This window comes from Pristiophorus japonicus, chromosome 15 (genome assembly GCF_044704955.1).
Source record: "Pristiophorus japonicus isolate sPriJap1 chromosome 15, sPriJap1.hap1, whole genome shotgun sequence".
Classification (NCBI taxonomy): domain Eukaryota; kingdom Metazoa; phylum Chordata; class Chondrichthyes; family Pristiophoridae; genus Pristiophorus; species Pristiophorus japonicus.
Genome location: NC_091991.1, coordinates 11,194,127 through 11,319,897, shown reverse-complemented (window position 1 = coordinate 11,319,897; position 125,771 = coordinate 11,194,127). Strand labels below are relative to the sequence as shown.

The 125,771-nt window shown below is 49.3% G+C and overlaps 2 protein-coding genes across 2 annotated transcripts in view; both read right to left on the bottom strand.

Annotated features, from left to right (window-relative positions):
- The window catches only part of gas2l3 (growth arrest-specific 2 like 3), a 34,034-nt gene extending 23,923 nt beyond the window's left edge, over positions 1–10,111 (bottom strand). The window contains exons 1-4 of the mRNA XM_070901505.1: positions 10,088–10,111; positions 7,706–7,761; positions 3,444–3,609; positions 2,485–2,603 (exon numbers count right to left, since the gene is read on the bottom strand). Coding sequence (XP_070757606.1) covers positions 2,485–2,603; positions 3,444–3,609; positions 7,706–7,729 — 309 coding nt within the window. The 5' untranslated portion in view covers positions 7,730–7,761; positions 10,088–10,111. The remainder of the gene's footprint in view (positions 1–2,484; positions 2,604–3,443; positions 3,610–7,705; positions 7,762–10,087) is intronic.
- A 37,986-nt stretch (positions 10,112–48,097) lies between these two features.
- Positions 48,098–124,071, bottom strand: nr1h4 (nuclear receptor subfamily 1, group H, member 4). The gene is made up of 9 exons (XM_070901555.1): positions 123,978–124,071; positions 113,649–114,002; positions 85,382–85,522; positions 76,025–76,158; positions 72,255–72,353; positions 67,687–67,786; positions 65,980–66,126; positions 49,907–50,020; positions 48,098–48,336 (listed from the first exon to the last, which is right to left on the bottom strand). The coding sequence occupies exons 1-9, from the start codon at positions 124,069–124,071 to the stop codon at positions 48,098–48,100; spliced, it is 1,422 nt and encodes a 473-aa protein (XP_070757656.1).
- Positions 124,072–125,771: the final 1,700 nt, after the last annotated feature.

Here is a 125,771-nt window from a genome sequence, read left to right as displayed (position 1 = left end):
GGGGAAGGAGAGAAAGAGGGAGGGGGGGAAGGAGAGAAAGAGGGAGGGGGGGAAGGAGAGAAAGAGGGAGGGGGGGAAGGAGAGAAAGAGGGAGGGGGGGAAGGAGAGAAAGAGGGAGGGGGGGGAAGGAGGAGAGAAAGAGGGAGAGGGGGAAAAAGGAGGAGAGAAAGAGGGAGAGGGGGAAAGGAGGAGAGAGGGAGGGGGGGAACGAAGGGAAGGGAAGGGAAGGGAAGGGAAGGGAAGGGAAGGGAAGGGAAGGGAAGGGAAGGGAAGGGAAGGGAAGGGAAGGGAAGGGAAGGGAAGAAAAAAAAATAATGGAAAGAATTTCAATGTTAAACTAACCCAGGCCTCATTTCTGGAGCAGAGGGAGAGTTTTCCACGCCTGTAATTGAAAGAATTGGTTCCAACTGCTCACATAGCCGCAGCAATGGCAGAATATGGGTAATGAGTTCAACATCGAGTGTGTCACAACCCTGATCTCCTGTGCTGCCCTGTACCAAGATGAGCTTTCACCATCTCGCTGTCTGTTGCACAACTTCACTCGACATCTGAACATCAGGCATGTTCATGTACAACTTTCAATGAACTCCACTCCCGACTGCCATGACATGCTAATAACTCGCATCTTTCAATCAAACCTCGTCACACGTCAGACAACGAGAGCTCGATGGAAACTGACGGGCCACTGGTCTCCAATGCAGAGTGTTTAATGTTCCCCTACTGGCTAACAGACCGAGGCTTCAATGAAAGGGTGATCAACATCAACGGCTCTGTAAGGGAGCAACGACTGTGTGGTCACTGCTCCGCGATGGGAGGGCTGTGGTGACTTTCCCGCCATTAGACAGGGGGTTGCTGCAAATTTGATCGAAAGGGAGCAGCAAAGAAAGCATTGAGGACGTCAAAGAGAGATCAGGAGCAGGAGGAGGGCAGTCGGTCCCTCGAGCCTGTTCCACCATCCAATTGGACCCTATCTGATCTGTAGCCGAGCTCCATTTACCCGCTTTTGATCCCTATTCCTACAGAACAAAAATCCATCGATCTCCATTTTCGAAGTTCCAATTGACCCTCAGCATCCACAGCCTTTTGGGGGAAGAGAGTTCCAGATTCCCACTGCCCTTTTTGTGTGAAGAAGTGCTTCCTGACATCACCCCATGAATGGCCTGGCTCTAATTTTAAGGTGCTGCCCTCTTGTTCTCGACTCGCCCCCACCAGAGGGAATAGTTTCTCTCTATCTACCCCATCAACTCCTTTAATCATCTGAAAATCCTCAATTAGATCACCCCTTACTCTTCTAAACTCGAGGCAATACAAGGCCAGTCTGTGCAACCTGCCCCCATAATTTAACCCTTTTAGCCCCGGTATCATTCTGGTGAATCTGCTGCTCCCCCTCCGAGGCCGATATATCCTCCCTGAGGGGCGGGGCCCAGAACTGGACGCCGATACTCTGGACGAGGTCTGACCGAGGCTCTGTACAACTGAAGCATCACTTCCCCCACCCCCCCCCCGCATTGTATTCCAGCCTTCCCTCGGGATAAAGGCCAACGTTCCATTAGCCAAAACTGGTAAATAGTTCAGTATCGTTTTTTTTTTTTTAAAAAGCCATTTTCAGTGATTTTAAATCCAGTCACTCACAAGTGGACCAGGCCAACATCCCCAGCACTGACCACACATGGTCAGCTCCGCTTTGCCGGCCACATTGTCCGCATGCCAGACACGAGACTCCCAAAGCAAGCGCGCTACTCGGAACTCCTTCCCGGCAAACGAGCCCAAGGTGGGCAGAGGAAACGTTACAAGGACACCCTCAAAGCCTGCCTGATAAAGTGCAACATCCCCACCGACACCTGGGAGTCTGTGGCCAAAGACCGCCCTAAGTGGAGGAAGTACATCCGGGAGGGCGCTGAGCACCGAGTCTCATTGCCGAGAGCGTGCAGAAAGCAAGCGCAGGCAGCGGAAAGAGCGAGCGGCAAACCAGTCCCACCCACCCTTACCCTCAATGATTGTCTGTCCCACCTGTGACAGGGACTGTGGTTCTCATATTGGACTGTTCAGCCACCTAAGGACTCATTTCAAGAGTGGATGCAAGTCTTCCTCGATTCAGAGGGACTGCCTATGATGATGATGATGACGATGATGACTGGACACTGATTAAATACACTTATTTTGGTGATCAACCCGATTATTAATAAAATTACTAGATTATCACTCTTAGAATCAGAACGGTTACAGCACGGAAGGAGGCCATTCGGCCCGTCGAGCCCGTGCTGGAAGAGCACTTGAGCCAGTCCCACTCCCCCGCCCTTTCCCCGTAGCTCGAGTTTAGCGACCTTTGTGGCTCGGTCTTTAGAAGGATCACTTGTGAACGTGTCAACATCCATGACCCACACACCAATCTCGGGTACCCGCTCTGTCTCCCCAGCGACACTAACCCCGCCAGGACCTGCAGTTTAGTGACAGTGGGATTGAACGAAGGACACTCGAACTCACCTGTTCATTCCCTGGATTCCCGCATTCCTTCACTTTGTGTTGCAGGATAGCGACCAGTTTACAAAGCACCACTCCGTTATCCAGCTCCACCATGAAGCTCTCCGCTCGCACCTCCTTCCCTAAAACACAAACCGCTTGGCTCACTGGGCTGCTTCGGTTTAAGGCAAGGCGAGCATCCCGCCCAGCCACCAACACATTTCATACAGACAACAGGGAAGGGAACAGCAGCTGATCTGCAACAAGAGACAAAAATTCTAGGGAGGAGGGAGGGGAAGAGTCAGGGCCCGAGGGAGGGAGGGGAAGAGTCAGGGCCCGAGGTGGGAGGGAGGGGTCAGGGCCCGAGGTGGGAGGGAGGGGTCAGGGCTCAAGGCGGGGGGGGGGGGGGGGGGGGGGGGAGAAAGAGAGAGAAAGAGAGGGGAGGAGTCAGGGCCCGAGGGATATGGTGGGGGGGGGGGGGGGGGGAGAAAGAGAGAGAAAGAGAGGGGAGGAGTCAGGGCCCGAGGGATATGGTGGGGGGGGGGGGGGGTGGAGTGGAGAAAGGGGGGGGTGGAGTGGAGAAAGGGAGGAGAGGTCAGGGTCCGAGGGGCGAGGGCCCAGGGGGAGGAAATCTGTATACAGCACAATTTCTAAGACAGTAAAGCAACAGCGCAAAGTTCAGCTCTTTTCAAATAACACAAGTCCAAGCAAACGAAGAACAAAGTGGACGGAGGTGGCTGGGTTGAATGGGCTGGATTCTCAGTCTCCTTGGGTGCATGCGGTTCATAGAATGTAATTTTGATGCCCCACGTAATCAGGTTATTCACAATATACATCTATATAACAAGTAGCATGTACAACAACAACAACAGTTTGTATTTATATAGCGCCTTTAAGGCAGGAAAACATTCCAAGGCGCTTCACAGGACTGTTATAAGATAAAACAAAAAAAATGACACGAATTTCCAAGTAGCAGACCTCACCCAGCATGCCGCTCAGCCAGATGGACAGGTCCTCCTGCATTGGCACCAAACTCGCCGCGTGACGCACGGCCAGCCACTGGTCATACTGGGCAACATCGGACAGTCCCGGGCCGTGTCTGGGAGTCAAAGGACTCCTGGAGCACAAAGGCACATCACCAAACCACATCTACAGAAAGAAAGGAAGATAGACCAGAATTTATATAGCACCCATCATAATCAAAAGGTGTTGCAAAGCACGTTACAGCCATGGAAGTACATTTGAAGTGCAGCCACTGCTGTAATGTAGGAAACACAGCACCAATTTGTGCACAGCAAGCTCCCACAAACAGCAATAAGATAATAAACCATATCATCTGTTTTTAGGTGTTGGATGAAGGCTAAAAATTAGCTAGGAGACCTGGGCAGAACTCTCCTTTTACATCCAACTGAGACAGACAGGGCCTCGGTTTAACCTCTCATCCAAAAGACGGCCCCTCAGACAGTGCAGCACTCCCTCAGTACTGCCCCTCCGACAGCGCAGCACTTCCTCAGTACATAAGAACATAAGAACATAAGAAATAGGAGCAGGAGTCGGCCATTTGGACCTCGAGCCTGCTCCGCCATTCAATAAGATCATGGCTGATCTGATCACGGACTCAGCTCCACTTCCCTGCCCGCTCCCCATAACCCTTTATCCCCTTATCGCTAAAAAATCTGTCCATCCCCGCCTTAAGTATATTCAATGACCCAGCCTCCACAGCTCTCTGGTGCAGAGAATTCCACAGATTTACAACCCTCTGAGAAGAAATTCCTCATCTTCGTCTTAAATGGGCAACCCCTTATTCTGATTTTTCTTCATTTAAATTATAAATAGCTTTTCTATTTTTTCTGCCAATGTGGATAACCTCACATTTTCCCACACTATACTCCATCTGCCAAATTTTTCCCACTCACTTAGTCAGTCTATATCACTTTGCAGATTTTTTGTGTCCTCCTCACAATTTGCTTTCCCACCCATCTTTGTATCATCAGCAAACTTGGCTACATTACACTCGGTCCCTTCATCCAAGTCATTAATATAGATTGTAAATAGTTGAGGCCCCAGCACCGATCTCTGCGGCACCCCACTAGTCACTGTTTGCCAACCGGAAAAATGACCTTTTTATGTCAGACAGTGCAGCGCTCCCTCAATACTGCCCTTCCGACAGTGCAGTGCTCCCTCAGTACTGCCCCTCCGACAGTGCAGCTCTCCCTCAGTACTGACCCTCCGACAGTGCGGCGCTCCCTCAGTACTGCCCCTCCGACAGTGCAGCGATCCCTCAGTACTGCCCCTCCGACAGTGCAGCGCTCCCTCAGTACTGCCCCTCCGACAGTGCAGCGCTCCCTCAATACTGCCCTTCCGACAGTGCAGTGCTCCCTCAGTACTGCCCCTCCGACAGTGCGGCGCTCCCTCAGTACTGACCCTCCGACAGTGCAGCGCTCCCTCAGTACTGCCCGTCCGACAGTGCAGCGCTCCCTCAGTACTGCCCGTCCGACAGTGCAGCGCTCCCTCAGTACTGCCCGTCCGACAGTGCAGCGCTCCCTCAGTACTGCCCGTCCGACAGTGCAGCGCTCCCTCAGTACTGCCCGTCCGACAGTGCAGCACTCCCTCAGTACTGCCCGTCCGACAGTGCAGCACTCCCTCAGTACTGCCCCTCCGACAGTGCAGCACTCCCTCAGTACTGCATGTCCGACAGTGCAGCACTCCCTCAGTACTGCCTGTCCGACAGTGCAGCACTCCCTCAGTACTGCACTGGGAGTGTTGGCCAGGATTATGTGCTCGAGACTCTTGAGTGGGACTTGAACCCAAGACCTTCTGATTCAGATGAGAGTGCAGCCCACTGAGCCATAGCTAACACCTACAAACTAAATGGAAAACAAAGATTAAAAACTGAAAATTTCTGGAAATACCCAAATTAGTCAGCGTTTGATTAGGAAATTTAGGGTCTGAGGTTTCACTTCGGTCTTCACAGTGGAAGACACAAAAACCATGCCAAAATTGCTGGACACAGGAATGTGGGAAGGGAGGACCTTGAGACAATCACTAGGCGGGACTCAAGGTAGACAAGTCCCCTGGTCCTGATGAAATGCATCCCAGGGTATTAAAAGAGATGGCGGAAGTTATAGCAGATGCATTCGTTATAATCTACCAAAATTCTCTGGACTCTGGGGAGGTACCAGCGGATTGGAAAGCAGCTAATGTAACGCCTCTGTTTAAAAAAGGGAGCAGACAAAAGGCAGTTAACTATAGGCCGGTTAGTTTAACATCTGTAGTGGGGAAAATGCTTGAAGCTATCATTAAGGAAGAAATAGCGGGACATCTAGATAGGAATAGTGCAATCAAGCAGACGCAACATGGATTCATGAAGGGGAAATCAGGTTTAACTAATTTATTGGAATTCTTTGAGGATATAACAAGCATGGTGGATAGAGGTGTACCGATGGATGTGGTGTATTTAGATTTCCAAAAGGCATTCGATAAGGTGCCACACAAAAGGTTACTGCAGAAGATAAAGATACGTGGAGTCAGAGGAAATGTATTAGCATAGATAGAGAATTGGCTGGCTAACAGAAAGCAGAGAGTCGGGATAAATGGGTCCTTTTCGGGTTGGAAATCGGTGGTTAGTGCTGTGCCACAGGGATCGGTGCTGGGACCACAATGGTTTACAATATACATAGATGACCTGGAAGAGGGGACAGAGTGTAGTGTAACAAAATTTGCAGATGACACAAAGATTAGTGGGAAAGCGGGTTGTATAGAGGACACAGAGAGGCTGCAGAGAGATTTGGATAGGTTAAGCGAATGGGCTAAGGTTTGGCAGATGGAATACAATGTTGGAAAATGTGAGGTCATCCACCTTGGAAAAAAAAAAACAGTAAAAAAAGGGAATATTATTTGAATGGGGAGAAATTACAACATTCTGCAGTGCAGAGGGACCTGGGGGTCCTTGTGCATGAATCCCAAAAAGTTAGTTTGCAGGTGCAGCAGGTAATCAGGAAGGCGAATGGAATGTTGGCCTTCATTGCGAGAGGGATGGAGTATAAAAGCAGGGAGGTCCTGCTGCAACTGTATCGGGTATTGGTGAGGCCACATCTGGAGTACTGCGTGCAGTTTTGGTCACCTTACTTAAGGAAGGATATACTAGCTTTGGAGGGGGTACAGAGACGATTCACTAGGCTGATTCCGGAGATGAGGGGGTTACCTTACGATGATAGATTGAGTAGACTGGGTCTTTATTCGTCGGAGTTCAGAAGGATGAGGGGTGATCTTATAGAAACATTTAAAATAATGAAAGGGATAGACAGGATAGAGGCAGAGAAGTTGTTTCCACTGGTCGGGGAGACTAGAACTAGGGGGCACAGCCTCAAAATACGGGGGAGCCAATTTAAAACCGAGTTGAGAAGGAATTTCTTCTCCCAGAGGGTTGTGAATCTGTGGAATTCTCTGCCCAAGGAAGCAGTTGAGGCTAGCTCATTGAATGTATTCAAGTCACAGATAGATAGATTTTTAACCAATAAGGGAATTAAGGGTTACGGGGAGCGGGCGGGTAAGTGGAGCTGAGTCCACGGCCAGATCAGCCATGATCTTGTTGAATGGCGGAGCAGGCTCGAGGGGCTAGATGGCCTACTCCTGTTCCATGTTCTTATGTTCTTATGTTCTTATGTTCACGTGTTGGACAATCACCTATCTGTATATTTCCTCAGATCCATCCAGCCTGTCCCACACAATTGCCGTACCTTGTGTATCACAGTATAGACTCTCCACCCCATCCCCAAACCATGTGATCCTGGTAGAGACAAAAACAGACTTGTTTTTATAAAAAACAGGCCAATTTTTGCAGGTGTGGGGGCGGGGCGAAGTATTGGAAATCCCTCTCCGACCCAGCTAGGCAACAGAAACTAGTCCAGGAGATCACTGGCCCTGAATTCCTTGCTTTCAGTGGCTGGACATAGAAACATAGAAAATAGGTGCAGGAGCAGGCCATTCAGCCCTTCTAGCCTGCACCGCCATTCAATGAGTTCATGGCTGAACATGAAACTTCAGTACCCCAACAAGATAACGATTGGAAGGTGCCAAGTCTCAATGTCTGAAATGCGGGACTGGTAATTACACTGAAATACCCTTTGTTTTACGTTAAATTTTCAGTTTGTCAAAATAAAAGTGAACACTTACACTAACTGAAAAATTTACATGTAATTAGCAAAAAAAAAATCAAACTCAGCAATTATAATTAATTATCTACCTGAAGACCTTTTTGCAAAGCCATTATTGCTCCTTTGATGATCCCAGACTCTTCTCCTGAAAGTAAGGACACTCGGATTAACAACTTGTATTTATATAGCGCCTGTAATGTAGTAAAACCGTCCCAAGGTGCTTCACAGGAGTTACAAGACAAAACATTTGACACCGAGCCACACAAGGAGAAATTAGGGCAGGTGACCAAAAGCTTGATCAAAGAGTAGGTTTTAAGGAGCGTCTTGAAGGAGGAACGAGAGGCGGAGAGGTTTAGGCAGGGAGTTCCAGAGCTTGGGGCCCAGGCAGCTGAAGGTACGGCCACCGATGGTGGAGTGATTATAATCAGGGATGCTCAAGAGGGCAGAATTAGAGGAGAGCAGACAACTCGGAGGGTTGTTGGGCTGGAGGAGATTACAGAGATAGGGAGGGACGAGGCCATGGAGGGATATGAAAACAAGGATGAGAATTTTGAAAGCGAGCCGTTGCATATCCGGCAGCCAATGTCGGCCAGCGAGCACAGGGGTGATGCGTGAGCGGGACTTGGTGCGAGTTGAGACATGGGGAAGCAGAGTTTTAGATCACCTCTAGTTTACGTAGGGTAGAATGTGGGAGGCCAGCCAGGAGAACGTTGGAATAGTCAAGTCTAGAGGGAACAAAGGCAGGGATGAGGGCTTCAGCAGCGGATGAGCTGAGGCAGGGGAGGGGGGGGAAAAGACGGGCAATGTTACAGATGCCACTTTGGTGGCAAACACAGGGAGGCAGAATATTATCTGAATGGTGACAGATTCGGAAAAGGGAGGTGCAACGAGACCTGGGTGTCATAGTACATCAATCACTGAAAGTTGGCATGCAGGTACAGCAGGCGGTGAAGGCAGCAAATGGCATGTTGGCCTTCATAGCGAGAGAATGAGTATAGGAGCAGGGAGGTCTTACTGCAGTTGTACAGGGCCTTGGTGAGGCCACACCTTGAATACGGTGTACAGTTTTGGTCTCCTAATCTGGGGAAGGATATTCTTGCTATTGAGGAGTGCAGTGAAGGTTCACCAGACTGATTCCCGGGTTGGCAAGACTTGCATATGAAGACTGGAATGTAGAATAATGAGGGGTCCTCACAGAAACATATAAAATTTTGACGGGATTGGACAGGTTAGATGCAGGAAGAATGTTCCCGATGTTGTGGAGGTCCAGAACCAGGAGTCACAGTCTAAGGATAAGGGGTAAGCCATTTAGGACCGAGATGAGGAGAAACTTCTTCACTCAGAGGGTTGTGAACCTGTGGAATTCTCTACCACAGAAAGTTGTTGAGGCCAGTTCGTTAGATATATTCAAAAGGGAGTTAGATGTGGCCCTTACGGCTAAAGGGATCAAGGGGTATGGAGAGAAAGCAGGAATGGGGTACTGAAGTTGCAAAAATGATCAGCCATGATCATACTGAATGTTGGTGCAGGCTCGAAGAGCCAAAGGGCCTGCTCCTGCACCTATTTTCTATGTTTCTATGTTTAGAGATGGAAATAGGCAACTTTAGTTATGATGCAGATATGTGGTCAGAAGCTCGATTCAGGGTCAAATACGACACCAAGGTTGCGAACAGTCTGGTTCAGCCTCAGACAGATAGATGTTAGGGAGAGATTTGGAGTCAGTGGCTTAGCGATTCCAAATATCCCAGTGGCACTATTGGCAGAAGTACTTTCACCGCCAACTTATAAAATCTTCCTCCTCTTTTATTTTCGGATATTCAGTCTGTCGCTGGATATACTGTACACACGTCAGCTGTTACACATGCAACATTCTAACCTCTGGCTACAAAATTGTTTAAATGGTTTCTTTTCCCCCTTCTCCAAAATACTTCCACCCACCGGCCCCACCCCAGAGGACTCAGATTTAAGATCATTGACAAAAGAACCAGAGGAGGAAGAGAGAATTTTTTTTTCTCTTTTACGCGGCGAGTTGTTGCGATCGGGAACGCGCTGCCTGAAAGGGCGGTGGGAACAGATTAAATAGTAACTTTCAAAAGCAAATTGGATAAATACATGCAAAGGAGAAAATTGCGGGGCTGTGGGGAAAAGGCAGGGGGAGTGGGACTGATTGGATCACTCTTTCAAAGAGCTGGCACAGGCCCGATGGGCCGAATGGCCGGCTCCTGTGCTGTGTTGTTCTATAATATTAACATCCCACATGTAAATAGATTACAATTCACCAGAGTGTAAAATGCTGCATTTTAAAGAATTGACTAAAAAATACAATCCACATCTATGTTAAGTTTTTTGGTTTACTCTCTCACATACACACTCTCTCTCTCTCTCGCTCTCTGTCTGACTCTCACACACACTCACTCTCTCTGTCTGTCTGTCTCACTCATTCGGTTCTGTAGAACAGCCACTGAACTTACCGACAGAGTTGCAGTCTTTATGACTGTAGTTTTAAACCAGGCACCATCTCCTGCACTGGCACACACTGCTGCAATCCTCTCCAGACAGTCCAAGTTTAAAACCAATGTGCTTCTCTCGTCCCCAATATATCTCCATAAATTTGAATATGCAAAAAAAAACAAAGGCAAGAATAATGCCACTAGTCTTCTGGATGAAAGCGGAGGCTGCTCTTTTGAGAGAGTCAAAGTGGTCTGAAGCAGAGCTAAAGGGCTTTGGATTTGGGCCGACCCGTGGGCTTCCCTCAATGGGCAGCAGAGCAAATCTCTCCTTCCTGCATCAACAGTGAAGCCTTTGTTTGACAGGCTGCGGGACCAAACCGTGCAATCGGAGGTCTGGGGGAGCTTTGAAGGCGAAGCGAAGAGGGCCAGCAGGCATCGCGCTGGTTCCAACATGCAAGGGGACGGGGGCACAGCGCCCGCCAGGCCCGGGACAAAGGCAACACTGATGGCTGTGAGTGCACCATTCATACAGAGCCCGCAAATCGCAGAGTTCACACATCACAAACATGTTGGGCATCTACACTGAATGCAGCAGAAACAAGCTGCGATAATATCCATCGCGGACAACAAACAGACAGCGAGCGTTCAACACATGACACAAACTATTCCCACTGCGGTGCCAGACTTTAGGCAATATTAAAATCCTTAAAAGTAAAAACCCATCACCAGAACATTCCCTGGCCTAACTCATTAATACTGATTAAGCTCCTCATTAATGAATTGTGTGTACAAACGCAAGAGATGTTGACCCAGATCTTGCTGGAGTGGGGCATCGCCCAGTTAGTTACTTGTATTTCCCGCACCCTTTTGCTCCAACTATTTTGAGCCGTAACTTGCTGGGAGTGGGTAACGGGACGGCGAGGACATCGGGACATCTGGGTCCTCAGTGAATGACGGGATCGACAATCTCTCTCCTTAACCCCAGAGATTGGTGAAAGAAAGAAAAAATAATTACATTTTTTAAATCTCCAAGAACAATTTACTACCTGCAGGAATGAGACTCCACAATTTCAGTTGTTCCCTTTCTGGGCCGGAGAGGTCAAGTGGCATTGCAGGATCATAAATCTCATTAAACAGGTCCTTACTCTGTTAAGTATCGGCCCTAACTTTCCGCGGTGAAACACAGAAACAGAAATTTGGTGCAGGAGCAGGCCATTCGGCCCTTCGAGCCTGCACCACCATTCAATAAGATCATGGCTGATCATTCAACCTCAGTACCCCTTTCCTGCTTTCTCTCCATATCCCTTGATCCCTTTAGCCTTAAGGGCCATATCTAACTCCCTCTTGAATCTAAAGAACTGGCCTCAACAACTTTCTGCGGTAGAGAATTCCACAGGTTAACCACTCTGAGTGAAGAAGTTTCTCCTCATCTCGCTCCCTCCTTTTTTAAAAAGTGGTGTTACATTAGCGACCGTCCAGTCCATAGGACCCAGAATCAATAGAATGTTGGAAAATGATCACCAATGCATCCACTATTTCTAGGGCAACTTCCTTAAGTACTCTGGGATGCAGTCTACCAGGCCCTGGGGAATTTATCAGCCTTCAATCCCATCAATTTCCCCAACACAATTTCCTGACTAATAAGGATTTCCTTCAGTGCCTTCTTTTCGCTAGACCCTCAAACCTCTAGTATTTCCGGAAGGTTATTTGTGTCTTCCTTAGTGAAGACAGATCCAAAGTATTTGTTCAATTGGTCTGACATTTCTTTGTTTCCCATTATAAATTCACCCGATTCGGTCTGCAAAAGACCTACGTTGGTCTTCACTAATCTTTTTCTCTTCACATATCTATAGAAGCTTTTGCAGTCAGTTTTTATGTGTTTAATGGGTGATTAATGCGTAAATGCAGCAATTTCCTGGAACTCTCAGAGGCTGAGGGCGAGCTGCCATCCCCGCGAGGTTAACGGCGGAGCGGTGCAAATCGTCCAGCGACTTTTAGTGATTCGCAACTCACGGGGAAGCTCTCTCTCGCCACAAGATACTGAACGATTTACACGTCAATAACGACTTGCATTTCTCATCATCATCATAGGCAGTCCCTCGAATTGAGGATGACTTGCGTTCACAGGTGTTTCAATTATGGACCTAAAATTCCAGGTCCAAACTAAATCTTGAAGGGTGGAAGATGCCTGTGCGTGGATTTTTTTAAATATAAAACGTGTGGTGGCCATTGCACACCAGCCACCACACGGACTTGACAAAAGCTAGGTCTTGGTCCAGTAGCAAGGATTAACCAAGACGACTGGAGACCTGCTCTGCTGCACGGACCTAGTGCCCACACATAATCGCAGTGTGGGCTGGGCCCGTGCTGCCCCTGGGCCCTTGTCTCTTCTGGGCCCCGAACTCGCGCCTCTCCTGGGCCCCGATCACGTCCCTCTACAATCTCTCGTCGCTCCTTCGCCCCGACCTCGCCGCTCCTGCTGTATCTGCCCACGCTCCAATCAGCGACCTGGACCTTGGTGACGTCACTCTTCGCTGCCGTTGCTCTCCTGCTCCAGCACGTGTTGCGCCCTGGAGTGGTATCCCGCCACGCTGCTCCTTCTGCTCCCCGGCCTGCTCCGGTGGCGTTCGTGGGCCGGGGGCCGCACAGACAGTGCCGTTCACAACCTCGGAACGTCACAAAAAGAGCTTTGCAGCCAATGAAGTATTTTTGCAGTGCAGTCACTGTTGCAATGTGGGAAACGCAGCAGCCAATTTGCGCACGAGCTTCCACAAACAGCAATCTGATAAAGACCAGATCATCTGTTGTAGCGATGCTGCCGAGATACATATATTGGCCAGGACACTGGGGAGAATGCCCCTGCTCATCCTTGATATTGCAAGATATAGCTGCTTGAGTGCCCCACAATCTGTGTGCTGGGATCTCTTTCGTTTGCCTGGATTATTGTTTGGAGTATAAAAGTACGAACCGGAACAGTCAAACTAATCTTCACGTTAGAATAAACACCGATTACTGCAAGCAATAATGTTTTTATTTGACAGGTACATTATAGAAATGTTATAACCAGTCCTGTCCAAAGCTAAGTGGCACCCCATCCACCACCTTAAACATTCACTCCCTCCACCACCGGCACACTGTGGCTGCAGTGTGTACCATCATCATAGACAGTCCCTCGAATCGAGGGTGACTTGCTTCCACATCAAAAAAGGATGAGTTCACACGTGTTTCAATGAAGGACCTAATATTCCAGATCCCGAACTACATGTTGAAGGGTGGAAGATGCCTGTGCGTGGATTTTTTTTAACGTATGGTGGCCGTTGCACACCAGCCACCACACGGGCTTGACAGAGCGAGGTCTTGGTCCAGTGGCAAGGGTTAACCAGGACAACTGGAGACCAGCTCTGCTGCACGGACCTTGTGCGTACACACATATCGCAGTGTGGGCTGGCCCGTGCTGCCCCTGGGCCCCGAACTCACGCCTCTCCTGGGCCCCGATCACTTCCCTCTACAGTCCATCTACAAGATGAACTGCAGCAACTCACCAAAGCCTCTTCAAAACCCGCAATCTCTACCGCCTAAAAAGGACAAGGGCAGCAGGCGCATGGGAACACCACCACCTCCACGTTACCCTCTGAGTCACCCACCATTCTGACTTGGAAATATATCGGCCGTTCCTTCATCGTCGCTGGGTCAAAATCCTGGAACTCCCTCCCTAACAGCACTGTGGGAGCACCTTCACCCACACGGACTGCAGCCGTTCAAGGCAGTTCACCACCATCTTCTCAAGCATAATTTACATGTACTTCTAGAAGACACTTGATAGAGTCCCACATAAGAGTCTTTCAACTAACATAGAAGCCCACAAAATTGAGGGCCAATTTTTGACCTCGTTAGGAAATTGGCTGAGCATCAGAAGAGTGTGGATAGTGAATAGGGACTCAAATTGGCAGGATGTCCCTCAGGGATCTGTGTTGGGGCCTCAACTATTCACAATATTTATTAATGACTTAGACGATGGCACAGAAAGTCATATATCCAAGTTTGCCGATGACACAAAGATAGGCGGCACTGTAGGCAGTGTAGGTGGAAGCAGAAAATTACACAGGGACATCGATAGATTAAGTGAACGGGCAAAACTGTGGCAAATGGATTTCAATTTAGGCAAATGTGAGCTCATCCAGTTTGGACCTAAATAGGATAGAACAGGGAACTTTCTAAATGGTGAAAGGCTAAAAACAGTGAATGTCCGAAGAGATTTGGGGTTCCATGTACATAGATTAAAATGTCATGAACAGGTACAGAAAATAATCAAAAGCCTTTATATCTAGAGGACTACAGTAAAAAGGGGGCAGAAGTTATGCTGCAGCTGTACAAAGCCCTGGTTGGACCACACCTGGAGCACTGAGAGCAGTTCTGGGCACCATACCTTAGGGAGGATATATTGGCCTTGGAGGGAGTGCAGCATAGGTTTGATACCCAGACTTCAAGGGTTAATTAGGGTTGTATTCCCTAGAATTTAGACGGTTAAGGGATGATCTGATCGAAGTTTTCAGGCTATTAAGGGGAACAGAGAGGGTAGATCAAGAGAAACTGCTCCCGCTGGTTGGGGCTTCTCAGACTGGGGGGGCAAAGTCTAAAAATTAGAGCCAGACCTTTCAGAAGTGGAGTTAAGAAACACTTCTACACACAAATGATGTTAAAAGTTTGGAACCATCGTCCACAAACAGGAATTGGTGTTAGATCAATTGTTAATTTTAGATCTGAGATTGACAGATTTTTGTTAACCAAAAGGTATTAAAGGATATGAGCTAAATGCAGGTCAGCCATGATCTCATTGAATGGCAAAATAGGCTCGAGGGGTTTAACGGCCTCCTCATGTTCCTAATTAGGGATGGGCAATAAATGCCGGCCTTGCCAGCGACACCCACATCCCAGGAACGAACAAAAAAAAAAATCTCCGTTATAGTGACTACATCACTTCCCTTCATGAAGTTGTTAAAGTATAACAGATTTGCAGGGTATGGGGAAAGAGCAGGGGGAGTGGGACCAATTGGATCGCTCGACCAAGGAGCCGGCACAGGAACAATGGGCCGAATGGCCTCCTCCTGTGCTGTAAGGTTCTATGCTTCCATGATTCTAGGACGTAATCAGTTTCTAAATGGCCGCAGACCCAGCTTCTAAAATGAGTTAAGTCAGTGCATTCACAACACGGAATGAGAAAGGAATCGAGTCAAAGCAAGAAACTTTAAACAAAGCAATCAACCATTGCTTCTATTCTCCCCCATATTGAACACTACGTGCGTTCAAACACTGCCCGGGCACAACAAGAGTCCTTGGACTGAAGCCAGCCAGCCAGACAGACACACACACACACACAGACAACTACTTGCATTTATATAGCGCCTTTAACAAAGTAAAACGTCCCAAGGCGCTTCACAGGAGCGTTATCAAACAAAATCTTAAACGGGGCAACGTAAAGCGATATTAGGGCAGAGCTTGGTCAAAGAGTTAGATGCGTCTTGAAGGAAGGGAGAGAGGCAGAGCGGTTTAGGGAGGGAATTCCAGACCTTGGGGCCCCTGCAGCTGAAGGCACAGCCGTCAATGGTGAACGATTAAGATCGGGGATGTTCAAGAGGAGCGATAAATAGAATATACGGCCCAGAAACAGGCCATTCGGCCCAATCAGTTCATGCTGGTGTTTATGCTCCACTCAAGCCTCCTCCTGTCTTTCCTCATCTAAATCTATCAACATAACCCTCTGGGGGTACTTGTGCATGAAACACAAAAGGATAGTATGCAGGTACAGCAAGTGATCAGGAAGGCCAATGATATCTTGGCCTTTATTGTAAAGGGGATGGAGTGTAAAAGCAGGGAAGTCTTGCTCCAGTTGTACAGGGCATAGGTGAGGCCACACCTGGAATACAGCGTGCAGTTTTGGTTTCCATATTTACGAAAGGATATACTTGCTTTGGAGGCAGTTCAGAGAAGGTTCACTAGGTTGATTCCGGAGATGAGGGGGTTGACTTATGAGGAAAGGTTGAGTAGGTTGGGCCTCTACTCATTGGAATTCAGAAGAATGAGAGGTGATCTTATTGAAACGTATAAGATTATGAGGGGGCTTGACAAGGTGGATGCAGAGAGGATGTTTCCACTGATGGGGGAGACTAGAACTAAAGGGCATGATCTTAGAATAAGGGGCCGCCCATTTAAAACAGAGGAGGAGAAATTTGTTCTCAGGAGGGTTGTAAATCTGTGGAATTCGCTGCCTCAGAGTTGTGGAAGCTGGGACATTGAATAAATTTAAGACAGAAATAGACAGTTTCTTAAACGATAAGGGAATAAAGGGTTAAGGGGAGCGGACAGGGAGGTGGAACAGAGTCCATGATCAGATCAGCCATGATCGTATTGAATGGCGGAGCAGGCTCGAGGGGCCGTATGGCCTACTTCTGTTCCTATTTTTTATGTTCTATGCCCCTCTCCCTCATATGCTTGTCTAGCCTCCCCTTAAATGCATCCAAACTATTCGATTCAACCACTCCCTGTGGGAGCGAGTTCCACATTCTCACCACTCTCTGGGTAAAGAAGTTTCTTCTGAATTCCCCATTGGATTTCTTGGTGACTATCTTATATTGATGGCCTCTAGTTATGCTCTTCCCCACAAGTGGAAACATTCTCTCTGTATCCACTCTATCAAAACCTTTCATCATTTTAAAAGACCTCTATTAGGTCACCCCTCAGCCTTCCCTTTTCAAGAGAAGAGGCCCAACCTGTTCATCCTTTCCTGATCTATATACCCTCGCATTTCTGGTATCGTCTTGTAAATCTTTTTTGCACCCTCTCCAGTACCTCTATAGCCTTTTTTATACAATGGAGTACCATGTATAATTCTGGTCGCCAAAGTGTGGTTTAACCAAGGATCGATATAAATTGAGCATTACTTCCCTACTTTTCAATTCAATCCCTCCAGAAATAAATCCCAATGCTTGGCTTGCTTTCTTTATGGCCTTGTTAATCTGTATTGCTGCTTTCAGCGATTTGTGTATCTGTACACAACAGGTGGTGGATGGAGAAAGCACAGGAGATACCGCAGCTGGCTGACAGCCATGATGTGCAAGGATTCTTCATCGCAGTCAAGGCCACTTACGGTCCAAACTCCCAAGGCCCCACCCCACTGCTGGCCTAGAACGGGGAAACACTCATCAAGGACACCAAGGCAGTCAAGACCCGCTGGGAGGAGCACTTCGAAGATCTCCTCAAACAAGACTCTGCCTTTGACTCGAGTGTCCTCGACTCCATCCCGCAGCATGCTACCCACCACCACCTCAGTAAAACCCCAGCACTGCACGAGGTAGAAAAAGCCATAAGACAGCTTAAGAACAAGGCTCCGGGAGCGGATGGAATCCCCGCTGAGGCACTGAAGTATGGCGGAGAGGCACTGTTGGCGCAAATACATGACCTCATCTCTCTCATCTGGAGGGAGGAGAGCATGCTGAGAGATCTGAGATGCAATGATCGCGACCATCTTTAAAAAAGGGGACAAGTCCAACTGCGGCAACTACAGAGGAATCTCCCGGTTATCAGCCACTGGGAAAGTCGATGCTAGAGTCCTCCTCAACCGTCTTCTCCCTGTGGCTGAGGAGCTCCTCCCGGAGTCACAGTGCGGATTTCGTCCCCTACGGGGCACAACGGACACGATTTTTACAACGCGACAGCTGCAGGTAACAGCATCAGCCCTTATACATGGCTGCCTTCGACCTTACAAAGGCCTTTGATACTGTCAACCTCGAGGGTCTATGGAGCGGCCTCCTCCATTTCGGATGCCCCCAAAAGTTTGTCAACATCCTCCGCCTGCTCCACGACGATATGCAGGCCGTGATCCTTATCAACGGATCCATTACAGACCCAATCCACGTCCGGACTGGGGTCAAACAGGGCTGCGTCATCGCCCCAACCCTCTTCTCAATCTTCCTCGCTGCCATGCTCCACCTCACAGTCAACAAGCTCCCCGCTGGAGTGGAACTAAATAACAGAACCAGTGGGAACCTGTTCAAACTGTGTCATCTCTAGGCCAGGTCCAAGACCACCCAACCTCTGTCGTCGAGCTACAGTACGTGGTTGTTGCCAATTTAAGTGTATCTAAGGGTTCAGTCATGGCAGGAGAGCTCGGTCGGGTGTTATGCTCCTCCTGTACCATGTGGGAACTCAGGGACACTTCCGGTGTCCCTGACGACTATGTGTGCGGGAAGTGTGTCCACCTCAAGTTCCTGACGGTCCGCGTTACGGAATTGGAGCTGAGGGTGGATTCACTCTGGAGCATCCACGATGCTGAGAATGACGTGAGTATCACGTGTAGTGAGTTGGTCTTACCGCAGGGAAAGGGTCCACAGCCAGATAGGGAATGGAAGACCAGCAGGAAGAGTAGTGCAAGGAAGGTAGTGCAGGGGTCCCCTGCGGTCATCCCCCTGCAAAACAGATACACCATTTTGAGTACTGTTGAGGGGAATGAATCATCAGGGGAGGGCAGCAGCAGCCAAGTTCATGGCACCGTGGCTGGCTCTGCTGCACAGGAGGGCAAGAAAAAGAGTGGGACAGCAATAGTGATAGGGGATTCAATGGTGAGGGGAATAGATAGGCGTTTCTGCGGCCGCGACCGAGACTCCAGGATGGTATGTTGCCTCCCTGGTGCAAGGTTCAAGGATGTCTCGGAGCGGGTGCAGGACATTCTGAAATGGGAGGGAGAACAGCCAGTTGTCGTGGTGCACATTGGTACCAACGACATAGGTAAAAAAAGGGATGAGGTCCTACGAAACGAATTTAAGGAGCTAGGAGCTAAATTAAAAAGTAGGACCTCAAAAGTAGTAATCTCGGGATTGCTACCAGTGCCACGTGATAGTCAGAGTAGGAATCGCAGGATAGCGCAGATGAATACGTGGCTTGAGCAGTGGTGCAGCAGGGAGGGATTCAAATTCCTGGGGCATTGGGACCGGTTCTGGGGGAGGTGGGACCAGTACAAACCGGACGGTCTGCACCTGGGCAGGACCGGAACCAACGTCCTAGGGGGAGTGTTTGCTAGTGCTGTTGGGGAGGATTTAAACTAATATGGCAGGGGGATGGGAACCAATGCAGGGAGACAGAGGGAAACAAAAAGGAGGCAAAAGCAAAAGACAGAAAGGAGATGAGGAAAAGTGGAGGGCAGAGAAACCCAAGGCAAAGAACAAAAAGGGCCACTGTACAGCAAAATTCTAAAAGGACAAAGGGTGTTAAAAAAACAAGCCTGAAGGCTTTGTGTCTTAATGCAAGGAGTCTCCGCAATAAGGTGGATGAATTAATTGTGCAAATAGATGTGAACAAATATGATGTGATTGGGATTACGGAGACGTGGCTCCAGGATGATCAGGGCTGGGAACTCAACATTCAGGGATATTCAACATTCAGGAAGGATAGAATAAAAGGAAAAGGAGGTGGGGTAGCATTGCTGGTTAAAGAGGAGATTAATGCAATAGTTAGGAAAGACATTAGCTTGGATGATGTGGAATCTATATGGGTAGAGCTGCAGAACACCAAAGGGCAAAAAACATTAGTAGGAGTTGTGTACAGACCTCCAAACAGTAATAGGGATGTTGGGGAGGGCATCAAACAGGAAATTAGGGGCGCATGCAATAAAGGTGTAGCAGTTATAATGGGTGACTTTAATATGCACATAGATTGGGCTAGCCAAACTGGAAGCAATACAGTGGAGGAGGATTTCCTGGAGTGCATAAGGGATGGTTTTCTAGACCAATATGTTGAGGAACCAACTAGGGGGGAGGCCATCTTAGACTGGGTGTTGTGTAATGAGAGAGGATTAATTAGCAATCTCATTGTGCGAGGCCCCTTGGGAAAGAGTGACCATAATATGGTGGAATTCTGCATTAGGATGGAGAATGAAACAGTTAATTCAGAGACCATGGTCCAGAACTTAAAGAAGGGTAATTTTGAAGGTATGAGGCGTGAATTGGCTAGGATAGATTGGCGAGTGATACTTAGGGGGTTGACTGTGGATGGGCAATGGCAGACATTTAGAGACCGCATGGATGAATTACAACAATTGTACATTCCTGTCTGGCGTAAAAATAAGAAAGGGAAGGTGGCTAGGGAAATCAGGGATAGTATTAAAGCCAAGGAAGTGGCATACAAATTGGCCAGAAATAGCAGCGAACCTGGGGACTGGGAGAAATTTAGAACTCAGCAGAGGAGGACAAAGGGTTTGATTAGGGTAGGGAAAATGGAGTACAAGAAGAAGCTTGCAGGGAACATTAAGGCGGATTGCAAAAGTTTCTATAGGTATGTAAAGAGAAAAAGGTTAGTAAAGACAAACGTAGGTCCCCTGCAGTCAGAATCAGGGGAAGTCATAACGGGGAACAAAGAAATGGCAGACCAATTGAACAAGTACTTTGGTTCGGTATTCACTAAGGAGGATACAAACAACCTTCCGGATATAAAAGGGGTCAGAGGGTCTAGTAAGGAGGGGGAACTGAGGGAAATTATGCTGGGGCAATTGATGGGATTGAAGGCCGATAAATCCCCAGGGCCTGATGGACTGCATCCCAGAGTACTTAAGGAGGTGGCCTTGGAAATAGCGGATGCATTGACAGTCATTTTCCAACATTCCATTGACTCTGGATCAGTTCCTATGGAGTGGATGGTAGCCAATGTAACCCCACTTTTTAAAAAAGGAGGGAGAGAGAAAACAGGGAATTATAGACCGGTCAGCCTGAACTCAGTAGTGGGTAAAATGATGGAATCAATTATTAAGGATGTCATAGCAGTGCATCTGGAAAATGGTGACATGATAGGTCCAAGTCAGCATGGATTTGTGAAAGGGAAATCATGCTTGACAAATCTTCTGGAATTTTTTGAGGATATTTCCAGTAAAGTGGACAAAGGAGAACCAGTTGATGTGGTAGATTTGGACTTTCAGAAGGCTTTCGACAAGGTCCTACACAAGAGATTAATGTGCAAAGTTAAAGCACATGGGATTGGGGGTAGTGTGCTGACGTGGATTGAGAACTGGTTGTCAGACAGGAAGCAAAGAGTAGGAGTAAATGGGTACTTTTCAGAATGGCAGGCACTGACTAGTGGGGTACCGCAAGGTTCTGTGCTGGGGCCCCAGCTGTTTACATTGTACATTAATGATTTAGACGAGGGGATTAAATGCAGTATCTCCAAATTTGCGGATGACACCAAGTTGGGTGGCAGTGTGAGCTGCGAGGAGGATGCTATTAGGCTGCAGAGTGACTTGGATAGGTTAGGTGAGTGGGCAAATGCATGGCAGATGAAGTATAATGTGGATAAATGTGAGGTTATCCACTTTGGTGGTAAAAACAGAGAGACAGACTATTATCTGAATGGTGACAGATTAGGAAAAGGGAAGGTGCAACGAGACCTGGGTGTCATGGTACATCAGTCATTGAAGGTTGGCATGCAGGTACAGCAGGCGGTTAAGAAAGCAAATGGAATGTTGGCCTTCATAGCGAGGGGATTTGAGTACAGGGGCAGGGAGGTGTTGCTACAGTTGTACAGGGCCTTGGTGAGGCCACACCTGGAGTATTGTGTACAGTTTTGGTCTCCTAACTTGAGGAAGGACATTCTTGCTATTGAGGGAGTGCAGCGAAGATTCACCAGACTGATTCCCGGGATGGCGGGACTGACCTATCAAGAAAGACTGGATCAACTGGGCTTGTCTTCACTGGAGTTCAGAAGAATGAGAGGGGACCTCATGGAAACGTTTAAAATTCTGACAGGTTTAGACAGGTTAGATGCAGGAAGAATGTTCCCAATGTTGGGGAAGTCCAGAACCAGGGGTCACAGTCTGAGGATAAGAGGTAAGCCATCTAGGACCGAGATGAGGAGAAACTTCTTCACCCAGAGAGTGGTGAACCTGTGGAATTCTCTACCACAGAAAGTAGTTGAGGCCAATTCACTAAATATATTCAAAAGGGAGTTAGATGAAGTCCTTACTACTCGGGGGTCAAGGGTTATGGCGAGAAAGCAGGAAGGGGGTACTGAAGTTTCATGTTCAGCCATGAACTCATTGAATGGCGGTGCAGGCGAGAAGGGCTGAATGGCCTGCTCCTGCACCTATTTTCTATGTTTCTATACAGAGGCTGAACTCCAAGCCATAGTCAACGCATTTACTGAGGCGTACAAAAACATGGGCCTTACGCTAAACATCCGTAAGACAAAGGTCCTCCACCAGCCTGTCCTCACCGCACAGCACTGCCCCTCGGTCATCAAGATCCACGGAGTGGCCCTGGACAACGTGGACCATTTCCCATACCTCGTGAGCCTCTTATCAACAAGAACAGACATTGACGACGAGATTCAACACTGCCTCCAGTGCAGCAGTACAGCCTTCGGCCGCTTGAGGAAAAGTGTGTTTGAAGACCAGGCCCTCAAATCTGTCACCAAGCTCATGGTCTACAGGGCTGTAGTAATACCTGCCCTCCTGTGTGGCTCAGAGACAGGGACCATGAACAATAGACACCTCAAGTCGCTGGAGAAATACCACCAACTATGTCTCTGCGAGATCCTATAAATCCCTGGGAGGACAGACGCACCAACATCAGTGTCCCCAACTAGGCCAACATCCCCAGCATTGAAGCACTGACCACACTCGATCAGCTCCGTTGGGTGGGCCATATTGTCCGCATGCCCGACACGAGACTCCCAAAGCAAGCGCTCTACTCGGAACTCCTCCACGGCGAACGAGCCAAAGGTGGGCAGAGGAAACGTTACAATGACACCCTTTAAACCTCCCTGATAAAGTGCAACATCCCCACCGACACCTGGGAGTCCCTGGCCAAAGACCGCCCTAAGTGGAGGAAGTGCATCCGGGAGGGTGCTGAGCACCTCAAGTCTCATCGCCAAGAGCATGCAGAAAGCAAGCGCAGACAGCGGAAAGAACTTGCGGCAAACCACCACAACAGGGACTGTGGTTCCCACATTGGACTGTTTAGCCACCCAAGGACTGATTTTTGACTGACTGATCCGACCGACTATCAGTTCACCAATATCCCTTTGCTTCTCTACCCCGCTTAGATTCGCATTTTCCAAGTAATATGTGACCTCCCTATTTTTCTTACCAAAATATAATACCTCATTTATTTTTGTTGAATTTCATTTGCCAATTATTAAAGTTTATAAAAATATCGGAGGGTTGTGAAGCTGGAGTAGATTACAGAGATAGGGCAGGGCGAGGCCATGGAGGGATTTGAAAACTAGGATGAGGATTTTAAAATCGAAGCGTTGCTTAACAGGAAGCCAATGTAGGTCAGCGAGCCCAGGGGTGATGGGTGAACGGGACTCGGTGTGAGTTAGGACACGGGCAGCCGAGTTTTGGATCACCTCTATTTTGCTTAAGGTAGAATGTGGGAGGCCAATTAGGAGTGCGTTGGAACAGTCAAGTCTCGAACAAAGGCAGGTAACAAAGGCAGGGATGAGAGCTTCAGCAGAGGATGAGATAAGGCAGGGGCGGAGACGGGCGATGTTACAGAAGTGGAAATAGTCGGTCTTAGTGACAGACACACATGCTTCAAAAATAGTCATTGCGACAGTGCTGATTATAGGTGCTGGGTATGTATAATATAAATATACTCCCTGTACACAATGTACAGTTACATAATACTACTGGATATACCTTCACACTGTACACACTATGCGTGTACCACCAGAGAGTGCAACTGGTGGAGACCTAGGGGTCACCTGTACACGACAGGTAACCAGGTATAAAAGGGAGCTCACCATGCTGTACACTCACTCAGGAGCTGCAATAAATGGACTAAGGTCACCACAGTTCCAAGTACAACACTTTGCCTCGTGGATTCATTTTACAGACACAAGAAGAAGATTGATTGTGAATATGGCGTAAAGTGGAGAGGGAATCTTGCTCTGAATTTACTTCATTACGGCTCCAGCAGTAAATACTGCACAATGATTACATTCCCCCAGTGTGACGTCCCTTGGTGATTGGCTGAGGCAAATACAAGATCAAGCCCAAGCGGCCCATTTCCATTCCCACTTCCAATTTGCCCCAAGACAGTCGCTGCTCAACCCAATCCCTTTACCCGAGGAAAGCTGGGAGGCCGGGATCGATCACTCCGTGCCCAAATATAACGCAGCAAATATCCAGGCCATCAGTACAACCTCACAACCCATCAACACTGGCAACTGCACACCCGAGATAATCTTCTTAATCACCAACCAATTCCTTATACTGAAGCAACCAGCGGTGGCTCAGTGGGCAGCACTCTGGCCTCTGAGTCCGAAGATTGTGGGTTCAAGTCCCATTCCAGAGACTTGAACACATCATCCAGTCCGGTGCCAGTGCTGAGGGAGTGCTGCACTGTCAGGGGTGCCGTTTTTTGGATGAGGTGTTAAACCGAGGCCCTGTCAGCGCTCTCAGATGGACATAAAAGATCCCACGGCACTACTTTGAAGAGCAGGGGAGTTATCCCCAGTGTCCTGGCTAATATTTATCCCTCATCACTAAAAAGAGATTACCTGGTCATTTATCTCACTGTTGTTTGTGGGAGCCTGCTGTGCGCAATTTGGCTGCCACAATTCCAACATTGCAACAGTGACTGCACTTCAATGGATGTGAAGTGCTTTGGGAAGTCCAGGGGTCATGAAAGGCGCTATATAAATGCAAGAGGAAAGCGCTCCCTCGGGCCACAGAAACCTGAGCCTCGGAATACTGAATAGCGGGAGCCTTGCGACTGATGGGACGGGACTGACGACCCCTCTTCCCGCATAACTCCTCCAAAATCTCACCCAGCCAGCTCTCCTGGTAGGGAATGGTGAATCAACATTAGAAGGGAAGTTCCCACAAACAGCAATGTTATAATGGTCTGAGTGTATAGACCGGGACCTTGGTTTAGCACCTCATCTGAAAGACAGCACCTCCAAAAGTGCAGCGTTCCCTCAGCACCGCCCCTCTGACAGACAGCGCGGCGCTCCCTCAGCACCGCTCCGCAGACAGAGCGGCGCTCCCTCAGCACCGCCCCTCAGACAGAGCGGCGCTCCCTCAGCACCGCCCCTCAGACAGACAGAGCGGCACTCCCTCAGCACCACCCCTCAGACAGAGCGGCGCTCCCTCAGCACCGCCCCGCAGACAGACAGAGCGGCACTCCCTCAGCACCGCCCCGCAGACAGACAGAGCGGCGCTCCCTCAGCACCGCCCCGCAGACAGAGCGGCACTCCCTCAGCACCGCCCCGCAGACAGAATGAGCGGCGCTCCCTCAGCACCGCCCCTCAGACAGACAGAGCGGCACTCCCTCAGCACCGCCCCGCAGACAGAGCGGCACTCCCTCAGCACCGCCCCGCAGACAGAATGAGCGGCGCTCCCTCAGCACCGCCCCTCAGACAGAATGAGCGGCGCTCCCTCAGCACCGCCCCTCAGACAGACAGAGCGGCGCTCCCTCAGCACCGTCCCTCAGACAGACAGAGCGGCGCTCCCTCAGCACCGCCCCTCAGACAGACAGAGCGGCGCTCCCTCAGCACCGCCCCTCAGACAGACAGAGCGGCGCTCCCTCAGCACCGCCCCGCAGACAGACAGAGCGGCGCTCCCTCAGCACCGCCCCTCAGACAGACAGAGCGCCGCTCCCTCAGCACCGCCCCGCAGACAGACAGAGCGGCGCTCCCTCAGCACCGCCCCTCAGACAGACAGAGCGGCGCTCCCTCAGCACCGCCCCTCAGACAGACAGAGCGGCGCTCCCTCAGCACCGCCCCGCACAGACAGAGCAGCGCCCCACTCAGCACCGCCCCGCACAGAGCGGCGCTCCCTCAACACCACCCCTCAGACAGACAGAGCGGCACTCCCTCAGCACCGCCCCTCAGACAGACAGACAGAGCGGCGCTCCCTCAACACCGCCCCTCAGACAGAGCGGCGCTCCCTCAGCACCGCCCCGCAGACAGACAGAGCGGCGCTCCCTCAGCACCGCCCCGCAGACAGAGCGGCGCTCCCTCAACACCGCCCCTCAGACAGAGCGGCACTCCCTCAGCACCACCCCTCAGACAGACAGAGCAGCGCTCCCTCAGCACCGCCCCGCACAGAGCGGCGCTCCCTCAGCACCGCCCCTCAGACAGACAGAGCGGCGCTCCCTCAGCACCGCCCCGCAGACAGACAGAGCGGCGCTCCCTCAGCACCGCACTGGGAGTGCCGGCCTGGATTTCATGCTCAAGTCTCTGGAATTAGATGTGAACCGCACCCTTCAGGCTCCGAGTAGACCATGCTGCCCACTGAGCCACAGCCGTCACTATGGCATCACTGCCCTCCCTGACTAAATACACCAACCGTCCGTAATATCTCACCACATGGCTTCAAAATGTATCTCAATGTCTCTCAGTCAACAGAAAGTGCCATTCACCAAAATGCATTAAACTACCAAGTTAAGTTATATTCTGGTACGTTTAAATTATGCGAAAACTAAATACTAAAAAAGCTGTACAGACCCACACTTACCACGATAAACTTAGATTTCCACAAACACATATGAATAGCAAAAGGCAATCACTGCTTGCAATGAACCAAAGCCATCTGGAGGATTGCAATGTGACTCATCTACGGGTTTAAAATACACCAACTCCGGGTTCAATGGGCCTGGAAACAGGCACCGAACACATTGCGATGACCCGTGCAATGTTTTATCTTTCAATAAGCAGCCTGTACTACAAAAACACTGACTGAGCCCTTTATAAAAGGTATCAACTGGTTCACTCAAACAACCCATAATTAATTTTGACCTGTATGTGCACCCAGTGCATCACTGCACGATGATACCGAGGGGTGTAAATTACTAAAACAGAACTTGTATTTATATAGCACCTTTCACGATCTCCGGTTGTCTCAAAACGCTTTACAGCCAATGAAATATTTTTTGGAGTATAGTCACTGTTGTAATGTGGGAAACGCAGCAGCCAGCTTGCACACAGCAAGCTCCCACAAACAGCAATGTGATAATGACCAAATCATCTGCAGTAATTAACGAATATGATATAATTGGCATCACGGAGACATGGCTCCAGGGTGACCAAGGCTGGGAACTCAACATCCAGGTGTATTCAACATTCAGGAAGGATAGACAGAAAGAAAAAGGAGGTGGGGTAGCGTTGCTGGTTAAAGAGGAAATAGTAAGGAAGGACATTAGCCTGGATGATGTGGAATCTGTATGGGTGGAGCTGTGGAATACCAAAGCGCAGAAAACGCTAGTGGGAGTTGTGTACAGACCACCAAACAGTAGTAGTGAGGTTGGCGACAGCATCAAAGAAGAAATTAGGGATGCGTGCAATAGAGGTACAGCAGTTGTCATGGGTGATTTTAATCTACATATAGATTGGGCTAACCAAACTGGTAGCAATACGGTGGGGGAGGATTTCCGGGAGTGTATTAGGGATGTCAAGGAACCAACTAGAGGGATGGCCATCCTAGACTGAGTGATGTGTAATGAGAAAGGATTAATTACCAATCTTGTTGTGTGAGGCCCCTTGGGGAAGAGTAACCATAATATGGTAGAATTCTTTATTAAGATGGAGAGTGACACAGTTAATTCAGAGACTAGTGTCCTGAACTTAAGGAAAGGTAACTTCGATGGTATGAGATGTGAATTGGCTAGAATAGACTGGCAAGTGATACTTAAAGGGTTAACGGTGGATAGGCAATGGCAAACATTTAAAGATCACATAGATGAACTTCAACAATTTTACATCCCTGTCTGGAGTAAAAATAAAACGGGGAAGGTGGCTCAACCGTGGCTAACAAGGGAAATTAAGGATATCCAAGGAAGAGGCAGATAAATTGGCCAGAAAAAGCAGTAAATCTGAGGACTGGGAGAAATTTAGAATTCAGCAGGGGGACGACAAAGGGTTTAATTAGGAGGGGGAAAATAGAGTATGAGAGGAAGCTTGCTGGGAACATAAAAACTGACTGCAAAAGCTTCTATAGATATGTGAAGAGAAAAAGATTAGTGAAGACAAACATAGGTCCCTTGCGGTCAGATTCAGGCTAATTTATAATGGGGAACAAAGAAATGGCAGACCAGTTGAACAAATACTTTGATTCTATCTTCACGAAGGAAGACACAAATACTAGGGAACGAGGGGCTAGTGAGAAGGAGGAACTGAAGGAAATCTTGATTAGGCTTGAAATTGTGCTAGGAAAATTGATGGGATTGAAGGCCGATAAATCCCCGGGGCCTGACAGTCTGAATCCCAGAGTACTTAAGGAAGTGGCCCTAGAAATAATGGATGCATTCATTGGTGATCATTTTCCAACAGTCTATTGACTCTGGATCAGTTCCTATGGACTGGAGGGTGGCTAATGTAACACCACTTTTTAAAAAAGGAGGGAAGAGAGAAGACGGGTAATTATAGACCAGTTAGCCTAACATCAGTAGTGGGGAAAATGTTGGAATCAATTATTAAAGATGAAGTAGCAGCACATTTGGAAAGCAGTGACAAGATTGGTCCAAGTCAGCATGGATTTATGAAAGGGAAATCATGCTTGACAAATCTTCTAGAATTTTCTGAGTATGTAACTAGTAGAGTGGACAAGGGAGAACCAGTGGATGTGGTGTATTTGGACTTTCAAAAGGCTTTTGATAAGGTCCCACACAAGAGATTGGTGTGCAAAATTAAAGCACGTGGTATTGGGGGTAATGTATTGATGTGGATAGAGAACTGGTTGGCAGACAGGAAGCAGAGAGTTGGGATAAACTGGTCCTTTTCAGAATGGCAGGCAGTGACTAGTGGGGTACCGCAGGGCTCAGTGCTGTGACCCCAGCTCTTTACAATATACATCAATGATTTAGATGAAGGAATTGAATATAATATCTCCAAGTTTGTGGATGACACTTAGCTGGGTAGCGGTGTGAGCTGTGAGGAGGACGCTAAGAGGCTGCAGGATGATTTGGATAGGTTAGGTGAGTGGGCAAATGCATGGCAGATGCAGCAAAATGTGGATAAGTGTGAGGTTATCCACTTTGGGAGCAAAAACACGATGGCAGAATATTAGAAAAAGGGAAAGTGCAACGAGACCTGGGTGTCATGGTATATCAGTCATTGAAAGTTGGCATGCAGATACAGCAGGCGGTGAAGAAGACAAATGGTATGTTGGCCTTCATAGCTAGGGGATTTGAGTATAGGAGCAGGGAGGTCTTACTGCAGTTGTACAGGGCCTTAGGTGAGGCCTCACCTGGAATAGTGTGTTCAGTTTTGGTCTTCTAATCTGAGGAAGGACGTTCTTGCTATTGAGGGAGTGCAGCGAAGGTTCACCAGACTGATTTCCAGGATGGCAGGACTGACATATGAGGAGAGTCTGGATCGACTGGGCCTATATTCACTCGAGTTTAGAAGGATGAGAGGGGATCTCATCGAAACATATAACATTTTGACGGGACTGGACAGGTTGGATGCAGGAAGAATGTTCCCGATGTTGGGGAAGTCCAGAACCAGGGGACAGAGTCTAAGGATAAGGGGTAAACCATTTAGGACTGAGATGAGGAGAAACTTCTTCACTCAGAGTTGTTAACCTGTGGAATTCCCTGTCGCAGAGAATTGTTGATGCCAGTTCATTGGATATATTCAAGAGGGAGTTAGATATGGCCATTATGGCTAAAGGGATCAAGGGGTATGGAGAGATAGCAGGAAAGGGGTACTGAGGTGAATGATCAGCCATGATCTTATTGAATGGTGGAGCAGGCTCGAAGGGCCGAATGGCCTACTCCTGCACCTATTTTCTATATTTGAGGGATAAATATTGACCAGCACACTGGGGAGAACTTTCCTGCTCTTCTTCGAAATAGTATCGAGAGATCTTTTATGTCCACCAGAGTGGGCAGTCCTCTCATCTGAAAGACGGCCCCTCCCGACAGTGCGGGGCTCCCTCAGCACTGCCCCTCCCGACAGTGCGGGGCTCCCTCAGCACTGCCCCTCCCGACAGTGCGGGGCTCCCTCAGCACTGCCCCTCCCGACAGTGCGGGGCTCCCTCAGCACTGCCCCTCCCGACAGTGCGGGGCTCCCTCAGCACTGCCCCTCCCGACAGCGCGGGGCTCCCTCAGCACTGCCCCTCCCGACAGCGCGGGGCTCCCTCAGCACTGCCCCTCCCGACAGTGCGGGGCTCCCTCAGCACTGCCCCTCCCGACAGTGCGGGGCTCCCTCAGCACTGCCCCTCCCGACAGCGCGGGGCTCCCTCAGCACTGCCCCTCCCGACAGCGCGGGGCTCCCTCAGCACTGCCCCTCCCGACAGCGCGGGGCTCCCTCAGCACTGCCCCTCCCGACAGCGCGGGGCTCCCTCAGCACTGCCCCTCCCGACAGTGCGGGGCTCCCTCAGCACTGCCCCTCCCGACAGCGCGGGGCTCCCTCAGCACTGCCCCTCCCGACAGCGCGGGGCTCCCTCAGCACTGCACTGGAGGGTCAGCATAGATTCTGTACACAAATCTCTGAAGTGGGACTTGGACCCACAACCTTCTGACTCAGGAGAGAGAGTGCTACCCACTGAGCCATGGCTTACACCTTGTAATAATTACGACAGTGTGGACATATTTCCAACAGACGACCTATTGCATGCAGTATATATCCTTGAGAGAGAAACTGTGCGGTTGTTGGAGTGGATTGGGAGTGGTTGGCTTACAAGCAAATTCCTTGTTCTATTCACGACTTAACGTGACTCATTCCTGCTGTGAGTAATTGTAACCAGTGAAATGTCCAAGTTCCTTTTTTAAGAAAAATTATTGATTACTGGTTGTAAAGGAGAATAATCTCAGTGCACAAAAAAAAGAAAATTTATACCACATGACAAATTTAAGTGACCAAATATTTTCATACTGATTAACTAAAGTCTGAATTCCCTTTTGCTTCGGTTTCAGTATTATATTCTCATCCTAATGTTCAAATCCCTCTATGGCCTCGCCCCTCCCTAACCTCCTCCAGCCCTACAACCTTCCGAGATCTTGGTGTTCCTCTAATCCTGCCCTCGAGCATCCCTCATTATAAATCGCTCCACCATCGGTGGCCGTGCCTTCAGCTGCCTGGGCCCCAAGCTCTGGAACTCCCTGCCTAAACCTCTCTTCTCTCCTTGAAGACTTTTTAAAACGCACCTCTTGAACTAAGCACCCTCCTAATATTTCCTTCTGTGGCTCGGGGTCAATTTTTGTCTGATGATGCTCCTGTGAAGCGCCATGGGATGTTTTTCTACGTTAAAAGCGCTATATAAATAGAAGTTTGCACATAAAATCAGTGTGAAGGCACATTTACTGGAAAACAAACTTCAGCCAACTTGTTCCTATTGATTTAGATTTCCATCTCAGCTTTTCAAGTATTTTTTTTCCTATTTCGAGCCTTGTAAACTAATTTGTTCAACATAGTGCACACAGGGTAGAAAGGAATCAAAGTGTTTAGAAAGCAGGAACAGCAAAGCACAAATATCTCATCATCTCACCCCCAATCGACCCTCCACATGTGCCCAACCCGAGTTAGAAAGACTTGAATTTCTATCGCGCCTTACACGAGTACCGGATGTCACAAAGCGCTTTACAGCAAACAAAGTACTTTTTGGAGTGTAGTCACGGTTGCAATTTAGGAAACACGGCTGTTAATTTGTACATAGAAAGATCCTACACACAGCAATGTGATAATGACACGATAACATGTTTTTAGTGATGTTAATTGAGGGATAAATATTGGCCCCAGGACACCGGAGATAAGTCCCTTGCTCCTCTTCGAAATAGTGCCATGAGATCTTTTAAGTCCACCTGAGAAAACAGACGGGGCCTCATCCTAAAGGCGGCCCCTCCGACAGTGCGGCGCTCCCTCAACACCGCCCCTCCGACAGTGCGGCGCTCCCTCAGCACTGCAGCAGGAGTGTCAGCCTAGATTTTTGTGCTCAAGTCTCTGATGTGGGACTTGGACCCACAAGCTTATGACTCAGAGTGTTACCCACCGAGTCACGGCTGACACTAAGGATATAATTATGACACTGACCAAAATCTTGTTCAAAGAAGATGAGCAGTAAATGTTCAGGAACGGTAACCTGGCAGAGGGGACCATCATCAACATTTATATAGCGCCTTTAATGTAGTAACAGGACCCAGGACACGTCACAGGAACGCTATAAAACAAAATTTGACACCGAGCCACATGCGATTTGGGGACAGTTGACCAAAAGCTTGGTCAAAGAGGGAGGTTTTAAGGAGACTTAAAAAGAAAGAGAGGCACGGAGAGGTTTAGGGAGGGAGTTCCAGAGCTTGGGGCCCAGGCACTGAAGGCACAGCTGCCAATGGTTGAGCGATTATTATTAGGGATGCTGAAGAGGCCAGAATTGGAGGAGTGCAAAGATCTCAGGAGAGGTTGTGGACCTGGAGGAGGTTAGAGATAGGGAGGGGCGAGGCCCTGGAGGGATTTAAAAACGATGAGATTTTTTTTTTTTAAATAAGTCAAGGTGTTGCAAGGGATCTTGCCAAGAAACTTGACTGATGGACATATAACTGTCATCACCCACTCTCCCACCTCTGCCCTCCCAGGCCTACACCTCCCCCCCCCCCCCCAGTGATGGGGACAGGGCCCCCAGTGATGGGGGGCAGGGGGCACCCAGACTGCCTACCCGAGACCGCCTCGGTGCTGCTTCCATTGGTGCAGTGAGCTTGCAGGGAAGGTCTGCGCACAGAGACTGAACTCCAAGTCATCGTCAACATCTTCACCGAGGTGTACGAAAGCATGATCCTTACACTAAACATCCGTAAGACAAAGGTCCTCCACCAACCTGACCCCGTCACACAGCACTGCCCCCCAGTCATCAAGATCCACGGCGCGGCCCTGGACAACATAGACTACTTTCCATACCTCGGGAGCCTATTATCAGCAAGGGCAGACATAGACAACGAGGTTCAACACCACCTCCAGTGCTCCAGCGTTGCCTTCGGCTACCTCAGGAGCAGTGTTCAAAGATCAGGCCCTCAGATCTGGCACCAAGCTCATAATGTACAGGGCTGTAGTGATGCCCGCCCTGCTGTATGGCTCCGAGACGTGGACCATATACAGCAAAAATCTCAAAGCGCTGGAGTAGTACCATTAGCGCTGCCTCCGCAAGATCCTGCAAATCCCCTGGGAGGAGAGACGCACCAACGTCAGTGTTCTCGATCAGGCCAACATCCCCAGCATCAAAGCACTGACCACATTCGGCCAGCTCCGTTGGGCGGGCCACGTCGTCTGCACGCCCGGCACAGGACATGCACTCCACTCGGAACTTCTACACGGCAAGCGAGCCCCAGGTGGGCAGAGGAAATGATTCAAGGACACCCTCAAAGCCTCCTTGATAAAATGCAACATCTCCACTGACACCTGGGAGTCCCTGGCCAAAGACCGCTCCAAGTGGAGGGAGAGCATCCAGGAAGGGCGCTGAGCACCTCGAGTCTTGTCGCCGAGAGCGTGCAGAAACCAAGCGCAGGCAGCGGAAGGAGCGTGCGGCAAACCTGTCCCACCCTCCCTTTCCTTCAACCACTGTCTGTCCCACCTGTGACAGAGACTGTAATTCCCGTATTGGACTGTTCAGTCACCTGAGAACTCACTTTTAGAGTGGAAGCAAGTCTTCCTCGATTCCGAGGGACTGCCTATGATGATGATGATGATGATGGGAGGGGACCTCCCCCCCGCCCGGCGACAGGACCAGCCCACTCCACCAGGGGCAGGGACAGGACCCCGGGCTCAGCCTCTCTGGGAGCCGAGGCGGACACATTGTATCACAATGTAACCCAGAAAAGTAACAAAGTCTCACCGGGAGTGGCGCTCGGATCCTGGGGCCGGGCGGGTGTCCTCCACCGCCCCGCAATGTGCCGGGCTCTCTCTCGGGTTTTCCCGGGTTGCCCGCCTCTATTCCCAGGTCTCTCTCCCTCCGGCCACTTTCTCAGCACTTGTTAAACCGCCATTGACCGGCTGACAGCGCCATTCGAAACAGCCAATCACAGCCTGAGTCTCAGCGTGCAGGGGCGGGGCTTAGGAAGGCGGGGCGCGGCTCATGGAGGATGGGCGGGGCTTAGAGGGGAGGACGGGGCCAGCGCTCCATCATTCTGCACATTGGCACAGGGCTCATTAACCACACACATATCTACCCACATTACATGCAATATATCTATCCACACTTTATATATATATATAGATATATTTTATATGTACAAAAAGTATGTATATATTATATATATTCAATGTGCAGACACATATTTATATATGTACGCACACATTTTATCATCATCATCATAGGCAGTCCCTCAGAATCGAGGAAGACTTGCTTCCACTCCCAAAGTGAGTTCTTTGATGGTTGAACAGTACGATACGAGAGCCACAGACCCTGTTACAGGTGGGACAGACATTCGTCGAGGGAAGGGGTGGGTGGGGCTGGTTTGCCGCGTACTCCTTCCGCTGCCTGCGCTTGGCCTCTTCATGCTCTTTGTGTTGCAAATCGAAGAGCTCACTGCCCTCCTGGATGCACTTTCTCCACCTCGGGCGGTCTTTGGCCAGGGACTCCCAGGTGTCAGTGGGGATGCCGCACTTTACCAGGGAGGCTTTGAGGGTGTCCTTGTAACGTTTCCGCTGTCCTCCTTTGGCTTGTTTGCCATGAAGGAGCTCCGCATAAAGCATTTGCTTCGGGAGTCTCTTATCTGGCATGCGAACTATGTGGCCTGCCCAGCGAAGCTGATTGAGTGTGGTCAGTGCTTCAATACTGGGGATGTTGGCCTGGTCAAGGACACTGATGTTGGTGCGCCTGTCCTCCCAGGGGATTTGCAGGATCTTGCGGAGACATCGTTGGTGATATATCTCCAGCGACTTGAGGTGCCTTCTATACATCGTCCATGCCTCAGATCCATACAGGAGGGCGGGTATTACTACAGCCCTGTAGACCATGAGCTTGGTGGTAGCCTTTATATATATTGTACACTTTATATGCATTTTATGTAGGTACACTTATTGTTTTCATGTATACATACACAATATATACACACCACACATAACAAGCCCATAAAATTGCGAAGTAAACACTGGAGTTCATTTCTAGAGGGACAGAATTGTAAAGCAGAAAAGTTATGTTAAACTTGTATGGAACCTTGGTTAGACCACACTTGGAGAACTGTGTACAATTCTGGTCTCCATATTAACAAAAGGATATGTAGGCTCTGGAGAGGGTGCAAAAAGATTGACTAGAATGATACATCATCATCATAAACAGTCCCTCAAAATCGAGGAAGACTTGTTTCCACTCCTGAAGTCAGTTCTTTGGTGATTGAACAGTCCAAAACGAGAGCCACAGACTCTGTCGCAGGTGGGACAGATAGTCGTTGAGGGAAGTGGTGGGTGGGATTGGTTTGTCGCACACTCTTTCCACTGCCTGTGCTTGGTTTCTGCATGCTCTCGGCGGTGAGACTCCCCGATGCACTTTCTCCACTTAGGGCAGTCTTTGGCCAGGGACTCCCAAGTGTCAGTGGGGATGTTGCACTTTATCAGGGAGGCTTTGAGGATGTCCTTGTAACGTTTCCGCTGCCCACCTTTGGCTTGTTTGCCGTGAAGGAGCTCCGCATAGAGCACTTGCTTTGGGAGTCTCGTGTCTGGCATGCGAACTATATGGCCTGCCCAGCGGAGCTGATCGGGTGTGGTCAGTGCTTCAATGCTGCGGATGTTAGCCTGGATGAGGACACTGATGTTGGTGCGCCTGTCCTCCCAGGCGATTTGTAGGATCTTGCGGAGACATCGTTGATGATATATCTCCAGCGACTTGAGGTGTCTTCTATACATCGTCCATGCCTCAGATCCATACAGGAGGGCAGGTATTACTACAGCCCTCTAGACCATGAGCTTGGTGGTAGATTTGAGGGACTGGTCTTCGAACACTCTCTTCCTCAGGCGACTGAAGGCTGCACTGGTGCACTGGAGGCGGTGTTGAATCTCCGCATCAATGTCTGCCTTTATTGATAAGAGGCTCCCGAGGTATGGGAAATGGTCCACGTTGTTGAGCCTATCAACAAGAATGATACCAGAGCTGAGAGGTTATACCCATCAGGAAAGATTGAACAGCCCGAGAGGTGACCTCTTTAAGATTATGAAAGGGTTTGATTGGGTAGATGTAGAGAAGATGTTTCCATGAAGGGAGACCAGAACTAGGGGCCATAAATATAAGATAGTCATTAATAAATCCAATAGTGAATTCAGGAGAAACTTCTTTACCAGAGAGTGGTGGGAATGTGGAATTCGCTGCCACAAAGAGTGGTTGAGGCGAATAGTATCGATGCATTTAAGGGGAAGCTCTATAAATATATGAGGCAGAAAGGAATAGAAGGATATGTTGATGGGGTGAGATGAAGAGGGGTGGGAGGAGGCTCGTGTGGAGCATAAACACCGACATGGACCCGTTGGGCCAAATGGCCTGTTTCTGTGCTGTATGTTATATTTAATATGGTCTCTATTCATTACTTGTTTGTTTTTTGAAATTTGTTCCTGGGATGTGGGCATTGCTGGCAAGGCCGGCATTTATTGCCCATCCCTAATTGCCCCTTGAGAAGGTGGTGGTGAGCTGCCTTCTTGAACCGCTGCAGTCCGTGTGGTGAAGGTGCTCCCACAGTGCTGTTAGGGAGGGAGTTCCAGGATTTTGATCCAGCGACGATGAAGGGACAGCGATATCTTTCCAAGTCAGGATGGTGTGTGACTTAGAGGGGAATGTGGAGGTGGTGGTGTTCCCATGCGCCTGCTGCCCTTGTCCTTCTAAGGGGTAAAGGTTGTGGGTTTGGGAGGTGCTGCCGAAGAAGCCTTGGCGAGTTGCTGCAGTGCATCTTGTAGATGGTACACACTGCAGCCACGGTGCGCCGGTGGTGAAGGGGGTGAATGTTTAAGGTGGTGGATGGGGTGCCAATCAAGTGGGCTGCTTTGTCCTGGATGGTGTCGAGCTTCTTGAGTGTTATTGGATCTGCACTCATCCAGGCAAGCGGAGAGTATTCCATCACATTCCTGACTTGTGCTTTGTAGATGGTGGAAAGGCTTTAGGGAGTCAGGAGGTGAGACACTCGCCGCAGAATACCCAGCCTCTGACCTGCCCTTGTTGCCACAGTGTTTATGTGGCTGGTCCAGTTAAGTTTCTGGTCAATGGTGGCCCCCAGGATGTTGATGATGGGGGATTTGGCGATGGTAATGCCGTTGAATGTCACGGGACAGTGATTAGACTCTCGCTTGTTGGAGATGGTCATTGCCTGGCACTTGTGTGGCGCGAATGTTGTTCAGGTCTTGCTGCATGCAGGCATGGACTGCTTCATTATCTGAGGAGTTGCGAATGATAGATCAGCAAAGTAATGGAAGGTGTCATCGACAGTGCTATCAAGCGGCACTTACTCACCAATAACCTGCTCACTGATGCCCAGTTTTGGTTGCACCAGGACCACTCAGCTCCAGACCTCATTACAGCCTTGGCCCAAGAATGGGCAAAAGAGCTGAATTCCAGAGGTGAAGTGAGAGTGACTGCCCTCGGCATCAAGGCAGCATTTGACCGAGTGTGGCATCAAAATCTGATCAAAGCTCTGCAGTTCTACCACATCCAGTTGTAAATGGTGGTGGACCATTAAACAATGAGCGGGAGGAGGAGGTTTCATGAATATCCCCATCCTCAATTATGGCGTTGCCTAGCACGTGAGTGCAAAAGACAAGGCTGAAGCTTTTGCAACCATCTTCAGCCAGAGTGCCAAGTGGATGTTGCCTGGACTGGAGAATTTTAGCTATGAGGAAAGATTGGATAGGCTGGGTGTATTTTCTTTGGAACAGAGGAGGCTGAGGGGAGAGCTTACTGAGGTGTATAAAATTATGAGGGGCCTAGATAAAATGGAAAGGAAGGTCCTAGTTCCCTTAACAGAGGGGTCAACAACCGGGAGCATAGATTTAAAGTAATTAGTAGGAGGCATAGAGAGGATTTGAGGGGAAATTTCACCCAGAGGGTGGGTGGGATCTGGAATTCACTGCCTGAAAAGGTGGTAGAGGCAGAAACCCTCACCACATTTAAAAAGTGCTTTGATGTGAACTTGAAGTGCCGTAACCTACAGGGCTACGGACCAAGAGCTGGAAAGTGGGAATAGTGCTGGATAGCTCTTTGTTGGCCGGTGCGGACACCATGGGCCGAATGGCCTCCTTCTGCGCTGTAAATTTCTATGATTCTATCCATATCGGCCTCCTCCTGAGGTCCCCACCATCACAGAAGCCAGTCTTCAACCAATTCGAGTCACTCCACAGGATATCAGGAAATGGCTGAGTGCACTGGTTATGGACCCCGACAACATCCCGGCTGTTGTGCTGAAGACTTGAGCTCCAGAACTAGCCACGCCTCTAGCCAAACTGTTCCAGTACAGCTACAATGTCAAAAACTGCCCACGTATGTTCTGCTCACAAAAAGGACAAATCCAATCCGGCCAATTACCGCCCCATTAGACTACTCTCAATCATCGGCAAAGTGATGGAAGGTGTTGTCGACAGTGCTATCAAGCGGCACTTACCAATAACCTGCTCACTGATGCCTAGTTTGCATTATGCCAGGACCACTTGGCTCCAGACCCTATTACAGCCTTGGTCCAAACATGGACAAAGGAGCTGAATTCCAGAGGTGAGGTGAGAGTGACTGCCCTTGACATCAAGGCAGCATTTGACCGGGTGTGGCATCAAGGAGCCCTAGTAAAACTGAAGTCAATGGGAATCAGAGGGAAATTCTCCACTGGCTCAAGTCATACCAAGCACAAAAGAAGATGGTTGTAGTTATTGGAGGCCAGGACATCGCTGCAGGAGTTCCTCAGGGCAGTGTCCTAGGCCCAACCATCTTCAGCTGCTTCAGCAATGACCTTCCCTCCATCATAAGGTCAGAAGTGGGGATGTTCACTGATGATTGCAATGTTCAGTTCCATTCACAACTCCTCAGATAATGAAGCAGTCCATGCTCACATGCAGCAAGACCTGGACAACATTCAGGCTTGGACTGACAAGTGGCAAGTAACATTCGACACAAGTGCCAGGCAATGACCATCTCCAACAAGCGAGAATCTAACCACTGCCCCTTGACATTCAACGGTGTTACCATCGCCGAATCGCCCAACATCAACATCCCGGGGGTCACCATTGACCAGAAACTTAACTGGACCAGCCCCATAAATACTGTGGCAACAAGAGCAGGTCAGAAGCTGGGTATTCTGCAGCGAGTGTCTCACCTCCTGACTCCCCAAAGCCTTTCCACCATCTACAAGGCATAAGTCTGGAATACTCTCCATTTGCCTGGAAGAGTGCAGTTCCAACAACACTCAAGAAGCTCGAAACCATCCAGGAAAAAGCAGCCCGCTTGATTGGCATCCCATTCACCACATTAAACATTCACTCCCTCCACCACCGGCGCACCGTGGCTGGTCCTCCACTATCCTGTCCTCAAGATCCACGGCGCGGCCCTGGACACCGTAGACCACTTCCCATATCTCGGGAGCCTCCTATCAACAAGAGCAGATATCGACAACGAGATCCAACACCGCCTCCAGTGCGCCAGTGCAGCCGTCGGCCACCTGAGGAAAAGAGTGTTGGAAGACCAGGCCCTAAAAGCTGCCACGAAGCTTATGTTCTATAGGGTTGTATCAATACCCGCCCTCCTGTATGGCTCAGAGACATGGACTATGTACAGTAGAAACCTCAAAGCGCTGGAGAAATATCACCAACGATGTCTCCGCAAGATCCTACAAATCCCCTGGGATGACAGGCGCACCAACATCAATGTCCTCGACCAGGCCAACATCCCCAGCATTGAAGCACTGACCACACTCAATCAGCTCCACTGGGCAGGCCACATGGTTCGCATGCCAGACACGAGACTCCCAAAGCAAGTGGTCTATGAGGAGCTCCTTCATGGCAAACGACCCTCAAAGCCTCCCTGATAAAGTGCAACATCCCCACTGACACCTGGGGGTCTGGGGTCAGTTGCAGCCGGAGGAGGAGCGAGGAGAGGCCTATAAAGGCCCATTGGGAGACCCTGGATCAGCGGCAGTTGGTGGTGGAGCGAGCAGCAGGAGGAGAGAAGAGAGGCCAATAAAGGTCCAGTGGCAGTCCAAGGATCAGCGGCAGTCGAGCAGCAAGCTGCAACAGGGTCAGAAGTAAGAAAGAAGTAAAAACTAATCGAAGGGTGATGCCACAGCCAAGAGGGTAAGTGATTGGCTGGTTGAGTGGTGAGTAGTTTTCTTTTGCTTTATCTTTTTTCTTTTTCTTGGGAAGTAAGAAATCTTGTCATTGTTGCCAAATTAAGTAATTTAAGGGCTAAATCATGGCAGGAGAGCCCAGACCCGTGTCATGCTTCTCCTGTGCTATGTGGGAAGCCAGGGACGCTTCCAGTGTCCCTGACGACTACATGTGCGGGAAGTGCATCCAGCTGCAGCTCCTGACAGACTTTATTGCGGCACTGGAGCTGCGCATGGATTCACTCTGGAGCATCCGCGATGCTGAGGATGTCGTGAATAACACGTTTAGTGAGTTGGTCACAGCGGAGGTAAAGGTTACTCAGGCAGATAGGGAATGGGTGACCATCAGGAAGAGCAGTGGAAGAAGGTAGTGCAGGGGCCCCGTATGGGCTTCTCCCTCCAAAACAGATACACAACCTTGGGTATTGTTGGGGGAGATGACTCTCCAGGAAAAGGCAGCAGCAGGCAAGTCCATTGCACTAGGGGTGGCTCTGCTGCACAGGAGGGCAGGAAAAAGAGTGGGAGAGCTATAGTGATAGGGTATTCTATTGTAAGGGGAATAGATAGCCGTTTTTGCGGCAGCAAACGAGACTCCAGGATGGTATGTTGCCTCCCTAGTGCAACAGTCAAGGATGTCTCGGAGCGGCTGCAACACATTCTGGAAGGGGAGGGTGAACAGCCAGCTGTCGTGGTATATATAGGTACCAACGATATAGCTAAAAAATGGGATGAGGTCCTACAAGCTGAGTTTAGAGAGCTAGGAGTTAAATTAAAAAGTAGGACCTCAAAGGTAGTAATCTCAGGATTGCTACCAGTGGCATGTGCTAGTCAGAGTAGGAATGGCAGGATAGCTAAGATGAATACGTGGCTTGAGGAGTGGTGCAGCAGGGAGGGATTCAAATTCCCGGGACATTGGAACCAGTTCTGGAGGAGGTGGGACCAGTACAAACCGGACGGTCTGCACCTGGGCAGGACCGGAACCAATGTCCTAGGGGGAGTGTTTGCTAGTGGTGTTGCGGAGAGGTTAAACTAATATGGCAGGGGAATGGGAACCTATACAGGGAGACAGAGGAAAGTAAAATGGGGGCAGAAGCAAAAGATAGAAAGAAGAAAAATAAAAGTGGAGGGCAGAGAAACCTAAGGCAAAAATCAAAAAGGGCCACATGACAGCAAAATTCTAAAGGGACAAAGTGTGTTAAAAAGACAAGCCTTAAGGCTCTGTGCCTCCATGCGAGGAGTATTCGTAATAAGCTGGACGAATTAACTGCGCGGCAGCTATTAATGAATATGATATAATTGGGATTACGGAGACATGGCTCCAGGGTGACCAAGGCTGGGAACTCAACATCCAGGGGTATTCAACATTCAGGAAGGATAGACAGAAAGGAAAAGGAGGTGGGGTATCGTTGCTTGTTAAAGAGGAAATTAACACAATAGTAAGGAAGGACATTAGCTTGGATGATGTGGAATCTATATGGAAAGAGCTGCGGAATACCGGAGGGCAGAAAACGCTAGTGGGAGTTATGTACAGACCACCAAACAGTAGTAGTGAGGTTGGGGACAGCATCAAACAAGAAATTAGGGATGCGCGCAATAAAGCTACAGCAATTATCATGGGCGACTTTAATCTACATATAGATTGGGCTAACCAAACTGGTAGCAATACGGTGGGGGAGGATTTCCGGGAGTATATTAGGGATGGTTTTCTAGACCAATATGTCAAGGAACCAACTAGAGTGTGTGATGTGTAATGAGAAAGGACTAATTAGCAATCTTGTTGTGTAAGGCCGCTTGGGGAAGAGTGACCATAATATGGTAGAATTCTTTATTAAGATGGAGAGTGACACAGTTAATTCAGAGACTAGTGTCCTGAACTTAAGGAAAGGTAACTTCGATGGTATGAGACATGAATTAGCTGGAATAGACTGGCAAATGATACTTAAAGGGTTGAAGGTGGAAATGGCAAACATTTAAAGATCACATGGATGAACTTCAACAATTGTACATCCCTGTCTGGAGTAAAAGCAAAATGGGGAAGGTGGCTCAATCATGGCTAACAAGGGAAATTAGCGATAGTGTTAAATCCAAGGAAGAGGCATATAAATTGGCCAGAAAAAGCAGCAAATCTGAGGACTGGGAGAAATTTAGAATTCAGCAGAGGAGGACAAAGATTTTAATTAGGAGGGGGAAAATAGAATATGAGAGTAAGCTTGCTGGGAACATAAAAACTGACTGCAAAAGTTTCTATAGATATGTGAAGAGAAAAAGATTAGTGAAGACAAATGTAGGTCCCTTGCGGTCAGAATCAGGTGAATTTATAATGGGGAACAAAGAAATGGCAGACCAATTGAACAGATACTTTGGTTCTGTCTTCACGAAGGAAGGCACAAATAACCTTCCGGAAATACTAGGGAACGAGGGTCTAGCAAGAAGGAGGAACTGAAGGAAATCCTTATTAGTCAGGAAATTGTGTTAGGGAAATTGATGGGATTGAAGGCCGATAAATCCCCAGGGCCTGATAGTCTGCATCCCAGAGTACATAAGAAAGTGGCCCTAGAAATAGTGGATGCATTGGTGATCATTTTCCAAGAGTCTATCGACTCTGGATCAGTTCCTATGGACTGGAGGGTAGCTAATGTAACACCACTTTTTAAAAAAGGAGGGAGCAAGAAAACAGGGAATTATAGACCGGTTAGCCTGACATCTGTAGTGGGGAAAATGTTGGAATCAATTATTAAGGATGAAATAACAGCGCATTTGGAAAGCAGTGACAGAATCGGTCCAAGTCAACATGGATTTATGAAGGGGAAATCATGCTTGACAAATCTTCTGGAATTTTTTGAGGATGTAACTAGTAGAGTGGATGAGGGAGAACCAGTGGATGTGGTGTATTTGGACTTTCAAAAGGTTTTTGACAAGGTCCCACACAAGAGATTTGTGTGCAAAATTAAAGCACATGGTATTGGGGGTAATGTACTGGCATGGATAGAGAATTGGTTGGCAGACAGGAAGCAGAGAGTCGGGATAAATGGGTCCTTTTCAGAATGGCAGGAGTGACTAGTGGGGTGCCGCAGGGATCAGAGCTGGGACCCCAGCTATTTACAATATACATCAATGATTTAGATGAAGGAATTGAGTGTAATATCTCCAAGTTTGCAGACGACACTAAGCTGGGTGGCGGTGTTCGGTGAGTGGGTAAATGCATGGTAGATGCAGTATAATGTGGATAAATGTGAGGTTATCCACTTTGGTGTCAAAAACATGAAGACAGAATATTATCTGAATGGCGGCAGATTAGGAAAAGGAGAGGTGCAACGAGACCTGGGTGTCATGGTACATCAGCCTTTGAAAGTGGGCATGCAGGTACAGCAGGCGGTGAAGAAGGCAAATGGCATGTTGGCCTTCATAGCTAGGGGATTTGAGTATAGGAGCAGGGAGTTCTTAATGCTGTTGTACAAGGCCTTGGTGAGGCCTCACCTGGAATATTGTGTTTAGTTTTGGTCTCCTAATCTGAGGAAGGACGTTCTTGCTGTTGAGGGAGTGCAGCGAAGGTTCACCAGACTGATTCCTGAGATGGTGGGACTGACGTATGAGGAGAGACTGGATTGACTGGGCCTGTATTCACTGGAGTTTAGAAGGATGAGATGGGATCTCATAGAAACATATAAAATTCTGACGGGACTGGACAGGTTAGATGCAGGAAGAATGTTCCCGATGTTGGGGAAGTCCAGAACCAGGAGTCACAGTCTAAGGATAAGATGTAGGCCATTTAGGACCGAGATGAGGAGAAACTTCTTCACTCAGAGAGTTGTTAACCTGTGGAATTCTCTACCGCAGAGAGTTGTTGATGCCAGTTTGTTAGATATATTCAAGAGGGAGTTAGATATGGCCCTGACGGCTAAAAGGATCAAGGGGTATGGAGAGAAAGCAGGAAAGGGGTACTGAGGTGAATGATCAGCCATGATCTTATTGAATGGTGGTGCAGCTCGAAGGGCCGAATGGCCTACTCCTGCACCTATTTTCTATGTTTCTATGTTTCTAAGTGGAGAAAGTGCATCCGGAAGGGCGCTGAGCACCTTGAGCCTCAACGCCGAGAGCATGCAGAAACAAAGCGCAGGCAGCGGAAACAGTCCCATCCACCCCTTCCCTCAACGACTATCTGTCCCACCTGTGACCGTGGCTCTCGTATTGGACTGTTCAGCCATCAAAGAACTCACTCCAGGAGTGGAAGCGTCTTCCTCAATTCCGAGGGACTGCCTATGATGATGACCGTGGCTGCAGTGTGCACCATCTACAAGGTGCACTGCAGCAACTCGCCAAGGCTTCTCTCGGCAGCACCTCCCAAACCCCGCGACCTCCACCCCCGAGAAGGACAAGGGCAGCAGGCGCACGGGAACACCACCACCTCCACGTTCCCCTCCAAGTCACACACCTTCCTGACTTGGAAATATATCGGCCGTTCCTTCATCGTCGCTGGGTCACAATCCTGGAACTCCCTCCCTAACAGCACTGTGGGAGCACCTTCACCCACACGGACTGCAGCGGTTCCAAGAAGGCGGCTCACCACCACCTTCTCAAGGGGCAATTAGGGATGGGCAATAAATGCCGTCCTTGCCAGCGACACCCACATCCCGTATTGAATTAAGAAAAGCTCCAAGTCCAGGTTTTCTAAGCTGGGTCGTTTAGTCGGATCAGATACCGAGGAGGTTCTGGCATCATTTCCTGCGAAATACTCACAACATTGATAAAAAGAGACTGGTGGAGAGGCTCGGCCAGCACCAAAGGGTGAGAGCCAAGTTACAGGAGTGATCAAATACAAACTACATAACCAGCAAGGAAAGAATACAGACCATATAACAAAGTACATCCTTTTCATGTATTTGCCTAAGTGTTAGCCATGGCTCAGTTGGTATCACTTTCGTCTCTGAGTCAGAAGGTTCAAAAAATCATAGACATCTACGGGACAGAAGGAATGCAGCGGTTCAAGGCGGCGGCTCACCACCACCTTCTCAAGGGGCAATTAGGGACGGGCAATAAATGCCGGCCTTGCCAGCGACGCCCACATCCCAGGAACTAATAAAAAAAATAACTTTTTTGATTGCGCTGGTTCGTGGACAATTTTAGCGACGTGATTATGCAAATGAGATTGAGCGGAAACAGAAACCATAACTTCGTCTCGGGAAACTGGTGCAATTCCAGCTGCACTTTGCACCCAGATTGCTGATTGCAGCCAAATTAGGCCTGTGATGAGGAGGAATGTCTTCACTCAGAGGGTGGTGAATCTTTGGAATTCTCTGCCCCAGAGGGCTGTGGATGTTCAGTCGTTGAGTATGTTCAAGGCAGAGATCGATAGATTTTTGGATTCTAGGGGAAGCGAGGGAGATGGGGATCAGGCGGGGCAGTGGAGTTGAGGTCGATGATCAGCCGTGATCTTACTGAATGGCGGAGCAGGCTCGAGGGGCCGACTGGCCGACTCCTGCTCCTAATTCTTATGTTCTTACGTAGAAAAGATATATAGGCCAATACACCACACAAATTGACACAAAGCAATTTACATCAAGAAATACATGTTACAATTCATCCTTTATTCACTATTATAATAGCATAATAATACATATTTTCACAAATAATACATTTCTGATTTCAAGGGATCAGTATGAGTAATAATGTATCGCTCATCCATTTAATGATGTCACATGGTATGAATAAAAATTGGGTTCCCTTAGTAAGATGTATCAATATACAACAACCTATCAATAAACATCACGTGCTAACACTTTCAATTTTAAATGGTGGCGTCCTTTGGAATCATGCACCAGTTTAAAAACTGTCCAAAGTCTTTAACCGACACTGGCCTGCTATTCATGTTGGTCCTGTGCACAAGTATCCCATCGCTCCGTCATAATCTAACACCTGACCAAGTGGCGGATTGAGAAAACGTCTTCCTGAGGGAAGGTTTCTGCTGCTCCCTGTTCACAGTGTCATTGTGCGAACACGCTTCACATTGTGTCTTAAACACCAGAGACTGAGCTCTCCTGGCCGCAGTTTAGCTTCAGCAAGCAGCTAAAATGCTTTGGAAGAAAGAAAGAACTTGCATTTCTATGGCGCCTTTTACCACCTCTGGACGTCCCAAAGCGCTTTACAGCCAATGAAGTACTTTTTGAAGTGCAGTCACTGTTGTAACGCAGAAAGCATTAAAGAGATCATTGCAGTGGAAATTGGTGTGTCCCGCGTCCATCGTTCCGGCGTAAAACGGGTGCAAAACAAACCAATTTAGCAACGGGGATGGTCTGCCCACAGGCGGCGGTCCCGCTGTGAAATCCGTGGGGACCTCTTTTTAGGCATCCCAGTTCTGTCTCACTGACGCTGGTTGAGGGATAAATACTGGCCCCAGGACACCGGGGAGAACTCCCCTACCCTGCTCTTCTTCGAAACAGTGCCCATGGGATCTTTTACATCCGCCTGAGAGAGCAGGCGGAGGCCTCCGTTTAACGTCTCATCTGGGAATGAGTCCGAGTGTAATTCCAGCAGGGGGTTGAAGGGAGCTCTGATCATGGTAAGAGCGCTGGACATTCCATTCGCACCACTGTGCAATAGAAACTACCTTTCCACTCGTCTGTGAAATGAAATCCGCCCACTTCCATTGGGGAAGTTGATACACGGAACGCCTCCCTTTGCTCTCTGACAAAAGGAATCTCGTGGCAGTGGTGCTCGCTGTGGTACTGGGATGGTCATCAGCGACATCACCTCCGCCCTTAAAGTCCATCCAGAAAAACCCATCAGTAGGGCTCGAGTTCACAATGCAAGCTCAAAGTGACGGTGAACAGTCTTACATAATACTTGACTGATGTCTATATCATCACAGGCAGTCCCTCGGAATCGAGGAAGACTTGCTTCCTCTCTAAAAATGAGTCCTTAGGTGGCTGAACAGTCCAATACGGGAACCACAGTCTCTGTCACAGGCGGGACAGACAGTGGTTGAAGGAAAGGGTGGGTGGGACTGGTTTGCCGCATGCTCCTTCCGCTGCCTGCGCTTGATTTCTGCATGCTCTCGGCGATGAGACTCGAGGTGCTCAGCGACCTCCCAGAAGCACTTCCTCCACTTTGGGCGGTCTTTGGCCAGGGACTCCCAGGTATTGGTGGGGATGTTGCACTTTATCAGGGAGGCTTTGAGGGCGTCCTTGAAACGTTTCCTCTGCCTACTTTTAGCTCGTTTGTCGTGAAGGAATAGCGGGTAGAGCGCTTGCTTTGGGAGTCTCGTGTCAGGCAAGCGAACAATGTGGCCTGCCCAGCGGAGCTGATCGAGTGTGGTCAGTGCTTCGATGCTGGGGATGTTGGCCTGGTCGAGGACGCTAACGTTGGTGCGTCTGTCCTCCCAGGGGATTTGCAGTCTATATATTAAGATCATGAAGGCAGTTAAATCACCCCCAATATCTTTAGAAGATATTGGGGGTGATTCATCGAGGCTGCGTTGGCCTTATGGAGCCTGGCTATTGGTGGGCGAGGGGAAGAGATTTGGGGATAAAATGTCACACCCCTGTCTCCGGCCTGCAATTGCACCGAGATAGTCTTTGCGCCGGTCATGGAGCAACAGAAAATCTCCTGGATCGCGCAGTCTCGGCACACCGGGCAGCTCAGAATATTCCAAAGCTCGGACCTTCAGTTTCCAGCACTATCCTGTGCATCTAGCTTTAATTCCCAGGCCTGTGAGCTGCACAAGAATTCCTGCAAGGAGGGGCAGGGAGGGAGGGGGTGGGGCAGGGGTGGGGGGAGAGGGGTGTCACTGTACATCCCAGATCTCACAGAGCAGCGGGGTGAACTTGTGGTCATTGATCCTCCAGGACATCAGCATGTCAGCGTGGTGATGGTTAAAAGTCCTGAGCTCGGTCAGTCTCCCCAACAGGCGGGCAAAGTGCTGGGGGTCCCCCGGGTGGTTGAGTTTGCAGTACTTCTGCAGGATGTCCAGTAAAGGCTCCTGCAACCGGTCAATGGCATCCCGATTCTTCACAAAAGAACGATCTGTACCCAAAAGAAAGCAGATTATCAAATGCAGCCGTTTAACCTTGTACTCCCAAAGCAAGCGCTCTACTCGGAACTCCTTCACGGCAAACGAGCCCAAAGGTGGGCAGAGGAGACGTTACAAGGACCACCCTCAAAACCTCGCTGATAAAGTGCAACGTCCCCACTGACACCTGGGAGTCCCTGACCAAAGACTGCCCGAAGTGGAGGAAGTGCATCCGGGAGGGCGCTGAGCACCTCGAGTCTCGTCGCCGAGAGCATGCAGAAAACCAGTGCAGGCAGCGGAAGGAGCGTGCGGTAAACCAGACTCCCCACCCTCCCTTTCCCTCAACCACTATCTGTCCCACCTGTGACAAGGACTGTGGTTCTCGTATTGGACTGCTCAGCCACCTAAGGATTAATTTCTGTACATTAAAGTCGCTATATAATGCGAGTTGTTTTCGTAATATCAAACACATCAGTCGTCAAATATGTAAGGCCTGAGTTTGCAGTGGGAGGCTTCCCGCGGTGAATTGCACCTGATCCGCAAATAAAATCCACGCCTACCTGGTGCCTCGGGATCCATGGAGACTCGCGCTCTTGGGCCTGCGGGCGTATGCCTGCGTAGAGGCCCACGTACCCCGGGGGGTGCAAGCGGGTCGCAAGCGCCCCTGGGATCACATGGGCCGGCCCAACCAATGAAAGAAAGGGTTCCCCCAGCAGAATTGTTAATGAAGAGAGCCCTCAAAACCAGACTCTCCCGAGTCCACCCCGGGACCTTAATGATCACGTGGAAACCCGGCGACACCGGCAGAACATGTACCACGATCGCGCGGCTGTTTCACGTGACATTGATGTTAACGGCCCTGTGTTTGTCCTGAATTACGGTCATGGTCCCAAGTGGGTTGCTGGCACTGTTTTGGCCAAGGAAGGGGAAAGGGTGTTGATAATCAAACTGTTAAATGGCCAAACGTGCAGAAAGCATTTAGATCAGACCAAATTGCGATTTACTGACAACCAAGAACGACTTGAAGAGGACATCACCATCGACGATCCACCAACACACACCCAGCGAGCAATCGACCTCGCTGTCAATCACGAGGATGAACCCACCGTTCCTGACAGTCCGGTCAGACCAGCCGCAGTGCAGTGCAGCAATAGTCCAACCAACTCACACACGCCAGGGTTTGAACTTAGACGATCAACCAGGGAGCGAAGGACTCCGGATCGCCTCAACTTGTAAATAACTTGTACTGAAGACTTTAGGGGGGGGAGGGGGCGGGGGGGAGTGATGTTATGTATGTAACCATGTAATACTTGCCACCAGAGGGCGTGACTGTTGGAGTCCTAATGGCCACCTGCACACACGTGCAGGGCCAGTATAAAAGGTTGGCTGCCATGTTGTTTAGGCACTCTGGAGTTGTAATAAAGAAGACTAAGGTCACACTAAGTTTAGCTCACAGTACTCAGCCTCGTGGAGTTCTTCTATACACACTTTTGACTCAGCCTGGATTTTTGTGATATATATGTATATATAGACAGATAGATAGATGGGCCACCAATACTGAATGTCGCCAAGAACACCACCTACCTGGGGATAGAATGGTGATAGCTGTTAAAAGACTGTATTCTTCCTGTGTCATCTTCAATTCCCCGATACTCCGATAGAAGTTAAACATTGGTGTGATATACTCCTCAGCTATGCCTATTAAACATAAAAATGATGTTTGATTACAATCCATCACAACCACTTCATTGACTAACCAAGTATTTAACACTAACTGTAAAATACAGAAGCGATATACAAGACTAAAGCAAAATCATTTGCTCGAAATGTACCAGGATAAACCACGTACCAAGTCCCACTCACCCATCACCCCTGCATTCGCTGACCTACATGGGTCAGTTTCAAGGACACCCTCAAAGCCTCCTTGAAAAAATGCAACATCCCCATCGACTCTTGGGAATCCCTGGCCCCAGGCCGCTCAAAGTGGAGGAGAAGCATCCGGGAAGGCACCGAACACCTCGAGCCTCTTCGCCGGGAGCAGGCAGACCCAAGGGATGGGGGAGGGGGAGAGGGAGAGAGAGGGATGGGGAGGGGGAGAGAGAGGGATGGGGGAGGGGAGAGAGAGAGATGGGGAGGGGGAGAGAGAGAGATGGGGAGGGGGAAGAGAGTGGTGGGGGAGGGGAGAGAGAGGGATGGGGAGGGGGAGAGAGTGGTGGGGGAGGGGAGAGAGAGGGATGGGGAGGGGGAGAGAGTGGTGGGGGAGGGGAGAGAGAGAAATGGGGAGGGGGAGAGAGAGAGATGAAGAGGGGGAGAGAGAGAGATAGGGATGGGGAGGGGGAGAGAGTGGTGGGGGAGGGGAGAGAGAGAGATGGGGAGGGGGAGAGAGATGGGGAGGGGGAGAGAGAGAGATGGGGGAGGGGGAGAGAGAGGGATGGGGGAGGGGGACAGAAGGGTGGGGGAGGTGGAGAGAGAGAGAGGGATGGGGAGGGGAGAGAGAGGTGGGTGAGGGGGGAGAGAGAGGGATGGGTGAGTGGGAGAGAGGGATGGGGGGGGAGAGAGAGGTATGGGGAGGAGGAGAGAGGGGTGGTGGAGGTGGCGAGAGAGAGATGGGGAGGGGGAGAGAGGGGTGGGGGCGGGGGAGAGAGGGGTGGGGGCGGGGGGAAGAGAGAGGGATGGGGGGAAGAGAGAGGGATGGGGGGAAGAGAGAGGGATGGGGAGGGGGAGAGAGGGATGGGGAGGGGGAGAGAGGGATAGAGAGGGGGAGAGAGGGATGGAGGAGGGGGAGAGAGGGATGGGGGAGGGGAAGAGAGGGATGGGGAGGGGGAAGAGAGGGATGGTGGAGGGGGAAGAGAGGGGGTGAGGGGGAAGAGAGGGATGGGGGAGGGGGAAGAGAGGGATGGGGGAGGGGGAAGAGAGGGATGGGGGAGGGGGAGAGAGGGATGGGGGAGGGGGAGAGAGGGATGGGGGAGGGGGAAGAGAGGGATGGGGGAGGGGGAAGAGAGGGATGGGGAGGGGGAGAGAGTGATGGGGAGGGGGAGAGAGGGATGGGGGAGGGGGAAGAAAGGAATGGGGGAGGGGGAGAGAGGGATGGGGGAGGGGGAGAGAGGGATGGGGGAGGGGGAGAGAGGGATGGGGAGGGGGAGAGAGGGATGGGGGAGGGGGAGAGAGAGGGATGGGGGAGGGGGAGAGAGAGGGATGGGGGAGGGGGAGAGAGAGGGATGGGGGAGGGGGAGAGAGGGGGATGGGGAGGGGGGAGAGAGGGATGGGGGAGGGGGAGAGAGAGGGATGGGGAGGGGGAGAGAGAGGGATGGGGGAGGGGGGAGAGAGAGGGATGGGGAGGGGGAGAGAGAGGGATGGGGGAGGGGGAGAGTGGGATGGGGGAGGGGGAGAGAGAGAGGGATGGGGAGGGGAGAGAGAGAGGTGGGGGAGGGGGAGAAGAGTGATGGGGAGGGGGAGAGAGGGGTGGGGGAGGTGGAGAGAGAGAGGGATGGGGAGGAGGAGGAGAGGGATGGGGGAGGGGGAGAGAGAGGGATGGGGAGGGGGAGAGAGAGGGATGGGGAGGGGGAGAGAGAGGGATGGGGAGGGGGAGAGAGAGGGATGGGGGAGGGGGGAGAGAGAGGGATGGGGAGGGGAGAGAGAGGGATGGGGAGGGGAGAGTGGGATGGGGGAGGGGAGAGAGAGAGGGATGGGGAGGGGAGAGAGAGAGGTGGGGGAGGGGGAGAGAGAGTGATGGGGAGGGGGAGAGAGGGGTGGGGGAGGTGGAGAGAGAGAGGGATGGGGAGGAGGAGAGAGGGATGGGGGAGGGGGAGAGAGAGGGATGGGGAGGAGGAGAGAGGGATGGGGGAGGGGGAGCGAGGGGTGGTGGAGTGGAAGAGAGAGGTATGGGGGAGGGGGAGAGAGAGGGATGGGGAGGGGGAGAGAGAGGGATGGGGAGGGGGAGAGAGAGGGTTCGGGGAGGCTTTGGGGAGCAGGAGGGGTGGAGGAGGGTACAAATTGCAACTATTTAAGAGAAATGAAAAGAAAGCAGGCCCGACACTGAAGACTGGGGGGATCCACTGCTTGTCGGGAGTCCATAACTAGAGGTCATCAATATAAGGCAGTCACTAATAAACCCAATAGGAAATTCAGGAGAAACCTCTTTACCCAGAGTGGGGTGAGAATGTGGAACCGCTGCCACAGGGAGTAGTTGAGGTGAATAGTATCGATGCATTTAAGGGGAAGTTGGATAAACACAGGAGGGAGAAAGGCCCAATTTTGCCCCCGATGAGTATAAAATGTAGCTTCTCACCAGCTGGCACTGCTCGCAGTTTGCGACTGTCACCACTAGGTGGAGGTGCCACCTGTCATTTAGCCGTTTCACAGCTGAACCTCGGAGATTATAGCGGAGCTTTTATACAATTATTTTTTTAAATTAAATTCCATCTTTGCAGAGGCAAAAATCATTAAAAAAAAACTTTTATTGACGGTGAAATTAGAAGACTACGCGGCTGACTAGCGGCAGAGAAGCAAATAAGCCACAAGGTCGCTACCATCACGAGAAATATTTGCCCAATAATGGCCCGGATGTCACAGGCCTTTCACCACGTTTGCACAGTGTACACAGTGGTACGGGCCCACAGGTTCTGGGCCTCCCATGCGCTGCGCATGCCCGAAAACCCGGAACTTGCGATCCGTCAGGTTTCAGTTTGACCCATCGTCCACAGGCACAGGCAATGGAACTCCGCTGGCAGGGAGCAAGCGTAGGGCCTTCTGTTACCCGCGGATGGCAAACAGAAATATTAATAGAACATTTTTTCAATAAGAGGCTGGAGTGAGAGTGGAGTGAGACTGGAGTGAGAGTGGAGTGGTGCGGAGTGAGAGTGAAGTGAGACTGGAGTGGTGCGGAGTGAGAGTGGGGTGCGACAGGAGTGAGACTGGAGTGAGAGTGGAGTGGTGCGGAGTGAGAGTGGAGTGAGACTGGAGTGGTGCGGAGTGAGAGTGGAGTGGTGCGGAGTGAGAGTGGAGTGAGACTGGAGTGAGAGTGGAGTGGTGCGGAGTGAGAGTGGAGTGAGACTGGAGTGTGACTGGAGTGAGACTGGAGTGAGACTGGAGTGGTGCGGAGTGAGAGTGGAGTGAGACTGGAGTGGTGCGGAGTGAGAGTGGAGTGAGACTGGAGTGAGACTGGAGTGAGAGTGGAGTGGTGCGGAGTGAGAGTGGAGTGAGACTGGAGTGGTGCGGAGTGAGAATGGAGTGCGACTGGAGTGAGACTGGAGTGAGACTGGAGTGGTGCGGAGTGAGAGTGGAGTGAGACTGGAGTGGTGCGGAGTGAGACTGGAGTGAGAGTGGAGAGAGAGTGGAGAGGTGCGGAGTGAGAGTGGAGTGAGACTGGAGTGGTGCGGAGTGAGAGTGGAGTGCGACTGGAGTGAGAGTGGAGTGGTGCGGAGTGAGATTACATCCTCCTGGGAGTCCTGCACTGCGTCACGCTGGGGTTGGGTCGGGTCGAGAGCTGTGACTGCAGATTTATGCGACAGCTTCCAGCGTCTGTGGAAGTAAAGGCAAACTGACCGGACACTGCTGCAGCATTTCAGCCGTAATGTGATGGGAGGACACAAAATATAATTTCTTGCTATAATTACTGGTTGCCATCTCATATTCACTCCTCCCCAACAGAGTGATCCCCTCTCTAACCACTCTCAGCGAAAGTCTATAATTGGAGATTAAGAGATGTTTGATTCGGCAATGTGAGGATGATATGGCCATAAATGCCACACTCTACTACAACAACAACAACTTGTATTTATATAGCGCCTTTAATGTAGCAAACCGTCCCAGGGCGCTTCACAGGAGCGTTAAAAATCAAAAATTTGACACCGAGCCACATGAGGAGAAATTAGCGCAGGTGAGCAAAAGCTTGGCCAAAGAGGGAAGTTTTAAGGAGCGTCGTAAAGGAGGTAGAGAGGCGGAGAGGTTTAGGGAGGGAGTTCCAGAGCTTGGGGCCCAGGCAGCAGACGGCACGGCCACCAATGGCGGAGCGATGGAAATCGCGGATGCTCAAGAGGGCAGAATTGGAGGGGCGCAGAGATCTCGGGGGGGGGGGGGGTGGTTGTGGGGCTGGAGGAGGTTACAGAGATAGGGAGGGGCGAGGCCATTGAGGGAATGTTCCCTCCAATTCCTTTTGGCACTGCGCGGCCCCTTTAAGGTGCCACTCTGGCCATTGAAAATGCTGTGCCTGCACAGTACACCAGCTGCACCAATTCCCTGGAGCGTGTCAGCGCAGCCCACAGGGAACGCTGCATGGAGGGATTGGAAAAGAATAGCAGCAACTTGCATTTATGTAGCGCCTTTAACGTAGTAAAATGTCCCAAGGCGCTTCACAGGAGCATTATCAAACAAAACAAATACATTTGACACTGAGCCACACAGGTGACCCAATTCTTTGGTCAAAGAGGTAGGTGTAAGGAGCATTTTGAAGGAGGAAAGAGAGGTAAAGAGGAGGAGAGATTTAGGCTGGGAGTTCCAGAGCTTGGGGCCCAGGCAACAGAAGGCACGGCCACCAATGGTTGAGGGATCAGGGATGCTCAAGAGGGCAGAATTAGAGGAGCGTAGACATCTCGGAGGTTGGGGGGGGGGTGGTGGGGGGCTTGTGGGGCTGGAGGGGATTACAGAGATAGGGAGGGGCTAGGCAATGGAGGGATTTGAAAACAAGGATGAGAATTTTAAAATCGAGGCATTGCTTAACCGGGAGCCAATGCAGGTCAGCGAGCACAGGGTGATGGGTGAGCAGGATTTGGTGCGAGTTAGGACACAGATTGCCGAGTTTTGGATGACCTCAAGTTTACATAGGGTAGAATGTAGGAGGCCAGCCAGGAGTGCATTGGAATAGCCAAGTCTAGAGGTAACAAAGGCAGGGATGAGGGTTTCAGCAGCAGGTGAGCCGAGGCAGGGGCGGAGACGGGTGATGTTACGGAGGCGATCTTAGTTATGGCGCGGATATATGGTCAGAAACTCATTTCAGGGTCCAATATGACATCAAGGTTGCGAACAGTCTGGTTCACCCTCAGATTGATGCTAGGGAGAGGGATGGAGTCAGTGGCTGGGGAACGCAGTTTGTGGCGGGCACCAAAGACAATGGCTTCGGTCTTCCCAATATTTAATTGGAGAATATTTCTGCCCATTCAGAACTGGATGCCGGACAAGCAGTCTGACAATTTAGAGACCGTGGAGGGGGCGAGAGAAGTGGTGGTGAGGTAGAGCTGGGTGTCGTCAGCGTACGTGTGGAAACTGACGCCGTGTTTTCGGATGATGTCGCCAAGGGGCAACATGTAGATGAGAAACAGGAGGGGGCCAAGGATAGATCAGTGGGAGACACCAGAGGGAATGATGCGGGAGTGGGAAGAGAAGCTGTTGCAGGAGATTTTCTGGCTATGATTAGATAGATAAGAATGGAACCAGGCGAGTGCAGTCCCACCCAGCTGGACGATGGTGGAGAGGTGTTGGAGGAGGATGGAGTGGGTCAACCGTGTCAAAGGCTGCAGACAGGTTCAGAAGGACGAGGATTATACAAAACAGCACGTGATAGCAGGTAAGAAAAAAAATCCCATTTGCACGATCTAATTGAATGGCGGAAGAAGCTCGAGGGGCTGAATGGTCTCCTCCTATTCCTGTGGATGACAAACTATTGACTGGTATCAGGTGAAATTTCTTCCAACATTTTACCAGTTTCCCTTTCTCTGATTGTTGCCGATGAGTTAATGGTTAATGAGGAAAATATCTGAATCACAGAATGATACAGTGCCCGCACAAGTGTGTATTGTATCGCTGATTAAAGCTCGCTTAAAACAAAGGAAGAATTTGAAAGTTGGGGACTTCACAGTACAGATGATTCCATTGAGGAGCTGATATCGACAGAAATCCTCCATCTCAACAAACGATGAATGAACAAAAGTTTCATGTTTTGAAATTCTTTCAAGTTCACCATATCTATTATTATTATGTGGGCGTAAATGCCTGGCAAAAAAAAACCCGTCAATTTATACTTCCTCTACAAATAGATAGAGTTATAAAAGTTGCCCTTTATTTAATCTTAAAATCTGCATGTGAATAAAGTCTTCTATAGAAAGGGCAGCATCAGACACGAACCATTCATCTCACAGACTATCAAGAATTCATTATAGGCTCTTGTATAATCTGAGACACACAAATGAATTATCCATGAGAATGGCCTTAAGTTAAAAAGTTGCTCGATGACAATGTGAAGGATTTGTGTGTACAGTCCCAGCACAAACCTCTCAGTTATCACACCAAGACTGTCACACCTTGACAATGGGGCCAGTTGATATTTACGCCCCTCAGTGTCTGAATTAAATCAGAATTATCTTCCCATTGCACCTGGGGGTGTCATTTCTTCAACAGTGGCATTTGAAACGGCCATTCTCCTCCGAAGTGCACTTCAATCTTTAAAGAATTCACACATACATCTGGAAATGACAAGCTGAAGATTCAATATTAGGGGGCGGCGTCAAGATCAGCTGGTCGTGGAAGAAGATTCAAAACCTTGCTTCGCCTCAAGACACATAAAGTGAGTGCCAAAGACTTCAGCCCTTAATCCAGGCCGACATAATCCAGGGGCAGTACTGAGGGAGCGCCGCACTGTCGGAGGGGCAGTACTGAGGGAGCGCCGCACTGTCGGAGGGGCAGTACTGAGGGAGTGACGCACTGTCGGAGGGGCAGTACTGAGGGAGTGCCGCACTGTCGGAGGGGCAGTACTGAAGGAGCGCCGCACTGTCGGAGGGGCAGTACTGAGGGAGCGCCGCACTGTCGGAGGGGCAATACTGAGGGAGTGCCGCACTGTCGGAGGGGCAGTACTGAGGGAGTGCCGCACTGTCGGAGGGGCAGTACTGAGGGAGTGCCGCACTGTCGGAGGGGCAATACTGAGGGAGTGCCGCACTGTCGGAGGGGCAATACTGAGGGAGTGCCGCACTGTCGGAGGGGCAGTACTGAAGGAGCACCGCACTGTCGGAGGGGCAGTACTGAGGGAGCGCTGCACTGTCGGAGGGGCAGTACTGAGGGAGCGCCGCACTGTCGGAGGGGCAGTACTGAGGGAGTGCCGCACTGTCGGAGGGGCAGTACTGAAGGAGCGCCGCACTGTCGGAGGGGCAGTACTGAGGGAGCGCTGCACTGTGGGAGGGCTAGTACAGAGGGAGCGCCGCACTGTGAGAGGGGTAGTACAGAGGGAGCGCCGCACTGTGGGAGGGGCAGTACAGAGGGAGCGCCGCACTGTCGGAGGGGCAGTACTGAGGGAGCGCCGCACTGTCGGAAGAGCAGTACTGAAGGAGCGCCGCACTGTCGGAGGGGCAGTACTGAGGGAGCGCCGCACTGTCGGAGGGGCAGTACTGAGGGAGTGCCGCACTGTGGGAGGGGCAGTACTGAGGGAGCGCCGCACTGTGGGAGGGGCAGTACTGAGGGAGTGCTGCACTGTCGGAGGTGCCGACTTTTGGCTGAGATGTTAAACCGAAGCCCTGTCTGCTCTCTCAGGTGGATGTCAAAGAGCCCACGGCACTGTTATGAACAAGATTGGGGAGATTTCTCCCTGGTGTCCTGGGCCAATATTTATCCATGAACCAACATCACTAAGAGCAGATTATCTGGTCTTTATATACTACCTGGATTTTAGAAGAATGAGAGGGAATTAGATAAATATTTGAAACAGAACCATTTGCAGAGATGTGGGGAAAGAGCAGGGGGGAGAGGGACTAATTGGAGAAAGAGCCGGTATAGGCACGATGGGCCGAATGGCCTCCTCCTGCGCTGTAAAATTATATGATTCTACAGCAGTCACCATAACCTTTCCCGAGCAACTGAGGAAGGGCATTCATTGTTGCTCACATCCTGAAGACAAATTTATAAAAAGAAAGCCTTATATTTCTATCGCGTCTTTCACAGTCTCAAGACACCCCAAAGTGCTTTACAGCCAATGAAGTACTTTTTGAAGTGTAGTCACTGTTGCACTGTAGGAAATGTGGCAGCTAATTTGTACACAGCAAGACCCCACAAAAGCAATGTGATAATGACCAGGTATTCTGTTTTTGTTATGTTGATTGAAGGATAAATATTGGCCCCAGCACACCGGGGATAACTCCTCTGCTCTTCTTCAAAAAATGCCATGGGATCTTTTACATCCACCTGAGAGAGCAGACGGGGCCTCGGCTTAATGTCTCATCCAAACGACGGCACCTCTGACAGTGCAACACTCCCCCAGTACTGCCCCTCCAACAGTGCGGCTCTCCCTCAGTACTGCCCCTCCGACAGTGCGGCTCTCCCTCAGTACTGCCCCTCCGACAATGTGGCTCTCCCTCAGTACTGCCCCTCCGACAGTGCGGCGCTCCCTCAGTACTTCACTGGAGTGTCAGCCTGGATTTTGTGCTCATGTATTTGGATTGGGACTTGAACCCAGCACCTTGTGACTCAGAGGCGAGAGAGAGTGCTGCCCACTGAGCCACAGCTGCCTTGTGCAAATTGAACTCTGCCTTTCAAGCCCCTCAGTTGAAAAATGTTTTTGCAAATTAATGTGATTCATTTCCGATATCAAAACTCTTAAAACTACATCAAAACGATGTAGTTTTAAGCTCTGGCCACAAGGTGGCTCTGTGGTGGTAGTTTCTGAAGCCTCTTTCCCAACTCGATATTGCACACTTCAGCCATCACTGACCTTCCCTCGATCAGAAGGGCAGAAGTGGGGATGTTCGCTGATGACTGCACAGTGTTCAGTTCCACTCACAACTCCTCAGATAATGAGGCAGTCCGTGTCTGCATGCAGCAAGACCTGGACAACATCCAGGCTTGGGCTGATAACTAACATTCAATTCATGCAAGTGCCAGGCAATGACTATCTCCAACAATAGAACATCTAACCACCTCCACTTCATCTTTAACGGTATTGCTATCGCCGAATCCCCCACCATCAACATCCTCATAATGACCAGCCACATAAACACTGTGGCAACAAGAGCGGGTCAGAGGCTGGGTATTCAGCGGCGAGTGTCTCACCTCCTGACTCCCCAAAGCCTTTCCACCATCTACAAGGCACAAGTCAGGAGTGTGATGGAATACTCTCCACTTGCCTGGATGAGTGCAGCTCCAACAACACTCAAGAAGCTCGACACCATCCAGGACAAAGCAGCCCGCTTGATCGGCCCCCCATCCACCACCTTCAACACTCACTCCCTCCACCACCGGCGCCCCCTGGCTGCAGTGTGCACCATCTACAAGATGCACTGCAGCAACTCGCCAAGGCTTCTTCAACAGCACCTCCCAAACCTGTGAGCTCTACCACCTAGAAGGCGCTTTGAGACGTCTGCTATCGTGAGAGGTACTATATAAATGTAAGTCTTTCTTTCATGGTGGGCTTCTCTACAATTGTTAACGATGAAGAGGCCCAGTGTGAGCAGTATCTGTCGGATCGCGATTGGCTTCAGTCGGTAATCTTCTCTTTTGTTCTTAATCATCTTTTCTTCTATTTATAATCCAGTCTTTTCTCCTCCCTGCCCTCCGCAATTTTATTATCAATTTCTTCTGTAGCTACCCTGACAGCAGAGGATGGCAGAGATTGATAATTACTTCAGACTGTGGCCCAGTTTTGATATGTAACAAACTAAATCGTCTACAAGATGCACTGCAGCAACTCGCCAAGGCTTCTTCGGCAGCACCTCCCAAACCCGCGACCTCTACCACCTAGAAGGACAAGGGCAGCAGGCACATGGGAACACCATCACCTCCACGTTCCCCTCCAAGTCACACACCATCCCGACTTGGAAATATATCGGCCGTTCCTTCATCGTCGCTGGGTCACAATCCTGGAACTCCCTCCCTAACAGCACTGTGGGAGCACCTTCACCACACGGACTGCAGCGGTTTAAGGCAGCTCACCACCACCTTCTCAAGGGCAATTAGGGATGGGCAATAAAAAAATAAAAAAATAAAAAAATGCTGGTCTTACCCATATCCCAGGAATGAATAGACAGAAATAACAGTGAATCATGATATTGTGGTAGTATTGAATCTTAATGTCACAGTATCATGAAATCGTGGTAACACTTCAACATGGAATCATAGTATCAGTGCTTTACAGTAGTGTCATAAATCACGGTGCCAAGCTATCATTATTTAATTACTCAAACCAACTGGGAAAAGAAGACATTCACCCTGACTGTTTTCTGGGGAATGGCTGGTTATGAGTGAGAAAGAAAAAATATATAGTGCCTTTCACAACCCAAGGGTGTCTCGAAGCACTTTACAGCCAATGAAATAGTTTGTGTAGTCACTGTTGTAAGGTAGGAAAGGTGGGAGAGTTTTTCATTTCTGGGATGTGGGTGTCGCTGGCAAGGCCGGCATTTATTGCCCATCCCTAATTGCCCCTTGAGAAGGTGGTGGTGAGCCGCCGCCTTGAACCGCTGCAGTCCGTGTGGTGAAGGTGCTCCCACAGTGCTGTTAGGGAGGGAGTTCCAGGATTGTGACCCAGCGACGATGAAGGAACGGCCGATATATTTCCAAGTCAGGATGGCGTGTGACTTGGAGGGGAACGTGGAGGTGGTGGTGTTCCCGTGCGCCTGCTACCCTTGTCCTTGTCGCTGGTGGAGGTCGCGGGTAAATTGTTTCAGGGAGGGGGGTTAGGAGGCTTTATCGGACGGAGGATTGAATGCTGACGAATGCATTGGAAACATCCTCAACCTCCAACCCATCCCCCGTCAACCTGCATCAAGGAGCGTGTGTGTGGGATCACTTAATCTCGATTTCATTACCTTTTCAGTCACTCAGCACTCTGCAGCGCAAATGTAAACCACATCTTCAAACAAAGAGAAATCTAACGCCGATCTCACAGCTGATCCTGCCTGCATTCTGTGCCAATGACACAAGTACGGAATGGTACAATACTGCCCGGTTAAATATTTATCTTTTCTGAGACCGGGTTTCAAACTACAGCATCTATTATTCATGTCCTCGTTTGCTCAAAGCCTAGCCTGGTCGCTGGGTTTGGTTTCCCTCGGCTGTTCGGAATGAACACAGCAGAACAATAAAGCATAGTGCTGGAAATAAATTCCAAAGAGCAATTTAATATACCCAATATTGCCGCAATGAGGCCAGCAAGGATTGGTCGACTTGTGCAGGGAAAGAAATCCAAGGATTTTCGTAGGTTGGGCATTGAAAACATTTCTAGGAACACAGGAACAGAGGCGGCCATTCAGCCAATCAATGAGATCGAGTCTGACCTGTGTCCTAACTCCAGCCACCCGCCTTGGCTCCGTATAGAATCATAGAATGAGACGGCACATGAGGAGGCCAGAATTCCGATGTGCTGTTGGCTAGCAAAAATCTATCCATCTCAGAATTAAAATGATTGATTGAGCGAACATCTCCTGCTTTGTGTGGGAGAGAGTTCCACACGACTGCCACCCTTTGCGTGAAAAATTGTTTCCGAACTTCTCTCCTGAAGGGCCTGGCTCTGATTTTAAGGCTGTGTACCCTTGTCGTGCACTCCCCCACCAGCAGAAAATGGTTGCTCCCTATCCAGCCGACCAATTCAATTCAAAATCCTAGAAACCCCAACATTGTGAATGAATTTTTTTCGGGTGCGATACAAAGAAATGCAAGTGACTTTCTGCAAAGACCAGGCTGATTGTCTAATTATACGCTCTACATTCCTGAAAACTCCAGAACGTGATTGGACCGTATTATGTATTCATGATTGTAGTGACAATTCATCTGCGGGTCAAATGGCATTTAGCCGAAAGTTCTCGGTGTCTGAACGAGCAAAGGGTTCATGGTGGGAATCACAGAACGGTTACAGCATGGAAGGGGGCCATTCGGCCCATCGAGCCCGTGCCGGCTCTTTGCAAGAGCACCTCTGCTAGTCCCACTCCCCCGCCCTTTCCCCGTAGCCCTGCTAATTATTTTCCTTCAGGTACTTATCCAATTCCCTTTTGAAAGCCACGATTGAGTCTGCCTCCACCACCCTCTCAGGCCGTGCATTCCAGATCCTAACCACTCGCTGCGTAAAAACGTTTTTCCTCATGTCGCCTTTGGTTCTTTTGCCAATCACCTTAAATCTGTGTCCTCTGGTTCTCGACCCTTCCGCCAATGGGAACAGTTTCTCTCTATCTACTCTGTCCAGAGCCCTCATGACTTTGAACACCTCGATCAAATCTCCTCTCCAAACCTTCTCTGCTCCAAGGAGATCATCCCCAGCTGCTCCAGTCTATCCTTCTTCTCAGGCAGTGTCTCGGAGTCGAGGATGACTTGCTTCCACACTAATGAGGTCCAAGCTGATTGATGAGACCAATGCGTGACCTACAGTCTCTGTCACAGGTGGGGCAGATGGTAGTCGGAGGGACGGGTGGGTGGGGTGCTTGGGTTGTCGTGCGCTCCTTCCACTGTTTGCGCTTGGTTTCCGCGTGCTCCCGGCGAAGAGACTCAGGTCTTCGCCGCCTTCCCGGATGCTCTTCCACCACTTTGAGCGGTCTTGGGCCAGGGATTCCCAAGAGTCGGTGGGGATGTTGCATTTTTTTCAAGGAGGCTTTGAGGGTGCCCTTGAAGCATTTCCTCTGCCCTCCTGAGGCTCGCTCATAGCTGGGAGTAGAGCACTTGCTTCGGGAGTCTAGTGTCAGGCATGCGGACAATGTGGCCCGCCCACCAGAGCTGATCGAGCGTGATCAGTGCGTCAATGCTGGGGATGTTGGCCTGAGCGAGAACACTGACTTTGGTGAGCCTATCCTGCCAATGGATTTGCAGGATCTTGCGAAGGCAGCGTTGGTAGTACTTCTCCAGTGCTTTGAGGTGCCTGCTTTACGTAGTCCATGTCTCTGAAGCATATAGGAGGGTGGGTATCACTACTGCTCTGTAGACCATGAGCTTGGTGCTGGGTTTGAGATCCTGGTTTTCAAACACTCTTTTCCTCAGGCGGCCGAAGGCTGCACTGGCGCACTGAATGCGGTATTGGACCTAGCTATCGATGTCCGCACTTGCTGACAGTCGGCTCCCGAGGTAAGGAAAATGGTCCACATTTTCCAAGGTCTTGTCATGGATCTTGATTACCGGGGATCAGTACTGTGTGGCAGGGGCAGGTTGGTAAGGAAGACACAAATAACCTTCCGGAAATACTAGGGATTCAAGGGTGTAGCGAAAAGGAGGAACTGAAGGAAATCCTTAGGAAATTGTGTTAGGGAAATTGATGGGATTGAAGGCTGATAAATCCCCAGGGCCTGATAGGCTGCATCCCAGAGTACTTAAGGAAGTGGCCCTAGAAATAGTGGATGCATTGGTGATCATTTTCCAACATTCTATTGACTCTGGATCAGTTCCTATGGACTGGAGGGTAGCTAATGTAACACCACTTTTTAAAAAAGGAGTGAGCGAGAAAACAGGGAATTATAGACGGATTAGCCTGACATCAGTGGTGGAGAACATGTTGGAATCAATTATTAAAGATGAAATAGCAGCACATTTGGAAAGCAGTGACAGGATCGGTCCAAGTCAGCATGGATTTATGAAAGGGAATTCATGCTTGACAAATCTTCTAGAATTTTTTGAGGATGTAACATGTAGAGTGGACAAGGGAGAACCAGTGGATGTGGTGTATTTGGATTTTCAAAAGGCTTTTGACAAGGTCCCAAGAGATTAGTGTGCAAAATTAAAGCATATGGTATTGGGGGTAATGTATTGACATGGATAGAGAACTGATTGGCAGACAGGAAGCAGAGAGTCGGAATAAACAGGTCCTTTTCAGAATGGCAGACAGTGACCAGTGGTGTGCCGCTGGGTTCAGTGCTGGGACCCCAGCTATTTACAATATACATCAACGATTTAGATGAAGGAATTGAATGTAATATCTCCAAGTTTGCAAATGACACTAAGTTGGGTGGCGGTGTGAGCTGTGAGGATAATGCTAAGAGACTGCAGGGTGACTTGGACAGGTTAGGTGAGTGGACAAATGCATGGCGGATGCAGTATGATGTGGATAAATGTGAGGTTATCCACTTTGGTGGCAAAAACAGGAAGGCAGAATATTATCTGAATGGTGACAGATTAGGAAAAGGGGAGGTGCAACGAGACCTGGGTGTCATGGTACATCAGTCATTGAAGTTTGGCATACAGGTACAGCAGGCGGTGAAGGCGGCAAATGGCATGTTGGCCTTCATAGCTAGGGGATTTGAGTATAGGAGCAGGGAAGTCTTACTGCAGTTGTACAGAGCTTTGGTGAGGCCACACCTGGAATATTGTGTTCAGTTTTGGTTTCCTAATCTGAGGAAGGACGTTCTTGCTATTGAGGGAGTACAGTGAAGGTTCATCAGATTGATTCCCGGGATGGCAGGACTGACATATGAGGAGAGACTGGATCAACTGGGCTTGTATCCACTGGAGTTTAGAAGAATGAGAGGGGATCTCATAGAAACATTAAAAATTCTGACGGGACTGGACAGGTTAGAGGCAGGAAGAATGTTCCCGATGTTGGGGAGTTCCAGAACCAGGGGTAACAGTCTAAGGATAAGGGGTAAGCCATTTAGGACTGAAATATGGAGAAACTTCTTCATTCAGAGAGTGGTTAACCTTGGAATTCTCTACCGCAGAGAGTTGTTGAGGCCAGTTCGTTAGATATATTCAAAAGGGAGTTAGATATGGCCCTTACGGCCAAAGGGATCAAGGGGTATGGAGAGAAAGCAGGAAAGGGGTACTGAGGTTGAATGATCAGCCATGATTTTATTGAATGGCGATGCAGGCTCGAAGGGCCCAAATGGCCAACTCCTGCAACTATTTTCTATGTTTCTATGTAGAGGGGCAGTCTATCCCTGTAACTGAAGTCCCTCATTCCTGGAATCACTCTCGTAAACCTTTCCTGCACTCTCTCTAAGGCTTTCACATCCTTAAATCTCCTCTCAAGACTTTTACATGTAAATAGGCAAATAGTAAAGACACACAATAAGAAGAAAATAAAATGCGCTGTGAATTATTGTATAGAAATGTAGCACAATTACTGGGATGGCAGTTAATTGACTGACGTTAGTAATGCAGGTGATCTGTGGGGGGGCCAACGTCTCTACACAACAATCCATTACACTCAAGTAAATGTGTGTGTTTAATGTCGTTTGACAGCCCACTCTCCATTCTCGAAACAGGGGCAGTGATAGGACCCCTCAACGGGGGAAACTGCAAAGGGTCCCGGGTGGGTCCAGTCCCCCGTTACCAGTTGCATCGGTCGGTCAGCGCGCCGGTTGAGTGGATTTTCCCCGCCATCGGCGGAGGCAAGGCTGCACTCGGGTCTGCGTGACCTGTGCAACCACGCAGTCAGGCGACGCCAGGGTCTACTGTACAGCGCTCCCTCAGCACCGCACTGGGAGTGTCAGCCTAGGTTTATGTGCTCAGGTCCTTGGAGTGGGACTTGAACCCACAACCTTCTGACTCTGAAGCTCGAGAGAGAGGGAGCTACTAACTGAGCCTTAGACATTCACAATGGCCTCCTTCTGTGCTGTAAATAGCTCTGAGGTTCAGACCTCCCCTTCAATGTAATTAGGTGCTATATAACAGTAAGCTATTCTTGCATCAAGCACATTAGGCATTTAAACAAGAAGGGCACCAATTGTACTTCCTATCCCGATATGGGCCCCTGTGTGTGTGTTTGTTGTACATACCGCTGTGACGGATTCGATCTTCCAGCAATTCACTTTGTTGACAAGGGATTTTCCTGCTGAATATTTGGGCAGAACGGAGGAACATGGCTTCGACAGCAGAACCTTTCAGCAGGGCAATCTGATCCTCATGGTCCAGCATCTGAAAGCCTGCAGAGAGAGCAGAGCCAGAGTTACTATATGGCTCAGAGACGTGGACCACATGCAGCAGACATCTCAAAGCACTGGAGAAGTACCACCAGCGCTGCCTCTGCAAGATCCTGAAAATCCACTGGGAGGACAGACGCACAGTCAGTGTTCTCGATCAGGCCAACATCCCCAGCATCGAAGCACTGACCACACTCGACCAGCTCCGTTGGGCGGGCCACATTGTTCGCATACCTGACACAAGACTGCAAAAGCAAGCGCTCTACTCGGAACTCCTACGTGGCCAGTGAGCCCCAGGTGGGCAGAGGAAACGTTACAAGGATACCCTCAATGCCTCCTTGATAAAATGCAACATCCCCACCCAACACCTGGGAGTCCCTGGCCCAAGACCGCCCTAAGTGGAGGAAGAGCATCCGGGAGGGCGCTGAGCACCTCGAGTCTCGTCGCCGAGAGCTTACAGAAACCAAGCGCAGGCAGCGGAAGGAGCGTGTGGCAAACCTGTCCCACCCACCCTTTCCCTCAACCACTGTCTGTCCCACCTGTGACAGAGACTGTAATTCCCGTATTGGACTGCACAGCCACCTGAGAACTCACTTTTAGAGTGGAAGCAAGACTTCCTCGATTCCGAGGGACTGCCTATGATGATGATGACCCCCAACATCTTGGCCACCTGCGTCAATTCTTATTGTAGTATCTCAGTGAGCGAGTGGTCAATCTATGGGACAGGCTCCTGAGGGAGATGGTGGAAGCAGTTAGTGTTGATTCATTCCGATGTGAATTCGATAGATTTCTTTCAGAAAATACCATTTGGGGACACAGTATCTGAGTAAATGGGGACGTGCCGTGTGGTGAGTGCCGCGACCTCGGGGGGGGGGCGCGGGGGAGCAGAGGCTTTGGACCTGTGGTTCCCAAAGCTCTCCCCCAACTGGGGGTTTTCCTCACCTCATGTCTGGGTCTGTGGTAGACTCATTGCTGGAGATTGGTCAACAACTCCATTATCGTTGGATCGTGGGACTCCCAGGGTGGGAGAAGGTGAACTGGATGGACCTGGGTCTTTTTTCATCCGGCAATTCCTATTTTCCACTGTGGGACATTACATTCCCCAACCAATAGGAAGTTGCTGACAGAGCTGCTCCTCAGCCTCTCCCTGTGCTGCTCCACACTCGGCCTCTCCTACGAGAGCAAGTGAAGACAGCTTAACTCAACTGCTCCTTCCTTCTTCAACTCTGGGTGAAAAAGCTCTTGGTTTCTGCAAATATTTCTTCTCATCGTATTCAAGAACTCGTCATATCGAGAACAAGGTGCAACTAGTTCACCAACGTCCCTTCAGGGAAGGAAACCTGCCGCCCTTATCCGGTCTGGGCCTATACATGACTCCAGATCCACACCAACATGGCTAAAGCTTACCTGCCCTCTGAAATGGCCCAGCGAACCACTCAGTTGTATCAAAACCACGACAAAGAAGAAGTCCCACGACCACCTTCTCATGGACAATAAATGCCGGCCTTGCCAATGACACACCCTGCCCGAGAATGAACAGAGCTGACAAACCAAGTCACTTACCGGGCAGCTTTTTGGTGAATTCCACAAGCACTTGCACGTGGCTCGTGGCCGTTTCGGTGAGGAGCAAGAAGTTTTCCTCGGCACTACACCGCTGCTGCAGCTGCAGGAACACAAAGCACTGTCACTTGTGGGCTCCAAAGTTACTGTTACTGCACACAGGGCGGCGAAATCCCCAGGGCCGTCACACACATTCTGTTAAAGGTTGGACTTCTGAATACATTGAAGCTTGGGTCAGAGATAGGGCTATAACACTATAGGGTCACTGTACCTACACTGGGAGAGGGCTATAACACTATAGGGTCACTGTACCTACACTGGGAGAGGGCTATAACACTATAGGGTCACTGTACCTACACTGGGAGAGGGCTATAACACTATAGGGTCACTGTACCTACACTGGGAGAGAGCTATAACACTATAGGGTCACTGTACCTACACTGGGAGAGGGCTATAACACTATAGGGTCACTGTACCCACACTGGGAGAGAGCTATAACACTATAGGGTCACTGTACCTACACTGGGAGAGGGCTATAACACTATAGGGTCACTGTACCTACACTAGGAGAGGGCTATAACGCTATAGGGTCACTGTACCTACACTGGGAGAGGGCTATAACACTATAGGGTCACTGTACCTACACTGGGAGAGGGCTATAACACTATAGGGTCACTGTACCTACACTGGGAGAGGGCTATAATACCACAGGGTCACTGTACCCACACTGGGAGAGGGCTATAACACTATAGGGTCACTCTGTGCCCACACTGGGAGAGGGCTATAACACTATAGGGTCACTGTACCTACACTGGGAGAGGGGAGAGGGCTATAACACTATAGGGTCACTGTACCTACACTGGGAGAGGGCTATAACACTATAGGGTCACTGTACCCACACTGGGAGAGGGCTATAACGCTATAGGGTCACTGTACCTACACTGGGAGAGGGGAGAGGGCTATAACACTATAGGGTCACTGTACCTACACTGGGAGAGGGCTATAACACTATAGGGTCACTGTACCCACACTGGGAGAGGGCTATAACATTATAGGGTCACTGTACCCACACTGGGAGAGGGCTATAACATTATAGGGTCACTGTACCCACATTGGGAGAGGGCTATAACACTATAGGGTCACTGTACCCACACTGGGAGAGGGGAGAGGGCTATAACACTATAGGGTCACTGTACCCACACTGGGAGAGGGCTATAACACTATAGGGTCACTGTACCCACACTGGGAGAGGGCTATAATACTATAGGGTCACTGTACCCACACTGGGAGAGGGCTATAACACTATAGGGTCACTGTACCCACACTGGGAGAGGGCTATAACACTATAGGGTCACTGTACCCTCACTGGGAGAGGGGAGAGGGCTATAACACTATAGGGTCACTGTACCCTCACTGCCAACTTCACTACAACAAGTGACTGTGCTAAAGTGAGATCACGCTCACAGGAACAGAGTGCGTTGATAACTCTTAATATTCCAGTAAAATGCGGTTATTTGGTTGCTAAGAAAGTCAGACAGACTTGTATTTCTATAGCGCCTTTCAACACCACCGGACATCCCAAAGCTCGTTACAGACAATGAAGAAATTTTTGAAGAGCATCCACTGTTGTAATGTAGGAAACGCACCTTGCATTTTGAAATGAAACACATTTGAAAATAAAATGGGGCATGGGTAAAACCACAAGGGAGCTGAAGGTGCATGGCTAGCCTGTGATTGTGCTCACAGGTGGCCTCCAACACTGGCAGTCCCCGGGGAGCTGGCGGGGTCAGTGGGAGGTGTACCTCATCAGCAAGAAGGCAGAACCACTACAGGACCAGCTTTGACATCTGCTTGTTCCGTGCCATTCCAATTCGACCAGACACCCGCCCATGGAGCAAGGTGTGTTACTCAGGATCGCTGCACTGTCGGAGGGGCAGTACTGAGGGAGTACTGCACTGTCGGAGGGGCAGTACTGAGGGAGTACTGTCGGAGAGGGGGTACTGAGGGAGTGCTGCACTGTCGGAGGGGCAGTACTGAGGGAGTGCTGCGCTGTCGGAGGGGCAGTACTGAGGGAGTGCTGTCGGAGAGGGGGTACTGAGGGAGTGCTGCACTGTCGGAGGGGCAGTACTGAGGGAGTGCTGCACTGTCGGAGGGGCAGTACTGAGGGAGTACTGCACTGTCAGAGAGGGGGTACTGAGGGAGTGCTGCGCTGTCGGAGAGGGGGTACTGAGGGAGTGCTGCACTGTCGGAGGGGCAGTACTGAGGGAGTGCTGCATTGTCGGAGGGGCAGTACTGAGGGAGTGCTGCACTGTCGGAGGGGCAGTACTGAGGGAGCGCTGCACTGTCGGAGGGGCAGTACTGAGGGAGTGCTGCACTGTCGGAGGGGCAGTACTGAAGGAGTGCCGCACTGTCGGAGGGGCAGTACTGAGGGAGTGCCGCACTGTCGGAGGGGCAGTACTGAGGGTGTGCCGCACTGTCGGAGGGTCGGTACTGAGGCAGTGCTGCATTTTCGGAGGGTCGGTACTGAGGGAGTGCTGCACTGTCGGAGGGCCGGTACTGAGGGAGTGCTGCACTGTCGGAGGGCCAGTACTGAGGGAGTGCTGCACTGTCAGAGGGGCAGTACTGAGGGTGTGCCGCACTGTCGGAGGGGCAGTACTGAGGGTGTGCGGCACTGTCAGAGGGTCGGTACTGAGGGAGTATTGCATTGTCGGAGGGGCAGTACTGAGGGAGTGCTGCATTGTCGGAGGGGCAGTACTGAGGGAGCGCTGCACTGTCGGAGGGGCAGTACTGAGGGAGTGCTGCATTGTCGGAGGGGCAGTACTGAGGGAGTGCTGCATTGTCGGAGGGGCAGTACTGAGGGAGTGCTGCACTGTCGGAGGGGCAGTACTGAGGGAGTACTGTCGGAGAGGGGGTACTGAGGGAGTGCTGCACTGTCGGAGGGGCAGTACTGAGGGAGTGCTGCACTGTCGGAGGGGCAGTACTGAGGGAGTACTGCACTGTCAGAGAGGGGTTACTGATGGAGTGCTGCACTGTCGGAGAGGGGGTACTGAGGGAGTGCTGCACTGTCGGAGGGGCAGTACTGAGGGAGTGCTGCACTGTCGGAGGGGCAGTACTGAGGGAGTGCTGCACTGTCGGAGGGGCAGTACTGAGGGAGCGCTGCACTGTCGGAGGGGCAGTACTGAGGGAGTGCTGCACTGTCGGAGGGGCAGTACTGAGGGAGTGCTGCACTGTCGGAGGGGCAGTACTGAGGGAGTGCCGCACTGTCGGAGGGGCAGTACTGAGGGAGTGCCGCACTGTCGGAGGGGCAGTACTGAGGGAGTGCCGCACTGTCGGAGGGGCAGTACTGAGGGAGTGCCGCACTGTCGGAGGGGCAGTACTGAGGGAGTGCCGCACTGTCGGAGGGGCAGTACTGAGGGAGTGCCGCACTGTCGGAGGGGCAGTACTGAGGGTGTGCTGCACTGTCAGAGGGTCGGTACTGAGGGAGTGCTGCATTATCGGAGGGGCAGTACTGAGGGAGCGCTGCACTGTCGGAGGGGCAGTACTGAGGGAGTGCTGCACTGTCGGAGGGGCAGTACTGAGGGAGCGCTGCACTGTCGGAGGGGCAGTACTGAGGGAGCGCCGCACTGTCGGAGGGGCAGTACTGAGAGAGCGCCGCACTGTCGGAGGGGCAGTACTGAGGGAGTGCTGCACTGTCGGAGGGGCAGTACTGAGGGAGTGCTGCACTGTCGGAGGCGCCGTCATCATCATCATCATAGGCGGTCCCTCGAACAAGGATGACTTGCTTCCACACCAAAAGAGATGAGTTCACATATGTTTCAATGAAGGACCCGATATTCCAGTCCTGAACTCCAGGGGTGGAAGATGCCTGTGCGTGGACCTTTTTAAACGTGTGGTGACCGTTGCACATCATTCACCGCACGGGCTTGACAGAGTTAGGTTTTTGTCCAGTGGCAAGGGTAAACCAGGAGGCCTGGCGACCAGCTCAGCTACACGGACCTAGAGCGCACACATATCGCAGTGTGGGCTGGCCCGTGCTGCCCCTGGGCCCTCGGCTCTTCTGGGCCCCGTACCAGAGAGGCAGTACTGAGGGAGTGCTACACTGTTGGAGGAACTGTCTTTCAGATGAGACATAAAGCCGAGGCCCCGTCTGCCCCCTCAGGTGGATGTAAAAGATCCTATGGCACTATTTTGAAGAGCAGGGGAGTTATACCCGGTGTCCTGGCCAATATTTATCCCTCAATCAACATTTCAAAACAGATTATCTGGTCATTATCACATTGCTGTTTGTGGGAGCTTGCTGTGGGCAAATTGGCTGCCGCATTTCCCACATTACAACAGTGTCTGCACTTGAAAAGTACTTCATTGGCTGTAAGGTGCTTTGGGACGTTCAGTGGTCAGGGAAGGCGCTATAGAAATGCAAGTCTTCTTTATTTAAGCTGGCTGGCAAGTTGGTCGATGTAACAAAAAGCGAATACACTTCAAAACAGTAAAAGTCCCACTGGTCGGCCTTTGGGAGGCCACGAGGATGTGAGGGTGCTAGGTAACGCCAGGTACCTTCTTTCAACACTTACCAGTTTCTTGGTCACCTCCTGTGGGACTCGATATTTGGAGAATGCATCCAGGATGTGCATCAGGAGGTCCTGCTGCTTCTGTGTGAACTCGACTTTCTGCTGGGGTGACACAAAGAGTGATACACAAATCAAAACCATAACTCAAACCTTAAACAAAGAATGATTTCGGTTCGTCTGGACGTTGCCACAGTGCAGATTCTGGGCTCCAGTAACAAGAGCAATTGGGGACGTGCCGTGTGGTGAGTGCAGCGATCTCGGGGGGGGGGGGGGAACAGGGGACGTTGGACCTGTGGTTCCCGAAGCTCTCCCCCACTGGGAGTTTTCCTCACCTCCTGTCTGGGTCTGTTATAGACTCATTGATGGAGCTCGATCGCTGTGATTGGTCAACAACTCCATTCTCGTTGGATCATGAGACTACCAGGGATGGTTAAACTAGACGGACCGCGGTCATTTACATTTAGCAATTCCTATCTTCCTCGTTCATCTGCTTTAAAAGGACCGTGTGTGATAAAACGATGCGTTACTTATAATGGTAGTTATTCGTGAAAATGTCGCACAAAGGGTGGTAGAACTGTGGAACTCTCTCCCACAAGAAGCAATGGATGCGAGCACAATTAATCATTATACATATCAGATATATAGATTACTGTTGGACAAGGGTATAAAGGGATATGGAGCCAAGGCAGGTGGATGGAGTTAGATCGCAGATCAGCCGTGATCTCATTGAACAGGCTCGAGGGGCTGAATGGCCTCCTGTTCCTAATGTAACAGGCTCGAGGGGCTAAATGGCCTCCTCCTGTTCTTTTGTAACAGGCTCGAGGGGGGCTGAATGGCCTCCTCCTATTCCTGTGTAACAGGCTCGAGAGGCTGAATGGCCTCCTCCTGTTCCTTTGTCACAGGCTCAAGGGGCTGAATGGCCTCCTCCTGTTCCCAATGTAAAAGGCTCGAGGGGCTGAATGGCCTCCTCCTGTTCCTGTGTAACAGGCTCGAGAGGCTGAATGGCCTCCTCCTGTTCCTGTGTAACAGGCTCGAGGACCTGAATGGCCTCCTTCTGTTCCTGTGTAACAGGCTCAAGGGGCTGAATGGCCTCCTCATGTTCTCGTGTAACAGGCTTGAGGACCTGAATGGCCTCCTCCTGTTCCTGTGTAACAGGCTTGAGGGGCTGAATGGCCTCCTCCTGTCCCTGTGTTCCAATGAGGAAGTCAAAATGGATCCGTTTGGGAAATGTCATGAATACAACCCGGGTGTCAATAAAGTCAGGACAGGAGTTAAATCCTGAGACCCTAACGGCAGTGGGCGGAGATGGGACGGCCTACGCCTGGGCCTCACCGAGTGATGGTGAAGTAACATGGCTACAGCCTCCTGCCGCCAGAATCCCGCTCCCACCCGTAATGTGAGCACATGTGAGCATGCTCACAGGTTTGTAGAGCTGTTGCATTGTGAGTGGCTTAGCCAGTCACGTGATGTTCTCAATAAAACCCCAGTCAGTTGGGTTTGGGGGATCCATGATGGGGCAGGTGGTTGTGAGCCCTGGTGGATGAACTGGTAATGTGTAATGCGATGGTTAAACCTTTGCTAATAAACCAACTAGTTCTCAATAGCAATGTGTTGCTATGAATTCCTAAGCAAAGAGCCCAAGGAGCAAATACATTGCACATGCCGACTGGCCATGTAGTGGATTAGGGGGATGTCGGGATTGGGGGGACTCGGGGAACTTTAATTACAACAAGTGTCACTTTGCTCTAATGGTCCGAGCCTTTGTGTTCCCCCAAATCTCCGGGGATGCAGCTCCCGCTTTGGGGTTCATGCTCTCCATACTTGCAGCATCCCCGCATCCCCGCACACCCTACTCCGCTCACCCCCGCATCCTCACCCCCACACACCCCCACGCACCCCCACGCATGCCATCCCCCTCACCCCCGCACCCTCACCCCCACACACCCCACACACCCCCACGCACCCCACCCCCACCCCCAATTACCCCCACACACGCCCACCCACACATACACACCCACCCCTACACACCACACCCCCACACACCCCCACACCCAAATATCCCCACTCCCACCCCCACACCCTCACACACCACACCCCCACACACCCCACCCCCACACACCCCACCCCCACGCACCCCGACATACACACCCACCCCCACATACCCCACACCCACACACCCCCACCCCCAAATATCCCCACTCCCACCCCCACACCCTCACACACCCACATCCCCACACCCCTCCCACACCTCCCACACCCCCGCACACCCACACCCCACACCCCCCCCATCCCCACACACCCCACCTTCACACCCCTCCCACACCTCCCACACTCACACACCCGCTCCCCCCTCCCCCCCGCACACCACCACCCCCACCACACATTTTGTAAAAACATAAGAACATAAGAATTAGGAACAGGAGTAGGCCATCTTGCCCCTCGAGCCTGCTCCGCCATTTAACAAGATCATGGCTGATCTGGCCGTGGACTCAGCTCCACTTACCTGCCCACTCCCCGTAACCCTTAATTCCCTTATTGGTTAAAAATCTATCTATCTGTGACTTGAATGCATTCAATGAGCTAGCCTCAACTGCTTCCTTGGGCAGAGAATTCCACAGATTCACAACCCTCTGGGAGAAGAAATTCCTTCTCAACTCGGTTTTAAATTGGCTCCCCCGTATTTTGAGGCTGTGCCCCCTAGTTCTAGTCTCCCCGACCAGTGGAAACAACCTCTCTGCCTCTATCTTGTCTATCCCTTTCATTATTTTAAATGTTTCTATAAGATCACCCCTCATCCTTCTGAACTCCAGTGAGTAAAGACCCAGTCTACTCAATCTATCATCATAAGGTAACCCCCTCATCTCCGGAATCAGCCTAGTGAATCGTCTCTGTACCCCCTCCAAAGCTAGTATATCCTTCCTTAAGTAAGGTGACCAAAACTGCAAGCAGTACTCCAGGTGAGGCCTCACCAATACCCTATACAGTTGCAGAAGGACCTCTCTGTTTTTGTACTCCATCCCTCTCGCAATGAAGGCCAACATTCCATTCGCCTTCCTGATTACCTGTTGCACCTGCAAACTAACTTTTTGGGATTCATACACAAGGACCCCCAGGTCCCTCTGCACCGCAGCATGTTGTAATTTCTCCCCATTCAAATAATATTCCCTTTTACTTTTTTTTTTCCCAAGGTGTATGACCTCACACTTTCCGACATTGTATTCCATCTGCCAAACCTTAGCCCATTTGCTTAACCTATCTAAATCTCTTTGCAGCCTCTCTGTGTCCTCTACCTTGAGTCCCATTACCCTGTCCAGCACTACCCCCCTAGTGATAGTGATTGTCTCAAGGTCCTCCCTTCCCACATTCCTGTGACCAGCAATTTCTGGCATGGTTTCTGTGTCTTCCACTGTGAAGACCGAAGCAAAATAATTGTTTAAGGTCTCAGCCATTTCCACATTTCCCATTATTAAATCCCCCTTTCTAAGGGACCAACATTTACTTTAGTCACTCTTTTCCATTTTATATATCTGTAAGAGCTTTTACTATCTGTTCTTATGTTTTGCGCAAGTTTACCTTCGTAATCTATCTTTCCTTTCTTTATTGCTTTCTTAGTCATTATTTGCTGTTGTTTAAAATTTTCCCAATCTTCTATTTTTCCACGAATCTTGGCCACCTTATACGCAAAATCAGAACCATTGCATATTTGCAATGTTTGCGTGGGGAAATCTACTCTGAATGTCACATTAACAATGGGAAACGGTGAATATTTGTACTTTGCTGTGCCGTGTTGTGGATGTCACTTGTTTGGAATCCATTCCATCAACGGCTTCCCCGCTGGGTGGCTCCATGGGCAGGATTGGGTTCTTCCTCAGTCGCTTGGACTTGCACTGAATTTCTGTTAATAGACCTGCAAGCACAGAATGGTATTGCTGGGTTACACGGTTTCACCGCACTGTTTTACAGGAGTGTTTCGGTGCCACCCCTCCTGTCCCCTGCTCCATTCGGCAACGCCTCGATTTCAAAATTCTCATCCTTGTTTTCAAATCCCTCCATGGCCTCGCCCCTCCCTATCTCTGTAATCCCCTCCAGCCCCACAACCCCCCCGAGATCTCTGCGCTCCTCTAATTCTGCCCTCGAATATCCCCAACTTCCATCGCTCCACCATCGGTGGCCGTGCCTTCAGCTGCCTGGGCCCCGAGCTCTGTAATTCCCTCCCTAAACTTCTATGTCTCTCTCTCCACCTTGACAAGTTGGGTGCAGAGAGGATGTTTCCACTGATGGGGGAGACTAGAACTAGGGGGCATAATCTTAGAATAAGGGAGCGCCCATTTAAAACTGCGATGAGGAGGAATTTCTTCTCTCAGAGGGTTGTAAATCTGTGGAATTCGCTCCCTCAGAGAGCTGTGGAAGCTGGGTCATTGAATAAATTTAAGACAGAGATAGACAGCTTCTAAACCGATAAGGGGATAAGGGGTTATGGGAAGCAGGCAGGGAAGTGGACCTGAGTCCATGATCGGATCAGCCATGATCATATTAAATGCGGAGCAGCCTTGAGGGACCATATGGCCTACTCCTGCTCCTATTTCTTATGTTCTTATGTTTAAGACGCTCCTTAAAATCTACCTCTTTGATCAAGCTTTTGTTGTTGTGTAAAATGGGCCATGCCACCCGAAGCCCCGCCTCCAGACCAGTGAGCTGCCAATAAGGAGAGCTGCCCACACTATGCAAATGAGAGCCGACCACGAGATGAGCTGGAATCGCCGCCCACTTCTGCACAACACTCATCCCGCTTACACTGCAATCCAAAACTGCCCAATACAGGCCTTTGATAAAACATAAGAACATAAGAAATAGGAGCAGGAGTCGGCCATACGGCCCCTCGAGCCTGCTCCCCCATTCAATATGATCATGGCTGATCCGATCATGGACTCAGCTCCACTTCCCTGCCTGCCCCCTTATCCCCTTATCGGTTAAGAAACTGTCTATTTCTGTATTAAATTCATTCAATGTCCCAGCTCCCACAGCTCTCTGAGGCAGCGAATTCCACAGATTTACAACACTCTGAGAGAAGAAATGCCTCCTCATCTCAGTTGTTAAATGGGCGGCCCCTTATTCTAAGATTATGCCCCCTATTTCTCGTCTCCCCCATCAATGGAAACATCCTCTCTGCATCCATCTTGTCAAGCCCTCTCATAATCTTATACGTTTCGATAAAACCACCTCTCAATCTTCTGAGTTCCAATGAACACCCATTTGTTTAAACCTGTCAATTGGTTGAGACCATGAGATAAAACTTGCATTTATATAGCCCCTTTAATGTCATCAAACATCTCAAGGCGTTTTACAGGAGCGTTATCAAAAAAAGATTGACCGAGCCACATAAGGAGAAATTAGGAGCGGGATTGTTTTACACAGCACTTACGGCACAGAAACAGGCCATTCGGCCCAAACAGTCCATGCTGCCATTTATGCTCCACTCGAGCCATCAAAGAGGCAGGTTTTCAGGACTGTCTTAAAGGAGGAGAGAGGCGGAGAGGTTTAGGGAGGGAATTCCAGAGTTTGGGGGCCAGGCCAAACTGAAGGCACGAATGCCGATGATGGAGCGATGGAAATCAGGGATGCTCAAGAGGCCAGAATTGGAGGAGCGCAGAGATCTCGGGAGAGTTGTGGGTCTGGAGGAGGTCACAGAGATAGGGAGGTGGGAGGGGCGAGGAGGTCATGGAGGGATTTGAACACAAGGAATGGAATGTTGAAATCGAGGCGTTGCCGGACCGGGAGCCAGTGTGGGTCAGTGAGCACAGGGGGTGATGGGTGAGCGGGATTCGGTGCGAGTTAGGACAAGGGCAGCCGGGTTTCGGAGGAGCTGAAGTTTATAGAGGGTGAAAGATGGGAGGCCGGCCAGGAGAGCATTGGAACAGTCGAGCCGTTACAATATTTATAAATAACAGTGATGTTCAATTTATGAGCAACTTGAGCAGCCCAATTAGGAGCCCAAGTGTTTCCATTGCACAGTATCCTGGAATAACACAGTCTCACTCATTGTGATCTGACATGGGCCTTATTGTAACCCTACGTCGGCCGTGACTCAGTGGGTCTTTGGAGTGGGACGTGAAGCCACAACCTTGTGACTCAGAGACTTGAGCACAATATCCAGGCTGACGTTCCCAGTGCAGTACTGAGGGAGCACTGCACTGTTGGAAGGGCAGTACTGAGGGAGTGCTGCACAGTCGGAGGGGCAGTACTGAGGGAGCGCTGCACTGTCGGAGGGGCAGTACTGAGGGAGCGCTGCACTGTTAGAGGGGCAGTACTGAGGGAGTGTTGCACCGTCGGACAGGCAGTACTGAGGGAGTGCCGCACTGATAGAGGGGCAGTACTGAGGGAGTGTTGCACCGTCGGACAGGCAGTACTGATGGAGAGATGCACTGTCGAAGGGGCAGTACTGAGGGAGTGCCGCACTGTTAGAGGGGCAGTACTGAGGGAGTGTTGCACTGTCGGAGAGGCAGTACTGATGGAGAGATGCACTGTCGAAGAGGCAGTACTGAGGGAGTGCCGCACTGTTAGAGGGGCAGTACTGAGGGAGTGTTGCACTGTCGGAGAGGCAGTACTGATGGAGTGCTGCACTGTCGGAGGGGCAGTACTGATGGAGTGCTGCACTGTTGGAGGGGCAGTACTGAGGGAGTGCTGCACTGTCGGAGGGGCAGTACTGAGGGAGCGCTGCACTGTTGGAAGGGCAGTACTGAGGGAGTGCAGCACAGTCGGAGGGGCAGTACTGAGGAAAGATGCACTGTCGAAGGGGCAGCACTGAGGAAGAGATGCACTGTCGAAGGGGCAGTACTGAGGAAGTGCTGCACTGTTAGAGGAGCAGAACTGAGGGAGTGTTGCACTGTCGGAGGGGCAGTACTGAGGAAGAGATGCACTGTCGAAGGGGCAGTACTGAGGAAGTGCTGCACTGTTAGAGGAGCAGAACTGAGGGAGTGTTGCACTGTCGGAGGGGCAGTACTGAGGGAGCACTGCATTGTTGGAGGGACAGTACTGAGGGAGCACTGCCCTGTAAGAGATGCCGTCTTTCGGATGAGACGTTAAACCGAGGCCCTGTCTGCCCTCTCAGGTGGATGTAAAAATTCCCACGGCGCTATTTCGAAGAGCAGGGGAGCTCTCCCGATGTCCTAGGGCCAATATTTATCCCTCAATCAACATAACAAAACAGATTACCTGATCTTTACAACATTGCTGTTTGTGGGAGCTTGCTGTACGCAAATTGGCTGCCACGTTTCCCACATTACAACAGTGACCACACTCCAAAAGTACTTCATTGGCTGTAAAGCGCTTTGGGACATCCGGTGGTCGGGAAAGGTGCTATAGAAATGCAAGTTCTTTCTCTCTGCCTGCAGCAAGCCGCCAGCTGCTGCCTATTACTGATCTTTAAATGTAATCTTGATTCTAACAAGCTTTCAACAAAATGTCACTTTTGAACAATGTGAGGGGGAAGGAGGTCCCGGTCATAGCTGTCAATTCTAGGCTATATTTTGCTTGTCTAACGGTACGAGGTAACAGTGATATTTGATGTTAACACGGAGGGGGCTGCACCCAATCTCACCTACTGCGGAAATGACCCCCCCCCCCCACCACCCCCGCCCCGTGATAATATGGAGTTCACACGAGTTGGGGTGATTTCCACACGGGAACATCGGGGTTAATGGGAAAGGTGGGGGGATTAAGGGCCTAAAAATGGGGTCGGTCGCCTTACCGCCCTGCTAAGTTATGTTGACCAACTTGCCAACCAGCTTAAATAAGGAAGACTTGCATTTCTATAGCGCCTTTCACGACCACCAGACAACCCAAAATGTTTTACAGCCAATGAAGTACTTTCGAAGTGTAGTCACTGTTGTAATGTGGGAAACGCAGCAGCCAATTTGCGCACAGCAAGCTCCCACAAACAGCAATATGATAATGACCAGATTATCTGTTTTAGTGATCTTGGTTGAGGGATAAATATTGGCCAGGATACCAGGACACCAAATATTGTCGGAGGGGCAATACCGAGGGAGTTATCATCATAGGTAGTCCCTCGGAATCGAGGAAGACTTGCTTCCACTCTTGAAATGAGTCCTTAGGTGACTGAACAGTCCAATATGAGAGTCACAGCTCCTGTCACAGGTGGGACAGATAGTCGTTGAGGGAAAGGGACTGGTTAGTCGCACACTCTTTCCGCTGCCTGCACTTGATTTCTGCACGCTCTCGGTGACGAGACTCGAGGTGCACTTCCTCCACTTAGGGTGGTCTTTGGCCAGGGATTCCTAGGTGTCGGTGGGGATGTTGCACTTTTTCAGGGAGGCTTTAAGGGCGTCCCTGTAACGTTTCCTATGTTCAGCTTTGGCTCGTTTGCCGTGAAGAAGTTCCGACTAGAGCGCTTGCTTTGGGAGTCTCGTGTTGGCATGCGAGCTGTTATGTATGCATGTAAACCTCACCAATATGTAAAAGTTGCCACCAGGGGGCACACCTGTGGGAGACCTAAGGGTCACCTGTGCACCCTGGGGCAAGCAGGTATAAAAGGTGATTCACCATGCTGCTTCCCCACTCTAGAGTCTGAATAAAGAGATCATGGTCACAACAGTTTGAGCTTACAATACAGTCTTGTGGATTTATTCTGAACATAACACGAATGATGTGGCCTGCCCAGCAGAGCTGATCAAGTATGGTTAGTGATTCAATGCTGGGGATGTTGGCATGGTCGAGGACGCTGATGTTGGTGCGTTTGTCCTCCAGGGGATTTGTAGGATCTTGCGGAGGCATCGTTGGTGGTATTTCTCTAGCGACCTGAGGTGTCTACTGTACATGGTCCATGTCTCTGAGCCATACAGGAGGGCAGGTATTACTACAGCCCTGTAGACCATGAGCTTGGTGACAGTTTTGAGGGCCTGGTCTTCGAACACTCTTTTCCTCAGGCGGCCGAAGGCTGCACTGGCACACTGAAGGCGGTGTTGAATCGCTTGTTGATCAGAGGCCCCCCCCGAGATATGAAAATTGTCCACATTGTCCAGGGCCACGCCGTGGATCTTGATGACTGGGGGACAGTGCTGGGCGGCAAGGACAGGCTGGTGGAAAACCTTTGTCTTACAGATGTTTAGCGTAAGGCCCATGCTTTCATACACCTCAGTAAATACGTCGTCTATGTCCTGGAGTTCAACCTCTATGAGCGCAGACGCAGGCGTCATCCGCGTACTGTAGCTCGACGACAGAGGCTGGTGTGGTCATGGACCTGGCCTGGAGACAGCGCAGGTCGAACAGGTTCCCACTGGTTCTGTAGTTTAGTTCCACTCCAGCGGGGAGCTTGTTGACTGTGAGGTGGAGCATGGCAGAGAGAAAGATTGAGAAGAGGTTTGGGGCGATGACACAACCCTGTTTGACAGCGGTCCGGGCGTGGATTGGGTCTGTAATGGATCCATTGGTAAGGATCACGGCCTGCATGTTGTTGTGGAGCAGGCGGTGGAGGGTGATGAACTTTTGGGGACATCCGAAACGGAGGAGTACACTCCATAGACCCTCACGGTGAACACTGCCAAAGGCCTTTGTAAGTTCGAAGAAGACCATGTATAAGGGCTGGTTCTGTTCCCTGCACTTTTCCTGCAGCTGTCGCGCTGCAAAAATCCTGTCCGTTGTGCCCCGTAGGGGACGAAATCCGCACAGTGCGAATTTTCGAGGGAGTGCTGCACTGTCGGAGGGGCAATACTGAGGGATTGCTGCACTGTCGGAAGGGCAGTACTGAGGGATTGCTGCACTGTCGGAAGGGCAGTACTGAGGGATTGCTGCACTGTCGGAGGGGCAGTACTGAGGGAGTGCTGCACTGTCGGAGGGGCAGTACTGAGGGATTGCTGCACTGTCGGAGGGGCAGTACTGAGGGAGCGCCGCACTGTCGGAAGGGCAGTACTGAGGGATTGCTGCACTGTCGGAAGGGCAGTACTGAGGGATTGCTGCACTGTCGGAAGGGCAGTACTGAGGGATTGCTGCACTGTCGGAAGGGCAGTACTGAGGGATTGCTGCACTGTCGGAGGGGCAGTACTGAGGGAGTGCTGCACTGTCGGAGGGGCAGTACTGAGGGATTGCTGCACTGTCGGAAGGGCAGTACTGAGGGATTGCTGCACTGTCGGAGGGGCAGTACTGAGGGAGTGCTGCACTGTCGGAGGGGCAGTACTGAGGGATTGCTGCACTGTCGGAGGGGCAGTACCGAGGGAGTGCTGCACTGTCGGAGGGGCAGTACTGATGAATTGCTGCATTGTCGGAGGGGCAGTACTGAGGGAGTGCTGCACTGTCGGAGGGGCAGTACTGAGGGAGAGCTGCACTGTCGGAGGGGCAGTACTGAGGGAGTGCTGCACTGTCGGAGGGCCAGTACTGAGGGAGGGCTGCACTGTCGGAGGGCCAGTACTGAGGGAGTGCTGCACTGTCGGAGGGCCAGTACTGAAGGAGGGCTGTACTGTCGGAGGGGCAGTACTGAAGGAGTGCTGCACTGTCGGAGGGGCAGTACTGAGGAATTGCTGCATTGTCGGAGGGGCAGTACTGAGGGAGTGCTGCACTGTCGGAGGGTCAGTACTGAGGGAGGGCTGCACTGTCGGAGGGGCAGTACTGAGGGAGTGCTGCACTGTCGGAGGGGCAGTACTGAGGGAGTGTTGCACTGTCGGAGGGCCAGTACTGAAGGAGGGCTGCACTGTCGGAGGGGCAGTACTGAGGGTTTTTAAAAATTTGTGTCTGCTCTCGTTTGAAATTGGAGATTGAGATTTACCACAACATCATTTTTATTACATACTGTCATGGATAGTTCAGCTTGTGACAGGGAATTATAAGGTTTATCATTGCATAAATCACGATAACGGGCATTGAGCGATTAACATTGAGCTTTATAACGGACGCCGGTGATGGAGAAGTGCTGATAGCGAGTCTCTCCTTGATAGATCCGTGCTGATTCCCTTTGTCTGCAGACTGCCCAAAACACCAATGGTGGTGACCTTTCTGATAGTGCCTTTGACAGCGACACTATCGGAGTGCTGTAACCTTTTGATCAAAGTCTCTCTCCGTTTCCTGCTTTGATTCTCAATCCCAAGTATAAATGGCACAAACGGAACACCTCCGCTTACTTTGCATTCAGTCACAAGGACATACCGAGGAGACAAAACCATTGAATCTATCCTCATTTCATGACTAAGAAGGGCCGCTCAAGGAGGAAATAAAATTTAAGGGTTGACGTTCAAAGAGTTGGTTTAGAGAAAGTTAAAACAATGTTTTAATGCAGCATGAATTTTTTATTAGTGGATTTGGGTCGCTTCAGGCAGTAACAAGACTTACTCACGGTGCATGTGTCGCGTGTTGCGATGACAGGTTCCCTACCCGGAAGGGCATTAGTGAACCCATTGGCTTGCATGGCCCTATGGGGGCAATTTTAACCTGACTCACTCAGCAGAAACCTGGCGGGCAGGCACTTAAAATCGCCCACGGCTCTGAGCCGTCCGAAAGCCGCCATGATCGCAACACCTGCGATTTTAACCTGCTCCCCTGAGCGGGCAGCACGGACAGGCGCCTGGAGCCAACAGGGTCCTTCTGTACATGGGCATGTCGCGGCCCAATGACATCGTTGAGGCCCAACTATAACTTTAACTCGGGGCCTGAGTTAAAATCGGGGCTCACTGCATCACAACCTTCATTATCATTCAAGGGAGGAGGGCATTAACTTTTGAAGTAAAGAATATTGCGCAGAAATTAGTCTGAGCCTGCTTTCATACTGAGAGGCCCAAAATTCATGACCCCAGGACATCCCAAAGCAGCCAATGAAGTATTTTTGAAATGTAGTCACTATTGTTGCGATCGAGACACGCTGCCTGAAAGGGCGGTGGGAACAAATGCAAGAGTAACCTTCAAAAGGGAATTGGATAAATACTTGAAGGGGCGAACATTACAGAGCTACGGGGGAAGAGCAGGGGGGAGTGGGACTGATCGGATCGCTCTTTCACAGAGCCGGCACAGGCACAATGGGCCAAATGGCCCCCTTCTGTGCTGTAAGATTCTCTGATAGTTTAAATATTTAGTAATAGGTCAATTGGTCTTTTCATCAAGTAACGCAACCTGGCAGCTCATCATAAGATGTGAAGCTTGGCCAACTACTGCTTTTCACACACCTCTGGTTCTTCAGTTTCAAGGATCTAGACGTGATTTTGTTTGAATTCATGTCAGAATGGCCTGAAATGTACCTGTCGAGGCTGGTTTCTTCAATCCTGGACAAAGGGGGTTCTTGCATTGATTAATCAGCTCTTACTGATGATCCACCAACCCCTCAAAATTTAAAATTCTCATCCTCGTGTTCAAATCCCCCCCATGGCCTTCGCCCCCCCTCCTAATTGTGGTGGAGGTGCGGCGAATGAGGGTACGGATCCCAGAAGAGGCGAGGGCCCAGGGGCAGCACGGGCCCAGCCCACACTGCCATATGTGCGCGCACTAGGTCCGTGCAGCAGAGCAGGTCTCCAATCGTCCTGGTTAACCCTTGCCACTGGATAAAGGCCGAGCTCTGTCAAGCCCGTGTGGTGGCTGATGTGCAACAGTCACCACATGTTAAAAAAAATCCACGCACAGGCACCTTCCACCCCCTCAACTGGAGTTCAGGACTGGAACATCGGGTCCTTCATTGAAACATCTGTGAACTCTTGTGGAAGCAAGTCATCCTCGTTCGAGGGACCACCTACGATGATGATCTCTGTAATCTCCTCCAGCTCCTTAAGCCTCCGAGGTCTCTGCGATCCTCCTAATTCTGGCCTCTTGAGCATCCCCAATTTTACTCACTCCATTGGTAGCCGTGCCTTCAGCCATCTAAGTCCTAAGCTTTGGAATTCCCTCCCTAAACCTCTCCGCCTCTCCATCCCTTCTACTTTAAGACGCTCCTTAAAATCTACCTCTTTGACCAAGCTTGTAGTCACCCGTCCTAATGTCTCCTTATGTGGCTCGGGGTCAATTTCTTTTGTCGGTTTACATTGCTGGTCATGCATTGTGCCGTCAAAGGCACTATATAAATGCAGGTTATTGCTGACCTGTGTAAAGATGTGGCTTTGGGCGTGTTGGGATTGTTGCGTTGGACATGAAGAAATACTTACATTCGGCCAGCATCCCGACTTCCTTGCACTTCCTGAGGCGACACTCCTGACACTTGCGTCTCATGTACATGTCCATCTCACAGTTCCCGCCGTTCTTACACTTGTACACCGCGTTCTTCGTGATACTGCGGCGGAAGAATCCTGGAGAAAGTGGGACAAACAGACTAAGGAAGGTGCCGCACTGTGTGATTCCTGCAAGCTCACTCACAACTGTGGAAACGGAACTTCAGTAAAATTAAACAAATTCCAGAGAAACTAAACACCCTTTTTTTAAGAACAGGTAGACAGAGGATTGTTTAAACGTCCCACCCAAACCTCTGACGATGCAGCACTGGAGTATGTCCTGGATTATGTGCTCAAATCCTTCAACTGGGGCTTGAAGTAAAGAAAGACTTGCATTTATATAGCACCTTTCACCACCGGACGTCCCAAAGCACTTTATAGCCAATTAAGTACTTTTGATGTGTAGTCACTGTTGTAATGTGGGAAACGCAGCAGCCAATTTGTGCACAGCAAGCTCCCACAAACAGCAACGTGATAATGACCAGATAATCTGTTTTTGTTATGTTGATTGAGGGATAAATATTGGCCCAGGACACCGGGGATAACTCCCCTGCTCTTCTTTGAATAGTGCCATGGGATCGTTTACGTCCACCTGAGAGGGCAGATGGGGCCTTGGTTGAACATCTCATCTGAAAGCCGGCACCTCTGACAGTGCAGCGCTCCCTCAGTACTGCCCCTCCAACAGTGCAGCACTCCCTTAGTACTGACCCACTGACAGTGCAGCACTACCCCTCAGTACTGCCCCTCCGACAGTGCAGCGCTCCCTCAGTACTGACCCTCTGACAGTGCAGCACTCCCTCAGTACTGCCCCTCTGACAGTGCGGTGCTCCCGTAGCACTGCCCCTCCAACAGTGCAGCGCTCCCTCAGCATTGCACTGGGAGTGTCAGCCTGGATTTTTGCCGTTAAGTTCCTGGAGTGGGACTTGAACCCACAACTTTTTGACTGAGGCGAGCGTGCTGCCCACTGAGCCACAGCTGACACTGACATGTCACAGCAGTTCAAGGCGGCGGCTCACCACCACCTTCTCAAGGGCAACTAGGGATGGGCAATAAATGCCGGCCTTGCCAGCGATGCCCACATGCTGAGAATGCATTTTAAGAAGTGGCTGTGGTTCTTATGAGGCTCCAGCCATTCCGACTTTGAGCTGATTTTACGTTAGTTTTGGTCAGGTGTTGGTGCTGATGGGAGACCTATTTACCGAGCTTGGGATAGCGGCATTACAACAACAACACGCATTACGCTCTCGTTGTCACCAGCTGCAGGAGACCCACTCTGACACTGGGCTCTAACATCATACTAATCCCAATATCAACCCAGCATTACTCTCAATGGCTGCTGTAATGTATGCACCTGCGTGTATGCTCACAGGTTTGTAGAGCTGTTGCATTGTGGGTGACTTAGCCAGTCACGTGATGTTCACAAGACTCAATAAAACCCCAGCCAGTTGGGTCTGGGTCATCCACGATGAGGTTTGCAGTTGTGAGTCTAGTTGATGAACTGGTAATGTGTAGTGTGATTGTTAAACCTTTGTTAATAAACCAATTAGTTCTTAATAGCATTGTGTTGCTATGAATTCTTAAGCAAAGAACCCAGGAAGCAAATACAATATACTGCCCACTCATTACCATAGGCAGTCCCTCGAAATCGAGGAAGACTTGCTTCCATTCTAAAAGTGAGTTCTCAGGTGACTGTACAGTCCAATGCGGGAATTACAGTCTCTGTTGCAGGTGGGATAACCGATCGGAGGAAGGGGTGGGTGGGACTGGTTTGCCGCATGCTCTTTCCGCTGCCTGCGCTTGTTTTCTGCATGCTCTCTGCGATGAGACTCGAGGTGCTCAGCGCCCTTCTGGATGCACTTCCTCCACTTAGGCCAGAGACTCCCAGGTGTCGGTGGGGATGTTGCACTTTATCAAGGAGGCTTTGAGGGTGTCCTTGAAACATTTTCTCCTGGGGCTCGCTTGCCAGTTCTGAGTAGAGCGCTTGCTTTGGGAGTCTCGTGTCAGGCATGTGGACTATGTGGCCTGCCCAATGGAGCTGGTCGAGTGTGGTCAGTGCTTCGATGCTGGGGATGCTGGCCTGATCGAGGACGCTAACGTTGGTGCGTCTGTCCTCCCAGGGGATTTGCAGGACCTGGCGGAGACTGCCCACTGGCCAGGAAGTCGATCAGGTCACGTAGCGGGAGTGGGCGACTCTGGGAACATTAATTACAACGAGGCGCTTCCGACCCGAAATGTTTTTACGAAAATACCTGGTTGTCCCGGAGGAATGTAGGATTGCGGTCGGAGGCCTAGTTTCACAGTCCAGCGTACAGGAACATGTCTTCCAGGTACATATTCGTATCCTGGGATCACGTGGGCCTGGACCATCAATGAACATCTAGTAAACTCATTGATAATAATGGGAACTCCGTTTGTACGAGCTCCCATTACTATCAACGAGAAAAAACACTAAAACAAGAAACATTACACAATAAATTTTTTTTTAAAACACCTCAGATTTTTAAATGAATTGAAAATTGAATGTAATTAAATGTTTTAGAAAAAAAATATTTTTAAAAATTTTTTTTAAATGTGTTTTAATAGGGTTAAATATAAACTTACGTTAATGGACAGGGTTTTTAAATTTAAAAGTGAGTGATTAAATGTAATTTTTCTGTGTTTTAAAAAATTCTTATGCTGGTAAAAGTAACCTATGCACCTGCTTTTACCAGGCGTAAGAGTTTGAAAGACATTCGCTGGGAAAATCTCTGTCTGCGGATGTCAAAAAAAGTTTTGGCAGATCAGAAAAGCCAGTCTCGGAGCATGCGCGTCGCTCACCGAGAAGCCTCTTCAGGTGTGCACGCACTTCGTACGCACCCGGGAAGGCCGCAACTTGTGGCCCAACATTCGAAACGAACTGCTAAAACAAATTCTATAGATAAACTCATCCGAGATCTATACATAATATAAAAACAGAAAATGCTAGAAATCTCAGCAGGTCAACACGCTTCACTAAAAGGTGTAATTGCAGTTTAAAATCTATTTATTATTTTAAAAATCTTGTGTATTCAAACACTTACAGATGTCACATTTTTTGGCCATGCTTTTAACATTCAAACTGATTGTATCTGTCTAGAATGGAAATCTTGCATGTAAACAGTTGTCTGTAACCGTGTAGTTGCACACTCTGGCCAGTAGATGCTACTGTGGAGTAAGTTTCTAAAATCCCTCTCCTAAATCTGTCATCATCTTCTATATGAAAATAATCCCTTACATTTATAAATGCCACAGGCAGTTATACTAGTACTTAACAAGATTCTTTATGCTTACTTAATTTATGACATTAACAGACCGTCTATCATTGGGCCAGAATGATAGCCGGATTCCAAGGGTTAATTTACGAGGAGAGATTGCACAAAGTAAGGTTGTATTCCCTAGAATGTATATGGTTAAGGGGTAATCTGATCGAAGTTTTCAGAATATGAAGGGGAACAGATAGGGTACATAGAGAGAAACTATTCCCGCTGGTTGGGGGGTCGAGGACTTGCGAGCGTAGTCTAAAAATTAGAGCCAGACCTTTCAGGAGTGAAAATAGTAAACACTTCTACACACAAAGCATGGTAGAAGTTTGGAATTCTCTTCCGCAAAAGGAAATTGTTGCTAACTTGTTCATTTTAAATCTGAGATGAATAGATTTTTGTTAACCAAAGGTATTAAGGGATAAGGGGCAAAGGCGGGTAGATGAAGTTAGAAACATAGAAATATAGTAAATAGGAGCAGGAGTAGGCCATTCGGCCCTTCGAGCCTGCACCACCATTCAATAAGATATTGGTTGATCATTCACCTCAGTACCCCTTTCCTGCTTTCTCTCCATACCCCTTGATCCCTTTAGCCATAAGGGCCATATCTAACTCCCTCTTGAATATATCCAATGAACTGGCATCAACAACTCTCTGCGGTAGGGAATTCCACAGGTTAACAATTCTCTGGGTGAAGAAGTTTCTCTTCATCTCGGTCCTAAATGGCTTACCCCTTATCCTTAGACTATGTCCCCTGGTTCTGGACTTCCCCAACATCGGGAACAATCTTCCTGCATCTAATCTGTCCAGTCCCGTCAGAATTTTATATGTTTCTATGAGATCCCCTCTCATTCTTCTAACCTCCAGTGAATACAGGCCCAGTCGATCCAGTCTCTCCTCATATGTCAGTCCTGCCATCCCGGGAATCAGTCTGGTAAACCTTCGCTGCACTCTCTCAATAGCAAGAAAGTCCTTCCTCAGATTAGGAGACCAAAACTGAACACAATATTCCAGGTGAGGTCTCACCAAGGCCCTGTACAACTGCAGTGAGACCTCTCTGCTCCTATACTCAAATCCCCTAGCTATGAAGGCCAACATACCATTTGCCTTCTTTACCGCCTGCTGTACCTGCATGCCAACTTTCAATGACTGATGTACCATGACACCCAGGTCTCGTTGCACCTCCCCTTTTCCTAATCTGCCGCCATTCAGATAATATTTTGCCTTCGAGTTTTTGCCCCCAAAGTGGTTAACCTCACATTTAGCCACATTATAGTGCATTTGCCATTTGTTTGCCCACTCACTTAATCTGTCCAAGTCACCCTGCAGCCTTTTAGCGTCCTCCTCACAGCTCACACAACCACCCAGCTTAGTGTCATCTGCAAACTTGGAAATGTTACACTCGATTCCCTCATCCAAATCGTTAATGTATATTGTAAATAGCTGGGGTCCTAGCACTGAGCCCTGCGGCACCCCACTAGTCACTGCCTGCAATTCTGAAAAGGATCCATTTATCCCGACTCTTTGCTTCCTGTCTGCCAACCAGTTCTCTAGCCACATTACCCCCAATACCATGTGCTTTAATTTTGCACACCAATCCCTTGTGTGGGACCTTGTCAAAAGCCTTTTGAAAGTGCAAATACACCACATCCACCGGTTTTCCCTTGTCAACTCTACCAGTTACATCCTCAAAAAATTCTGGAAGATTTTTCAAGCAGGATTTCCCTTTCATAAATCCATGCTGGCTTGGACCGACCCCATCACTGCTTTCCAAATGCGCTGCTATTTCACTTTAATAATTGATTCCAACATTTTCCCCACTACTGATGTCAGACTAACCGGTCTACAATTACCCGTCTTCTCTCTCCCTCCCTTCTTAAAAAATGGTGTTAGATTAGCTACCCTCCAGTCCATAAGAACCAATCCAGAGTCGATAGACTGTTGGAAAATGATCACCAATGCATCCACTATTTCTAGGGCCACTTCCTTAAGTACTCTGGGATGCAGACTATCGGGCCCCGGGGATTTATCGGCCTTCAATCCCATCAATTTCCCTAACACAATTTCCCGCCTAATAAGGATTTTCTTCAGTTCCTCCTTCTCACTAGACCCTCGGTCCCTTAGTATTTCCGGAAGGTTATTTGTGTCCTCCTTCGTGAAGACAGAACCAAAGTATTTATTTAACTGGTCCGCCATTTCTTTGTTCTCCATTATAAATTCACCTGAATCTGACCGCAAGAGACCTACATTTGTCTTCACTAATCTTTTTCTCTTCACATATCTATAGAAGCTTTTGCAGTCAGTTTTTATGTTCCCAGCAAGTTTCCTCGCATACTCTATTTCCCCCCTCCTAATTAAACCCTTTGTCCTCCTCTGCTGAATTCTAAATTTCTCCCAGTCCTCAGGTTTGCTGCTTTTTTTGGCCGATTCATATGCCTCTTGCTTGGATTTAACACTGTCCTTAATTTCCCTTTGGTCACAGATCAACCATGATCTCACTGAATGGCAGAGCAGGCTCGAGGGGCCGAATGGCCTCCTCCTGGTCCCGTGTTCCTAATAACGGCGTTTCAACAACCCACACTGTTGTTAATGCGCAAATCAGCCAGCAGGTTTTTAATGTTTTTTTTCATCTCCAGGAGATCACATGGTGTCATGAATGTACTTTTGGGATCACTAGCCACTAGATGGCGTCACTGTTGGAGGCCATTGTATAAAAGGCCAGCCATTTTGTATATTAGTCACTTTGGGCCTTAATAAAGCAGAGCCAAGGTCATACCTCTTGGAGTTAAACAGTACTCAGTCGAACAGTTATTGCATGTACAATACATGGTATGGGGTTGGGTGTATATGTTGTGATACATAAGGTATCGCGATTGTGTGGGACAGGCTGGATGGAGCAGGTGGGCTTCACCTCTCCGTCATTGATGGTATGTTCGTACGCCCAGGGGAGTTGCAAGCCTCCACAACTTGCTGGCCAATCTGCGTCGCTCTGCTATTAGTTTCGCAAAAACAGCACCTCGCCATTAACCTGGTGTGAGTTTGATGAATTTGCACAGTAATTGCCCAATAAACGTACCACAGAACGCGGAGTCTAGTAATTAGCAGCACGAGTGCCCTTTTAACGATGTGATAATTATTAATAATTGCCTAGGAGAAGCGTGAGTTCGGGGTCCAGAAGAGGCGAGGGCCCAGGGGCAGCAAGGGCCAGCCCACACTGCGATATGTGTGTGCACTAGGTCCGTGCAGCAGAGCAGGTCTCCAGTCGCCTTGGTTAACCCTTGCCACTGGACCAAGACCGAGCTCTGTCAAGCCCCGTGTGGTGGCTGATGAGCAACGGCCACCCCACGTTAAAAAAATCCACGCACAGGCATCTTCCACCCTTCAACGTGTAGTTCGGGATCTGGAATGTCAGGTCCTTCATCGAAACACCTGTGAACTCATCCCTTTTTGGTGTGGAAGCAAGTCACCCTCGATATGTGGGACCGCATAAGAAGAAGAATTGTTAATGACGGCCCATCAACCTCTAGTGGCCCAGAAAGGGAACGGTTGGAGCCCCAAGACGATGCCAGTGAATTCGCGCTGCGCTCCTTCCAAGGCCAACATATCCTCTCTTAGGTGCGGTGCCCACAACTTATACACAGTGCGGAATAACACATGAAAAATTAAAGCAAGTTTCTGGTCATCTCCCAAGGATCCAACCCTCTTGTGTTTTCGTGTCTCAGCTTTCGTTGAGTTAATGCTCAGAGAAAACTCCGGCGTATAAATTTTTAATGCCCGCTGCTCTCTCATATTTTAAAGCCATTTAAGACGGATTGAAAATGACTTTGATAGGAGCGCGCTGACTGTGTATGGAGCATGATGAGTTGCTCATAGTGCGGTGAGCATTAAAAATTAAAACCAGCCTTGTTGCATGTGGCTGCAACTGGAGATGTGATAAATAAAGCAGGGAACAGCAAAGTTTCATTGCAGTTGTGAGGTTATGGCATGTGTACCCCTGACCCAACTTGACCAGGGGAGCCCTGGGAGCAGAGAGTGGATGTCTCAGTAAAGTTCCAGTTCTCCCATTCCCATCACTCACAGTCACAAAAGACACACAAAAATTAATTGTCTCTGGCATTTTCCAGGCTGATTGGCCGATTGGGCTTTCGCAGGAAGGACTGCACTTGTCCGGAAATCGCTACCATTAACTTAAAATGAGCAGAAAATGAGGAGCTGGATTCGTAGAATCTTACAGCACTCATGAAAGCCATTCAGCCCATCGTGCCTGTGCCCGGCTCTTTGAAAGAGCGATCCAATTAGTCCCCGTTCTTTCCCCATTGTCCTGCAGATTTTCCTTTGCAAGTATTTATCCAATCCCCTTTTGAAAGTTACTATTGAATCTGCTCCCACCGACCTTTCAGGCAGCGCGTTCCAGATCACAACAACTCGCTGCGTAAAAACATTCTCCTCCTCTCCCCCCGCAGGGTTTTTTGCCAATTATCTTAGATCTGTGTCCCTCTGGTTACCGACCCTCCTGCCACTGGAAACAATTTCACCCGATTTACTCGATCAAAACCCTTCATAATATTCAACACCTCCATTAATTCTCCCCTTAACCTTCTCTGCTCTAAGGAGAACAACCCCAGCTTCTCCACGCAACTGAAGTCCCTCATCCCTGGAACCATTCAGGCAAATCTCCTCTGCACACTCTCCACTTCCTTCGAGATCTCAACCCAGCATTCCCCACTGGTTCCGTTCTCCATTGGCACCAGTCCATCAGACAATCGGCCTCTTTATGTCACCAAATGATTTGCCATCTAACCGAGGGACCTTTTGGCAACCCAAGGTGTTGGGAGCAGCCTGAACCCATACCCCACCCCTGTCCTAGTACTTTGCACCCTGTGGTGAGGTCATGGAACAGTGCAAGTGCAAGGTTGGTGCAGTTAACCGTGAAATGGTGATGGAGTGTTTAAGTGCCTGGACTCATTATCCAGTGAATGGGAGTTCAAATTGTACCTCTGCTCTCTCAGGTGGACATCAAAGATCCCATGGCACTATTTCGAAGAGCAGGGAAATTATCTCTGGTGTCCTGGCCAATATTTATCCCTCAATCAACATGACAAAAAAACAGATTCTCTGGGCATTATCACATTGCTGTTTATGGGAGCTTGCTGTGCACAAATTGACTGCTGCATTTCCCACATTACAGCAGTGGCTACACTCCAAAAGTACTACATTGGCTGTAAAGTGCTTTGAAATGTCCGTTGGTCATGAAAGGTACTATATAAACCCAAGTCTTTCTTTTCTTTATGGCAGTTTGAGAATTTGAAATCAATTGCAAAATAGATGTGGAAATAAAAATCTGGAATCAGTAAAAGTGACCATGAAAGTGTCGGATTGTCGTAAAAACCCAACTGGTTCACTGATGTCCCTTCAGGGTAGGAAACCTGCCGTCCTTACCCGGTCTGGGCCTATAGGTGACTCCAGACCCACAGCAACGTGGTTGACTCTGAACTGTCTTCTGAAGTGGCCCAGCAAATGACTCGCTTGTATCAAACCTTGCAGCGGTTTGAAGAAGGCTCGCCATCACGTTCTCTCGGGCAACTAGGGATGGGCAAAAAATGCCGGCCTTGCCAGCGACGCCCACATCCCATGAATGTTATTCTTTAAAAAGGCAGAACAACAATGAAAAATTGTCAGCTGTGGCTCAGTGGGCAGCACTCTCGTCTCTGAGCCAGAAGTTTGTGGGTTCAAGTCCCACTCCAGGGACTTGAGCACATAAATCTAGACTGACACTCGCAGTACAGTGCTGAGGGAGCGCCGCACTGTCGGAGTTGCTGTCTTTAGGATGAGACGTTAAACCGAGGCCCCGTCTGCTCTCTCGGGTGGATGTAAAAGATCCCATGGCACTATTTCGAAGAGCTGGGTAGTTATCCCCGGTGTCCTGGGGCCAATATTTATCCCTCTATCAACATAACAAAAAAACAGATTGCCTGGTCATTATCACATTGCTGTTTGTGGGAGCTTGCTGTGCACAAATTGGCTGCCGCGTTTCCCACATTACAACAGTGACTACACTCCAAAAATCACTTCATTGACTGCAAAGCGCTTTGGGACATCCTGAGGTGGTGAAAGGCGCTATAGAAATGCAAGTCTTTCTTTCTTTTGCATTGCCTGATGTAACTGTTGCATGCTCACACTCTCCTGTTTATAAAGTGGGAGGTAGACAGAGCACTCCGTTAATGTTGAGGATAGAATTACATGGGATATACGGCACAGAAACAGGCCATTCGGCCCAACCAGTCCATGCTGGCGTTTATGCTCCACTCGAGCCTCCTCCTGTCTCTCCTCATCTAAATCTATCAGTATAACCCTCTATTCCCTTCTCCCTCATACGCTTGTCCAGCCTCCCCTTAAATACATCGATACTATTCACTTCAACCACTCTCTGTGGTAGTGAGTTCCACATTCTCACCCCTCCCTGGGTAAAGAAGTTTCTTCTGAATTCCCCATTGGATTTCTTGGTGACTATCTTATATTGATGGCCTCTAGTTATGCTCTTCCCCACAAGTGGAAACGTTCTCTCTGTATCCACTCTATCAAAACCTTTCATCATTTTAAAGACCTCTATTAGGTCACCCCTCAGCCTTCTCTTTTCAAGAGAAAAGAGACCCAGCCTGTTCATCCTTTCCTGATATGTATACCCTCTGGTGTCATCCTTGTAAATCTTCTCTGCACCCTCGAAACTGTACACTCTAAACATGGTGCGGGTTAACCTTACACAAGTTAGTCCCAAGCCGCAACTAAACAGGGCAGAAGGGAATCCTGTCCACTGACTAAAACCATCAGCGTCGTCAATGAGGCGTAGCCTCAACCACATGAGCCCTTTTTATCAGGAAATTATAACACTTCGAATCGGCTGTTCAACCCCTCAGTGTATTATTGCTCGTTTTGCCATCAATTGCGACAGAGTTATATAAAAAAAAAAGAACCACAAGTGAAATGTTTGCTAAAATGTAAAACGGCTTCAAATTTTAATGTTGCTGATCAGATGATTTGTTTATCCTTCTGGGCACATCTGACAAATGTTACTTCTGCACATCTAATAAGCTGTGTCTCAATTCCCACCTCGCCTGATCATTAGATACACATGTCTCCATCATTTAGTAATGATTCTAGCTCTCTCCGCGCACTGTAAACGTGTGCTCCCAGTGGACACACAACGTCACAAGTAGATTAGATCTCCTCGGTCTGCATCGTCATGGTAACTGTGGATGTAACTGCATGTCACAAGACCAAGTCTTGCTCCCCCCATCACCCCTGTGCTCGCTGACCTACATTGGCTCGCGGACCAGCAATGCCTCCATTTTAAATTTCCCATCCTTATGTTCAAAACCAAGAAGGCCCTCGCCCCTCCCTATCTCTGAAACTTCCTCCAGCCCCACAACCCTCCCAGATATCTGCGTTCCTCCAATTCTGGCCTATTGCGCATTCCCGGTTGCTAATCTCTTCTGCCTCTCACTCTATCATTGACCTTCCCATTTGTTCTTTCTCCCCTCCCCCCTTCCCTGCCTCTGCACTTGCTTAAAAATCTGTTACGTCTCTAACTTTTTCCAGCTCCAATGAAGTGTCATCAACCTTAAATGTTAACTCGGTTTCTCTCGCCACAGATGTTGCCTGGTCCGCTGAGTATTTACAGCATTTTCTATTTTTATTTCAGATTTCCAGCATCCGTGGTATTTTGCTTTGGCCCTAAGCTCTAGAATTCCCTCCCTAAACCTCTCCCCCTCCCTACCTCTCTCTTTCTTTAAGAATATCCTTAAAACATACCGCTTTGACCAAGCTTTAATCACCTCTCCTGATATCTCCTTCTTTGGCTCATTGTCAATTTTTTTCTGATAAGGCACCTGTGAAGCCCTGGAGTCATTTTACTAGATTGAAGGCGCTATATAAATACAAGTTGTGTTGATGTTGACCAACAATGACGCTTGAGTTAAAATATTGCGCATCAAAGGCATTACGTTCGGGCTAAAACTAACTGTCGAATTTATTTACAAATAAGATAAGCAGTAAAATAGAGCAAGCAACCAATAGTACAATATTTATGCTGGGAATTTGCTCAGGGTTCCATCTGATTGGTCACCATAACTTCAGCGGAGGACCAGTGGAAATCCCGGGTGCACATGTAAAACACAGAAAAGCACGAACAAAAATCATGGCCACAGGAAGTAAGGTTGGTGGACAGGAAGTGTGAGCCCTATGCCAGATTTGCACCTATTTCTAAATGTGAACATATCGCCGTGTTAACCGAATAATGATTCTTTTGATTTCTATTTTCCTTAGAGGGAGTGCAACGAAGGTTCACCAAACTGATTCCTGGGATGGGAGGATTGTCCTATGAGGCGAGATTGAGTAGACTAGGCCTGTATTCCCTAGAGTTTAAAAGAATGAGAGGTGATCTCATTAAAATATATAACATTCTTACAGGGCTTGACAGGGTAGATGCAGGGAGGATGTTTCCTCTGGCTGGGGAGTCTAGAACCAGGGGTCACAGTCTCAGAATAAGGGGTTGGCCATTTAGGACTGAGATGAGGAAACATTTTTTCACTCAGAGGGTGGTGAATCTTTGAAATTCTCTGTCCCAGCAGGCTGTGGAGGTTCGGTCGTTGAGTATATTCAAGGCTGAGATCGATAGATTTTTGGATACTAAGGGAATCAAGGGAGAAGGAGACAGTGTGGGAAGGTGGAGTTACATAAGAAATAGAAGCAGGAGTAGGCCATTCAGCTCCCCGAGCCGATCCCCCATTCAATAATTGAATTGAATATTTGAATTGTGGAGCAGGCTCGAAGGGCTGAATGGCCGACTCCTGCTCCTATTTCTTATGTTCATTTCCAATTTCTTAGAGTTATCGGTTTGTCATTGGACCAGTCTTAGTCTGAAAGGCACATCACACGTTACAGCAGAGGCTGCTTGATGTGACGATTGGATCAGACGAATGATACAGCGCAGTCCCGCAGTATCGACTGTTAATGTTAGCAAAGGAAGGTCAGTCATACCTTCAGCTTACCATTTTAGGGGACATCGGTAATGGCTCACAATTTATTAACAAACTATCAAATCTTTGACAAGGTCCTGTCATCTTACAGGGCGAGAGTGACCTCGTGTCAGCCTCCACTGAAGCAAAGTGCTCACCACAGCAAAGCCCATAATGCAATCACATGCCTAGCCAACATGCCTGCCTCATTTCTCACCAACTAGCACCTCGGCAGTCGAAATATGCACTTGCCTGGATGAAGTGCAGATGTTGGGTCAGGGAGAAGGTTGTCACTTCTCAGGGATCATTTGTCTCGATTATGACTTCATTAAAATAATTGGTATTATGTCTGCTTCAGAGATAATTCATGTTTTATCCCGGCGTGGCCCCTCGTATTGTTACTTTAAGCAGCCAGAGAGCTCTGGATTTAGCGAACATGGAGTTTTGTAAAATCAAGGTCTGCCCAATTATTGTTATAGTCTCAGCCCAGTGAGCAACCCTTGGAGTCAGAAGATGTTGGGTTCAAGCCATACTCCTGAGACATGAGCATCAAATCCAGCACTGAGGGAGTGCCGCTCTGTCGGAGGGGCAGTACTGAGGGAGCGCCGCACTGTCGGAGGGGCAGTACTGAGGGAGCACCACACTGTCGGAGGGGCAGTACTGAGGGAGCACCGCACTGTCGGAGGGGCAGTACTGAGGGAGCACCGCACTGTCGGAGGGGCAGTACTGAGGGAGTGCCGCTCTGTTGGAGGGGCAGTACTGAGGGAGCGCTGCACTGTCGGAGGGGCAGTACTGAGGGAGTGCTGCACTGTCGGAGGGACAGTACTGAGGGAGCACCGCACTGTCAGAGGGGCAGTACTGAGGGAGCACCGCACTGTCGGAGGGGCAGTACTGAGGGAGCACCGCACTGTCAGAGGGGCAGTACTGAGGGAGCGCTGCACTGTCGGAGGGGCAGTACTGAGGGAGTGTCGCTCTGTCGGAGGGGCAGTACTGAGGGAGCGCTGCACTGTCGGAGGGGCAGTACTGAGGGAGCGCTGCACTGTCAGAAGGGCCGTCTTGACGCATGAGAGGTTAACCTGAGGCCTCACCTTCCCTCGCAGTTGGCTGTATAAAATTCCACCATATTATTTTGAAAGCAGCAGGGGAGATTTCCCCGCTGTCCTGGGGCCAATATTAATTCCTCAACCAACATCACTAAAAATAGATTATCTGGTCATTTTCACATGAGAAAGATTTTTTTTTAAATAGATTCCAATTGCAGCATGCTTTATCAAAGGTAATCTACAGACTGCAACCTCACTGTGCCACCGAAATTAAATCAGATTTAATTATGAAAACAGTGACCTTTAGGTGAAATAATATAGACCCAGGTTGACTAATGGGTTATTCAAACCAATTGTTAAAAAAATCTTCTTCCACATCCACATTGAAATCACTAGAAATGTGCTTTGGGTTTTTATTAAACAGTGGAGAGACTGATGAAACCGGGATTGTTCTCTGTACAGCAGAGAAGTTTAAGGAGAGATTTAATAGAGGTATTCAAAATCATGAAGAATAAATAAGGCAAAACTGTTTCCAGCGGCAGGAGGGTCGGTAATCAGAGGACTCAGATTTAAGGTGATCGGCAAAAGAACCAGCGGGGAAGAGGAGGAGAATGTTTTACGCAGCGTGTTGTGATCTGATATGAGCTGCCTGAAAGAGCGGTGGGAGCAGATTCAATAGTAACTTTCAAAAGGAAATTGGATAAATACTTGGAGAGGAAAAATTGTTGGGCTGTGGGGAAAGGACAGGGGGAGTGGGACTGATTGGATCGGTCTTTCACAGATGGGCCGAATGGCCTCCTTCTGTACTGTAAGATTCTATGATTTCATAAGAGCATGGCATGTTTTTTTGGGTTGTGAGACTTATCTCTGGCCCAAGCCTCCCAATCTCCAGTGTCCTTGGAACCATCACTTGAAAGATCCAATTGTTTGAAATTCTAAGCTAAGATGTTAAGCTGCGTCTCTGCTAAATACACTAGGCACGCTCCGCCCTCTGCCCCCACCTCCCCCCCCGCCCACCGCCCCACATTTCCGACTTGTTCTCCCAGCAGCCTCGGCTCGCTGCGTGCTGAGTGCCATCCTTTGCTTGTCGGGTGCAAAGGTCAACCTGGCTGGGAAGTAATTGGAGTGTTCAGCCCCTGACCGACCTGCGTCAGAGTGCGAAGGATTGGTCTGAGATCGGACAGCGCCTTACGTGATGAGTGAGACAGGGGCTGTCATTAAATTGTCGCGCCGCATGATTGCAGGTAAACTGCGCCGGACAATCCGAAACTTAAACGTCCAATGCGCAGGTGTTCTTGCAGATTGTCATGGTTTGTCAGGCACAGTCCCGAGATTACTGTGCAAATATATATATATTTTGTTTTATATAGGTGGTTTTCCCGTGGAACGGAGAGAGCCTCGGACTCATGGGTAGCATTCCCGCCTCGGAGTCAGAAGGCGCGAGGTTTGAGCCCCACTTCACACAGTCCCCGGAGGGTGGAGATTACAATCTGACAGAATGACCACCGGCTCTGGCCCTGGAGGCAGAAGGATCAAGCCCCACTCCAGGCAACCCTGGTGATTAGAGACTAGGGGGTCAAAATTGCACCTTTTTTGCACCCGGTTAGCCCCTCCGTGGGGGGGGCGGGTAGGGGGGGCACTGATGGGAAGCAATGAAGTTATCGCCTGGGGGATAGCGCCTCTGGGGAAATTGCCCCCGAGGTTTGTACGGGGGGGGGAGGGGTGTGGTGGCGGTGTGTCTTTAGCACCGCGCTCCGCGATTTGCGCCCAGGGCTGGCTACGCGCACGCGATGACATCATCACCGTGCACGCCGGCCCTCACCGTCCCGCGCCGACCCCTTTGCGCCCCACGGGGAGGATTTGCCCCGCGGGCAGCGAGGGTGGCAGACATCCGCCTTCAGGGCGCCCCTTAAAGGGGAAGGCCGTTGGCGCCGTGGGCCGCCATATCTTTCCGTCGGCCGACATTTCCACCTCGAGCGGGCCGCCATCCTGCGGCCCGGCGCTGCGTTACGGGTGGCAGGCTGTTGGCCCAGTCGGGCTGGCACAGAGGCACTGCACGGTGCGTAGCAGCCCTCCCCTTTAATTGAGCTCCGGGAGCACCCACTGCCTCCGCTGGGGGGCGGCGAAATATACGGGCCGGGCGATAAAAGTTCCAGCCCGGAAGGTTACCGCCTCCAAACGGGGCGCGGGGCAATTTTGCCCCCAAGAACTCTGGCTCTGAATACTGGGTTGACCTCCATTGGGAATTGTTGTGTCCGATGGGTGTGAGTGACCCCATCGTAATGGGTGGGTGGGACTACTTAGTCTTGCGTGCAGCCCACCCAGAAGACGGTCCTCCAAAGATTGAACACCACGAAGGAGGCAATGAGAAACCTCCTCAGCTACTCTTCCCCAGTGAGTGGCACCAGGACCCCTTGTGCCCTGGGGCAGACCACAGTGGACGGACACATGGAACTATTGCCTTTTCTGCCAAAATGAGCCGGCAGTTATCAATCAGAGGAGGAAGTTATGATGAACCTTTAGAAAAGTTCGGCCTCAACCGGAGTATAGTGTCCAATTTTGGGCACTGCACTTTAGAGAGGACGTGAAGGCCTTCGAGAGGGTGCAGAAAAGATTGACCAGAATGGCTCCAGGGATGAGGGACTGCAGTTACGTGGATAGACTGGAGAAGCTGGGGTTGTTCTCCTTGGAGCAGAGAGGATTGAGAGGAGATTTGATCGAGGTGTTCAAAATCATGAGGGGTCTGGACAGAGTAGAGAGAGAGAAACTGTTCCCATTGGCGGAAGGGTCGAGAACCAGAGGACACAGATTTAAGGTGATTGGCAAAAGAACCAAAGGCGACTTGCAGAAAAACCTTTTTACGCAGCCAGTGGTTAGCATCTGGAATGCACGGCCTGAAAGGGTGCTGGAGGCAGATTCAATCGTGGCTTTCAAAAGGGAATTGGATAAGTACCTGAAGGAAAATATTGCAAGGCTACGGGGAAAGGGTGGGGCAGTGGGACTAGCTGAGGTGCACTTGCAGAGAGCTGGCAAGGACTCGATGTGCCAAAGGCCCCCTCTGTGCTGTAACCATTCTATGATGATTGAAGAAGAACATTAGACTGGGAGTCACAAGGAGCAGAACACAACTCAGGCTTGACGGGCCAAATGTCCTGCTCCAGTGTCGGAATGTTCTATGATTTTACCCGCGATCTACCATGCAAGTAAAAAAAAAATGATTAATATTTTTCAGCCTAAGTAATGAGGAAACGTTTCTGCTGCTGACTGTGATTGTGAGGAATTAATGTTTGTTGTGGATGATTAATCGACTGACGGAGTCACACATCTCTTTCTATAGATTGCAAAGCCTTGGCCTCACCCCACTTTCCCCGACAGGTTGCACAAGCCGCTATCACACTGTAAATCTAGCACAAGGACATTGGTACAAATCCCAAGGCCACTTTGCTCACCACAGCAACTCAGAGATACGACAGCAGGATATTTGCTTTTGTACGCTGTTAAACAGAATTAAATCTACAGCCCCCGCGTATGGGAGTAGACATTCCTCCTCAGCTTCTCAGCGCATCGAAGATGTTGGCGGGGCGGAGAACGTGACTGGAAACGCAGTGGCAGCTTCTGCCCAACTTGGTGCAAGTTTGGAACTCCCTTCCGCAAAAGGCAATCGATGCTGGGTCAATTGTTAATTTGAAATTGGACCTTGATAGGCTTTAGTTAACCAAAGGTATTAAGGGACATAGGGCAAAGGCAGGTATATGGAGTGAGGTCGCAGATCAGTCTTGATCTCATTACATAAGAACATAAGAAATAGGAGCAGGAGTAAGCCACCTGACCCCTCGAGCCTGCTCCGCCATTTAATAAGATAATGAACTCAGCTCCACTTCCCCGCCCGCTTCCCATAACCCTTGACTCCCTTATCGCTCAAAAATCTCTCTTTCTCCGTCTTAAATATATTCAATGACCCAGCCTCCACACCTCTCTGAGGCAGAGAATTCCACAGATTTACAACGCTCTGAGAGAAGAAATTTCTCCTCATTTCAGTTGAGTGCAGCGAAGGTTCACCAGACTGATTCCTGGGATGGCAGAACTGACATATGAGGAGAGACTGGGTCGACTGGGCCTGTATTCACTGGAGTTTAGAAGAATGAGAGGGGATCTCATAGAAACATATAAAATTCTGACGGAACTGGACAGATTAGATGCTGGAAGAATGTTCCCTATGTTGGGGAACTCCACAACCAGGGGACACAATCTAAGGATAAAGGGTAAGCCATTTAGGACTGAGATGAGGAGAAACTTCTTCACTCAGAGAGTTGTTAACCTGTGGAATTCCCTACTGCAGAGAGCTGTTGATGCCAGTTCATTGGATATATTCAAGACGGAGTTAGATATGGTCCTTACGGCTAAAGGGATCAAGGGGTATGGAGAGAAAGCAGGAAAGGGGTACTGAGGGAATGATCAGCCATGATCTCATTGAATGGTGGTGCAGGCTCGAAGGGCCGAATGGCCTGCTCCTGCACCTATTTTCTGTGTTTCTATGTTTCTATGTTTCAGTTTTAAATGGGCGACCCTTTATTCTAAAACTATGTCCCCTAGTTCTAGATTCTCCGATGAGTGAAAATATCCTCTTCATCCACCTTGTCGAGCCCGCTCATTATCTTATATGTCTCAATAATATTACCTCTCATTCTTCTGAACTCCAATGTGTATAGGCTCAACCTGCTCAACCTTTCTTCATAAGTCAACCCCCTCATCTCAGAAATCAACCTTGTGAACCTTCTCTGTACAGCCTCCAAGACAAGTTTATCCTCCTTAAATACAGAGACAAAAACTGCACGCAGTACTCCAGGTGTGGTCTCACCAATACCCTGTACAGTTGTAGCAGGACTTCTCTGCTTTTATACTCTATCCCTCTTGCACTAAAGGCCAACATTCCATTTGCCTTCCTGATTACTTGCTGTACCTGCATACTCACTTTGTGTTTCATGCACAAGGACCCCCAGGTCCCTCTGTACTGCAGCAATTTGTAATTTTTCTCCATTTAAATTATAATTTGCTTTTTTACTTTTTCTGCTAAAGTGGATAACCTCACAATTTCTCACATTATACTCCAGCTGCCAAATTTTTGCCCACTCACCTAGCCTGTCTATATCCCTTTGCATATTTTTTGTGTCTTCCTCACAACTTGCTTTCCCACCCATCTTTGTATCATCAACAAACTTGGTTACATGACACTCGGTCCCTTCATCTAAATTATTAATATAGATTGTAAATAGTTGAGGCTCTAGCACAGATCCCTGCGGCACCCCACTAGTTACTGTTTGCCAACCAAAAAATTACCCATTTATCCCGACTCTCTGTTTTCTGTTAGTTAGCCAATCCTCTATCCATGCTAATATATTACCCCCAACCGCGTGAACTTTCATCTTGTGCAGTAACCTTTTATGTGGCACCTGATCGAATGCCTTCTGGAAATCCAAATACATCACATCCACTGGTTCCCCCTTATCCACCCTGCCCATTACATCCTCAAAGAACTCCAGCAAATTTGTCAAACATGATTTCCCTTTCTTAAAACCATGCTGGCTCTGCTTGATTGAATTATGCTTTTCCAAATGTTCTGCTACTGCTTCCTTAATAATGGACTCCAGCATTTTCCCAACGTCAGATGTTAGGCTAACTTGTCTATAATTTCCTGCTTTCTGTCTGCCTCCTTTTTTAAATAGGCGTGTTACAGTTGTGGTTTTCCAATCCGCTTGGACCTCCCCAGAATCCAGGGAATTTTGGTAGATTACAACCAATGCATCCACTATCTCTGCAGCCACTTCTTTTAAGACCCTAGGATGGAGGCCATTAGGTCCAGGAGACTTGTCTACCTTTAGTCCCATTATTTTACTGAGTACTACTTCATTAGTGACAGTGATTGTTTTAAGTTCCTCCCTCCTTATAGCCTCTTGATTATCTATTATTCGGATGTTTTTAACATGAAGACTGACACAAAATATTTGTTCAAAGTCTCTGCCATTTCCCTGTTCCCTATTATTAATTCCCCAGTCTCATCCTCTAAGGGACCAACATTTACTTTAGCCACTCACTTCCTCCTTATATACCTGAGGAAACTCTTACTATCTGTTTTTATATTTCTTGCTAGTATACTTTCATAATCTACTTTCCCTCTCTTTATTTTTTTTTTGTCATTCTTTGTTGGTTTTTAAAAGTTTCCCAATCCTCTGGCCTCTCACTATTCTTGGCCACTTTGTATGCCCGTGTTTTCAATTTGATACCATCCTTTATTTCCTTAGTTAGCCACGGATGGTTATCCTTTCACTTAAAGTCTTTCCTTCTCATTGGAATATATGAGTGTTATGAAATATCTCCTTAATTGTCCACCACTGCTCATTAACCAACTTACACTTTAATCTATTTTCCCAGTCCACTTTAGCCAACTCTGCCTTCATACCTTTGTAGTCTCCTTTAATTAAGCTTAGGACTCTGGTTTGAGATCCAACTCTCTCACCCTGCAACTGAATTTAAAATTCAACCATGCTATGATCACTCATTCCTAGAGGATCCTTTACTAGGAGATCATTTATTAATCCTGTCTCATTACACACTACTAGATCTAAGATAGCCTGCACCCATTGTTGGTTCCGCAACGTACTGTTCAAAGAAACTATCCCGGATACACTCTATGAACTCTTCCTCAAGGCTACCTTGGTCAATTTGATTTGTCCAATCAATATGAAGATTAAAATCGCCCATGATTATTGCCGTTCCTTTTTTACAAGCCTCCATTATTTCTTGATTTATATCCGTCCAACAGAGTTGTTACTGTTAGGGGGCCTATAGACTATGCCCACCAGTGACTTTTTCCCCTTATTATTCCTTATCTCCACCCAAACTGATTCAACATCTTGATCTTCTGAGCCAATATCGTTTCTCACTAAAGCACTAATCTTATCCTTTATTAACAGAGCTACCCCACCTCATTTTCCTTTCTGTCTGTCCTTCCGAATTGTCAAATACCCCTGAATACTTAGTTCCCAGTCCAGGTCACCTTACAACCACGTCTCTGTAATGCCTATCAGATCATACCCATTTGTATCTATTTGTGCCGTCAACTCATCTATTTTGTTACGAATGTTGCGTGCATTCAGATAAAGAGCTTTTAAATTTGTTTTTTTACCATTTTTCCCTGCTTTGACCCCACTTTCTGATTCACCGTTATGTTTATACATTCTGTCCCTTCCTGGCACCCTCTGGTTTTCATTTCCCCCAGTGCTACCCTGCTCTATTGCCTTCTCCTTGCTCATTGACATTTTAAATTTCTGCTCACATGAATCCTCCCCCCACTAATTAGTTTAAAGCCCTCTCTACAGCCCTAGTTATTTGATTTGCCAGAACACTAGTCCCAACATGGTTCAAGTGCAGCCCGTTCCATCGGAACAGCTCCCTCTTACCCCAGTACAGTGCCCCAAGACCCAAAACCCATTTCTCTCTACCAGTCTTTGAGCCACATGTTTAATTCTCTGATCTCATTGAATGGTGGAACAGGTTCGAGAGGCTGAATGGCCTCCTCCTATTCCTATGTACTCAAGTTCCTACTTTTGCGATATGCATTTTACACCCCCTCTCCAAACTCTTAACCCTTGTGGCATGAAGTGAAAAATCTGCCTCAATACCTGCCGATGGACTGAATGGCCTCCTTCGGTGCCAGAAATTTTGATGATTCTACCTTCCTGTGGGACACCCATCTATAACAAATTCTCAACTTTAAACCAGGTAGACTAATTCGGCTACACGGCATCAATGAATGAACCACATCGTCTTACTGCCACAAACTAGTGGAAGAAGAGGTGCTTGGATTGCACAGCAGCTTCGGATTTTGCTATGGTCGATGGAATAACCATCTTCTCATTGATGGTTGCAACAATTCTAGGGATTCTTGCTATTGAGGGAGCGCAGCGAAGGTTCACCAGACTGATTCCCGGGATGGCGGGACTGACATATCAAGAAAGACTGGATCAACTGGGCTTGTATTCACTGGAGTTCAGAAGAATGAGAGGGGATCTCATAGGAACATTTAAAATTCTGACAGGATTGGACAGGTTAGATGCAAGAAGAATGTTCCTAATGTTGGGGAAGTCCAGAACCAGGGGTCACAGTCTAAGGATAAGGGGTAAGCCATTTAGGACCGAGATGAGGAGAAACTTCTTCACCCAGAGAGTGGTGAACCTGTGGAATTCTCTACCACAGAAAGTTGTTGAGGCCAATTCACTAAATATATTCAAAAAGGAGTTAAATATAGTCCTTACTACTAGGGGGATCAAGGGGTATGGCGAGAAAGCAGGAATGGGGTACTGAGGTTGCATGTTCAGCCATGAACTCATTGAATGGCGGTGCAGGCTCGAAGGGCCGAATGTCCTACTCCTGCACCTATTTTCTATGTTTCTATGGATCAACTTGGCTCCATTTCAGACAGTCTCCGAACACTGGTTTGATGTCCAGCGGGGGTACTGGTCCCCGATGGGTGATGGTGGTACCTCCCCCATTGCAAAGGGTGGGCGGGGGTCTTTAGCCTTGATTGTGAAGATCAGGAACTGTGAGGAAGGCAAAGGAAAGCCAGTTCAACTCCTCTTCCCCAGTAAGTGGCTCAGGGAGCTCGCGCAAGTCTTGAGTTAGGATCTGTCCTTGGGCAGAAGACAATGAGAGGATGGACAGGGCAGAATGGAAGAGTTTGCCATGTGGAGCAGCTGAAGCTGGGACCATTTCATTGTTAAGGGAAGAATAAATAAGCATTGAAGAGAGAGAGAGCATGGCATTGATATTAGTTTTGGATTGCTCTACCAGAGGCAGCACAGACATGATGGGCCAAATCGCCTCCTCCGTGGTTCTATGGAATTTGGCTTGTGGTTTGGACCAGTTATGATTGTGTTTGAGAATTGATAACAGCCGTTACACTTTCAATGAATCAGCGTGCCTGTCGCAATTTTGGGTTAGTGCCTCCATTATAGCACAGGAAGAAGTTTGCTACATCAACATGCATTTATATAGCACCTTTAACATAGTAAAACATAAGAACATAAGAACATAACAAATAGGAACAGGAGTAGTCCATACGGCCCCTCGAGCCTGCTCCTCCATTCAATAAGATCATGGCTGATCTGATCATGGACTCAGCTGCACTTCCCCGCCCGCTCCCCATAACCCCTTATCCCCTTACCATTTAAGAAACTGTCTATTTAGGTCTTAAATTTATTCAATGTTCTAGTTTCCACAGCTCTCTGGGGCAGCGAATTCCAGAGATTTACAACCCTCTGAGAGAAGAAATTTCTCCTCATCTCTGTTTTAAATGGGCGGCTCCTTATTCTAAGATCATGCCCTCTAGTTCTAGTCTCCCCCATCAGTGGAAACATCCTCTCTGCATCCACCTTGTCAAGCCCCCTCATAATCTTATACATTTCAATAAGATCACCTCTCATTCTTCTGAACTCCAATGAGTAGAGGCCCAACCCATTCAACCTTTCCTCATAAGTCAACCCCCTCATCCGCGGAAGCAACCTTGTGAACCTTCTCTGAACTGCCTCCAAAGCAAGTATATCCTTTCGTAAATATGGAAACCAAAACTACACGCAGTATTCCAGGTGTGGCCTCACCAATACCCTGTATAGCTGTAGCAAGACTTCCCTGCTTTTTATACTCCATCCCCTTTGCAATAAAGACCAAGATATCATTGGCCTTCCTGATAACTTGCTGAACCTGCATACTATCCTTTTGTGTTTAATGCACAAGTACCCCCAGGTCCCGCTGTACTGCAGCACTTTGCAATCTTTCTCCATTTAAATAATAACTTGCTCTTTGATTTTTTCCTGCCGAAGTGCATGACCTCACACTTTCCAACATTATACTCCATCTGCCAAATTTTTGCCCACTCACTTAGTCTGTCTATGTCCTTTTGCAGATTTTTTGTGTCCTCCTCACATATTGCTTTTCCTCCCATATTTGTATCGTCAGCAAACTTGGCTACGTTACGTTCAGTCCCTTCTTCCAAGTCGTTAATATAGATTGTAAATAGTTGGGGTCCCAGCACTGATCCCTGCGGCACCCCACTAGTTACTGGTTGCCAACCAGAGAATGAACCATTTATCCCGACTCTCTGTTCTATGTTAGTTAGCCAATCCTCTATCCATGCTAATATATTACCCCCACCCCCGTGAACTTTTATCTTGTGCAGTAACCTTTTATGTGGCACCCTATCAAATGCCTTCTGGAAGTCCAAATACACCACATCCACTGGTTCCCCTTTATCCACCCTGTTCGTTACATCCTCAAAGAACTCCAGTAAATTTGCCAAACATGACTTCCCCTTCATAAATCCATGCTGACTCTGCCTGACCGAATTTTGCTTTTCCAAATGTTCTTCTACTGCTTATTTAATAATGGACTCCAACATTTTCCCAACCACAGATGTTAGACTAACTGGTCTATAGTTTCCTGCTTTTAGTCTGCCTCCTTTTTTAAATAGGGGGCAGACAAAAGACAGAGAGGTTTAGGGAGGGAATTCCAGAGCTTCGGGTCCAGGCAGCTGAAGGCACGGCCGCCAATGAGAAGGCAAAGGAAGTGGGTGATGCATAAGAGGCCAGTAAGTAATCAGGAAGGAAAAATGGAATGTTGGCCTTTATTGCAAGGGAGTGGAGTGTTAAAGCAGAGAAGTCCTGCTACAACTGTACAGGGTATTGGTGAGGCCACACCTGGAGTACTGTGTACAGTTTTGGTCTCCGTATTTAAGGAAGGATATACTTGTATTGGAGGCTGTTCAGAGAAGGTTCACTAGGTTGATTCTGGAGATGAGTCTGGCCTACATGTGACTCCAGACCCACAGCAATGTGATTGACTCTTCACTGCCCTCTGAAATGGCCCAGCGAGACACTCAGTTATCACCACATGGACTGCAGCATTGAAGAAAACGGCTCGCCACCACCTTCTCACGGGCAACTGGGGAGGGGCAATAAATGCTGGCCTTGCCAGCGACGCCCACATCCCGTGAATGAATTTTTTTGAAACAGTTCTAAACCTGGCAAGGACATTATGTTTGATGAGAGGGGTCATTAGCGTCACCTAGGTACTTACAGCCAGGGCAGCTCGTAACCATAGTTCCTGAACAGAATTGTGCCATGTGTGATCTGTGTCAAATGTTAATGCTTGCTTAGCACTTACTCTGAGCTAAAGAACTGTTTGTCTCTCTCCCCCCCACCCCACCCTCTGCCAGTTGGAAGTAATGCTTTGAATGTGCCCAATTGAGCAATGCCAGGTAAGAGATTTAAGGTTTGTCACTGTGTCGACCTAAGGGTCCTTGATGACCTAGTCAGTGCCATACGGATATATTTGTCTTTACTACTAACCTTTGATGGAACTGGAGAGATGTCGACTGTGACGCCAACAGTTTTGGCAACAGACTGTTTAGAGGAGCCGATCCCAAAAACTGCCCTAAAGTTAATACAGCCCCTTTGATCTGCTGGAATATTTTCCCATTATTTGTTCTCATATTGATTAGCAAAGCAATTGGTGACATAGCCTGACAGGTCTTTGAACGGTGGGGGTGGGGGGAACAATTTTATCCTGAGCCGCCCTACCCCGCGGGGAACTGCCGGGATGGATGGATGGGGGGCCAGCGCTGACTTTACAGCCCGGAGTCAGTATCGGGAGTGGGGTAATACTGGCGTCCCATCCCATCCCGTGGTGATTCCTGCCCGGCGAGTTTGGTAAAAAGTGATGCCCCCCACCCCCGGGTCTCTGTGTGGCAGCCTCTTCAGGGGTTTTAATTTCTCCAGCCTCCCTGCGCACGGTTTCAGCGAGTCCCCCAAGTCAGGGGGTCCCCCGTTACTGGCTGATGCTTGGCAGTGCTTACGGTCTTGTATATATTGTCGCCATCGGGTTAATCAAGATCTGGTCAGTTACAAGCGATCTGTAAAGATGCAATGGGTTTTCCTGAATTTGTTAAGGCCCCTAGTTAATACGCAGCGAGGGTGTTACCATTCATCTGGACTTGGTTGGCTGTGAGGACAAGTGTACCCACTGTAGCCGAACTCCCTCCTCCTGCTCCAGGCCAAGCAATGGAAGATACGTTCAGGAAAAGGGCACTGAGGGAATGATCAGCCATGAACTCATTGAATGGTGGTGCAAGCTCGAAGGGCCGAATGGCCTACTCCTGCACCTATTTTCTATGTTTCTATGAGGGGTTGACTTATGAGGATAGGTTGAGTAGGTTGGGCCTATACACACTGGAGTTCAGAAGAATGAGAGGTGATCTTACCAAAACATATAAGATAATGAGGGGTCTCGACAAGGTGGATGCAGAGAGGATATTTCCACTCATAGGGGAAACTAAAACTAGGGAACAGTCTTAGAATAAGGGGCCGCCATTTAAAATTGAGATGAGGAGAAATTCTCTGGGAGGGTTGTAAATCTATGGAATTCTCTGCCCCAGAGAGCTGTGGAGACTGGGTCATTGAATATATTTAAGGCGGAGATAAGACAGATTTTTGAGCGGTAAGTGAGTAAAGGGATATTGGCTGCCGGCAGGGAAGTGGAGCTGAGTCCATGATCAGATCAGCCATGATCTTACTGAATGGCGGAGCAGGCTCGAGGGGCCATATGGCCGACTCCTGCTAAAAATCTTATGTTCTTATGTAGAGTTGGTGCAGAGCAGAGATCTTGGGAGGTTGCGGGGCTGGAGGAGGTTACAGAGATCGGGAGGGGCGAGGCCATTGAGGGATTTAAGCACAGGTGTATTGAGCATTTGTTTTAAAACATCTCCCATTATGTGACATATATCTCACTTTATCACTGCAGGATTCAGCTCCTTATCTATTCTGGGACTACATGCCTTCCACTGATATTTAATATTAAACATGATTAATGATGCCATTGATTAAAAATAAATTACTTTTCCTTACGTAATACATTATCACACTCAAATTTTTGTCCTAATGTGAAAATAATTACTGTACATTTCATTGACAAGAAAAGTGAGTTGTTTTCCTTCGATTTACATCCACATTCTGCACAGAAAATATGAATCCCAAATTAACTTTCACTGATCTTTATTTTTATTTCGAGTCTACAGCACAGAAACAGGCCATTCGGCCCATCGGGTCCGTGCCGGTGTTTATGCTCCACACCAGCCTCCTCCCACCCCTCTTCATCTCACCCCATCACCATCTCCTTCTATTCCTTTCTCCCTCATGTGTTTATCCAGCTTCCCCCTTAAATGCATCGATACTATTCGCCTCAACCACTCCCTGTGGCAGCGAGTTCCACATTCTCACCGCTCTCTGGGTAAAGAAGTTTCTCCTGAATTCCTCATTGGATTTATTAGTGACCATCTTATAATTATGGCTCCCTAGTTTTGGACTCGCCCACAAGATGTTTTAAATCAGATTATCTGGCCATCATCACGTTGCTGTTTGTGGGAGCTTGCTGTGCGCAAGTTGTCTTCCTACATTACAACAGTGACTACACTTCAAAAAGTACTTCCTTGGCTGTAAACGCTTTGGAATATCCCAAGGTCATGAAAGGCACTATAGAAATGCAAGGAAAGGGGGAATACTGACCATTGAGTATCAAAGATTGAGGGGTGATCTATTTGAGGTGTTTAATATGATTAAAGAATTTGATGAGGTAGGTAGAGAGAAACTATTTCCTCAGGTGGGGGGAGTCCAAGAACAAGGGGCAGAACCTTAAAATTAGAGCCAGGCCGTTCAGGGGTGATGTCAGGAAGCACTTCTTCACACACAGGGGCAGTGGGAATCTGCAACTCTCTCCCCCAAAAAGCTGTTGAGGCCGGGGGTCAGTTGGAGCTTTCAAAACTGAGACAGATAGATTTTTGTTAGGCAAGGATATTATGGGATATGGAAACAAGGTGGGTAAATGGAGTTATGATACAGATCAGCATGATTTCATTGAATGGCGGAACAGGCTTGAGGGGTTGAATGGCCTACTCCTGTTCCTATGTTGCTAGAACAGTGTGGGAAGAGGGATTAGGACATTGCTATGGACTATGGACTGCTTGGGCCAAGTGGCCTGTTTCCATCTTGTAATGTCTATGAGTTCCAATGTAAGAGTCACCCATGTTCTGCTACTTTCCCAGAAGAGGAACTAGTTCTCTCTATCTACCCTATCAACTCCTTTAACCATCTTCAACACCTCAATTAGATCACCCGTTGATCTTCTAAATTCAATGGAATGCAGACACATTTCCCATTATCCCCCTTTCCTTGCATTTACATTTCATGACCTTAGAACATGACATAAGAAATAGGCCATTTGGCCCCTCGAGCCTGCTCCATCATTCAATAAGATCATGGCCGATCTGATCATGGCCTCAACTCCACTTTCCTGCCTGTACCCCATAATCCTTGACTCCCTTATCATTCAAAAATCTGTCTATCTCCAACTTAAATATATTCAATGACCCAGCCTCCACAGCTCTCTGGGGTGGAGAAATTCCAAAGCACTTTACAGCCAAGGAAATATGTTTTGACGTGTAGTCACTAGAGAAATCCTTGGTGCCATTCTAGTAAAAACCTTCTGCACCCTCTCTATAAGGCAGTGATTTCCTTCCCAACGTGTGCTGTGCCCATTAGGAGGCCATTCGGCCCATCGTGCCTCTTCGAAAGAGCTATCCAATTAGTCTCCCTCCCCTTCTCTTTCCCTGTAGCCCTGCCAAATTTTTCCCCTTCAGATATTTATCCAATTCTCTTTTGAAAGTTACCATTGAATCCGCTCCTCTGTTCTTTCTGGTTTCCCGCCGACAACCCGGCGCCATCCGATAATGCGGCTGAGAAGGTGCAGGGGGTGTAGCTGTCCTTACCTTTACAGCCCTCGCAGGTGAGGGCATTGTAGTGATATCCCGAGGCCTTGTCTCCACACACAACGCACAGCTCATCGCCTTTCATCTTCCCGGCAATGGCGCCCAGCCTGGACTTCTTGACCACCGGAACGCCGCACTCTTCCATGTCCTTGTGAAAGATCCTGTCGCAGGGCAGCTTTTTGACATCGTACATGGCCGGTGAGTACCAATCATCGGTGTACTGGGTGTAGTAGCTGCCGTTAGGGTAATACGGAGACACCGTGCCGCACAGCTGCATCGGCGTGTTGGGGTACTGAGCGTAAGCAGAAACATCTGGGTCTTGCAGGGATAGGCTGGGCTGGTCTGCCAAGACATCTTAGTTCAAAAAGATAAAGAGATAATCAGTCACTTAGAATCAGAGAAACTTACAGAAGGAGGCCATTCGGCCCATCGTGCCTGTGCCGGCTCTTAGAAAGAGCGATCCAATTAGTCCCACTCCCCCCTGCTCTTCCCCCATGCCCCTGCAAAATGTTCCCCTTCAAGTATTAATCCAATTCCTTTTTGAAAGTTACTCTTGAATCTGCTCCCATCACCCTTTCAGGCACGTATTCCAGATCACAACAACTCGTTGCGTAAAAAGAATTCTCCTCCATTTTCCCCTGGGATGTTTTGCCACTTATTTTAAATCTGTGTCCCCTGGTTACCAACCTTCCAGCCAGTGGACACAGTTTCTCATTATTTACTCTATTAAAACCCCCTCATGATTTTGAACACCTCTATTAAATCTCCCCTTACCCTTTTCTGCTCTGAGGAGAACAACCCCAGCTTCTCCAGTCTCTCCACATAATTGAAGTCCCTCATCCCTGGAACCGTTCTTGTAACTCTCCTCCACACCATCTCCAAGTCTTGACATCCTTCCGAAAATGCGGTGCCCAGAATTGGACACAATACTCCAGCGGAGGTCTAACCAGTCATTGGCCTAACTTAAACGTGATATTAAATCGGAATAATGAACAGGAATGCTTGCATCCGTCTAGTACACGGACACACACACCTCTCTTGGCATGCCCCATATTTTTTTTCCAGATCACATGGCTCCGGTTGGGGTGGAGTGTTGAATGTTTCAGTATAAGTGATGTCGCTGGACAGTTAAGGGGAATTTTCCAATTGTCCTCCTTGGGCAAAAATTGACTTGAGCGAACCACCTGGTCAGGTGACGGTGGATCATCTGCTCAAATCCGGGCAGAGGCTCAATTTTGAGCCTCCCAGGTGGGGCATGCCACTGGTTATTGACCCAAAACGGACCAGAATCAATTTCCACCCCTTAATTCTGACGAAAGGGTCATCGACCCAAAACGTTAACTCTGTTTCTCTCTCCACGGACGCTGCCTGACCTGCTGAGTATTTGCAGCATTCTCTGTTTCTAGTCCATCCCTTTAGTGTTTGGTACAAAGGTCGCATTCACGTTCCACCGCAGACCTGCCGTCAGAACCGTGCTAGCGACCATCGGGCACAGAAAGAGTTAACGAATCTCACTAACACTGGTGCGCTGCCCCTTCTCAGAACTTTCCCAAAATGACATTTATATCATTTTGTTAAAGCTTCTCAAAATATTGAAAAAGCATTCGAAAAAGAATTTGCTTGAAGAACGACCTTTTACTTGAAACCTTAACTTCTAAAGAAAATGCCACAATTTCTCCAAGATTTAGAAAAGGTTCCTGCATCGACTCATTTCCTTTTTACCACATTACACGGCTGTGAATCTCAGCAATACAGCACAGCCATCATTTCTAAGTCTAATGGCATATCTCCCTCTTTTCTGTAATGAATAAAGCTTTACCATGATGGGGTTGACTCTCGTTAAAGAACGTACTAAAACAGAATTGTTTTAAAACCAGTGTTGCCTTTCAATCAGACCCAAGTTGAAGCCTGTCCGAAAGCTGAGAATACAGTCTAACACTGTTGTGAAGGGTTAACCATCACTGCCTCAGGCTGAGCTCGCGCTACTCTGTACCTAGTACGTGCTGGTAGTATAATCACATCCTACCTTTCACAGTCTTCATTTTAAACAGCTCCGTGGCAGGTGCGGGTGTAAAGCCTCCTTCTGTAACCACAACTTTTAACAAAGCTTTGGTGGTGTGAGAGATTTCTCCCTGTCTCCCCCCCCCCCCCACCCCCACCCCCCACAACAGCAGGAAATAAATTCTTCGGAGGCTAAAAAGAGAGACAGTTCCTACATATGGGGAGCAGTGAGGGAGAGAAATCTTCCTCCGCTAAAGTGCATTAAATGACTTCCTCGGGTTAATTGTTTGGTTGGGTCAGAGACCAAAGGTTACCGAAGCTTACTCATTAACTCCCCGTACAGAAGTGCTGATATCAGACAGCTCAAAGCACCTGATTGCAGGAGTGCCTCACACACGTCCGAGTGTTCAGACTGTGCCTTGAATGGTAATAACTCAACATGGCATTTAGGGGTGTGGGAATTGCCATTGGAATCCATTGGGAGCATTCTGGTGTCAAGGAGATAGAGTAAAGGCAACATTCATACCCCACCACCACAGATCATAGGATCATAGACATTTACGGCATGGAAGGAGGTCATTCGGCCCATCGTGTCCGTGCCGGCCGAGAAGGAGCTATCCAGCCTAATCCCACTTTCCAGCTCTGGGTCCGTAGCTCTGTAGGTTACGGCACTTCAAGTGCACATCCAAGTACCTTTTTAAATGAGGTGAGGGTTTCTGCCTCTACCACCCTTTCAGGCAGTGAGTTCCAGACCCCCGCCGCCCTCTGGGTGAAGAAATTTCCCCTCTAAACCTCAATTACTTTAAATCTATGCCCCCTGGTTGCTGACCCCTCTGCTAAGGGAAATAGATCCTTCCTATCCACTCTATCTAGGCCCCTCATAATTTTACACACCTCAATTAGGTCTCCCGTCAGCCTCCTCTGTTCCAAATAAAACACCCCAGCCTATCCAATCTTCTCTCATCGCTAAAATTCTCCCGATCAGCGAATGAAAATCACATAACATGGGGAAATGCACATTTTCACAACCCTATATGTGGATACCAAATTATATTGTTTCTGAAGGTATAACGTGGGATAACGTGAATGCCACGTTTCCGACATTACAACAGTGACTACACTTCATGAGCTGTAAAGCGTTTTGGGACACCCTGAGGCTGTGAAATGCGCTGTATAAATGCAGGGGCGAGAGATTGTAGAGCGACGTAGGGCCCAGGAGAGGTGAGAGTTCGGGGTCCAGAAGAGGCGAGGGCCCAGGGGGCAGCACGGGCCCAGCCCACACTGCGATATGTGCGCGCACTAGGTCCGTGCAGCAGAGCTGGTCTCCAGTCGTCTTGGTTAATCCTTGCCACTGGACCAAGACCTAGCCTCTGTCAAGCCCATTAAAAAAATCCACGCACAGGCATCTTCCACCTTCCAAGATGTATTTCGGGACCTGGAATGTTAGATCCTTCATTGAAACACCTGTGAACTCAACCCTTTTTGGCATGGAAGCAAGTCATCCTCGCTACGAGGTACTGATTATGATGATGATGATAAATGCAGATCTTTCTTTGATTCCATCCCAAAGGTTAAAAAGGCATGAGCTTCTCCCTCCCACTGCCTGTCCTCCAACATCTGGCAGATATGAAGCCAAGGACAACAACTGGACTAATGATCCAGAGACATGAGTTCAAATCCCACCACAGCAGCTTTGGAATTTAAATTCAGTTAATTAAATAAAACTGGAATTTTTTTTAAAGCAAGTATCAGTAATGGTGACCATCTGGTTCAACTATTGTCCTTTGGGGAAGGAAATCTGCCGCCCTTACCCGGCCTGGCCTATGTGTGACTCCAGCCCTGTGTTTGGCCCACAACTGCCCTCTGAAATGGTGGCTCACCACCACCTTCTCAAGGGCAACTAGGGACGGGCAATAAATGCCGGCCTTGCCAGCGACAGCCACATCCCAGGAACAAATTTTTAAAATGATGTAGGACATGCAGTTTGATTGATTCCAGAGTAGTTGACATCTCAAGCTATATCCCCATAGCCATCAATCCTTTCCTCAAGTGGATATACCTTTTTGTTGAAGGCTTTAATTAACACAATGTCAACAAGAAGCCAGAGTCAAGTACGAGACTGACAGACTCAATCTCCAGTTAGCTCCTTCGCATGCATGTCCATTATGGCTCAATTCATGCAAGCCAGTGTATAGCAATATAAAGTCAAAAAGAGATGGATAGAATTCATAACCAGTTTAAGAGTCTCCACACTCTCTCCAATCAAATTAAAAGGCATCACGTGAAACATAAGTGCCAAACTCTATCTGAGGCGCTGCTCTCAAAGTGTTATTAATGACAATATCTGTCACGAGAGGCAGCCTGAGCATTCTGTGTAGAATACTGAACCTTTCTCGATGATGAATGAGCTGTAATTTGGTTCAAAGCATCGCCGGTCTTCAGACACGATAATTAGTGAATCTGTTGGAGTTAGACGAGACCCTGAGTCTGATTCATCCAGTGTGCTCTCGCTATAACAAGCCTACAATGTTCCTGTACACTTTGGCCAGCCTGTGAACGATCTGTGGGAAAGTGTGAAACATGTACAGACACAGTGGGGAGCATGTTGACATTGTGTGATGAAATAAAAGGGGTGATAGTGAGTCGGCAGCCTGCTTTACACCGCTCCCGATATTATTCCCGTTGAAGCCAATCAGGAAAGATGTAAATCGGGCTGATGACTCACTGTCGCCCGTATTACACTATCGTACAAAGTCAAAATTACACCTAGTGGTGTTGATTGAGAGATAATAGCTAAAATTCTCCAAATAAGTGAATGGAAACGACATAACACCGAAAATTGCACATTGCTCAGAACCCAATTTGTGGATATTAAATTATATTGTTTCTTAAGGTAAAACTTGGGATAATCTGAGTGCCATGTTTTCTACTTTACAACAGTGACTACACTTCAAAAAGTGCTTCATTGGCTGTAAAGTGTTTTGGGACGTCCTGAGGTTGTGAAAGGGGCTATATAAATGCAAGTTCTTTCTTTCATTCCACCCCAAAGGTTAAAAAAAAAGGACTCGAGCACCTCTCTTCCACTGCATGCCCACCATCATAGAATAAAGCTTTAAATATATGGACGCGTTTATTTGTACTAATAAAATAGCCACCATGTCTCTGATAGCTCTCCATTATCACATGACCTATTGCTGATTGGTCCCCTTGGAGGATAAGCCACACCCTGAAGTTTTTCTGGAATGTTTAACTGGAACCCCCAGCCCAAGTTCTGACTGACTTTGCAAATTGTAATTCGATCCATTCTGATTTCAGAAGCCATAGCTGATAGATCTCAAACAATCCAGTAAAAGCCTCCAAGTTCCAGTCAAAGTCCCTTAGCCTAGCGCAAGTGCTGTCACCTCCAGCCTAACCCCTCCCCCCACCATAGATGGGTCTTTGTGTGTGGGTTACACGTTTATTGGGTATGAAGTGAATAGTGACAGTGTCATGACTTCTGGATTTCATCCATTCCAATGCTGTCCTTGATGCACCGAGCTTTCCGAGAAATGTGATCCGTCATCCCCGAGTTCCCTATCTCCTCTCTCTCTCCTCCCCTGTATGTCTCTCTCCCAGCCCCTCTCTCTTTCCCCACCGTTTCTCTTCTCTCCCAGCTCCTCTCTCTCCCCCGCCCCTCTCTCTCTCCCCCCGCCGCCCCTCTCTCCCCTGTGTGTCTCTCTCTCCCCCGCCCCTCTCTCCCCGCCCCTCTCTCTCTCTCCCCCGCCCCTCTCTCTCCCCACCCCTCTCTCTCTCTTCCACCGCCCCTCTCTCCCCCGCCACCCCTCTCTCCCCCATGTGTCTCTCTCTCTCTCCTCCGCCCCTCTCTCTCCCCGCCCCTCTCTCTCTCCCCCGCCCCTCTCTCTCTCTCCCCCGCCCCTCTCTCTCCCCACCCCTCTCTCTCTCTTCCACCGCCCCTCTCTCCCCCGCCACCCCTCTCTCCCCCATGTGTCTCTCTCTCTCTCCTCCGCCCCTCTCTCTCCCCGCCCCTCTCTCTCTCCCCCACCCCTCTCTCTCTCCCCGCCCCTCTCTCTCTCCCCCGTGTGTCTCTCTCCCCTGTGTGTCTCTCTCTCCTCCACCCCTCTCTCTCTCCTCCACCCCTCTCTCTCTCCCCCGCCCCTCTCTCTCTCCCCCCGCCCCCCCCGCCGCCTCTCTCTCTCTCCCCCGTGTGTCTCTCTCTCTCCTCCACCCCTCTCTCTCTCCCCCGCCGCCTCTCTCTCTCTCTCCCCCGTGTGTCTCTCTCTCTCCTCCACCCCTCTCTCTCTCCCCCGCCCCCTCTCTCTCCCCCGCCCCCTCTCTCTCTCTCTCGCCGCCACCTCTCTCGCCCACCATCTCACTCTCCCCACCACCTCTCTCCCCGGCACCTCTCTCTCTCCCCAGCTCAGTCGGAGATTCAGCGGCTGGCTTAGACAACGTGATCAATTGCAGGACCTCACATCCAGTTCTGGTTTCGGGCGGGAGGCGTCGGGGGCGGGGTCTGGAGGATGCAGGCACAGAAGGAGGACAAAAGTGTTAGTACAAATAGTCACTCTGTAAATATATATATGAAATTGATAAATCTGTGAGAGGGCTTTAGTAATGACCGTCAGTGCTGAGTGCTTTACTGATTGGTACAACTGGAGCTCACTCATGCTCGTGGTCAAACTTACACTCGGCAGTACGTTTTGGCAAATCGACGCTTTCCATTCTTTAAGTTCAATCCGTGGAAACTTGGGAGTCGGTTGCCCGAGGTCTGTCCATACGTGTTCCCAGCGAGGGCTCAACTCCAGCTGATCGCACCAACGATCCTAGAATCGTAGGAGGAGGTCATTCGGCCCATCGAGTCTGTGCCGGCTCTTTCGAAGAGCGATCCAATTAGTCCCACTCACCCGCCCTGTCCCCATATCCCTGCAATTGTTTTTCTCCTTCAAGTATTTATCCAATTCCCGTTAGAAGGCTACTTTTGAATTGGCGCCCACCCCCTCTCAGGCAGTGCATTCCAGTTCCTAACCCCTCGCTGTGTAAAATAGTTTTTCCTCATGTCGCCATTGATTCTTCCCAAAGCAAGTGCTCTACTCGGAACTCCTTCACGGCAAACGAGCCCAAAGGTGGGCAGGGAAAATATTACAAGGACACCCTCAAAGCCTCCCTGATAAAGTGCAACATCCCCACCGACACCTGGGGGTCACTGGCCAAAGACTGCCCTAAGTGGAGGAAGTGCATCCGGGAGGGCGCTGAGCACCTCGAGTCTCATCGCCGAGAGTATGAAGAAATCAAATGCAGGCAGCGGAAGGAGCGTGCGGCAAACCAGTCCCATCCACCCCTTCCCTCAACGACTATCTGTCCCACCTGTGACAGGGACTGTGGTTCTCGTATTGAACTGTTCAGCCACCTAAGGACTCATTTTTAGAGTGGAAGCAAGTCTTCCTCGATTCCGAGGGACTGCCTATGATGATGAGGAGGATTTTAAGCACAATGGGCTGAATTGGACCACGAATTGACTACTTTGAAAAGTAAAAGAAGTGAATTTACTCTCACTCTGAATTTGCTTCACTCACCCGTGACAGTAAAGAGAAGACAATTACTGGATGCTCTTCCAGCCTGGAAACTGGCTCTCACCATGCCCATTCTCTGGGCATAAAAGGATGCAATGAGGGACAATTCTGGAGACCAAAGACAAATGAAACACGTCCAACCCAATGCTGGCATAGACCAGTTTTCAGGCGTCTGGGGCAGCTGCCTAAAATAGGCCTCAGGCCCCTTGCATATGCTAATGAGGGGCCTGACACCTCTTTTAGGGACCCCTCTGGGAAACTGGGCTGCCCTGAGAGAAGCCGTCGCAGGGCTTTGTTCAATAGAGGTACAGTCGCTTAGTGGTTATGTTACTGGACCAGTAATCCAGGGGCCTAAGCTAATGAGACGTGATCTCAAATCCCACCACGGAAGCTGGGGAATTTAAATTCAGTTAATTAAATAAATCTAGTGTCAGTGATGGTGGACATGAAATATTGGATCGCCGTAAAAACCCATCTGGTTCACTGATGTTCTTTAGGGAAGGAAATTTGCCATCCTTACCCGGTCTGGCCGATATGTGACTCCAGACCCACAGCAATGTGGTTGACTCTTAACTGCCCTCTGAATGGCCCAGCGAGACACTCAGTTGTACCAAACCGCTACAAGAAACTATAATAAGACCATCGCCACACTGTAAGAATTCGGCGAAAACAGACTTTTGGACATTGCTAGGACACATTTTCTGTTACGGCAGAGAAGCAGACAGCACTGACATGGGACAGGTCCAAACATGCCCCACAGGTGGGCAAGGAATCAAAGGCACGAATGGTTGATGGACATGCCCTTTGCCTTGCCCATCAGTGAGACATTAAGCAAAGTGGCTGGTGTTCAGGCCATCGAAAGACAAAGGAGACAATGTGGCCACCCAGACTTTTCAGAGCCACACATCAAGGTGCAGCCCAGTTGACCAAAGGAACAGGCCAAAGGCTTGATTTTGCTTTTCCGTTGCACAGCCTCAGGGGAAGAACCGTTGAACTTTTGGGCGAGAAGAAGCTTTTTGCAGGTATAAGAGACGGCAACGGCAGCCATCTCTCTCGCTCTCTCTCTCTCTCTCTCTCTCCCCTCTTCTATGCCGGCTTGCTTCGTTCAACACACAAGGATTGAGCACTCCGTCTGGGACAGAGAGAAGAAACACCGTCTGCGAGCAAAGAGAACCTCGCTATTTCGACTGGGAAGCTGACCTGGAGACTGGACTTGAACACCACAGATTGGTACAGAACCAGAAGATACGCCTCATCGAGAGAAGCAGCGAGTAAGCCAGAGGGGTAATTGATGAGCATTTATCCCAGCCCACACATCATTAAGACCACTGCATAGTGTGAAAGGGTGTCGTGTGTCCCAACCAAGCCTTAGTAGGGAGGTTTTTGCAAGAATCGTAAGCATATGCACAATTCTGTTGGACAGATTCGGTGGTGCAATCCGAGCAGGGGTATTTTAGACGTGGGTACTCCGCGTTAGGGGCCTGTTCAGACGGGCCAGAGTTGTGTGTTGTACTGAGTTTGTTTGTTTTACACCACCAGGGTGTATTTTACTGGTGCAGGTGTGTGCTTTAACTTGAATAAAAGCATTGTGACGGTTGAGACCAGAAGATCTGGCTATAACTGTGTATTGCGGTGTCTAGAACTGTTGTAATTCGGTAATTAGGGTGATTCGAAACCACCAAGGGCAAAACCACTTACAACACGGACTGCAGCAGTTCAAGAAGGCGGCTCACCACCACCTTCGCAAGGGCAATTAGGGATGGGCAATAAATGCCGGCCTTGCCAGCGACGCCCACATCCCGTGAACGAATAATAAAAAATATCTGGAAAAGAACATGGAACATGAAAGCATGGAATGAGAAAATACTATTCAGCCCACTGATCCCGGACAGAGAGTTTAAGAAATAAAAAAAGAAATTGCATTTATATTGCATCTTTCACATCCGCGGGACATCCGAAGGCAATTCACAGCCAATAAAGTACTTCGAAAGTGTAGTCGCTGTTTTCATGCAGGAAATGCGGCAGCCAATGTGCACACAGCAAGCTCCCACACACACACAGCAATGAAATTTATAGTGGCATTGACTGAGGAATAATAGAACACCAGGATATAACCAACATCACCATATCAGATTATCTGGTCGTCATCTTACATAGAAACATAGAAAATAGGAGCAGTAGTAGACCATTCGGCCCTTCGAGTCTGCACCGCCATTCAATATGATCATGGCTGATCCTCTATCTCAACACCATATTCCCGCTTTTTCCCCATACCCCTTGATTCTTTTTGTTTCCAGAAATCTAGCTCCCTCTTAAATATATTCAGTGACTTGGCCTCCACAGCCTTCTGTGGTAGAGAATTACACAGGTTCACCACCCTCTGAGTGAAGAAATTTCTCCTCATCTCAGTCCTAAATTTCCTATCCCGTATCCTGAGACTGTGATCCCTTGTTCTAGACCTCCCATCCAGGGGAAACATCCTCCCTGCATCTAGTCTGTCCAACCCAGTCAGAATGTTATACGTTTCAATGAGATCCCCTCTCATTCTTCTAAACTCTAGTGAATACAGGCCCAGTCTGTATCGTCCTTTGTGGGATCTTGCTGTGTGTAGATGTACTGCCGCTTTCCACGACATTACACCAGTGACTGCAGGTCAATCATGCTCCAGTGGCGGCGCTCTGGGCATGCTGACGGTGTGCCAGGCACTGGAGGAACGCCAGCGTTTTGCTCTTTCTTTCTCCCGTCGATGTGAGCTTACCGAACAGGGAGGAGTCGGTGAGGCAGAATCCTTCTGATGGTGAAAACTGACTGTGTCCCAACATATTCGCCTCCGACTTCAGCCACTGCTTCATCCAGGCACTGCAAGCGATCGATTCTACAAGACAGAAATTGCGAAACGCGTTACTTCGGTGATTTGTGACGTCAATTTTATTTTTAATTTGTCCCGAGGAAACCTGAAAGGTTAATCCCTGCAGGTGGACAAGGTGCCCAATTAGCAAGAGCAGTGGTATTAATGCAGTAATGTTACACAACTTAGTTTAGTAGCATACAGCACATGCGGGACATGAGTCAGCTGTGGCTCAGTGGGCAGCGCTCTCGTCTCTCAGTCAGAAGGTCGTGGGCTCCAATCCCATTCCAGAGACTTCAGCACATAAATCCAGGCTGACATTCCCAGTGCAGTGCTGAGGGAGCGCCGCACTGTCGGAGGGGCAGTACTGAGGGAGCGCCGCACTGTCGGAGGGGCAGTACTGAGGGAGTGCCGCACTGTCGGAGAGGCAGTACTGAGGGAATGTAGCACTGTCGGAGGGGCAGTACTGAGGGAGTGCCGCACTGTCGGAGGGGCAGTACTGAGGGAGCGCCGCACTGTCGGAGGGGCAGTACTGAGGGATGCTGCACTCTCAGAGGGGCAGTACTGAGGGAGCGCCGCATTGTCGGAGGGACAGTACTGAGGGAGTGCTGCACTGTCACAGGGGCAGTACTGAGGGAACACCGCACTGTCGGAGGGGCAGTACTGAGGGAGCGCCGCATTGTCAGAGGGGCAGTACTGAGGGAGTGCTGCACTGTCGGAGGGGCAGAACTGAGGGAGCGCCGCACTGTCGAAGGTGCCGTCTTTCAGATGAGACGTTAAACCGAGGCCCCATCTCTCAGGTAAACGTAAAAGATCCCATGGCAGTATTTTGAAGAAGAGCGGGAGGGTTATCCCCGGTGTCCTGGCCAATATTCATCCCTCAATCAACATCACTATAAACAGATTATCTGGTCGTGATCACTTTGCTGTGTGTGGGAGCTTGCTGTGCGCAAATTGGCTGCCGCATTTCCTACGTTACAACAGTGACTACACGCCAAAAGTATTTCATTGGCTGTAAAGTGTTTTGAGAAATAATTTACAATCTGAGATCAATAGATTTTTGCTGGCTAAGGGTATAAAAGAATCTGGAGCCAAGGGTGTGTGGAGTTAGGTCACAGATCAGCCGTGATTTCATTGAATGGCGGAACAGGCTGGAGCGGCTGAATGGCCTCCTCCTGTTCCTATGTTCCTATTAGGGTAGGTTCCCCACCTTGGGCTCCCTCGGAGCAGACCCTCGCGGGGCTGCGCGCATGCACTGTGAGCTCGGGTCAATGGCCACTGTCATCTGCTGCCCGTCAAAATGAATGAACGGTAAATGATGGAAGGGCACGCAAGTCTAAACTCTCGATCACGCTCTCTTGCCCTACGAGACTCATCACCAGGCCCGCTGAAGATCGAGATTTGTCCCTCTTAGTTTTCCTCCTTCAACATTATTCATTAATTTAACTCGGCGGGGTTACAAGGGCGAGGTCGAAGGTTATGTGGTGGGGCGGGGGGAGGGGGGAGGTGGAGGGAGGTTGCATGCAAAGCAGATAGAGAGCACCTCTCCAGAGCAAAGTCCACTTTGCCCTCGGTCGCTGGCTCAATCCACAACACACAGCTGTGAACGAGCAAGGTCAGCAAAGCCTGAGAATTTGCAGGTTAATTCCGCTTGACTCAGTGCTAGCTCTTAAATCGGGAAACATTATCGCCTCAAGTGCTGGC

Coding starts and splice junctions, on each gene's coding strand:
- nr1h4 (XM_070901555.1), bottom strand. CDS start 124,071: ATGAAGCAGTGGCTGAAGTCGGAGGCGAATATGTTGGGACACAGTCAG. Junction 72,354..76,024: donor CCACAACACGGCACAGCAAA/GTACAAATATTC, acceptor GTGTCACCCCAG/CAGAAAGTCGAGTTCACACA. Junction 66,127..67,686: donor ATTCACCAAAAAGCTGCCCG/GTAAGTGACTTG, acceptor CTCTCTCTGCAG/GCTTTCAGATGCTGGACCAT.